Source organism: Scomber japonicus, chromosome 20 (genome assembly GCF_027409825.1).
Source record: "Scomber japonicus isolate fScoJap1 chromosome 20, fScoJap1.pri, whole genome shotgun sequence".
Taxonomy (NCBI): Eukaryota; Metazoa; Chordata; class Actinopteri; order Scombriformes; family Scombridae; genus Scomber; species Scomber japonicus.
Window position 1 is genome coordinate 19944466 of NC_070597.1, and position 121896 is coordinate 20066361.

Sequence of the window (121896 nt, forward strand, 5' to 3'; positions counted from 1 at the left end):
GAGCATATTGTGCCAGCACACTGTCTAACCCAGCAGACACCAGGTGAAACCCGCCTTTGCTCTGGTTGTTTAGTACACAGTTCAACCTGAAGCTGAATCACACAGAGGAGCAGTCCAGCCTGTGTGTGTTTTCTTGTCTCACTCAGGAGAGAAGCTGATTTTATCCACAGTGGAGTCCCTCTCTAATCCTCTGGCGTTAGCGTGTCTCTTCTCAGGGGTTCTTGACTGTTTTTAAACTCACACGCACACACACACAGATACACACTGTCTGGCTGCGTTCGACTCTTTTAATGAGATTACGGCACTCCAGCTGCCCTGCCCCCACACCGAATCAAACTCAGTGACTCTCTGCCGTTAATACAACCCCAGCTGACCTCACACTGTCCCAAGCTAATTACATTATGAAGCTAAGATTCAGCTTTAACCCCAAGCTGATGCTAGCTGCACAGGTATAACATGGCGGCCCATTTGCAGATGATAACCATATAATCGTATTATCACAGATTATCAGTTATGCTTATTAAATATTGGAGGGATCATGCAGGTAAGATTATAAATGACCCAATGCTGTGACTCAGATTGTTATCTGTACACATGTTCCTCGATGTTTCACTTTTAAATTGTGTGATACTCTCTGTCCCGTCTTATAATGTCAGCATGGATTCCACTACATGCCTGGATGTGCTTTATTACTTTAATTATGCTACGACAGGTCTGATGTGAGGCATTGACACCGATCAGGGATGTAAAAAAAAAAAATGCTGGAGCCAAAGTTGTCATTTCAATAAATGGTGTAGAGTTGTATGAACTTGTCTGTTTGTTACCAGAATATACAAATTAGACATAGGCTGGGTTACACAAGAAATTCACACCCCTCTCTTTGGAAAAACACATGCAACAAATGCTGCCTTTCATCACGCGTCACTAGATTAAGCTTTTTTTGAAGAAAGAGACAAAACACATTTTTCATAAGCAATTCAACCTATTAAGAGAGGTGTTTGAGAATTCCACTTACGTACAATACTTTTTTTCAGTTGGGCTTTAGGTTTAGGGACTTTTTCATATCCACAAAGCTGTTTTATTCACTCAGCAAGGAGCAGAACTGCATGAAATGAAACATGTTTATCAGCGTGGAGCTGCTGTGATGCCTCCTACATTAAAAATGTCACAAACGCTGAAAGTCGATAGTTGAGTCAGATCATCTGTGTGGTCGGGGATAACAGAGTTGGCTGATTGCACTCACATCTAGGGTCTTCTCACAGCTTCTGCCCCCCCCAGATCTTAACAGTAAAGCTGAGGTCAGACTACAGGAGTTTTGGCCAGATTTTTCCTCGCTTTACCCTTCCCAACAATCAGAGGACAAATCAGGTCTGGAACCTCAGTCGGTTTGTGGGTTTTTTTTTTTTTTTTTTTAAAGATTTTGTTGGCATAGACGCCTTTATTCATCAGTAGACTGTCAGGAAACATGGGAGAGAGAGGGAGGTGTGACATGCAGCAAAAGACCTCCAATCGCTCCAAGTACTCTAACCACTCGGTTTGATATTTAGGAGATACAATCTGGATGATTACATCACTACTTTCCGGGCGAGACCACAATAGGCAGCTAGCATAGTGTTGTGGACAGGAATTATAACCGACGAGGTATAAAACTCTCACCTCCAGTTCTCGTTGGACAACATAAGTTGATCTCACATCCTGCTTTAGTTTTCCCTGAATGCAAAACATTTTGTTTACATTTGCTTCCCCATCAGATCACGTGAGATCACACGAGGTGGTGCATTGCTCCCTCTGGCAAGATAATGTTTATAATATCCTGTAATGTTTGATGGGCCATTTTTTTAGAAACCTTGTGGTGTGTGCATGTTTGAGATTAGAGAGAAGGATGTCTGTGAAATGTCTCCTTATGTTCCTGATGCAACCTCTCTTCAAAATCGGTTTGGGTTTTAAAACTCATGTAGTCTGAGCCCGGCTTAAGATTAAGACAAGTCTGGATTGATTGATGAGTATTGACTGAATGTAATTGATGAGTAACAACATTTAGCTGTCATGTTAAATCAACCAGATAATCAAGTGGCTGCTCTAATTCTCATGAACTGCATATGTAAGTAATGTTACCAAAATACCACAACAGATAATGCAAAAAAAAAACAATGTTAGTTTAGTCACAGTGTTGACACAAGCTCAAGCAAGCAGCACAATGCAGGCGAGCGTGTGTGGGTTTTTAATTTTAATATAGTTTATTCTTTTAGAGGTGAATGGGCCTTTTGTTTGGCTATTGGTGATGATAGCCTGTGGGATGTACTCACCTCTACAGGGAGATGTTGTGGAGCCACATCCTATTTCCCTGAACAAATGATCTGTAAACCATTAACTCACCAGCCAGAGTTTCCATCCTCTGACCTATGTACTTTCCACACGTAGGAACATCTTTACATACTCAATTTGTGCATCTGAGCATTGCATGAATATATGACTTCCTGGTCCTAGCATCAAAAAGCTTTAGTGAAATGTTGTAACAAGCAGATGATCAATATGTACATGAGAGGTCAAAGAAATGTGGGGAATGTCCTGAAAAAAGAGAGTAAATGTTAGTGTTTTTTTAATTTCCACGATACGTTATAAAGGTTCCCAAACATGTTGCTCTTGATGTTTTGGAGTTTCTCAGCATATTGAAGTTAAATATTTTGCTGCGGTAATGAATCTGTGGCAGAGGCAGCAGAAGATGAGAGGAAGAGATGATGGACGGTGGTGTGAAAAAGCTCTCAAGCTGCATTAAACGGAGATTCAATCAGTGATTCAGCAAGTTGACTACATTTTTTAAAAAGTCAGTCGCTGCAATTCCTGTCGCAGTGAATTACAGCTAATTTTGTGTGTGTGTGTGTTGGAGAGAGAGAGTGACTATAGCTCTGACACATTCAGGAAGCTTTTCTCCGGTGTTGTCATGCCCACACTGTCAAGTCAAGTCACGCTGATGAGGCGTCGGTCTGTCTTCCACTGCAGCTCAGCTCATTTAGGATGGTGTGTGTGTGTTTCTGTGTGTGTGTGTGTGTGTGTGTGTGTGTGTTTCTGTGTGTTTTTGCGGGTGAATCCATTTACACTCCGTGCTGCAGTCACAGCCCCTGCAAACGCTAATCACTGTGATATTCAGTGCAGAGACACACACTCAAACACACATAGTGCCGCCTCACAGTCTTGATATCTCTTCCCTCCATCCTCTCTCTCTCTCTCTCTCTCCGTCACACACAGAACCTTGTGTGTTTTTTAATCCTGTCTCGACGCAAGAATCGCTTCTTTTCACATCTACGTTTTCATTTCTAATGTGAAGTTACTCGTCACACTATGTCTCCCAATCCCGTTGATCTCTTCAGGTGTGTCTCTCCCCACTCGTCTCTTTTCTCCTCTTAATTCATCCCTCATCTTGCAACAATGTCGTCACACATTGCTTGTATCTAGGTGTCCTCGTTCATTGAATTCACTTCATGTCTCACATTGGGAACGCCTCCTGCGTGACTGAACTCATCAGACACTCTTGTCACGCTATGCCAGCAAAGATTGGCTGGACCCAAAGACATGAAAGAGAATTTTTTTGGGCTTTAAGGATTAGAAAATACAGACAGAGGGCAGAGTCTCTGTAGATAAATATACCACCACACACTTTAAGGGGTCATACGCAATTATTGAGAGGGATTACTTTTGTATGACCCTATACTTTTTAGGAAAATCCTGTATGATATGCCTTTTAACTTTGTGAGGAAACATTTGTAGCATTGTCCAGTCAAAAGCAATCAACTCTGTAAACAGGAAGTCAGTGTAGCATCACAAGCTGTAATGTAACTACCAGTTTCAGGGCCTAAAAACAGTTTCATGGGTATAAATGATATATCAAACTTAACTGCCAATCCTTTGTAAATATAGGTATTATCTTTGTTTATTTATGTACATAATGAAACGTGTGTGTTTCAGAGTTAGTAGCGTTCATGAAGTTAGAGTGGGAGAGATCTGATCATGCTAACGTAGCTCATGTTACGAGCATTTTTTGAAAAATACTTTACAGTCTATTCCATATTGTATTTTTTACTTTATAAGTCTAAGGTCATATATAACTTAAGCTAATATTAGCATTAAAAGGGAAAATGTCCTTGACACCCCAATAACACATCAGAGCCTCATTGGTGCAGCTGTCACATTTACACAAAAGAAGTATGAGGTGAAAAAAAGAGACAATGATAATATTGGTCCAGGCTGCTGGAAGCACAGGCATCAGGCTTCTCCTAGTAAACACATTCCTAAGGGCTCAGAGCTGAAGAAACCAACCCCACAGGTTTGAGCCTCAGAGTGACCTCTAAAAGCCTCTATGTCCAAAGAGGAGGTAAAGAGGAGGTAGAGATAATAATAACCATATGAACTGAACTGTAAACTGACTGTAAGCCAGCCCTTTTGTTTGGAGCCCAGTTGGACTATAAACCTGCAACTCCAAATTTGCTGGTAGCTGCAGTTCAGACTGAACAAACCTTTTTTTTGTTTCTTTATTACAAATGTTTTGTGTGGTTTAGTCTTAGAGGTTGGGATAATAAGGAAGTCACAAGAAAGTCCTAATAGTGACAGTTAGGGTGAGTGGAGCCAGCGAGGAGACCCGGTAATAAAAGCAGTAACATGCATCTCTACAAGATGCTGCTGGAGGCTAAGGTTGTCCATTGCTGCTTCAGCAAACAGCCATAAAAAGAATCAGTCATGTGAATCGAGCAGGTTTTCTTTATCAAGCTGAACTTTCTTCTTTTTTTTTTTTGCCTTTTGCCTTTTGGCTGAAATATTAATGTACATGCCACCAGCCAAATGTTGGCAGTCAGTTAAGGAAACACTTTCATGACCCTGTGTGCCAGTAGGAAATACTTGTCTGAAAGGCTTCATCCAGAAAACATGTTATTTCTCTCGAATACCAAAAGAGGTTCACTTTTCATATACCAGTATTTTTAAGGCCAGTTTTATATTTAAACATGTAGTTTGTGTGAAGCAGTGAAAATGGTTTGTGAACTCCGGGACAAACTGATTCATGGATCACACACCATCTGCCTGTCCAGTTTGCTTCTCTCTACAGAGGTAAACCATCAAACTGTTATAATGACACATAATCAGCAGATACTACCCAAGTTCCTAACATCCTCTTTCATTTTCCCAGCAAGTGCTGCTCTTTTGCCCTCTGATTAAACCTCCTAAAGGCCTGTATGGACTTCTCATGCACTAGGTCTTATGTGAATTCCGCTCTAAAAGGGGGCTCTGCTTCAAGCGATCATCACAAGGAGGAACAGGGGGATGGTGTGTGTGTGTGCGTATGCTAGAGGGTCAGTACATAATCATGACGTAACACTAACAGCCAGGCAGGCTTAGCAGAAGTAGTCTTGAAGTGGGAAAGAAGAGGGGCACATATGATAATAAAATCACCAGCAGCTACTCTGGTGTGACAGTAACCAGAACTTGTGTGTCCAGCTGCAAAAGGCTGTTGTTATGTCAGGAAGCTCTCAGGGGAAAAGCAAATAGCAGTGTTGTATTTGCAACAGGAAGCATCAGGGGTTTAATGGAAAAGGAGGGGAAACACAGAACTTTTTATAATCAAGACTGGGAAAAGTTAGTTTTTATCTTACTGCTGGGGGTTGTTGCACCTTTGTACTCAAAAATATTGCAAAATGTGATAAATTTAGTCATTCAAAAGATAAAAGTGTTTTTTTTTTTCAAGAACTAAAAAGCATCACATCCTTGTAACATCAACACTGTACAGGAAAGTTATATTTTGGAGACAAAGTCATCTGCCAAGATGAAAATAGCCAGCCAGGATGTTATTCTCCTTCTAGCGAGTATCTAAAAATACTTAAAATATTACAGAAAAGGTCAGTTGCTTGAAGAAGGAAGATAAAAATAGCAGAATTCAAGTTTGATAAATATTGTTGATGGAAAAGGGGGATTTAATTACTCCACACAAAAAAAGTTCCCTTCAAGTTCAACAAAAAGCCTCTGTGGTTCTTTCGTGACAACACAATGAAAGAGGCTCTCAAAGTGACTCAGTGTGGTGGTGTGAAAGCAGTTCAGGATGTGATAAAGGTGTTAATGGACAGTGTACTTTCTTTCTGTTCCTCCTCTCTAACAGGATGAGACGGGAGCGTATGTGATTGACAGAGACCCCACCTACTTCGGTCCCATCCTCAACTACTTGCGGCATGGAAAACTGGTCTACAACAAGGAGCTGGCTGAAGAAGGTCTCATAATGCATATGATGGGTCTGGGGTGCATGAGTTTGTTTCATTACTTGGGCAGGTGTAAATAATCAGATTCCTTTAAAATACTATTATGTGTCTGTAACTTCACTTTTGTTGCCACCATATTTTCTAGTCAAGTAAATGTGAAAATATTCAGTCGCAGTGATTCCCAACCAGTGGCATTTCTGCTATTGTACTTAAATGGAAAGTGTAGTAGTAGTAAATAATTTGGTATAATAGAAATTACAAATTGATTTTAAAAAATACATCCACATATTGAGTCAACTAAAACATCTGAACATGACAAATAATGCAAGAAAATTAGTTCGCAAGAGAGGACAGAAACAAAGAGAAACCGTTAGCTAAAAGCGATTAGCAGTTGAACTTGATAGCTAAAAGTAATGGATACATAGTTGAAATACAATAGCTAATGAATAAATAATTAATAAATAGTAATTCAGACAGTTGAAAGTGTTAGCTTAAGGAATAAATGGATGAAAAAGTTAGCTAAAGGTAAGCTAAAACTAATAAATGGTGGAAATAGCTAAAAGTAGTGGATTGAACAGTTGTAATTATTAGCTAAAAACAGTGGATAAATGGTAGCCAATGAATAATTGGTCAAACTACCTAAAGGCAAATAGTTGAATTTGTTAGCTAAAAGTAAGAAATGGTGGAAATAGTTAGCTAAAGGCCAGCTAAACGTAATAAATGGTAGAAATAGTTAGCTAAAGGCCAGCTAAACGTAATAAATGGTAGAAATAGTTAGCTAAAGGCCAGCTAAATGTAATAAATGGTAGAAATAGTTAGCTAAAGGCAAGGCCAAATCTAATAAGTAGTAAATAAAACATTGAAATTGTTAGGTTAAAGTAACGGATAAATAATTTAAACATTTAGTTTCTGCCACTCAAAGTTTTGTTAGTATGAATGCAAACTTAATCAAACCCGACCTTAACCAAAACATGACATTTCAATTATATGATAACATTTGTAACTACTATAAAATCCACATATCATTGATGATTAAATGATTTTTAAATCTTTTTAGATGAACACATTTGTAACATGATAGGGGCGGTGTTGATAAACGGGTCCTTGTTCATATGATAGTGTGTAAGTGGGCACTGCAGCACGCACACAGCAGCTGAGTTTTGTGTCTGTTTTGTTACAAGGTGTCCTGGAAGAGGCCGAGTTTTACAACATCACCCCGCTGATCAAACTGATCAAGGAGAGGATCGTGGAGAGAGACTCCAAGGCCACACAGGTATTCACAGAATATATTTATATAAACAGAAAGTGTTTTTTATCATAAAGGAATTTGCTGCTTCACTCTGCTCATACACAGATCATCTCAGTCACTGCAGCCTTTGTTGACGAAGATATCATGTTTATATTATTGTAAAAACAGTCTAACAGAACAACTATATTCATATTCTTCAACCATATTGCATTTATTTATAATCTAGCCTTTCTAATTGATAGTGCTAGATATTGCAATACTTACTATCTGTACACACAGACACACACAGACAGTGAACCACTATGGTGTAATGCCTTGCAGTCTTTTTTTTTTGTGTGTTAGTAATTTCACCCTTCTGTGCTTCTGTAAAGGGAGCACTGCCGTACACCAGGCTTCTCTCTCTGTTCTTTTCTTTCTCGGGATGGTAGCACTCAATCTTATATAATCCCACAGCTATCACTAACATACACCCACTTTCCCTGTGTTCTACTGTACTCTACTGTATGTAAGCCATCGTTTGCCTGGAGTTAAATACGGTTGAAAACGAAATGCTGGTTTTGTAGACAGCCCACGACTAGAATTGATTTTTCTCCGGTAAAGTGTTTTTTTCCTTTAAATGTTATGTAATTATTATTACAAGTCAGTTCTTGCATTTTTTTTGCTAGAATTACATTTGTTTGTGTTCATTTTGAATACTTGTTTACATAATATTTTCTTAAATGTTATATTAAAGTCAGTTTATTAATCGTTTTGGTCATTGTAACAACATTATTAGGCAATCATCATCACTTTTTTTTCTCCCTTTGATGGTGATTGTATCTTCCTTTTGATCCATCTACTTTCTCCTCAACATCTTCTCTCTCTTTCTCCAGCAGGTGCCCCCCAAGCACGTCTACCGAGTGTTGCAGTGCCAGGAAGAGGAGCTGACCCAGATGGTCTCCACGATGTCGGACGGCTGGAAGTTTGAGCAGGTCAGCGTGCGCACCTGCAGAAAGCCCCGCACCGGACTGCTCTGGACTGTGGGTTGGACTCACGCTGCTGCTGACCCTTCAATCTTGACCCTTGGCCTGACCCCTTGGCCCTGACCTGAGCTCTTCCTTCTGCACTCCCAAAAATGAGTTTAGGACTCCCACTCTAGATAGTCTAGATCTTTTTTTGTGTTTATCTTAAGCACCACTTTATTTTAGTACACATATAGTCCCAGTAAGTCATTTCACTTCTAGACATAAAGACATCATCCACTGCAGACATAGTACCTCATCATTTTCAGTCTCTTCACCTTCAGCCTCCTGTAAAGGGCTCAGAACCCAGTTAGAGTGTAAATCCTGCGCTGCTGCTGGAGCGGCACTGGGTGCAACCTGTAATAGTCGATCCACAGTTGTAGCTTTTGTCTTTATAGCTGTTACATTTTTTGAAAAATACAATGTAGACCCTTTCAGTGAACAGATAAATCTTCACATTAAGTCTGCTGTAGATCACAGTACAGCTGTATTGACATTAACCAAGTGTTGACATTGTGAGCAACACAGATGATACTTTAACAACTAATTAGTCACTTCTATGCATCTGTTATGGACACGTGCATGTTTGTACATCACTATCTCTACCAGTGACTAACTCATACTACTACATGCATTTATTCTGAAAACATGAATGTGACCTTAAAGTTTTGCCTTTCTAATTTCTTTATGTTTTCTCATTATATTTAGACTGTCTTGGTCACAGATGTAAGACCAAACTATACTGGAGCGGAAACGATGAGTCGAGTCAAGTTTATTTGATGCCAAAATTCGCTGACTTGAGCTTCTTTTTTTATTTATGTGTACTGTAAACTTTTGGGTTTGAACTGCTGCTTGGAAAAAAACAAGCAATTAAAGACCAAAATTAAATTTAAATTATTCAAAAGTCACTAACCCACTAACTGCATTGCTCACAGTGTGAACACACACAGTAAAGATGTAACATCAGTAATAGAAGAAAGTCTTTTAGAGTTCATGTGACTGTTACAGTGAAGGCCTCGTAGGTTGAGAGGTTTTAATTCATTTGACGCCCTCTCCACTAGTGACCTCTCTGAGTCACGTGGTGTCATATAGGTCAGCTTAGAGACCCCCCTCCTTGTCCTCCGCTTTGGCACTGTGCTCTAATGCATGCCACACAGCTATGATTTGCACACGATTCCCGCAGAAGCTGCCCCGCAGTTATTTTGCTGTCCCCACAAAGACGCTTCTTGTTGAGTCCACGGCAGGCTGTCCGCTTCTTCCCCCCACCCCCTCCCCCTTTCCACCATGCATGAGCACAAGAGTCTTTCCTCCTCTGCTTTGGGATCTCAGCTCTCCGTCACTTTCTTGCCTTTATTTTCTCTGCTGTTTATCTCTTAATTCTTTCTGACACTCACTCTGTCTCTCTGCCTCTGTCCCTCTCTCCTCTGTGCATCTTCCTGCATCTGCGTCTCTCTCTCCTTTTTTTTTCTAGATGGTGAACATCGGCTCGTCGTACAGCTACGGTACAGAGGACCAGGCTGAGTTTCTGTGCGTCGTCTCCAAGGAGCTTCACACGCCGGGATCCGGGCTGGGTACGGAACAGAGCCACAAAACTAAGGTGAATCTCTATTTTTTTTTTTCTCTCTTTCTCTCTCACACACACACAGGATCTAGCTGCTAGACTGTGTGTCCATGTGGGGTCCTTTCCTTGTTTTCTCTGTGTGTATTTGTGTTTTGTAGTGTGTGTGTGTCTGTGTCTGTGTCTGTGTGTGTGTGTGTGTGTGTGTGTGTGCGTGCTCTTTGATCCTGCGCTCTCCACTGAACACTCCAAATGTCAATCACCTCGAAATGTCATTCACAAACACACTCACTCCATCATTCACACACCTCTGCCTCTCTCTTTCTCCCGCTGTTATCGATCTCTCACTCTGTCTTCCTGTCTATCTCTCACTGTAGCCGTCCTCTCTCTTGCTCTTTCATATGGATATATTGACACATATATCTGTCCCTGTATTTACCTCTCAGCTTCTCTCTGTCCACTCACTGACACTCATCAGCGTGTTCATATTTTTTTTTTGTCGTTTTCTGTCTTTGTTTTGTTTTTGTTTGTTTGTTTTTCTTTTGTGTTTTTTCCCCCCCCCTCCGTCCTTCATGCTGAATGAAGCCGGCGGAGTTGCAGGAGGAGGAAGCAGCGAAGGATGAGGAGGAGGAGGAGGAGGAGGAGGAGGGAGGGAGAGATACCGCACCGAATGAGTGGCTTAGAGAATGAGGGAATCATGTTTCTTTGTTCCAAAGAGAGGCGGGAATGGGTGAGGAACTGCGCTAGAGTGCGATAGATGTGCTTAGTGGGTAGAACCTGGTAGATTTTAGTGTGTGTGTGTGTGTGTGTACATGTGTGATGTCTACAAGGATTCAAGGTGTTTCATGGCACTGCATTGAGTACAACATCTGAGCTGCTCCTCTGTTTCAGTAGACTCAGTAATTGATGAAAAGAGTGTGAATTAAAGGAAGCCTAATAGACAAATGCAAACATCACAGAGTGAGCACTCCCATCTGGAGAAAGCTGGACAACAAAGGCAACAAAGGTCCTGGCCTGATTTGATCCAACCATCATTTTAACCCCTAAACCCCACGGCAGCCAAACTGAGACAAACCAAACTCTCAAGCAACCAAACAGCAGCAACATTTAAAATGACCACATGATGTTTGTCTCTTTTACAAGCTGCTTAATGGCCCAATCATACAGGAAACCTTTTTAAGGCCACACCACTGCTTTGAAAAGCCCACACAGGCTAGCAGTATCTTTTTTTTTAATTTTTATTGTTACATCAGACAAAATAAAAAATGATGATTTTATAGCAGTATCTCAGTATTGGTCTGGTACAGCACTCATTTAAAAGCATCCTGTGTTTTGTGTTTTAAAAGCAGAGCTGCAACTGTTAATCATTTTGTCAACTGACAGAAAATGAATCGCCAACTAATTTTATGAACACATAATCATTTTGAGTAATTAAAAAGACAAAATATCCAAATGAACTGATTCTAAATTCCTGAATGTGAATATTTATAGCTATATGATTCTGGGTTATGGACTAGTTGGTTATGGATGGGACAAAAAGGAGACATTAGAGGACATCAACTTAGACTTTGGGAAACTATAATCATTTTTCATCATTTTCTGACATTTTAGAGATTCAAGTTATATCAGTTGTATCATTAGTAATCTCACGCAGAGAGAGATTTTGGTTTAAATGTTAAATTATAAGCCTTGGGTCAAACGGTTGATTCATGAAGCACATGGGAAACATGAACCAAAATATGTCTGTGAGGATTTGAAAAAGATTGTTAGAATTAAGAATGTTGAATTATCACCCAGACCTAACGATGACATGAATTAATGCTACTGGTGCTGGCTATAAGTTATAATAATAGTATAAGTAACAAATGTTTAGACCAGTTCTGATGCTGCTCAGAGGATTTCTCTTCCATCTGTGAGGGTGTAAAATACTTCAAAGCTATTAAATACAATTCATAAAAGGTCAATTTTTGATTAAAAGCCTCAGTGATAGAAAATCCCATTTGGCATAATACGTGACATGTCTGGTGAACGCTGCTAATTAGAACTTGGATAAAAATGTCACTTCCCTGTGCTTTTGTCATCATGACCTGCACAAGCTTGTATGTGTATGTGTGTGTGTGTGTATACATACACATGCTCCATTTGGTCGAACAGTGACCCAACAGACCTACAGATATTGATTGTACGCTGCGTCTCTATGGCCTCTAATTACCAATGCTGTGACATGGAATATCCTTGACCTTTTAGTGCAGCAGTAGCATTAGATGTCCTTCCTAGTCTGTGTACATACTGTATATACAATCTCAATGTAGAAGAACACACAGTAACCCCCAAATACATACATTTAAACACACGACACCAAACAAATGTCAAATGTATGTTTTTGTTAATGTTCTCAGCCATCATGCATGTCGGTGATATCATTTTTACTCTCATTTTGTCACCATTTTCCATCACCATCCTCACCATCATCTCAGCCAAACCATTAGCTTTAGTTAGAAGATGTTAAATGTTTATAGATTAGATTGCTATCAATCTGCAGTTCCTAATGATTTCATGTTTTTCTTTTATCTCACAGCTTTTCCAGATCCACGGGTCCCGGATGTAGAAATCGCAAGAATCTAAGTTATTTTTTTCTAGGCTTATTATGACATCCTGTTCATGGTGTATGTGTGTGTTTCGCATCAAATGAACAGTCACCAGAAGAGATTTGTAGCGTTTTTAATGGTCCGTCGACAAAATGCCAGTTATAAAGATGACCAAATGGAGAGAGAAAAAAAGCAAAACGCACACACACACACACACACACACACACAAAATACGAAACAGAATCGTGCAGTCAGTCACAGCAAAGTGTCTTAAAAGATATTTGACAGTGAAGCTAATTTTATTAGGAGAAATGATCATGTGTTGGTGTGCAAAATGTGTTATTGCCAAGGGCGGTAGTGAAGTAAGCTTAGTAAATTATAACCAAAGATCCAGATTAAAGCTGGCTGAACCAAGGTGCTGAACAAGAATATCAAATCCTGCCTGAAGGAAATAGAAATAGTTTTGGTTGCACAGTGAGGAGACGTGACTGTGACACTGTGATCTGACGGATAGCAGATGGTGCCAGAGGATCAGATTACATCTGTGTGGTGCAGCTCTGGATCATTTACTCCCAAGCTATTGCATTTCCAGCTGGCATGGAGGCATTAATATTAATATAATATTTTTTTTGAAATTTGTACTTGAGGCAGAAGTTTGGTTGGGAAACAACGGCAAACATTGCAGCCATTACCAGCTCCTTTTTTAGAAATATTCAATTATTTGTTGCTCTCGGTGAAAAGGTTTGCTAAAGCTGATTTAATTGAGTCATACACCTATTCCATGGTTCATGTAGTAGAAGAAGTTTTTCCTGCATACATAGCACACAAACATGTTGAACCACCTGTTTAACTCTCAGAGTAGGCGTCATAATCCTGGTCGCCTTGAGTCAATAACTTTTGGTTTCAAGTTGCGTAAGATGTTTGGATCGCAGTATATACTTGTAGGTCATACTCAAAGCATAAACATAAGTATGCAGATTTAAATGATGTAGCTGGAGAAAGAGAAAGGCATTTTAAGCTTTGGGAGCATCAAACCAATTATTTTACTTGTCACTTTACAAAGATTCACCTGGTTTCACACTACAGCAAAAGCCAGCTCACACACACACACACACACACACTACACTCACAAAAACACACACTGCTTTACTTTTTTCCCTGGCACAAACAACTAGTCATGCACCGACACACACCTATATCACCTTTTGCCCGTGCATGCTAGCTCAGCAGCAGCAGCAGCAGCATTGTCTCAGTCTGTTGCCCTGGCTTGGATCCAGAGCCAGCTTTGGCCCCAGCTGACAGAGAGATGATGATTAGAGTCAGGAAAAGCTTGAACAGAGAGAGAAAGGGAGGGGAGGGTGAGAGAGAGGGAAGTTTAAAAAAAAAATAAAAAAAAAGGTAGAGTAAGGTTCAGCACTTGCCACTCATAGTATCAACCGTCAGAGTGGGCAGGTCTGCCGCAGTGCAGGTGCGTGATTGAAAAGGACTTAAAGAAGCATTTAGTTAGATAACACATGACCTTTAACAACATCTATTGGCAACTTGTACAAACCGCACCACAGATTAAATTTGTATCCCCTGCACAAGACTGAGCACAAACCCTGGCAGTCGTTTGAATAGTGTTGTGTAATGAATTTAACTGTATTAACCAAGTGTGTGTGTAATGAAAGAACTCATTCCAGGGTGTCATTCGGCAAATGAACCTCCCACAACGATTTGGCAGCACATTTTACTGTATGGCAAAACACTGGAGGTGAAGTTGTTGAATGCTGGAAATAAATAATAACACATTAAATTTTTTATCAGCAAGTAATGAAATGTGTAAATATGCATCCAGCCTAGGATATGTCTACAATAGCCCAATGTCACGTTGTAGCTTTTAACGTGAAGTAAAACAGAACAGAGGATTTTTGCTCATTTAAAATATTTCTTGGAGGCATAAATAATTACAATGTTGTCTAATACCATGAAAAACCAAAACCAACAACATGTTTAACCCTCTCTTACTTACTTGCTACCCTGATGTAAATCCTACAAAATGTCTCAAGAATATAGTGTCTTTTTTTTTTTTTACTGTAGTTCTGAGCAAATGCTACTCAAACAGAAGTTAATAGTGTAGTTTGGGGACTATTTCCAGCTACGGATTAATACACATGTGGTGTGTTAGTAAGTATTTACAGCATGTGGGGGATTGACTAGAAGTGAACTAGAGTGGACTTGTTCATTGCTCTGGCTATACACACAGTTCTTGTTAGCCAGATACATGTATTGTTGGTTTTGGTCTTTCCATGCTACATTAAGATCAAATAAACATAAAATATCACTAGCTCACATTAGTTATTAAAGCAATCCTGCAGTAATCCTAAAAAGCAGCAGTTGTTTGGCTCAGCCTGCTGAGGTTTAGCACAATTTGAGAGATTATTTCTGCCTTTGAGAGGTCTGCAGCCATATTTGAAACGTTGGCTGTCAGCAGTTTATGTCTCGAGCCCCTGCTGTTGAAATCCTGTGCAACACTGACTGACCAGCAATGCAAGCAAACAAACTAATACACACTACATACACACACTACATAGACTGTCTTATACCGGCAATAAGCAGTTAGAGTTACAATGTGAGACAATCGAGAATCAAGATGACAGTCAGCAAGCTTTTGATAATATTTTGATAATTTTAAGCTAAAAGTAAGGCTGAAAAAATGATAATAACAATAACAGGAGTGTGTTTGTGTCTGTGTGTGTGTGTGTGTGTGCAAATGTGTCTCATCTATTTTAAGTGTAGAATATAAACTGATATTCTGGATTATTAGGATCCTTGCAATACCATAGCTGGATCACCAGAATATAATAAATGTTAGTATAATGCAGTTACTGCTTATGATAATCACAACAGTACTAGTAACAGGAGGGATAAGACTGAAAGAGACACAATTCATTTAGTTCTGTTACTTCAGCTTTTTCTTTTTTAACTCGGATCATTCGGTGCCTTGAGTTCGAGCAGCAAAACTGACATGTCAAAACGATGGTGGGTGTTATTACATGCATTTTTTTTTTTTAAATTTAGAAATAGCTGTTTTAATATTTCAGTTAAAGAATGGGTAGTTTACAATCTCAGCCTCTTGTGTAAATTTGTTCCAGTGCTTATTTGCTCTGAGAGTTTTATTTTTCAGAAGGTGATGACGAGCAGATAAAGAGTAGAGCTGCGTGTTTGAGGGGAAGCCTTCTCACACAGCTCTCTTGTATAATATGTCATGCCTTTTTTAATTCTTTTTGTACGTTTTGGTTGTCTAATTTATTCTCAAGGGTTTTTTTTGAATGTTACATGGTGAAAAGAATTTGGGCTTGGACTTTTTTTTAAGTGGGGGTGGGAGGGTTTATGTCATCTTACGGTGACCTTTTGCTTTTTTCTACTTGATGACAAACTTTTATGTTTTACCTGGTGATCTTTAACAGCACATAGAAATATAATCATCAGGTTAAATAAGCTAGTTTGTAGTTTTCACATCATGAATGCTGTTAAACATTCCCCCCAAGAATAGTTTTCTTCTCAGATAGTTTTCAAAATGTGTTATCATTAGCTCAGTTTTATAAAACTCTATTTGCATGTACAGTTACACTGTTTGGTTTGCTGGATTCACACTTTTATTTTTTAATTTGTACACTACTTGTTGAATGGTTTCTGCTGTACAGTAACGTGTATTTTCACATAGTATTTGATGTCAACATAGCAGCCGTCTTTTCATTATTCTGTTAAAAAAAACCCAACAACAATAACACAAAACCCAAACATCTGTCAGGCAAATATGGATAGAAAAGGGTTTTTTTAATCTAATGCTGGAGTTTCTTTCCTCTGCTGTCCATAGAGCCTCAGTGTACTTTGTCTGTATACATACAAAACAATGTGACACATGAATTGTAACGCCTCAGATGAACCTGTTCAGGCTTAAAAAAAAACACTGTTTGTTTGTTTTTTGTTTCATTGAACTGTATTTCATCAGGACCGGAACAACATACATACATTTTCAATAATGTGACAAAAGGTCAATTGTTTTTTTTAATTTAATGTAAATGAATGTCACCATTATCAACCAAATAAAACTTTGTCCTTTGGTTTAAAATACAAATTTCTCATTTTTTGAAAGCACTATCACAGCTACAGTGTGATCATAATATGCCCACGTCACCATAAACTTATATTCAGTGCTGTAAAATAAAAACAAAAGCAGTCATACATTCAACATTTGAGTATTAGAAGCAGTAGATTCACCCTGAATCTCTCCAGTTGTCTTTAGATATGTCATTCAGTCACAAAAATATAAATGCATATAAAGTTACTATTGGAAGAACAAAGATAGATATATAGATTTTGACCAAACTTGGTCATTGCTAATTAGATAGCTAAGTCACTAATAAATATTTCCACTGCCATTACCACCATGCTGCATGTTTAGCCATGCTAGCAGTCAGTCCAACTTCACTGAAATCATACTCCTCTTGGTTCCCTTAAGGGGGAATCTTTTACCTTTCCATTATCACTTAAAACATTTGTCCAATATTTTGGCACCTGCAAAACTAATGACATTACCATCAGCAGCTGTACTTTGTGTTTAGTGCTAATTAGCAAATAGTGTGCAAACTAAGATAGTGAATATGGTACCTGCTAAACATTTCATGTACAGTAAGCAGTCTTTTTTTGCATGCTGAAGTTACTGTTAAGCTTTAAAAACCCCGCTTTGCCTAAATGCAGCCTCCATTCATAAACATGGATGCTCAATATTCTCTTCCTAAGACATAAATGACATATTGCGCACTGGACATACAAGCAACTGGCTCTATATCACACACTTTTAGACCCAGCAGTAAAAAATTACACACTTAAACAATTAATGAACCCCTTAAAGTGACCACAGTACACAGGAGGAAAGTCAAAGAACATATCTGGATGTAGCCTAAGAGCACTGCTGCTCTTTACAGCCTCATTTTAGCATGAAGAACAAACCCTGCTGGGCTCAGTGTTATCTTCCCATCCATGCCATTGCACGTCTAACCAGGGGTTCAATAAGGAGCACAAAAGGCAAGGACCATGCCAGAAATCATCATCATCATTTCTGATAAGACAAGATGTACGTCAGAACTATATCCTGAAATAAAAGCAAATCAGCACATTTCATATCGTTGTCCATCTTATATAATACAAAGCAACGATGAAAGGAACTACTAAACTATGTTCTCACTGATTTTCAGGTCTTAAACAAAGCATTTATTTGTTCATGAATATTTGACGTCTTTCAAAACTTGTAGCTACAGTCCTTACTGTTTCCTCCCTGTGCAGCTCTATCTACTGGTATATTCCACTTTTCCTGAATAGTGTCATTCAGTCAGGGTTTGACAGTGATGTACTGTACAGCAGGTTTGTCCTACAGGAAGGTACTGAGTGTGTTATCCACCGTGGCCAGCTGCAGGTACACAGGGTGGTCACTCTCAGACTCCACCTCTGATTCCTGGTCGTCCTCCTTCTTGTGACTCTGTTTTCTCCGCACAGACCCACGAGCGCGGCGCTCCAGACACATCAGGATCATGTGGGCGAGGTCCTGCTGAAGCCGCTGAACGTTCTCTCTGGAAAAGCAGGAGCAGAAAATCAGACCAAGTTCAAAAGTCAACTCACTCTAAGTAAGACACCTCAAATTAGTATCTATCATAAGCAATCAACATGTCAACCTGTTATTAAAATGGTTTTGAAAGGACCAAATTCCAAGTTAGGGCTCAAAATAATGAATTTATAATCAAAATTGATAATTAATCGATTAAGTGACTTATCATTGCAACTCTACTCATTATAATAAACAGGCTACAGCTAAGGCAGGTGGAAATGTTTTTGCAGGTATTTGGACATAAACCAAAGTGGACAAAGTGAAATTTTGGCCTGATAACACTTGATGAAAAGTCACCTGATCACTAAAGTTACTCCAGTTCATCGTGAATGTCTGTACCCAATTTCATGTCAATCCTTCCAATAGTTGCTGAGATACTGCTGTAGCTTGTATATTAATTCACTGTATTTCTGCATGTTTTCTGCCTCATGTAGCTTTAAAGAACAAGCAGATGTTGTTAAAGCCTGTTGGTAATTCTCTGGATACCAGAAAAGCCTCTTCCAACCTGCTCACAGTGATCAGATCTGCACTCGTCAACACTATTAAGCAACTGTACGTATATAAAGTGAGCCTCAAACACCTTTATGAATTTCAATCTCATCATCAATCTAATAAAAATCAGCTCAGAAAGCTACATAAACTAAGCTCAGTAGTAATAGTAGAAAAGCAGTTGCTTACGTTGTAGGTGGAGTTGGGAGGTTGTAGTCTTCACCCCCTTCATCTGTTAACCAGTAGGTTGTCTCCATTCCTTTACCCTGGAGAAAGACAAACATGTAGACACATATTTGACTTTTGGCATCAATGTGTGACAGTTAATGTAAGCCTGCAGATATCCACACTTTCTGCAGAATTTAGTTTAAAAAAAAATAAAGAGCATCATCTTTACCTTCAGATATGTTTCTCCTCTGATCTCATACTCAAACTTGCAGTCTGTCCTCTGCAGGATTTCTATAGTAGGCTGACTGACGTGGATCCGCAGGGCTGGAGAATATTAAAGGATAGAACATTGTGTTTCAACTGAGCATGGCATTGGTGGGTTTATCTAATTAGGCTGATTGGTAGATTCTGTAATTGCACAGGAGTAAGTAAGATGCTAATGTAACGTAGCTATGTCAAACTAGTCATCTGCATTAACGTCAGTATAAATCAGTTTGCTCGTTAAAAATGCCTCTTTGTGTGTGTGTGTGTGTGTGTGTGTGTGTGTGTGTGTGTGTTTATTTCTGGTGCTCACGGTGGCCTGTGGACTCCATGCGAGATGCTGTGTTGACTGTGTCACCAAATAGACAATATCTGGGCATCTTTATCCCCACCACACCTGCTGCACAGGGACCTGGACACACAACACACACCAACATACATTACAACTTATTAAATAAAAGACAGTAAGTATACAGATCACAGGGAGGAGAATCAACAGACACAAATGTGAGAATTTTAAGAATACAGTTGTAATTGGCCATGGATTATGTAAAGAGGTGTGTAGATAAATGGGGGTTAATACATACATTTCAATCAATAAATCACATTAAAATAATCAAAATATGATAAATAGATGAATAACTAAATTATGTGGATTTAATCTTTGCATTTTTGACTAGTTCCTACTTCTCCATTTATTACCTGTATTATGTTTTCAGCTGAAGGAATAGTTCAGCATTTTAATAACTAATCTCTCTTCAGTTTCTTGAAAGTAAGGTGAGAAGATTGATACTACTCTCATGTTTGACCAGTAAATGGCGCTACAGGCAGCAGACGGTTAGCTTAGCTTAGCAGAAACACTAGAAATGAGGGGAAACAGCTAGCCTGGCTCTGGAAACTATGTCTGCCATCAACTCTAAAGCTCACTAATTAACATGTTAAGTTTTATTTGTTTAAACTGTAAAACTGTATCTTCATAAGACAGATATGAGAATGAAGTGGATTATTAATTTACTATAATATTACCATTTGAAAGTCTTTCTCTTGCATATTTGGTGACAGGAACTTAAATAAGACTCAGTGTATGTCATGTCTAAAGTATCTGTAGCATTTCTATGCAGACTTTCAAGCAAGTACCTCAGCTGATGAAAGCTTAGTATAATAAACTTGTTGATAACATGTATAAGTACGGTAAGCTATTTTAAGTCTACGACAACACTGAGGAAACCAAAGAAATCCTCAAATTTGTCTTTGCTCTTTAGTGTTCTGTTCCATCTGATAATGTGTATTTTTTATTGCAACATTACAACAGTGCACATCCCTGACTTTTACACAGTCTACCTGAGTGTACACCAATGCGTATCCACACAGGGATGCCAGGCAGGTGTCTAAGCTGGAAGGTGCCAATGAAAGCCAAGATGTCCAAGGCCATGCGGCATATATCCACCGCGTGTCTGTTCCCATTTCGCCTTGGCAGCCCAGAGGCCACCATGTAGGCATCACCTATCGTCTCCACCTGTGAGTGGATGGGAAAAAAAGATTACCTCAAGTATCTGTAATCTATCTGTTTATCTAACAATACGCATCAGCCTTGTGAGTACCTTATAAACATCGTGGTGGTCGACGATGCTGTCAAAGCCCTTGTAGATGTCGTTGAGCATGTCCACTACCTCCATGGGTGTGCTGTACTGGCACAGAGTGGTGAAACCCACTATGTCACTGAAATATATCGTCACCTCCTCGTACAACTCTGGCTCCACCACACCAGTCTCCTTCAGGCTTTTCACCACTGGTCTGCACAGAGAGAAACATGTACATAGACAGATGACACAAGGCTAAATATCCTGTTTTCAACACTGGTACTGTTTTGTTCAGTTGTGGTACTGATTAAAATGTGGAGTGCTCCTTTATGTGCAAACGAACCCAGGAAGTAGCATGAAGTTGAGGCAGTCGGCACGGTCTCTCTCGGCTTTATAGAGAGCCGTTCTCTGCTCCACCAGGTTCTCCAGGTTTCTGGAATAACTCTGCAGCCGTCTGATCATGTTGTCCAAGTAGCTCTCATTGTCCTGGTTATGAATTTTACTGGAAGAAAAACATAATCTTTTACTTAAACATGTGATTCATTTCTCAAAGGCCATAGACTACACATGGCCACATATATTGATCACATCGATGATGACAACAAGAGCCCAAGAATATTAAGATAGCCATTACCTGATGATTTTCCCCAGACAGTTTTCTATCCTCTTAAAGTCAGGTCTTTTATCTGGATCCTCCTCCCAACAGCTTTTTATCAACATGTACACCTACAACAGGAGACACAAAGCTTTATAGGAACAGTTTTGGGGGGAAACACTATTTATTTGCTTATTCACTGTTTTTGGGAAATATATTTGTTCTGGTGTAGAGAAAGATGAGCAGACTGATACCACTTTCATGACTATGTAGCAAAATACAAAGGGAAACAGCTAGCCAGTCACTGTCTAGAGGCACAAGCTCACTTGTTAACATGTTATACTGTACAAAAACAAGACATAAAAACAACAATGTGTCATTTTACAGTGCATTATTTGATTTGCCCGCGATAGTTACCTGACAACCGCTACCAGGGAAGAAATAACTTGGCACAAAACCCCCCATAGAACCACAGCTTGTAATTTTTATCTTTTGGTTTCTGTGTGGATGAAATATATAAGACATAATGCACTAATTAATGAGGTTTAAATGTGCTGGTGGGTGGATTTGGGTGGGTCTGCCAGGCTAGCAGTTTCCCCCTGTTTCCAGTGTTTATGCTAAGCTATGCTTATGCTAACTGATTGATGACTGCAGCCTCATAGACAAACAGACAACACACACCATACAACAAGTTGCCAAAGAAATGGCAATAACACACCTCCAATTCTTTCCCTGAAGCTGTCTCAAAGTCAAGATCAGGTCTGAAGTAGGACATGATGACCTTGGACATCTTTTCTGTTAGGAAATAGACAGCAACAAACTTTAATCCTCTCTATTCAACATTTGTATATGTATGTATAAACACTTCAATTTTGGACCATGATTGTGTAAATATAAGCACATGTGTGACACCTGCTCGTTCAGAACAGTGCTCAGTGTAGAAGGTGCACTTTCTAAGGACAATCTCCTGAGCGATGATGGCAAAGCTGTAGACGTCTCCTTTCTGTGAGGTGCCCTGTTTCCTCAGATGCTCTGGGGCTGTCCACAAGTCTGAGAAGAGGGGGGAGGGGTAAAAAGAGAAAGGAAACACACAAGAAATGATATGCTGAAAGTGAAGGAATAAAGAAAAACATAAGGAGTGAGGATTTAGTACTACAGCAGAAACACTGTAATTGTGGTTTTACCTCTGCCAGGGTTAAGGAAGGTGTTGCAGCCAAAGTCAGTGATCTTCACCACCATGCGGTTGTCCACCACACAGTTGGTGGACTTGAGGCGACCGTGCACCTGGATGTCACTGGCATGAAGGTAGGACATGCCCTGCACAGAGGATTTATACACCAGACTGAATGAACATCAGGCTGGAGCACACTCACTACAACTAAGCAGGAGACAAGGAGATTTAAGAGGAAGCAAGTCATCTGTGATCTTTACTGATCTCTACTGGTAGTCTGGAAGAACTGCAACAACATTTTTTTAGCTGTGAATCATTCATGTGTCTATAAAACACTGTGCTTGGTATAAACCCCACACATACAAAAAATAAATCCTATTATATTCCATTTGTGTTACAGTGATTATTGTTGGAGCTAATGCATCATTAACACATTTTTACTTCTCCCACCAATGATATAGTGTAAAGCATTATTCTTTCTATTTTTTCTATCACATGGGTGTATTTACAGTTTCTTGTACAGTTTCAGGGAAATAGACAGATGAATTTCATCTGCTACTCTTGAAGTAGTAACTCGAGGAATAGCAGATGAAACTGTTTGAAACTTTGTGTCTGTACAGATGGTTATTACTCATCTCTAGGATATGATAATATGTCAGTGTTGTGTGATGTAATATCACGTTGGAAGTGCATTTTTACTGCTAATGATGCCTTCTCCAGGTATTCAGAAGGCTCCAAACAACATTATTTGACATGCTCCACACACGCTATAACTTTTCAGAGGTACATAATGTTGTTCACCAGCAGAACAGAGCATGTCTGTCTCACCTTGGCGATGTCATACATGACGGAGATCTTGAACTCCCAGTCCATGAAGGTCTCCTCTGGGTATGAAACCTTGTCATTCAGCACGTACTGGAAGAAGACAGGGACAAAGGGCATTTTTGTGTGTGTGTTTATGTTTGTGACCATTACTACTTGCTGTTCAGTGAATATATGTTTGAAATATATGATGAAAGTAATCAGTCTCTCTGATAAATCCATTGTATTCTGCACTCATATCTGATCATCTGTTCTGCAGTCAACTGCCGACTAAATCTCCATTTAAAACTAAAAGGATGCATGCCATACGTACTTTGAGTGACCCCCGCTCTCCATACTCAAACACTCCGAACACACCCTGTTCAAGCTTCACCGTGCCATAAAACTTTGTGAGATTGTAATAGTCAATTTGCAGGAGCTGCAGAGAAAAAGGAAGAAGAGGTTCATTGTTCATAGGAGATAGCAGCTCTTTGAGTTACACAGAGGCTAGATTAGAAACACATTAACACAAACGACAAGCAATACAAATCTGATGGGACCACACAGTGCGTCAAGTCAAAACCATCATCATCACATGCGACCTGCTGTGTGTGCACATCTTACCGCATTCAGTTCTATCTTCTGGGTCTCATTAAAGTTCCCGTCTGAGTGCTTGAGCTCCTTCAGAATCACAATCTGAAAATGTTGCAGCAACGCCAATTAAGAGCAGTATTCCAGAATAAGACATCTTTACATCCAACAAAGTGCAGAAGTATGATGATTTGTTTGCTAAGAACAACTGCAGAGTGTTGTGTCCTACCTTCTTGTCATAGAGTACACGGCGGGTTGGAAATTTCTTCCTCCTCTCATCTTCAATCTGATGGGGGCAGATTTAACATAAGGAACATGTCAAAGTCTTTTGTTCCTCTTAATTCTCTGATGCATTCATGTTCAAGAATAAGGTCAACTTTATAGAGAAATCTACGATGAGACAAGTGATTAGTTGAGAAAATTTGATCATAGTGATAGGAGATTTCTGACTGTAGGATAACCATGCTGCCCTGCAGAAAAGTCTCCATGTGAACTGAGAGATTCACACCCCATTTACCTTTAGAGAGATGACATTCAGTTCATTGTTCTCCAGCAGTGAGATGAGATCACTGCTGATGTGAGACCAGCGTTTCCTCTGCAGCCGATCTCTCCTGTTCTGTCTGAATGGGACAAAACATACAACTAGGTGATGAAAAATAAATCACTAAACTAGCCATGACGATGTGGGGATGTGTTCCATTTTTGATTAGAGGGGGACTTTAATTAAATGGAAACCCTCTTGGCCTGGTCTAACTTTTACCATTCAACAACTACTAGTACCCATGAGTCTTGATGTCCTTGAGCACAGGTGTTGCACTAAAAGGATTAAATGCTCACCTGTAGAAAATGAAGGCGATGGTGGCCACCACAACCACTGTGACGGCCAACACAATGACAATGATGTCGTGAGTTGCAGGGCCTGAAGTGTGAAAACAAAAAAAACACAATTGCAATTTATAGTTTAGGCATGTAACAGGAATTCATATGTTTACGCTATGAAGTTTAAAAAGATGTGAAAATCACACAAATCTAACGCTGTCCATATGTTGTGGACTGAATATTTATAAGTTGTGCAGCTGAAGCGACCCCAGTGTCACAAGAGCTTCTGGTTTCACAATTAGCAGGAAATAAGCCTCATATATATAGCCCTATTGGTGGGGATGGAGCATAAAGACTTGACCTAGCTCAACAACCCTCGTGCACACTCCCAGGTCATCATTTAGTCACTGGTTGATCACAGTTTGGACATCAACAGCCTGGTAATTAAAGGTGCTCCAATACCAGCAATGTTTTAACAGTGGATTTTTGTTTTGTTTGTATTGGGCACATGAACATTGCTGGATGATCGAAAGTTGGTGGTAACAATTTACCCACTAAAGTTATGAAGCTACAAGCTGGTGGACATGGATGTAAACAATGCGTGACTTTAAATATTCTTAAATCCACTGTGCAAGTGTTTTAGGAGGAAGGTTTGTTAGACATCAATGATCTACACAATACTTAATGGTGAAAAGCATTGACTGTAAATATAATTTAAAGAAAAACTCCACAGTGTATCTTTAACCATTATAAATAATCAGTTCTGCATGGTCAAATATGGGTTGAACCAGTGTTTCTGTATGAAAGCAGTTCTAAGCTACTCATCAAATTGTAGCAAATAAAAACATATTGTCAATCTTTTTCCTTTTAGGTTGAAAAATCAGAGAAAAACTGTGCAGCTGTCTACCCTTCTGAGAAACAGTGTACAACATAAGTACAGACACATTTCTTTGGCAAAATACTGTCACTCAGTTGTAGGTCAAATATGTCAGTATGAAAGCCTCTTTATTTCCTTCATTTCCTGCTTCACTTTACCAACATTAAAATCTTCACTAAAAACAGAACGTATTCGTCTTTATAACACATCTGAAGTTAAATGTCAGATCCACTGCTGACTGATAGCACATCTGAAGATTGCCAGCAATAAACAGCCAACAATGGTCGCCTAACAGGTGTGCTATGTGTCTGTGTGCGTGCTTGTATTTGTGTGAAGATAGTTAATGATTGTAACTTGTGACGGCCAGCTGACACAATAAGATGAGTTGTGGCTGAATGTGCATATGTGTGTGTTTTACCTTTACCTTGGTCGGGAGTGGATTCAGGAAGTCTGCTTCCCCAGAGGAAAGAAGGGGCTGTGTCATTCACTGTGGTGAGGCTGCGCTCAGTGTCAAATATGAATAAAGTTCGGTACTGAGGATCACATGTGAGGAGAAAATGACACATTTCAGGTTAAAGAAGAGTTATCTGTCTTTATTTATATTTTCACTACTAAATATAATTAATGCAGAAGAATGAAATACCTTGTTGTCAGTAGTGGTGTAAATGATTGAGAGATTCACATCTCTGTCTCCATGCTTGTCCAGCCTGTAATTTCCAGAAATACCTGAAAACAATCAAAGAAAGGTCATCCAAAACTGTGAACTAGTGTGCTGTATTTTCATTAGATTCTTGAAGGTTTGGTATTGGTCTCTCTTGAGTTAAGAAAGACAATAAAGGACCTACATCACATTATGAATGAACGTCTTCTCTTCGAGCATGTGTGTCTAAATGGTACACTCACATCCAAATACACACAGGCTACTTAGAGCTGCAGCCTGCAGACTATAACACCTCATCTCAGCGCTGTCTTCATCATGTCAGTCAAAACAATGATAAGTGAGAGCAGTTGACAGCCTCCATGTGTTAGACCTCACTCAGCAGCAACCAATGTCAGATCTCAGGAGCCGAAGTGTGGACACTGAGGTAAAGTCAGGGAATTTGGGCATTTGGCTGGTAAAATCTGGTAAAATCTAAAACTTATTCCAGTATTTTAGACCTATAGGTGCACTATGTAGAATTCAGTTTCATCTAGAGGAACAGACTTGGCAGAAATGGAATATAATATTCATAAGTATGTTTTAATTATTGTATAATCACCTAAAAATAAGAATTTGGTTTCCATTACCTTAGAATGAGACCTTTATATCTACATAGGCAACATGTCCTCTTCCATGGAGCTTAACTTGTTGCACCGCCATATTTCTACCGTAGCCCAAAATGGACAAATAAAACACTGATTTTAGAGAGGGCCTTTTGCATTTTTTGTGTTTTCTTACAGGCTTGGAACTGGAGAAGGGAGGCGAGGGGTATTTAGTTTGAATACCTGCAACCTCACCACTACAAACACACTGCACCTTTAATATATTTAAATTGGTCAACTTGTAGGATGATGAAATAATTTCAAAAAGGCTGCTTGGTAATGTGGAGGAGCTGCTGAAACCAATTTTGACTTTGATGTTGCAAAATCAAATTTACAGAAAAACTGAACAATGATTAAAATATTGCCAGTTTTTCCATAAATGGAAAGCAATTATTCTCATTTCATGAAGAGGTGACATTTTGGAGATAGATGTCTTTCATTGACTAGAAAAAACCCTTTCCCTCTTTTTCATTTTTAATTCGGTTTTTGATCATTGAACTGTTTACCTCTAAGAGTTTTGGTTTAATCAACTTCTTGAAAAAGATACACACAACTGTACTAACTGCTGGCATGAAAGTTAGGTACATTAGAGAATTGGAGACATTTTACTTTAATATCTTCTCTACTTACTGTCTCCTCCACTTTTCTTACCTTCGAAGGAGGTGTTCCTGAAGTAATTCACGTTAACATATTGCATATCGTGCAACTCTGACGGTGATTTTTTGGTAATTTCCCGCATCACTCGACCTATCAGCAGCACTGAATCATGGTATGCAGCCATGTAATCGGTCATCTGCAAAGAGACAGAAAAATTGATTGATGAGAGGGTGATCAAGAGTGTAAAGCATGTGTGCTGAGCATTTGTTCACTTACAACGAGAGACATTGGCATAGGCATGGTGATCCTATAATATCCTATAATATTTCATCATCAACATTATCAGGTAAAAACATTTGAATTGGTTCATTACTTGGATGCAGAAATCTTAGAAAGGGTAACCTTAAAACTGGGCAAATAAAATCAAAACTATCTACATAGATATAGGTGAGACATAAAGTTTATTTGTAATTTGGGTGAACTGACCCTTTAACTAGATTCTAACTACATTCAATAGATATTGTAAGGCAGATAGAAGAAGAGGCTGTTTGTATTATATAATAGATGAGGGGATGCCACACATATCATAGAAGGCATTGTTTGACATTTTAGGAATCGTGTTTCTCTTTCTTGCCATGCAACAAAGCAACCGTGGCAACCTCTCCGTGACAACAAGACTCCAGAAAGAACAAGACTCCCAGCCAAGAAAGTTAACCATCTCTTGGCTTGTAGTTTCATATTTAACAGACGAATATGAAGGGGGTATCCATTTCTCTAATTCTTGGCAAGAAAACAAGTAAGTATATATAAATCCTAACAGTGGAATGAGGAAGAAGGTTGTTGAGTAATATCTTGTGTTCTTACTGCATTGGGGTCTGACAAGTTTGTGTTGATTGTGTAATTCCTGGTGTTGGGCATCGTCACTACCAACACATTCTTCATGAATGGCAATGATGAACTGTTGGTGTAGTACTGATCACTGTGGAAAGGAGACAGGAGAAGCTCTTAAAATCCCTACATATCTGACATAAATCATTCCTGTGTATGTATAATATTTGTAACTCCCTGTGTAATTATCTGTAGCTGACAGATTCAGTGAAATATTTTAAATCATTTATTAGAATTGGGCAGAAAACTCATCAAGAATAAATGTATCAATATAAAATTAATTGTAAGTGAAACCTTTCAAATGTAATTCAATTAGTTATTAGAAAAAGTCCTAATGATTTTTGTAAGATATACCTGGCTCAAAATCCCTGTCAGATGAATTTAATTAATGTTAACTCATCATTGGCACAACACATCATTTTACAAATCTGTTCATTTAAAATTGATTTTATTTAACTATTGGTAATATAGAAGTGGATATGATGTTATAATAAGTTTGTAATTCTACTATACGTTCTATTAGTTCAAGTGTAACTGGATGTTATAAACTTTTATCCACTACTTTTAAGTAAGTGTCTCAAACATGTACTATAATGTAACTATACTTAATCTATTATTTTTAGCTAATAATTTGAACCATTTAGCCTTACTTTTATGTTTAGCCTTTTTTTCAGCTAACACGTTAGCTAATATTTCAAAGAAACAAACATCGAACTATTGTTTCTGGCTGCTAGCTTTAGCTAGAAACAAACAAATAATGAATGATGGTGAAAATTATTGTATTCTGTTATAATCAAGTTGACAGATATATTTATTATTTTATAAGTTCTTCATAGAGCTAGGCTCTGAGGATTGAAAATTATACACTAGTCTGTTTGGATAAGTTTGTGTTTTTAACGCAAGTTTTACCACTTAGTGGCAGAAGCTGAACAACCTTTTGTAGTAGGCTACTTTTACTTGCCAATGACAAATATTGATCATTAATTTAAACAATTTCACCTGTTAAATTCTTACTTAACTTTATCTGTTTTGCCCATTTATCCTTTATCCTCATTTTGCTGACTATTTTAAGTCTTTATCCATTATTGATCTAGCTAGGTTGGTTTAGCTAACTTTTAGCTAACTTGAGACATGACAGGAAACGAGGACCACTCTGTTAACATATACGAAGGGGACAAAATATTAGCAAAACTTTTCTTTCAGTATAATGCACTCCATTACACCATTACTACCGACTACAATGTCAACAATAAACATAAAGTAGAATTATTACCTTTTTGACAATGACAACAAAAAAAAAACTGAAAAAGTATAAGCTTCATAAAAGTAAAATATATGGCACAGTTGTATTGTGTGACATTACACAGGTGTTCCTAATGAAGTGAGTGAGTGTTGGTGTATCTGTACAATATATATAAATGTACATACAAGACATACACATACAGAAAGTACTTAGAAAGTCAGCAAAAGGGATAAATAGAAATTCAAGATTAATGTGTACTGACTTGTAAAGATCAATAAGGATGAAGACTATATCACTGCCATCTCCCCCTTTAGAGTGATTTTTCAATTCTGCTATGTCCATTGGTGATCCACATATGATGAACACTGCAAACAGAAAAGCTTTTTGTAACAACAGTCTAATGCATTAATAGCAAAGGTGACCTTGGTGGGAGTCAAACTCCATTTAACAGCCAGACTCTGATGCCTGTTTAAATTTCCACTTCAACCTTGAAACCAAAGTTAATACCAAACCAAAAATGACCTGTATTATGCATTAAGACAATACTAAAAATGACTTCATCTTGAAACTTGGAAAGGGCAATTTTGTTTGACAATGTTGGACTTGAAAAGTTTATGCAAAGTAAGATTTGATTTTTTTTTTAAATATTGTTTTTCTATAAAACTAATATTGTCATTGAGTCATCCCAACAACAAAAGGTCATGTAGGAATTTGTCCTCCTTCCATTAATAGTCAAATATTTGTCAAGGTTACACATGGGAAAGTTGTAAAAGTCAAACTTTCGAAGTATTTACCCTTGTTAAAGTGATATCTCATCACTACTTAATGTACAGTCATTACTTACATATAACAACAGCTGCCCAATAAGACCAGACAAGCATATATTGACAAGATGTATGTCAAGTTGTTTTTTTAAACTCACGGTTACTTATCCTGTCTTTCGGTGATGCAAGTAATGGGGTCAGTTCTTCTGGTTTGCGCAGCAATTTCCTAGTAATATTTGGAGCAAAGTAGCCATCTGTTTCCAGTGTGTTTATATACCTGTAAAAGAAAGTCAAGATACAGCAGATACAGATTATTTCCATAGCTTATTGTTACTGTCACTTAAACCTGCCATTCAAATCTCAAAAAATACATTATCAGCATAGACTCAGACCATAATCTCAGTCAAATCAAAGTTTATTACTATAGCACTTTTTTTTTTTTAAAAACCTCAGTTGACCAAAGTGCTGTACAAGCTTTGGTGTAATTAAGTGACTGTACATAATAATATACTCATACCGCTTGTGTTATTGTGTATGATGTTCTTTTAATGTTGTTTTGCATAAATGTATATTATATTTTGTGAGTTTTTTAAAGACACCGCGTAGGTGACTCACCAAAAGCAGTCCTCCGTGTTGGTCTGTTTCTTATAAACATAGGCTGTCTTCCACTGAGATTTCAGTGTGTTCTTGTTTTTCCAGAATTCAATGAAGAAGTGTGAGAGCTTGCGTGCCGGTGGCAGGAGGCGCTGCAGGTTGAGAGTGTTGTCACAGGAGGTACCGAAGCTACCTGCTGAAATGATGGGTGTGCTGAGATTTAGACCTCTTTCCAGACTGATGGATAGAGACAAAGAAAGACAAAAAGGTGGTGTGAGAGAGAGACAGGGCCTGACATCTACATGGAAGGTACACACACATCCACCACAGAACTACTCTAACATTTATACATATTAAACTGTGTTTTGATGCGTAAATGGTGCTTTCAAATGCATCTGCACGAGTATAGACATGACCGTGAAAAAAACAGCACTTACTCAACAATTGTGAAAGTAGCGTAGGTGCAGGTAGGCCCAAGCACAGCACATCCCAGCTGGCCTGATGTCTGCAAAAGAAAAGAAGTGTAATAAGTGTCATTATGTCAGTGCAGCTGTTTGTTTCTCACATTTGTGTACAAAGCTAACATTAAGGAGTACATGCTGGTAAATGTATATCATGAGGCTAATATGTTTGGAATATAATGCTACAGCAACTCACCGACAGGTTTTTTAGCATGTCCACTCCCTCACATGTGCTTCCTTGGCAGCCTTTATGTCTATAAATGGTCGTGTTTAACCCGTTGAAGCTGGGTGTGAGATTTACCTCCTCTTTTTTTATTATTGTGGTTTGTGGAAAGAAAGAAAGACAGAAAAAACATTTCAGGATTTTCATTCAGTTTTGTTTGTGGGTTTTCAGAAAAAACGATGTCGTCATTATATCCTCCTTTAAAATGCAGTTGCAGGGCTGAATTGCTATTGGAGTCTCTGTGGTAATTTGGTGAAGTGCAAATTAGTTTGGCGAAAAGAATAATACCAAATCAAGTGATAATGGCTGATGAGAGTTCTGCATCACCTGTCCTGCAGAGAGGCCCATACTGCTAAATATATGTGTGTTTAAACAAGTTATCACAAAACTCACAGCTAGTTTTTGTTTCTGGGTCCATTGTAAATTAATCTGGCAATGACTATGTGGTTGGAACTATTTTATTATTGTAATGCAGACCTAAGATCTTATTTGAGTTTGAAAACACTGGAGAAGGTGTAGACAAGAAATTAAAACTGAAAGACAAAAATATGATCATGTTAATACACTACACTACACAGCACATTGTAATATCTTTTTTTGGTGTAACTAACAAATATCTTGTGGTTGTATTTCTTCTTTTTTTACCGTTTCCAGGATGAATGGCAGACTCCGTTGCTATAGCCTTCAGAACCAGTCCCTTCACAAAATTAAGGCTCCAGGGAGACGACTCGTCCTCCAGCAGGATCACATTGATTGTAGTCCCATTTGGACACTGTCCCATGACCCGAAATGGAGCAGCAAAAATCCCCAAGGTACACAAACACAACCACCAGCCACCTGGATCCATTCTCAGCTCAAACATTTGCAGTTTTTATATTACTGAGCTAAAAGTCCATGGTCTGTAAAGGCTTTCAGTGTTTTTTCTACCTTTTCTACTCCAGAGTCCAGCACGTCTACAGCGTAATAAAATCACCACACACCTCCAGAAATAAAATCTTGTCTAATCCACCAAAAGAATCACCGAAAGGTTTCATTTACATGAGCTGTATCACGTGCAAGAGTCCTCCTCTGTTTTCTCCTTCGAGTCTTTCACTTCTCAGGCTCACACTTCCTCTATTCCTCTAAGAGGCACTCACCTGTCCTTTCCACATCAAGTTAATATACAACCTTTAAAGGCACAGACAAGGGCCATATAACCTCACTGCTGGTATGCCAAGGTCTGTATAAATCACAGGCTCGAAACACAAACAAACACAAAGAGCACAGATTGAATCTGGGGGTCTTGGGATCTTGTTGGTAATAAACACAAATTATACCATGAAAAAAGACAAGCAGTTTAAAATGGAAGGAGACCAATAATGATTAAAAACTACTGGATTAGTAAAAGTTAGTAAAGTTAGTAAAAGAAAATAATTGTTTTTGTGATCACCGTCACTGTAATGTAAACATAACATTAACTACATTGACATTGAAGGCATTTTGACAGCAGGTTGATGGCAAACCCATGCACCTAGTCTGGGAAGTCACCTGGAACTGGTCATACTGTGCGCTCATGAGATGAAGCTGCTATGGTGGTAATGTGTGGACACACTTTTCAATCAATGAAGCAGACCCCACAACTTACTGTTCCTTCAATAAAACACGAAGACATGAAATTATCTAGCTAATTTAATATTAAACGACTGAAGTCAATTTAGTAGTGGGGAAATATGCTCATTCGCTTCCTTATTAAGAATTAGCTAGAGTTAGTTTGATAGATTCATCCAAAATTTCAAAAAATAGGAAGCTACGGTTCGTATAGTTTAGAATGAAAACTAGAAATGTGGAAACAATGAGCCTGGCAACAGTAATTTCCGGGCACATAACCTTTTGTAAAACCAAACATGTATGGATTATTGGATTGGATTATTGTGTGTGTGCGTGTGTGTTGTTCTTGTCATTAAATGTGTCATTAAATGAGACGGGCAGACAGCAAACACAAACACACAGCATGGGAGGCTTTGATATACATTGAAGGCAAAGAAAGGGCAGAAAAGAGAAGAGCAAAGGTTGGCCAGGCCATAAAACTTGAACATGGATAATATCCCCATGCTGTAAAAACACACCCACATCTGTGATTGAGCTCCGGAAGCTTTTTGTACTGTTTATCTTTTTCACCTCACAGTGCAGTCGCTGGGGATGATTGAATGAAGTAAATTAATCCTCGAGTTCATTATTCTGCAAATTAGTACAATCTGGTCATCGCAATGAAATCACTACATAATCAGGTTACTGGTGTCTGATTGGTCTGAGCGCTAGCTGTGTGACTCTTTAAATCTGCATATAGGTCACACACACACACAAACACAATTTATGACAGGAGTTCGATATCATTATCAACTCCTAACCGGGAACAATCAATTTACAAAACACACACGCACACACACACATTCATTACTTTCATTTACTGGAGACTTACCTTCACCCTAGTCATAGCCAATACTTGGACCGACTCCATTGTTAATGTTAGTCTCATCTGTGCTTTTCCTGCAATGAAAATGTCTCGGCTTCATTTAGATTCTCTTTCATGTCCTGATTGTATTGTAAGGCATTATAATAAAATTTCACATTTTTATACTGTAAAGTCTCAACTGCTGCATCGGCACATTGAGGGATGATGTATGTTGTTAATAATTTAGCAAAGCAGGAATGCATCACAGTGGGAATGTATGAATATAATGTTCCTATTTAAGGTTGTTCTAGTGTTTCATCTGAGCTAAACTCAAGCCCACAATTTACTACCATGCCTCCCTATCAGTGTTGGGGAAGTTCACGTTCTACATGAACTAGTTCAGTTCATAGTTCACACATTTTAAAATGAACTAGTTCAGTTCATAGTTCATAATTCCAAATTATGAACTAAGTTCACAGCTCCAAAAAATGAACTAGTTCAGTTGATTTTATTGATTTGTCTTGGCACCTGCAGCATGCTCAGTTGTTATCGGTCTTATCTGAATTATGGCACGTCTCATCAGCAGTTCACTGAGCTTGAATCTGTTTGTGTGTCCAGTGACTCAGCATGTCTCTGTGTGTGAGGTTGAATATAATAAGACGGAATATAAAACAACCATTTGTAAATGACATAAAAACATGTCTTTGCATCTTTCTACAGCTGTTTGTTTGTGATGAAGGGATTCTGCTGCAGTTGGACTTTTCAAAATCTCCAGTTTGGTCAGTTGCAGCTATCCCCCCTCCTCCTGCTGTATGTTTATAGATGCTTTGACAAAAAGAGATTTTAAAAAGCTAGATAGAGCAGTGAAAACTTAGTTTGTGCACTAGTTGCTTCTCCCTCAGCTGATACTCCTTCATCAACAGACAGTTGGCCTAAACACTCATATTACTGACATCTAGTGGCCAGTATAGGGATCAATAAAAAAAGGTCAAATAAAAGAGGCCAGATACGCTTTCCCAATAATACCATCTTAAGTTTTGTTGTAAGCATATTTTGCAACAGAATCTGAACAGAATAAAATGGAGACATCAGGTGTCAGTAATAGTTGGTTTTCATTCAGATGTGGAAGATAATCTGAATAGGATGACACAAGAATACTGTATGTACTCTAACCATCACCGATCAGTGGTGGAATACAACTAACTAGTCTACATTTGCTGTTTGGTCAGTAAAAAATGGAAGCATTTGTAGTTAATTGAGAATTTTTATTTCATGCCATTTCATTAGTCTACAACTTTATTCCACTACATGTATTTATCAGCTGTAGCTACTAGTTACTTTACAAATTGAAATTGTACATGCAAAATCTGGGTTGATCTTATAAAACAGCTGAGATAAATTAAACTATTACACAGTATATCAAATAGTTAAAACTAGCGCCACCCCAACTAAATACAATAGTAAAATGCTACATACACATTTTCCTCCTTATAATTTTATTTATATAACATTTTCAGTACAGGACTTTCACTTCAAGTCAATTATTTTCACATAGTAGTACTGCTACTTTTCAGTAAAATGATCTGAATGCTTCCTCCAAAATTGTGCAAAGGTTTTAGACACATGCAATACCATCAAGGGGTCATCTGAACTATCCCAAATTTTCTACAGCATGACAACAACCCCAAACATGCTGCACATACAGAGTCATAAATAACTATTTTTGGCTACAAGAATGAGTCCTGCAACTGATGCTTTGGCCCCCACAGAGCCCTGAGCTTTATGTCATGGAGTCAGCCTGGGATTACAGAAGAACTGTGGCAATGTCTCCAAGATGCAGGGGAAACAACTGTGTGCAGGTGTACCAAGGAGAGTTGCTGCTGTTGTAGGACAAAACTTTGTATCAAGTTAGTTGACAAATCAGAACTATTCATGGCATTATTTTTGAAAGTTTACTCACTTTACTTTTAGTGCATCAAACCTTTCCACAGTGCTGTATATAGAAATCCAGACTGCAGTCCCTGGGGAAAGTGGGTGCAGGTCTGTCAGCTCCAGCAGTGGCCTGTTTCTTGTCAGGAAGTTTGGAATTATTCGTACATTTGGCCACTTACTGTACGTATCTGTGTGTGGTTTCTTTACTTACTTACAAACTGTCTTGCATCAGCATAGTTTATCCATGAAGTCCTGTTTATACATTCTTACTGTTTTAGAAATAAATATAACTACTGTGTATGTAAATTTGTGTGGCACATATTGCTTGTTTCCATTGACCCTTGTATTTCAACCAACTATATAAGAGTCAACCTGAAGATTATTTGTGCTGCGATGCTCTCTAGTGGATTGCTGTGATCCAATAAGGCATGGATATAACGCGGCCTGTGCAAAAACAAACCCAAACTAACATTTCCAAAGATCACACACACACACACACAGCTAACCCGACATTGAAGCAGAGTGCATAGAAAAAACTTTATCCACGTAAAAGAGGGCTCTTAAAATAACCGCCCTATTTATCCCACTTTATTCTGACACCAGTGAGAAAAACTCAGGAAAACTCTAAACTTAAAAGGAGCACAGAGGAGTCTTTGCACCCCATGAATGAAATAACAAACACATTTTCACACAGCTCTGTGAATACAGTAGTAAGTTTTATTCAAACTTTATCTTAATGACAAAAGACAGTGTCACAGTGATTTGACAAAAAATATTTTAAAAATGCTTTTGAACACAATCAAATTCCTCTTACAGTAAAGAAATCCAACAGGTGCAGCGTGCTACTATGATGTTACTGCAAGTCACACTCCAGGTGACAAATCAAAGATGCATAGGAGACCTGACGACGCCTCCCTGAAGGCTCCGGCTGCGATACTGCATAATGAAACAGAATCAACACATTCTACGTAAAGTTACACAAACAGTACAGAACATGCCGATGCCCAAAACAACAAAACTGCTTGTTATTTTGAATGTCACATATTTATTAAAAATTAGACAAAGATTATGTAGAAATTAGAAACTTGTGATAGGAAAGGTTGAAGGGTTTTTTTGCCTGTCGATGATTACATGACAGTAGGGATTTTTAACAGGGTAGTATCATTAGAGTGAGGTGCGCAGTGTATTCAAACAGGCTTAGATTTGCACAAATACTTATAAATGCAGCCTTTAATTACTAAACACCTGATGTTCCCATAGTTACAAATGAAAATAAATAAGTCAATAAATAAATAGTAATTTAAAACGTACACCAGGAAGCTTTTGCTGCTCTGTTTTTGTTTTGCTTCTTCTTTTTTTTGTCACAGTCATTTGCCGTGATGTATGAAACTTACTGGACTCTCCCTTGTTCAACTTAAATCAGCAGTTCATCCTCCTTAGCCTGACCCACCATCTTTTAGATTATTTTGAACTGATTGATATAAAGAAAAGGAAAAACCTGAGGGGGTGCAAATACTGCATTTTACAAGAGGGAGTCATTATCACAAAGATAGAAAACATGAGAAACATCTGGGCATCAAAACTGTTCTTTTCTGATTAGATAAACAATTTTAATATTAGCAATTTGAGGACATACGCTTATTCACCTTCTTCCTCCTTGGATAAGAATAACAATACCACTCAGACATAAATGTGGCATCAGTCTTCTCATCTAACTCCTGGCAAGAAGCGGTTGAGAACTGCTGATTTTAATCTTCCTCCTTACACGTGCTTTATATCATTTCAAATCTAGATGTATCTATGCTGAAGTACATCTACAGTCACTCCATCCTCTGCCCATTCCCTTACCCTCCTCCCTCTCTGGTTTCTTTCCCCAACCCAAAACCCTCTGGCCTGGTTTCCTAGCGGCAGGCACACACAACATTCAGCTCCCGCCTCTACCACCGAAACATATGACCGTCATAGGTGCTGGCTACAATTATACTGGATTTCTACACTGGTCAAATAGACAAAAAATACAGTAGTGCTACAATGTTTAAAAGGAAAATAAATCCTGATATGTAGAGCTAATCCTAGCTCCTGAGGCCGAAACACATTAAGAGTGGATTTAATGTGTGCCGCAGTGCCTTACAGACATGTTCATACCTCTTGTGGTATTGAGAACTTCGGAAGTGTCATTGATGTTTTAAGTAACAGTGGAAGCTATGGAAGTTCATTTTTCAGTAGATGATAAGTCAATATATTGTATTTTTAGTATTTCTTAGTAATTGTACATGTCTGATTCATTACGTTACCTGCTTGCTAGCTAGCTAAATTGTCAGCCTTGGTGGCTTCTAGACACCAACAGTAATATTAGCAAATGTAGCTAGCTTTTGGCGTCGATGTTGCCTAGCAGCGGTGTTCTCACAACTTAACCACTTGAACACCAAGCATATTATATGTGTACGCAACTTCCCATGTCGTCACGACGAGCTCACAAGTTCCATTTGAGCGCAGCTACTTTCTCTTGAAAGTTAAAGGTACCCTGTGGAGTTTTTGACCCATTGTAGCATCATGGAACAATTTTTTTACAAGTCAATCCCTGTTTTGTTTGTCACAGATGACGCAATACACATTCCGGCCACCAGTTTTACAATATTCTGCTGATCTGCAGGTGGTGGTAATGTGCAAAGAAGTGGAGCAATGCCTCAACAAAGGCAGGGAAGAGGAAGACTGCAAGCTAATACACACTGATGAACAATTTATGATAGTCAACAAAATTGGCTTGTTTAATAATAAAGTAATAGGTTCAATACTTTTGTTATACCTTAATAATGCACAGAATGTATATTGGTGAGAATAAGTTGTCTGTTTAAAGGTGCATTGTGTAAGAATCATAAATTCCTACTTATTAATGACACAGGTGGCCATTAAGTGAACTGCAGTAGTGCTAACATTAGCCAGCTAAGGCCACAATAACACAATATATTTTTACCTGCTTTGCAGTAATGTTAGCTCACATTTCCAAAAGGAGGAATGCCAGCTCTGGGTCAGACTCCATTTCTAAGCTAATGTTAGCTAGTGTTGCACCCTTTTGGCACTGTATGGTGAGGGGAGAAATTCAAGGCACTCAAGAGTGCACATTAAAATCACATCTTTAGATTTTCTTGAAAGTCAGTGAAGATCACGTTTTATTATTTCTTTACATTCTGATAATTTTAGTCAAATTTTGAATGCTTTAAACTAAAATTCTCATATATACATAATTCTTACACATTGCACCTTCAAGAAAATTCCAAAGGGGACCATGAAACCCTATCTTGATTATAGACAACAGAGAAGGATTTTACAGAAGCAGTTTTAGTTTTTCCCTTTTAATCTATGTTTTACTGGTGGAAAATATCTAAAACTTACATGCTTCTCACCAAACTGTGGCAAATTTGCTCAAAATGCATTTCGGCCTCTGACCCAGCTGCCTCTCTTCAGCATCGCACCCCTTCTAAGACATTGTTTCACCAACCCCCTACCCTTCAAAGAAAAACATTCAAACAAATACATTCAAAGCTTAATTTTCAATCCAATCCTTTATACTTAAATGCTCACCCTCTCTTCTCCTTCAGACCTATACTCTGCCTGTCCTAACTCTCAGGCTGAACTTCTCCATGCTCTGTTTCCGCTGATCTGTCTCCCACACTTCACACCTCGAAAACATAAAACCTCAAATTAAATCCAAATCCTCCCGCCTCCATTCCACGAGCCTCTGCAGCCCTGCAGCCTGAAGCGGTCTAGTCTAGGAGCTGATGATCTGACCTGACCAGGTCTCATGCTTGGTGCCTGGATTCAGATGGGTGATCACCACATCGACCGCTTGGATCTTCTGGTTCTTGGGAGGGATGGGGCACACCTTGTACGTGACTTCATCTCCTTCCATAGGCACGTACTCTCCCTCAATGCTATCGAAGAAAAAATACAAGTGAGCAGGAGAAACTGTAGTGTAGTGGAGCTGAAGTGAGAAACCTTTCAGGTATAAGGATTGACTCATAAATCAGTGTTGAGACCGCTGCGTCACCTGCAGTTATCTAAAGTAATGCCTACTTTGTGGAGTTTATCCCCCATCTCTTACCTTTGGAATAGCATTATTAGATGACTGCTTTCAGACTTTTTGTTGCATCTATGTTTTTCTTACTGACAACAAATCTCATGTGCAGAACTAAACCGACAATTAATTAATAACATACTTACAAATATTGTATGTGAATCCAAAGTGTGAAATATCATATTCTTCTGTGCTGTAGAGCTCTGCTGTTGTCCAAAAACTATTAAAACACAGTAATATGTTCCTTCACCATGAAGAGTTTGGGAACATTACTACAGACATTTACAATGTACAATATACTACAAAGTCAAGAAGTTGTGACATGTAGTACAATAAGCTAGCAAAGCTCTCTAAACAGAACCACATTATTTGCCTAGTAATACTGCTCTATAAGCTCTTTCTTCTTTCTAAACAAACTACTGTAACCATAATCTTTGTGGCAAAGGAAAGTGTCGACCCAGTGCAGCAGAGTGACTCATTGACATGTTTTAATAGTTTTTGGGCAACAACGGAGCTCTACAGCACAGAGGAATAAGATATATCAGGTTTTAGATACACACACAAACAATACTTTGAAGTAGGATGAGATTATTGTTGGTTTGGCTCTGCACATGAGATTCATAGACAATAAGAAAAATACAGAATACCCCCAGCCTTATCCTTTAAATTCTTTCCACCAATTGTCAGCATTGTAGTTTAATTCAGCAGTTCAACTAAATCATTTCTGATATGTTTAATAATTTGTAAGGGAGATCAAATTATTCAAAACTTTTCACAGTTTGATTGACAAGTTTGTGTAATTTAGCAATGCTCTGAGGGAGGCTGTGAAGTTAATAGCAGGTGGTGTTTTATGTTAAAACTTTTCTATGTTCCAAAGGCCAAATACAATAATACACTATGAACCTACAGAGATAAAATCATAATTTCTCAGGGCAACCTTAAGAAAACCATCAAATGCCAGGAAAACCCCAACAGTGTAAAAGTCACTTACTCAGAGATGTGGACAAAAATGTCCTCTCCTCCACGAGTGGGGCGTATGAATCCATGACCCTGAGACCTGGAAAAGTTCTTACACACGCCTTTAAATACGGGACCTGATTTGGCTCGCACTGTCCTGCAGAGAAAGAGAGAATGACCAGGACAGAAAGAAAGAGCCACAGCAGGAGAAGAGAAAGAGAACAGGATAACATAAACAATTATTACATGAAACACTGCCATGCCCCTGCTGTGTAGACATGATTATCAAGATCATAATAAGTTCAAGAAGACTCAATTAAACATCTTTCCTACTCACGCTGAGTACGTGCGGGTGCGTTTGGTGGGCAGTGGGCTTGGCAGCTCTCCAGGTTGTGGCGGTTTCCTCTCCCTCTCCCAAACCCGGCTGCCCTCCCTCAGGAAAGGGAAGGAGAGCTGGAGTGGGGTGCGTGGGGAGGTGAGGGGCAACGGAGGGTCGACCGGCGAGGAGGGGTCAGGGTCGGACATCTTGACTTGTTGCGGGCTTGTGTTGTTTTTTCTGTTTTGGGTTTTTATTAGAAGAAGGAGGGTTACACCTCCTGCATGGCAAGAGTGTGTGTAAGGATTAGGAGGTCTTACAGGTGGAGTGCAGCAGTGATACCCTGAAAGAAGAGAGACATTTTTATATTTAAGTGCCATAATTTCCTGTTTGATTGTATATTTAGTTTCATTTTAGGCAGACATTTCCTGTATGTCCCAAAAATTGAGAACAATTAAAAGTACATGACACACACAGACATGTTTTAGGACATATAAACATCCTCTGAAATATTAAATTGTGTTTTTTCAGCTACCTTGTTAAAAGTCCTTAAAATGACATTACTCCTTCTCCCTCACTGAGAAAATCCAGAATCTGTGAATATTTAAATATTTTTCACTTCAAAAGTTTAACTTCTTCTCACTGTTTGTGCCCTGGAGGCTTCAAGTTTCGACTTCACACTTAAACATCACATTTAAACTCCATTTAAGGTGAGCAAGAGAAACTTTCCACCAGAAGATGAATGTGAAAACAGCCTCTAGTGTCAAACTACACCTACACCATTCTGCACAGAGAAGCTCAAACATCCAACTGAGAGAACAAGAAGAAAAACACATTTTTGAGTGGAGGGAGACTTTAAGATACTGACCAACGTCCCTGGTTTGTCTCCGTCTATCTAATAAAGACAATAATTTCCCAAAACACCAATATGTAGTCACCAAACATTCTTATTTCATTTAGAGCAATACTGATAGATATTTTTCATTTCATTGCAACATCCTTATGTGCTGAGTTCCCAGCAGTGGAGCTGATGTGGGAGCTGCTGTGCTCTAAAACAGATTTATTCATACCTGCCCTACATTATAATGAACACTACAGTAAGGCTGAGGGAAAGGTGAGAAAATTACATCATCTTAAATGTAGAAACATGTAGCAATTATTTAGTCATGACTTGTCAGATCTCTGTCACTGTATTTTCTTCACCTAGTGAGTCCTTGAAAGCGTCTCTATAAGATGCTGACTGTCATGTTGCATTAACTGAAGTTTTAGTTAATGTAGGCATAGAAATCTACTACTTTCACACATCACAGCAGTGTTTTTAGAAGATCCACTTTTCCCCCAAATAGGCCACCACCCTTATTCTCACACTGACAGTAGCTGTCCAGTGAAAACACCATATTTGGTGATTTAGGAAAAACAGAAGGATTAGATGTTCCTTTGTGAGAAAATTGTCCACTTCTTACATCAAATAAACTTTTGAAAAGCCTGTTGGATTACATCAAATATGTCATTAAACTAAAGCAGCACACTTGTTTATTTATTTTCATTATTCATTATTTTTATCTTTATTTTATAGTGCAGTCTCATTGAGATTAAAATAATTGATACAAAACATTAGATAATAAAGCTTTAAAATCTGTAAGAGGAATGTAAGACTCATATTTGAGAGCAGTCTGCAGTTTCTTTCATTTAAAAAGTGCATTAAAGCAGTTCTTCCAACAGCAGTGTGAACATGAGGGATATCTAAGGTATTTACTGAGAAAAAGTAAAGCTTTATAGATGAATAACATCAGATAGTTATTTCTTCTTGTCTGTAAAGAAGTGTAACCAACCTCCTGATACAGAGAACAATGATGAGTATGAAACGTGTCACTTGTGATAAAGCGTAATGCACGATGATTAACTGCTGAAGTGTTTGTGACAACATGACTAAACAGATTATCTCAACAGTCAACTGCACACATGAAGGTTTGACTGCACAATAGTCTGCAGACAACCTTTGATTCTGCACAAGAAGCCTAGTTTGATTTTAATGGTATGAGTCTTGAATGATAGTCTGCTGTCAAGCCAAAGTATGTGTATAACTCAGCAGCAGTAATGTGAGTGCTGTTTAAAGTTTTAATGGCAGGATAGTCAGAGTCACTGGTGGAGGTGGAGAATATCATGTACTTATGACAGCTGAATCATGCACATATCAACTAAGAGTCAAGTATCAGACATATTCATGATATTATGGGATGGGGACATAACTTTTTTAAATTATTATGCAATACTGATCAGCTATAACTGAGAATTGCAAGGTTTAACCCTCAGAATACAACTTAACATCTAGCTGCATTGCATTCTGGTCATTTGAGTCTCCTGTCTATAGTATATTCTTTAATTTAGTGAAAAATACCTGTATTAATATTGACCCAATACTTTTTCATATTCACTGTTTCGGCTTAGAGACTCCTTTCTCAGTGTTTAGGGAAGTATTTCACATTGTTAAAGTTGTCATGGTAACACTGCAAGAAAATTACATCAAGATATGAGATAATAGACAGAGACATTGCCTCTAAAAATGAATTAATAGCTGGATCTTTTTTTAATAGTGTTTAAGTGGATTTTTCCTGGTTGGTAGGAGCAACATGCAGGCATACAACAGCTGGAAGCTGCTGTGAGAAAAATGAGAATAACAAAGCAATTTGATTCCCGAGTGCCAGACTGTGATCCAGCGCGCTTTGAAAAGGTCCCAAGATGATGTAAATACCAATCCTGCCCCGGAGGGCCTTGGCTCAGCTTATCACACTTTATTATATTAAAAGCCCCGCACGCACAAAACTGACATCCATTACAGGATTGCTCTTTATAGTCTGTATGCAAACAGCAAGCTGCTCTCTGAATCGCTTCAGACAGTCCCTGCAGGACGAATGAGCTCCGTCTCTAACGCCATGACACTAACCCAGTTATTATTTTGTAACTTGGGGAGAGATGGGGTTGGAAGGGGGGGGGGGGTGTGTTTATCATAACTGTAGCTACAAACAGAAAGAGCTATAAATTGCTCTCCACTGAAACCTGGTTTAACTGCAGCACAGACGTAGGCGGATGTGTTATTGGGGTTATCAGCAGCCACCTCCCAGTGAGACAAAGCACTGATGTGACATCTGCAGTCTGAGTGTTTGACAAAGACTGATGAGCTGATCCCACAGGCTCCCTTCAATATCACACTCTGCCTCTCTCTCGCTGTCAGTCTAAATATAGCAGCGTGTGTGGTGAGATGGAGGCGCTCCCTCAAACTGGACAGCAGAGTCTCAGGCTGGAGGCTTTAAAACTCCCCGAGGCAAAGGTTAACATCCAACACATCTCATTGTGTTCTGTGTGTCCCACCACTGAGATTCATGTTAGGGATGAAGTCCAAGTCCTGAGACAACACCAGTGGCTGTATTTGAAGAAGTTAGCATCCACACTTGTTGTCATCATCTCATTCTTATTTGCTTATTGGTCCAGTTTTCACTTGCTGGGCTCATATTATTGTGATTGTATGTATGTTTCTGTCAGTTGATGGCTGATATCTGAGAGTGAGATGATTATACCATATCTCTTTAATTGAAAGTAAATTCAGTAAATCTAATACGATGTTTTAAATCCCTGTTTGTTTCAGATCAATTGTATATGTGAGTATGATAAAACAATAACAACACAAAACAGTTACATTTGCATATAAAGTATTTTAGATCTGAGCTAATGGCTAATATCTCTGTCGTTAGAAGTTGCAGTTTAACCGACAATTTTACATCCGTCATTTTGTCATTAAACACGCAGATATCGGCAGGATTTTTAAAATCTACTCTCCAAAAGGCTTTATTTATTCTAGCTATGTTTGTGTGTATTCAATTTGAGCTGTAAAATGAGTTTTTCTGTGATAAGAGTAGTGCTAATCATTCCCCACTGATATGCTACGTGTCTGATGCTAACGTGCTGCTAACGCAACTTTGTACTTTTTTTCCCCCTATTGAGCTATGTCACATATTTTATTTCTCTTACTGACTTTATATGAGGAATGGGAGGATATAACATTTTATCTTATTTTGGGATAAAAACACTAAATTTACTTATTGGTTGTTTTCATTATCAGGATAATCGTGAAATACCCTCACGAGTGACTTCAAATGCTGTCTAGCCCACTAACGTACAGTCCTGGTTTATATTAAACTACCATTTGTCATGCAGGTGGAGTCGGTATCTTTCCAGTCATTCGTCACCATGGCTGAAAGCTCAGTGTGAATGCTTTGGATATCATGTGGATAGGTAGATTGTTTTTATTCATGGATTTCTTTTTCTCTCATTGTGATTACCTGGTGGGTGTTGGCAAGAGTATGAACCCCCCTCCAAAAAAAAGATATGTATCCTATGATGCAATAAAAATACTTGTTTCTTAACAAAAGATAAAACAAAGGGATTCCAGTATGTTCTGATGTCTATTCAAGAGTTTTGATGATCATAATCACAATTATTTTACACAATAGACAGATGAATTGATAATGAAGCCGTACTTCTTTGACAGTTGCTTTTGTGAAGAAGTTGTTACTACACTCATACTTGCACTAAATCTTGTTCAATATATTGGATGTTTTCTGAGATTTGTAACTACAATGATGGAAGTGTATTTTCCTTTTTCACAATTGCCTCCAGTCAAACACTTCAAAGGTTATCTGCTGTCTTGAAGCTTTATTATTTAGCTCACTGCATGTTCACTTGGGTGTATAGATTAGGCAGAGAAATGATAATACAGAGAAAAATGAATGCAAAATTATGTCAAACTTTTCACATGTGAACACAGCAAAAATACATGTATCATTGTACCAGACTGTGCATTACAGGATCAATAATTCATATTGATTTAGTATAAGGTTTAAACTCTATAATGTGATGCTTATTTTTACTGTACTTCGGGTAATCTTACATGACACCTAATTCAGAAACTGGGGTAGCATTTATTCTCCACTGTAAATGTCTATCAAGTCATATTTGGTCATGAAACAATGTCTCCTTGGATAAACCTTATGTTGCTATTATTATTATTATTTGAATTAAAACCCATATTTCTTTTGCCAACGAGATTAAAGGAGGGATTTTAAAAGGGAAAGCTATACCTATGAGCAACATGAGAAAACAACACTGATTTAGGCCACACATCCAAACAGTACAAGGGTTCAAAGGTCATAGTCTGAGTGGCACAGGAGTGGCACTAATCTCTCCATCCCTTAAGCTCATTTATTTATCTTCATTTAGGGAAATGATACAGCAAATGGCTGATGATGAGCAATGCTTTTATCCTCCTGGTATCATGTTGGACAGTGTTGATGATGAACACGCACATCTGTCACCGCCGTGACACGGGGGAGAGCACTGATAGCGTGACTGATGGATGACGAGGCAGAAGTATGTAGCCTTAATAATTCATCGATTCAACTGGTGAGCTCCTCTTTCATTAACCCGCTTATTAGGCCGGGAGTGGGCCAGGAAATGGGCTTCTTTAATGGGTCTGCAGTGCTTTTGTGTCAGACGAGCTGACGAAACACTTCATCAGGAGGGTGTTGGGCTGCTTTAAAAAACAGGAGCCAGATAGGGTAGTGGTTCTCAAAGTGGAGGGAGGGGGGGTCCTTGAAAGGGTTCCAAGGAGTCTATTATTCCTTATAAGTAACACAATGACAGAATTTATGACTTTTCTGCTCATGGGTTTCATACACTTTCTGTAATAAAACATCTAAAAGCAAAATCTGATCAAATGGGGCTCCGTGGTGTAATTTATATCAGCTTAGGGGTCCTCGATGTGAAAAAGTTTGAGAATCACTGAGATAGAGGAAGGGGGGGGGGGGGGGGGGGGCTGGATTGGAGGAAGGAGAGGACAGAAGAGAGCCGGAGGAGCTTTTTGAAAAGACAGACAAAAGGCCAAAACCCTCACAGTGAAACCAGGGCACTGTGGCTGTCTGTACTCCTCTTCATCAGCATGTGAGGCACGTCAACCGCTCTCTCTCTCTCTCTCTCTCTCTCTCTCTCTACAACCACACACACACACACACACACACACACACACACACACACACAAACACACACATAAAGAGAGAGAGAGAGCTTTTCTTTAAACTTTAAATTAGCCCTTATTAGAGACAGATAAGAGGCTTATTAAAATGGTTTTAGTGGTATGATTTCTTAGAAAGTGTGGTTGGCAGAGCCTGAATAATTCACTACCAGGCGGTTTGTTTCCAGAACATACTGAGGCAGCTCCAGACAAGAAGCCAAGGGAAGAAGGATGCTCCACAAACATGCATCGCATCATCCCCCTCCTCTAAATAAAATGTGACTCCGGGATAAAAGGTGAAAAGATGACGCCTGAGATACTTCATCTGCGCTTTAAGATACAGACAACCACCTGGTATTTTATCACAATACTGCCACAAACCGACACCGTTTGATCGGCTGGAAGAATGAAAGGATCGGATGTGTAAAAGCCAAAGCTGATAATCACCCCCCCCCCCTCCCCTTCCTTTTTCTCCTCTACCCCCCTCCATCACCACCAACACCAAAAGCAAAAAACACCCCGATCGATTTAAATAACGACTTACCGGGATCAGCTGTTCAGTCAGACGCGACGTGAGAGGCGGCGATCGTGTCGGTGGAGCCGGTGAAAGCTGCGGGGACATGTGGCGGAGAAGTCAGCGGGTCTCGGTGTGGATGCGGAGCACACAGGCGGGATGAGAAAGCAGCAAATGAGAAGGAGGTAGAGAGGAGATGATGCGAGGGAGGGGAAGGGGGGGGGGGGGGGGGGGGGGGCCGGGGGTCACTGCTAAAAACAACACTACACCACACAGTCAAGTCTTTGTTCTGCTCATGCACGTTTCTTAATGATTTAATCGACCGTAAAGTGGGATTGACTTAGATGTTTAATGGACTGGGACTGACTGTTTGTTTACCTAGCATCACCCTGTGCAGGTACTGGATGATCACTGTGATTTACAATGAAAATATTAAAGGTCACATTAAACATTAAACATATGATAGAGTGTGTTTTTACAGTGTGAATAATACATGACTACAAATACAGCACTTTTCCATGTTATTTCAGTTAATAATAATAATAATAATAATAATAATAATAATAATAATAATAGTAGGCTAATAACACTTTTAATTCATAGTTTAACTCAAAGTGCTACAGTGTATTAATAGGATAGAAGGAACAATATAGACTGAAGATAATAAGAATTAAGATGAACCCCCCCCCCCCCCCCCCAAACATGGACCCAAAAAGTGTCCAGGTGTGCCTCCCCTTCCCCATCAACATCTGGTCTCCCATTCATTTTCAATGGACCACATCTAAGATGACATCAACACTTGTAAAGGCTAAGAGCTACTGTACTCTTATATTTTATATCACAATGCAAGTTCATGAGTGTCTGTATTAGCTGTGCCAGCAGCACTGTGAGGCTGTAATGGAAAAGTCAGGGAGTTACTTTAAAGTCAGTGTGATACATCATCTGGGGGACCATGAATGACTCTGAACCCACTTTAATGATGATAACAACCAGTAGTTGTTCAGTCTGGAGTAAAGTGGAGCACAGACTGGCATTCATAGAGCCTCTGAATGGTATGGCATTCTTTTGATTCTTTATATCTCTCAAGTCATCAATGATGACTCCAATCATGAGTTTTATATGTAACTAGCCTATTAGGGAGAGATAACACACTTTAGGTTTTATGTTGTCACTTGATGTACATGTATTCTATGTTTTAACCCTCTGCGGGACAACATTTCTCCACAGGGACAATAAAGTTAAAGCTCAGAGTTCCTTTAATCCCATCAGGATGCTCCAGAGCAAAAACTACAGCAGGACATGGCTTCTACCCATACTGGGTTGAATGATATGTGACTACAAGTATATACGCATGTGACTTAAAATCTATTTGTGCATGTCCATTTTTTACAGCTATAAACTCTGCAAACTAATGTTTGTAGCTCTGGTATCGTGAACATCCTTTGGTTCCATTTGTCCAAATGTTCAATTTCTTCTACAAGTGAAAATTCCTCGTCAGAAATTCCCTGCAGGCTTTCTTGTTTTTGTGACATTTCAGAATGACCACTTTGTCTGGAAGAGCTCTGGACTCTTTTTTCCGGCACAGTCCGGATAAGAGGAGACAAGTGTCTTATTATGCTACACCAGAACATTCTTATAGTATTAAATGTTCACTGAAAGAGGAAGTTGAAATGCAAATCAGACTGTTTCCAAGTTTAATTTACAGCTCATCAGCTGATCACTGTAAAAAGAGCTGATTTTAATCTACACTGCAGACTGGGGATATGAAGTCAACCCATGACTCAAAGACAGCACTGACTCTTGTTCACATTCACTAACAGAACACAGGATATTATAAATCATAATGTGTCAGATAAATTACCCTTCTCTATAGAGGCAATGCAGACCTTACTGATGAGTCTTTTCCAGATGTGTGTTGCAACACCGGAGCTATTGAGAACATGTCACGCACAACAGGATATAAGGATATACTCATATTTGTACATTTACAGTGATGATACACACTTGATCCGTATATGTCACTGTTCTCTCATCACCAGATTTTAATAGTAATGCTTGTTGTAATTTGTCCAGGCACATGTTACACACATACTTCATTATTATGACTCTAAATGAACAAATATCAGTAATTCCACCTTTAACAGATGATTGGAGGCGATGTACATAAATGAGATTTGTGAAGTTTTATTTTACAACCCATTGGCATTTCTGTAATACAGAAGAGATGATCTGGGAGGGAAAAAAAAACACAAACACTTAAATGTACAATGGACCAGACACTTGACATACAGCGAGTTAGAGGAAGAGATAATGACATCACTTCATCTGTTATTAAGCTGTTGATGAAAACGGCATGTTGTCTGCAGGGTCAGACCGAGTCAAAGTAGACACGAGTACAAAATCATCATTGTTTCTGATCAGGTGGTAACTTACAGTATAATATCCACTTTCAAGTCTGTCCTTTTCTTAAATACAGTTTCTTTTCCTTTTTTTTTGGTGGGCCAAAGTAACACAAAAAACAGACTTGTTACCCTACAAAAAAGGGCATGAAATATTGGATGAAGTTTACCCTGTGCATGAGGACAAAAAGCCTTTCATGAGAACGCACACAGAATCTGAACCTTTTGCAGCAAAAAAATATAAATATATAAACAAAGGGAAAAATCATGTGGTGTGATTGACCATGTGAGGGTTAAGGTTGTCAAGGGGGGGAGGGGGGAGCGAGGGAGAGAGGGTGTTAAAGCATACGAGTCCCTTTGTATATTAGGAAAGGTGATCTTTTGTAACACTGACAATATATGCTGAGATGGATGACATGCTATGCATATTCAGGATATGGTTACAAAAAACGACCCCTAAATGATGTTAAATAGATCTCACAGGTTAATTTATTACATATTTTGTTGAATTCACTTCCTCGTGTTGCTTGCAGGAGTTCCTACATTTCCCAGAAAACCTTTAAAACAATCTATAAAGACCGTTATACACAATGTGTCTTATTTGTGTATCGTAGATGCTACAGTACCTCCTCATGGCCACACGGGGGCAGACAGGTGAATGACGAGTACAGTACGGGATCCTTGCGACTACAACGAGCAATGAAAAAGGCCCAGAGATGTAACCGAGACGCGTTTACCTGCACCAGGAACTTTTAAATAACACTGGGGCAGGTTGGGTGAAGCTGGTTAATGCCATGCAGTGTGCAACACCTAAAGCGACAAGGAGACGGATGACTGCCATCAGCCAGCTGTGCTGCAGTGTGAGGCGGCTTCAGCGCTGTACTGAATGACTGCAAACACACCGGTCGCTCATCAGCTGGCAGGGTACTGTGTCAACACTTGGATCGAAGCTTAGTGTGTCAAAGTGTCTGTGTGTGTGTGTGTGTCTGGTTTTTGTTTTCACAGCTCAGATTCTTATCTCCCACTGTTTTTGTACTTTTGAGACATAGCAGCGTACAGCACCTTCAGGGAAACACTACGCACTGAGACGAATGAAGGTTGTTTTTGTTTTTTTAGAAATATCTGACAGGTTGTTCCATCGTCAGCAATAGCTTGGCACTTAATCTGAAGTAACCTACTGACAAACTCTTAGAGGTATACCGACACATTACTTCAGTCCAAACTGAACGTTAATGCAGACGATGGAGCTATCGTTAACATTCTTCATCCTCCCTTCTTTCCCCATAATCCCTAACACTCTGTTTCCCCCCACTGAAAACCCTTCTCCTCCTCCTCCACATTTTTAACTCTTTCTTCATTATTGCAGCGACTTCATCCTGTTGAGGGCGGAGCCTGCCTGGAACCATTCGATCTGTGTCTCGTTGAAGCTGTGGTTGAGCTGGAAGGTGTCGGAGCTGCCGTCACTGTGCTTCACGACTGCGCTCAGAGGCTGAGGAGAGCGGGGAGAGAGGAATCGAGGGAAGTTCCCGTTAGACATTTTTTCGTGAGGTTTGGAAAATGTGGCGGCGTGTAAACGTGAAGAAACATGCTCTCACCTTTCCTGGAGTGAAGGTTTGGAGTCCTTTGATGGTGATCTTGTCATCGGGGCGGATCTTATCGTAGTCTGAGGGGTCGTTGAAGGTTAGGGGCAGCAGACCCTGTTTCTTCAGGTTAGTTTCTGAGGACAGGATACATCTATGTTCACTTTGAGAATATTAAATGCTAGGAAATAAAATGTGCAAATGCTGAGGGGCAGGATTCCACAAAGTCAACTATCACTTTATATAAACTCAGGAAAAAAAAAAATTATATTAGGGCCTTATTTGCATGGGGCTAGTAGTACCTGGGGACCTCATGTAATTACTACAATTAGAAATCACCCCCCTGTGTCTGTGTTCCATGCAGTGCTTTCACACACGGTAAGTGGAGTCTGTATTTTACTTTTTTTTTTTAATTTTCTGACATTATTTGCCTTTATATGCGTGACAACATGACAGGCTGCAAACTTTTAAAGTCTTATCTCTCAATGACCTAAATACACAACTGCGTTGGCAACACAGGACAGCGTGACACAGTTAGATGGTGTTTCCTGTTTTGAGCTCTCAGCACCAGTGTTAAATGCAGAGAAGTCAGTTCAACTCCTTTTTAAACAGACAAATCCTGTATCTCTACTGTTTCCTCCTCTACCGTCCAACTTGTTAAAATACCACCCCAAATCACAGAGACGCCAATTCAGATGGGACTAATATCTCCGTTTGCAAAATGTGGTGGGTAATTTGCTGTGGAATTTTAACTTTTCAAATCACGGATATGGCAGATTCACACAGGATTAAGATCACAGACGGCCTCTGCAATTATTACAAATTACTAGAGGCCCCCAGATAATAATAAACTTGTGCGAATAAGGCTGAATCTCTCTGCGGTGTTGGTGCAGTACCGTGGATTCTGGCGAAGCTCTTCACAATGATGGCTCTGCCTCCCAGATGTCTGGGCTCCAACGCTGCGTGCTCTCTGCTGGAGCCCTCGCCGTAGTTGTCGTCTCCAACCACCACCCATGAGACGCTGTTGGCCTGCACACAACAAAAGAGGAAGAAGTGTTAATACTGGTGTGTGCTTTATTAAATGCACACAGTAGTCCTGCTGTGGAGATCTACAGCGTAGGTTTAGATTTATAAGATAAGATAAAGATATTACATTATTGCAGCAGCAAGTGAAAATAGAATTAACGCACAACTATAAATACAATGTTAAGACAGGCAGAATATTCAGTGAGAGCAAAACACAAGTCATGCCTCCATTATGGACATTTATCTAAAACATGATTCAATTTCTAAGACTTTTCAGGCTTTAAACTATAATACTATTATTTAAAATTAAATAATAGTGCAATAACGTTCCTGTGATTCCAGAAAGATTGTAAGGAAAAGAAATTAGTTCAAAGTAAAAAGAGCTACGAGGGTTTGTATTTAGAGCATGAATAAATAGTAGTACAAAATAGAGTAATATTCTGCCAAAAGAGCAGCTTTGACCTAATAATCCAGTAACCCGAAGCCCCCCCCCCGCGGTCCTCACCTTGTAGTGCCGGGCCACATCAGGCACACCTCCGTACTCTCCTGTCAGGTAGTTCTTCACCTTGTTGATGCCGTCGTTCTCACTGTTGACCGCACCGATCAGCATGTTGTTGGAGATGTTATCCAGGTGACCGCGGAACTTCAGCCAAGGCCCGGCGGCACTGATGTGGTCTGTGGTGCATTTGCCTTTCACCTACAGAGAGAGGGGGAGGGGAGGGGAGAGTTAAAAACAACCACCACTAATGTTGACATTGACTGATTAAAAAAAAAAAAAAAGAAAAAGAAAAAAAAGGTCCTGACCTTGATGAGAACCTGCAAGTCTTCCAGGTCCTTTCCGCTCCATTTGTCAAAAGGCTCCAGCAGCTGCAGCCTGTTGCTGCTAGGGCTGACGTCCACCTTCAGGCTGGAGCCGTCGGCCGGAGGGTGCTGGTAGGTGTCCTGGCCTGGGTCGAAGTCCCTTGAGGGCAGCTCATCTCCATTGGGGGGTTCCAACTTGAATTTCTCACCGTTGGGGGCTGTAAGGTAGTCTGTCTCTGGGTTGAAGTTTAGCGTGCCGGCGATGGCCATGGCGGTGACGATCTGAAGGAAGAGGAGATGGAAAACATGTCGCTTGGAGATGTATTCTAGCGTGGCAGCGTCGAAACCAGTAAAGCCGGTGCTGTAAACCCAGCAGTGTGGGTTAGTTTAGTGTGTTTACCTCGGGGGAAGTGACAAAGGCGTGTGTTGCGGGGTTAGCGTCGTTCCTAGCGGTGAAGTTCCTGTTGAATGAGGTGACGATTGTGTTCTTGTCTCCCTTCTTCACATCTTTCCTGAATACAAAACACAAGTCATGTTTTAACACCTGAGTTTTACTGAGCTACTTTTCACAAATTAAAACTTACGGCTTCCCTTACCTGTCCCACTGTCCAATGCAGGGTCCGCATGCGTTAGCCAGGACCACACCACCAACGTCACCCAGAATCTTTGACTACAAGAAGACGCAAACACATTTACTCACATCAGCCAGAATATAAAAGGAGATGCAAGCTCTAATGATTTTAAAAATTAAATGTCAGCACTTACGTATCCATCTCTTTCGATGGTGGCACGGATCTGCTCGGAGCCAGGGGTAACGGTGAACTCAGCTTTGCATTTCAAACCTTTATCCAAAGCCTGCTTGGCCACGGAGGCAGCGCGGCCCATGTCCTCGTAGCTGGAGTTGGTGCAGCTGCCGATCAGACCTAAAAAAAAGTGGAGAGGAGCCAGATATAGAATTACATAAGTAACGCCTAAAGTCCAGTCATTTTAATCTATATTTTATTATTTAGTGAGGTAAGAAGCAGGAGTGTATGCCATCATCCATCTCCAGTCAGCTCTTACCAACTTTAACCTCTAGGGGCCAACCGTTCTTCTCAGCTACAGCGCCGACGTCAGCCACTGGGTGAGCCAGGTCAGGGGTGAATGGTCCGTTAATATGGGGCTTCAGCTACAGAAAGACACAACATAACACAAGTCATAAGACTTTGGTCAAATATCCACAACTTTTATAACTTTGTAGACTAAAATTGAGTATTAATCCCTATAAAGTACATCTCATAAAACAAATAGTGGTATGCCTTATTGCACTAGAGGTCTAAAGTTGCCCCCGGATGGTTCAAATCTACCCAAAGACCTTTGTTTCATGTCACCTCCTTCCAGTATTTTCTGTCACTCTCCACTTTGAACTGTCTAATGAGGCCAGAAGTACAGAATGCTAATCTTAAAAATGGACCAACCTCATCCAGATTGATCTCGATGACCTGGTCATACTCGCAGCCCTTGTCTGGCACCAGAACGTCTGAGAATTGGTCAGCCAGGGCGGCGATCTCTGAGAAGAGACAAGAGGAGATGACAAACAAATCAGTTTCATTGGCTCATCTTTTTTTAATTATCTGCATTAGTATGATTCATTTTTTATTGTGTTGACATTGATTTCATTGTGAGGTCTTAACATACGTCCGCGTCCAGTCTTCTCCAGGTAGGTCTTCATGCGGTGGTTGTAGGGGAACACGGAGGTTGTGGCTCCAATCTCAGCTCCCATGTTGCAGATGGTGGCCATTCCTGCACACACACACACACACACACACACACACACACACACACACACACACACACACACACACACACATTAGTGAGGCTACAATCTTGCTGTATAGTTTCTATACATTAGCTCTAACACATACAAGTTGTCTCTAATATGAAATAGAACAAATCACCACTCACTTCTGGGTAGAAAATACCTCCATCACCTACATATAATTTAATGGCATAGCAGAGGCATCAGATAGGTCAGACCATTGTGTTTCACTATGTGTCTTTCAACATTACAGATACGGCCAACTATTGCCAGTTGTCCACCCAGAAGTGACTGTTGTTATTACCGTGACGTTACAGTGATTCAATCTGTACTACATATAAAAGTAACTACATAAAAACTACCTTTTCCTTTTTTACTGACCAGTGCAGGAGATGGAGTCGACTCCAGGTCCGTGGTACTCTACAATAGCTCCGGTGCCTCCCTTAACCGTCAGGATGCCGGCCACCTTCAGGATGATATCTTTAGGAGAGGTCCAGCCAGACAGAGAGCCGGTCAGCTTCACACCAATCACCTGAGGAGAAATTATCGGGAGGTTAATCGTGGTTAAAAAAGGTCAGGGGTGAAAATAAAAGCAGCTGCTGCTATTTAGGATAATGAAAGAAGTAGAAATTCGGCTCACGTTTGGACACTTGAGCTCCCAGGGGATTCCTGCCATGACATCTACAGCATCAGCTCCTCCAACCCCAATGCAGATGGCACCAAGACCACCACCATTTGGTGTGTGGGAATCTGTGCCGATAAGCATGACTCCAGGGTAGGCGTAGTTCTCCAGGATGATCTGATCATGTAAGAAACCTCAATTTTAGTGTGTTAAAATTGAAGCGGGATCAACAATTGCCATTCCAGGGGCCAAAACTGCACCTAAACTTTGAGTAACAATACCTGATGGATGATTCCAGATCCTGGTTTCCAGAAGCCAACTCCGTATTTTGCGCCTGCACTTGCCAGGAAGTTGTAGACCTCCTGGTTGATTTCCTAGAAAGAGAACCATGACCACAGTTCATTTCACCAGCTCATTACAACATCACTTTTAGAGAGATTTGTGTCATTTGTTTAAACAAAGACACCTCACCTTCGCTCTGGCCAGATCCTTCACTCCTCCGGTCTGGGCCTCGATCAGATGATCGCAGTGGATGGTGGAGGGTACAGCCACCTTTGGGAGGCCGCTGCTGATGAACTGGAGCATGGCCATCTGGGCGGTGGCGTCCTGCATGGCCACGCGGTCGGGGCGCAGACGGAGGTAGGTGCGACCGCGATCGATATCCTGGTTGTGGGGGTCATCGAGGTGGCCATACACAATCTTCTCTGACAGGGTGAGGGGGCGGTTGAGCCTGGGAAGAAAACGGATAATTAAATTTGATTGGTTGAAGGATACTGAGGCGACAGAGGACGTTTCAGTGGGTTGAAAGCTGAGGTGAGGGAATTTTGCAGGTACAATACGCTGACAAATTTTTACAATTTTAAATAAATACTGATACTTTAGCAGTGGGGAGATGATGGTGTAGTAACTACAATCTGATCCAAAAAAAATATTGAGGGTTTCCTCTTTAGATTTACTGTATACATCCTGAAGTCACTTTTCCAGCTTAAAATACAGAAAAATCACAGGGTTTCACTCCTCGTCTCTTATAATTACCAGTTTATACCAGTCTAAAACTGCAGTGTAATTACAGAGCTGAACAAAGAGAAGTAAATGATCTACACACGCATCACAGCACTACGTCTCACACACACACACACGACTACAACTGAGCTGCACGGTAATTCCAGCCCGTCGGCACACAATGACAAACTAGACTTTGTTGAGGCTACAACTCTGACCGAAAAAACTGTGGTAAAGGGTAAACACACACTAGAGATAGATAAAAAAACGTTCATAGAGATACGGGAGTGTCGGACAACCCAGTGATGTGGGCGAGAGTAAACACAAACAGAGCAGCAGATTAGGGAGGACGCTGACCTTTTTCGCACAATGTCAACGTTGGATTGGAGCTTCTCATAGTTGACGAAGGTAGAGGGCTCAAAGCGGCTCATGGACACACTGGCCTTGGCTCTGTAAGCTGCCGATACATGAAGGCGTCGCGCACCATGGCCCAGAGCCAGCTGGAGACAACAATGAAAAAAAAAAAAAAAACATAAACAAGAATTTATTATAAACACAAGGATATAAATTACAGAGTGGATGCAAAAACCAGACACACAGCAGTTTGTCCAACATTCAGGATTTATGTGGACAGCCCCAATAAATAAATCCATGAGGCTGCACCCAACAACACTTCAGATTATTGCAATATATTTTTTCTTTTATAGTTTTTCTCTTCTGTTATATAGAATGCTTTATTATTATTAAGAAGAAATGCTGTTGAAAGAGCAGAATGAGTGAATATTGTGCTTAAAATCCTACTTGATGAAAAAAAGGATTCCATATTAGGCAGTTAGCTTGAGAATGAAACAGTGTTTTGCAGTGGACTCACAGGTGTCAGGTGTCAGAGACTCCCAGATGCTATGAGGGCAATCCCTCCTCCCCTTGCCCCCTAATGAACCCAACCACAAACACATTCTCAACCTGTGACTACACTGTCTCTAACCTATTACTTCATGATGTTTTTTACCTCTCAAAGCTGATATAAAATCAAACATGTTAAATTATTCGTCCAGAATCTCGCGCCGCTGCACCACACTACTGCTCAGATGTCCTTGAGGAAGCCACGTTAAGGCTAACTCCAGCCAAAGCTGCTTGAGCAAGTGCCAGGAGAACACTGAGCTAATAATACTGAGCACGTGTGCTTCAATAAGTGTTTGTGTATTATTATAAAGCACGGGTCATCAGAGTTTCTCCACATGAAACCGATGACGGTGTCTTATGACCAGACAACCTATGGTAAAGATGAGTAGTCCTACAGTGAAACACTTGGTGGTGAACAGCTGAACCTACAGGCACTTATCAGGTGACTTTTGCTGTCAAAGAACTTCTAGCTGTCAGTCAATTAGGAGCTAAATTAAGACTCAACACATCACAGAATTGAGTTAAAAGGGGTTCATGCATTGATCACAGAGCCGATGGACAGTTAACACTTTATATTTAATGTTATCTTAATGTGGTTTCACGAACAGCTAATATTATATTCATTGATCGATACTGATTTGAGACTATTGTTTATTACATCCATATTTTAAATGTGTATTCTGAATGTTTTTTCTCCCTTCCATCAACGAGAGCTCTCATTGAAATCTATTGGATTCAGATGTTCAGGGTTTTATTAGAATTAGAAGAGAAAATGCCATTTTAACAATGAGAATCACAGTTAAAACATAGGAACATGATATTAACCATATTATGATCGAAGTACTATGCATCTTAGTGGATGAAAAGAAAAATAAACCATATTTTCTTCCTTTAAGAAAAAAAGGTGTTTTCTACTTTTCAAAGTAAAGTCCACAAAAACAAAACAAACAAGAGACAATCATGTAAATTCATATGTTAACACTGTGTCATTGACAGCACTTTGCTTACTGGAGACATGTCCCACCTCCTGTTAGCTTTAAAATAGGCTGAATTCATTATGTTATGTTTAAGCAGTCTCCACATATTAAAATATAGGCATGTGTTTGGTGTCTTATCTGCTATAAGTGATCAGACATGTTTCTGTCCGTTTCACGCTGCTCGCCTGTGTCTCTGCTGGCAGCTCTAACCTTGTGGTTAACCTTGCTGTTTAACTACGAGCTCCCGCTTTTAAACACACCCAGCTATATTGGTTTGTATGACCGAGGCTATCAGTGTCCACTTGTCATCAAAGGAGACATTATTTCATAGTGTTTTCTGGAGCCTGTGAGTGGTTGTTGCCCGCTGGATGCTTCAGTGCAGCTGGGACACGATGACCCGGCCAGCTAGCCGGTGACTTTTCAGCGGCTCGTTTATCCTCAGTAAGGGCTCCTGACGCCTTCACTGAGCCAGACACACATTAGACTGAGTTAACACTAACTAAAATAATAAGTGACATCCCTCTCTGCCAATTAAATATGGTAAAAAATGAAGCAGTTGAGTCTCTTACCTGGAGCCGGGCTACGGTGAGACAGTAAGTTGCCATTTTGTTCACTGACAAAGATGTGTCGGGTCAGGGATGACGTCACAAATATATAAGCGCGGGTCTGGCAGGTCCTTCAAGATAAAAGTACTTTAAAAGCTTGAAATGTATTGATATTATATACAAAATGTATTTAATACACAAATTGTTGCATTGTTCGTGCCTATATTAGTTCTACATCCAATAATATACAATTTCTATATATAACTATGGAATAAATAATTTTGAGATTTCATTGACTTCTATCTAACTGAAAGGATATAGCTATTTTTAATTGTATGTGTAGCTTTTATACATGATACATATATTAATTCCCTAACAATAACTATTTTCAGTGAAAGCTAAGAGTTATACTACTATTTTGGGGGGTGTAAATACGGAAAAATTGAGTAAATGTGTGTGAATGTGTGTAGTGATTTTTTAAATGTCCTTTTGGAGTCTGTAGGGGGAGATAGTGAGCTTTACCACCGTTTATGATTTACAGGTCAAAGGTAAAAGTTGAAGCTAAAGCGTCCGCCTCACGTTAGCCGACAATGGCTAAGCATCATCCAGATTTGATCTTCTGCAGAAAACAAGCCGGTGTCGGTATGTTTTAATGAATTTCTACTCGATATGTGACAAAGCGCTGTTCAGCTCTAGCAGGATATAGTTTTACTTTGCTTTATCAGGGACGACGCTAGCCTACATGCTAACGGTAACAGCATGGACTTCATTGAAAGTTAGCTGCGGTGCTAACACAGAAATGTTTACAAGTTAAAAGCATGAACAACATTACTATTCCACTATGTATTCATGTTTGTGTATGTAATAGTGGGTTTTTGCTGTGAACATGAGACAGAAGTAGGCTCTTTTAATGTAGGTAATTGATATCTGTTAATAATTGCTTTGTTTTAATTCCGCAGCTATTGGCAGACTCTGTGAAAAATGTAAGTATTTACACCTAAAATGAAGTAATGAAGTTATTACTGCTATATCTACTGGCATCAGCTTTATCGCTTGTTTTTCACCACTGTTTGTGTAACAGAAACGTTGCACTTAGGTTTATTTAGATACTTTTATTTTTGCTGAAAGAGTGAAAAATATAGATAATGTATTACACAGTTAATAGCATTTATTACAATCAATACGGTAAAAGTTATGCATTATATAAATACTACCATCAAACTTTCCATGTTGTAGATATCTTATTGGATTGAGAACTTAATTATATAGACGAAATCAATCAACTTATTGAATACATATCTATTCATTTGTAATAGAAACATTTATGGCAGCAAGACACATCCTGACATGCACATTATATTCACAATGAAAGGGACATTATGATAATTGGAACACGGCTAATACTGGATTTCTGAGGCTAATACTGAAATTGGGGAGTTAAAAAATGCTGATAATCTTATAGATATAGACAAACATATATTTTGCAATGATCAATCAAATGTGATTATCAATCACTTGTGACAAAGATATGTAATGGAAATTTAACAGTTTAACAATAATCTTTATTGTATGAAATGACAGTAAACTTATAATAAAAGATCAGAAACAGGAATAAAAACCCATAGAACAGAAAAATTCAACTAGAATTTAAAAAAAATGGTCAAATATACATAAAATGCTGCTTATATAATTTAAAATATTGGCACATATTGGAAAATGTACACCCCGGTACTGATGAATCTGGCTAATATCGTCCTATAATCGAAACAGCTTTGTGACTCTTCTCAACACACTATCAAAGATATTCGTCACCACTCCTAAAAACAGTGCACGTTACAGCTGTGGAAGACTTCAATCATACATAGTTTCAGTGTTAATTTATTGCTGTATTATTATTTAATGAGGATAGCATATATTTGTTCTCATAATCAGTATCAGTTATTGATTTATAATTAAGTCTATAAAAGTAATGAGTAACATCAAACACATCACCAGTTCTGAAGTACTTGATGAATAGATTGTGATTAATAACTATCATTCTGGTCTGTTTATGCTTTTTTGTCCACACTGCATGTCTTTTTTTCTTTATCCTCCATCAATCTTCTTATCTGTCATTTTTCTGCTGCTCCAAGGCGATGGAAAGTGCGTCATCTGCGATTCCTACGTGAGGCCGTGCACGCTGGTCCGCATCTGTGATGAGTGTAACTACGGCTCCTATCAGGGACGCTGCGTCATCTGCGGAGGGCCCGGAGTATCAGATGCCTACTACTGTAAAGAGTGCACCATCCAGGAGAAAGATGTGAGTCTCATCTAATCTCAGCTTCTCATGCTTTTTAGTTCACTAATCAAGAAATGAGGCTGAGGCAGCTAACCAGAGAAGGCTGATCTGATCATCTAGCAGCTTTAAGACAATAAATAGACTAACTTTTAATTGAAACAATAAAAACGAGAATCCAGCCTTTTCTCAGGTGTTTTTCAAAATACTATAATACTCTAACACAATCTTCTCTTCCTTCTTTCTCTTCACAGCGAGATGGCTGTCCTAAGATTGTGAATTTGGGCAGCTCAAAAACAGATCTGTTCTATGAAAGGAAGAAGTACGGCTTCAAGAAGAGGTGAAGACGTTGCGGCCCCGGTCCTTGTTTTAGTCTCAGCTTTTGCAGGTTTTCTTTAAAGCTTCAAGAAACATTTTTGTGATATGTCAATAAAACGTTCTTTTATATTTCTTTCCTTATTTCTGTGTCACAGCCTTTAATGTTAAACTGGTCAAGGTTTTATAAACCTGCTGCATAAATCACAAGGAGCTTTATATATAAGGTACCAAGCAAGAAATTGACTAGAACCTAATGTCACCATTCACAAACACTGCTTATTGTGTTTGTTAAAGCTGCAGTGATTAGCTCATAAATCAATTAGTTGATTAATCAGCAAGAACTGTTTTGATAGTTTAAAGGTATTTTTAAAGAAAAATGCTAAAATGATCTCCAGCTTCTTCAATGTGAATATCTTTTATCAATCAATCAATCTTTATTTGTATAGCGCCAAATCACAACAGAGTTATCTCAAGGCACTTTACACATAGAGCAGGATCTAAACCAAACTCTTCAGGTTTTAACTTTAAAGAGACCCAACATTCCCACATGAGCAACAGTGGCAAGAAAAAACTCCCTTTTAACAGGAAGACACCTCAGAACCAGACTCAGAGTGGGAGAACATCTGCCTCGACCGGTTGGAGTTGAGAGGAGAGAAAGGAAGGATAGAGGAGAGAAGCACAATGAAAATCAACAATGAAGCTAGAAGGTCCGGGACTGGAATCTGTCATCCGGACATCTACAGGCCCAGATTACCTGTGAGACCAGAAAGCACAGACAACTCCGGGGAAGAAGTTTAGGTTATTGAATGCATTAATAGAACATGAATATTAATGGATATAGATGGATGGATAGAGAGAGAGAGGAGCCCAGTGCATCATGGGAGTATTTTACTTTCTTAAATCCTATATGATAGCTAATCACATATCTTTGTGTAGTGGACTGTTGGTTGGGACAAAAAGACCATTTTGATTGCATCTTGAGCTTTGTGAAACCATAATGGACACATTTCATTGTTTTATGTGTGGAGACATTTTACCTGTGGTTTGGTGTTACTACTTCACCTTTCCTCTTAAAATACCAGTGGGAGTTTGTTGTTAATTTACTGGGGCACTCTAGAGAGTTCAGAGTCTGTTCACAGGTCTTGGTTTGCATGTGTGAAGGAAAGTTGGATAACACCAGCACAGACTCTGATAAATGAGGTCGACTGTGGCTGATGACTAAAAGACTGAAAATGAAAAGAATTCAGTGCAGTAGAGATAAATAGAGAAGAGGTTATTAGACCAGGTTAGGGCTGAGCAAGTACATACCCAGCTGATATTATTGGTTAGTTTAATCTGCTTTTTTTTTAAATCATGGAACAAGGGTGAACTTTTAATACTCTCAGGTTTCTTGGTATCATGAAACAATATCTCTTCAGTCCAAACCACTAACTTCCAGACATTCAGGCTCCTGGTAGAAAATGTGAAAGAACCACTTAAAGATGAAACTGTTTAGCTTCTTTCATCAACGTTAGTCACTTTCTATAAGCTCACTCTGAAAGCACACACACACACACACACACATCAGATATGGGAACAGGAAATTAAACCGCTCTCCAGTTTATACCTCTTCTGTTGACTTGTTCAGACTGATGAAATAATGGGATTTAAGATAGTGTTGAAGCTTTGACAGATTAATACCTGGTGCCTGGAAAAGGTTTTCATAGTGATTATCATCAACTGTAACATTAACCATGAAAGATTAGACCAGGACAACATATTGACACAATTATTACTATTATAAATCATATTTATTCACACTATCACTGAGTCACTTTGTCCAGTATTGTTGATACTAAGTCAATGGAAAATTTCACATATCTTCCATTTCCTGCTACTGAGACTAGATAGAATGATCCAACACAACCGTCTCCATGGAGAAAAAAAAAGACGTGGACACCAAGACTTTCTCAACAAGGCTTTATTTTTTACATACGGTCTATACAAGACACAAAAAAGTAACCACACTCAAAATGCAAAGACACCGTTTTACAAATAAATACAAAGACTGAACCAGGAAAGTTAAAAACAACCCCTCAGTTATCAAATTGACCTGTTCCAGAGTGAAGGCAGACGCAATCTGAACTGTAGCAGAGAGCATTAAAAAATAACTGTTTAACAAGTCAGGAAGCTGCTCATAATCATTCATATCAGCGTGATGCTTTCACATACACTTTAATGACATCAATTATGGATGTTGTGACTCGTTGTAGAGTAAAATGAACGAGGCAGGGAGTATTGCTGACTCTAGAGATTTCCATACCTGACGTTTTGTTTTACTCCATAAGATATGAAAGATTTGTTTGTTTAATTTTTTATTATTATAGGAACACAAGAGAGCCCCCTTACTTAAAATAGATTTACTTTGGTTTAACCCCTCCCCCCTCCCCCTCCCTCATTTCCTGAATGGCAAAATAAATCTGTCTGGATGGAAGCACAGCAGCAAAAATCTTACAAAAATCCCTTTTTAAAAAAAATCTGAATTGTACAGTAAAAAAAAAACTGGAGTGAGTCTGAACTTTCATTTCAGGTGTACTCATGATTGTGAGGGATTATTTTTATATGAGTCTATACATGTTTTTTTTTAATAGGAAAATCCTGCATAGTAAACCTGTAAATAATACACCCCACCCTTGAAACTGACTGCACACTGCATTGAAATGGCTTTAGACGTTAAAGACACTTGTAGATTCAGGGGTTTCCTGATTATTATTTTTTTTTTATTTACCCCCAAATACAGTCTGCGGTTATTGAGACTTCCTGGTTTGTCAAGAAATTAGAAAAAAAATTAAACCGGCAATACAGGCTGCCAGTTTAAAATGTCTCGAGTGTGAATTCTAAGACGGAAATGAGTTAGAAAAGTTAAAGTTGTGCGCAAACGTCCTAAAAACTTAGTCGATACAATCTACATGCACAAACACTGCTAGGTAGTTTTTTGAAAGCCAGGTTTGGTTTTGTGTTATAATAATAGTGAGATCTTCACCTATAGCAGACCAGCTTTCACTAGCCGCCTTTAATAAAGCACTAATTCAAAATACTTCAATTAGAATCCGATAGGCTCATCTCAGAAAGATGCTTGTATTCATTTAAATGTCACTGCTTGATATTCATCCAAAACTAAATGCAGGCTGTTAAAAAACCTTCGCTAGCTGTATCTGAGCTTTTTATGTCATGATGCTGAATATATTTGTAAAATGATGGGATGGAAAAAAAAAAAAAAGAGAGAAAGAAATAGAAGTCCTGAAAGTATCATTCTAAGCTACTTATTTACAGCACATGCATCAGTGGACTGTACACGAGTCATCTGAAGCGTTACGGACAGAAATGGAGAGCGAGGCAGATGTTGTACGGGTAGCGACACACACACATACACACACATACACACACACACTGAGACAAAGAACAGAGTGTTAATGTACAGGTCTGTGCGTGAACACACCGCTGTGTCACTGTAATCCCCTGAAGAAGCTTAAGTTATTGGAAATGTCACAGTCAGAGAAGTGGTTGTGGGCGACAGAAAAGCCCAGCTCTTCACGTAATCTGCCTCTTTAGAATAGAAACTTTGGAAAAAAAAAAAAAGAAAAAAAAAAAGCAGGTATCAGAATTCACCAAAACGTGGAAAGAAATGGAAGAAATCTGTAAATAAGCTGATCTCTATGACACCTTAATGATGACTAACACATAACTTTTACAGCTGCTACCAAACTATAAACTCATCATCATCTAAAAAAAAAAAAAAAAAAAAAAAAAGAATAAAATAAAAACAGTTTGTCCTTAATAAAACATCAAAAATGATCTCTTTCGGCCAAAGGCATACAAAACATGATAAAGGGACGTCTTGTGAAAGAAGAGTCCTTAAGAAGCACTTGAATATCCTCACACACCCTGCTCACACACACACACACATGGATGTTTAATAAAATTCAATAAAAAAAAAATCTGATATCGGTGGTATTACATCTCATGCTCTCACACCTCCTCTTCCTCCTCTTCATCATTCATCATCATCCTCATCATCATATGATAGACTGTATTGTTTGTTTTTTTGTCACGTGCCGACCCCCTTCAACGGCTTTGATTTATTTATTCATTACAGAAAACAAATGAATAAATCAAGTGTGGTCTATTCGTCTTCCGGCATCGCACTTGAAAGAGAAAGAGAAAAAAGGATTAAAACCAAGGGGAGGAAGAGGAGGGAGAAACATTTTAAAAACACATTATTCTACTTTTCTAACCAGATTAGCTGTACAGTACAACATTAGGTGCGGCCTTTTACAAAAGTTGAGACTGAAGGCTTAATGTGAATAATCAAATCATCTATAACGGGACTTCTGTCTGCTCGTACGTGAAGCGGCACGCTCTCTGCTCAGCTTGTTATACGTTACATCATGCTCCTATTTCTAAAAGTAATGCCCGTTAACTCGAAGTCAGGGAGTGTCTGACAAAAGTATCAGATAACGGAAAGACCAACGTTTGCTTTGTTGGTTTTGAAAGAGATAGTCTCTCCCTCTGTGGCCCGCCGCTCCAACAGAATGTCAGCGGTAGATTTAGTTACCAATCGGCGCTGCTATGAGAATGTTTTCAAACTAAGAGACTGACGCTCTGTTGTCTCCTCTGCTCTGCTCTACAGATGGCAGCTTTAAAACAGTTTCTTTTCTTTGGTCCCCTTACAGCGGTCCGAATTTGTCTGCGTAGCGGGCGGCGATGTTCTTGAAGCGGTTGCAATCCTTCCGCAGGTCTGCCACCTCCGTCCTCAGCGCCGTGTTCTCCCGCTCCAGGAACGCCGCCCGGACGGTGATCTGGTTCTCCTTTAACCTGCGGGCGTCTCGCGAGCGTTTGGCGGCGACGTTGTTCTTCTTCCTCCGCTGCCAGTATTTATCATCCTGGAGGAGAGGAGAGGAAATAAGACATCATAACAGAGATTAAAACATTATAACGACAAACAAAGAAGTTAAGATGGCTAATGTCTTCTTAAATAGCAGTTCTCCACTACTCCACTTTGCCAACACTTTAACCCAAATCTGACCTTGCCCCAAAGTAATTAATACTGCCTAACAGACAGGCTCAGTTGTGCATGTAAACAAAGCCAGTGTTCTCACAAAGGAAGGAAATAAAAATCCCAATTTAGACAAATCATCAGTTTGCTGAGTCACAGTGAGTTGCTAGAACACTTTCATTGTCACATGGCCTCATTTTTTCCCAAGTCAGATATTCAAGTGTGTCAATGGCTCTTTCACCCCACTTGTGGAATGGAAAATAAATCCGGGCTGCAGCTGTGTATTTTGTCCTGAACTGTTCAGGATGTTTGGTATGCTGCCTGACTCACAAGTTCTGGTCAAAATGGTTTAATAATCTACTCCAACTCCAACATGTGGAATAATGATTCTGGTGTTTGTTTCCATCTGACACATTTTAGCAGTACACCTCTTGGCTGTAGCCTGTGGGGCAGTGGGTAGCGTGCTCATGGATGTACATTGTATGGATGTTTGCTTTGAATCATCTCTCAGTAGCAAATACATGATGATGCTAATGACATTTACATTTCATATGAAGGTGAATGTTACTTTTTAAGAGTTATGTCTGATATTAAGAGGTTGTTTAGCTCATTTATAACTAACCTGCCTTGGTAATGAAAAGAGGTTTGTTATTGAAATGTAGTAGCACAAATCACAAGTGAGTGTTTAACATGGCCAACAGCCAGGCTCACTTGAATATGTAAACAAAGCCAGTGTTCTCATAAAGGCTGCGAGGGAAATGAAAACCACAATTTAGAAAAACTGACAGTTTGCTGAGTCACAGTGACTTGCCAGAGCAGCCTCACTGTGATACTGCCTCATTTCTACCCTGCAAGTCAGATATCAAATGTGTCAATGGCTCATACCCTGCTAAAGCATGAGGAAATAAAATATTGCTTTATATTTCGACAAAGGAACACGTTTTTAAGGTGAAGATGACCTTCTCAGACTGTTTTCAGTGATCTTTAAAGTGGGTAAACAACGTGGGTGGAACAGTTTATGTATTCGTCCCACACTGTTCAGTACAGGATGTTTGGTCTGGTGCGCAATTTTACTCATTTCGTTACTCTCTGACCTAAACAGTTCAATTGAGTACCACCCCACTTTTTGGCAGTGTACCACTTAGCTGCATTGTGCGGGTAGCATACCCTGGTTACCAAGGTTACCCATCATGTGACGGTCGGTTTTTCACTCGGGCTTTGATAAACATTTGTAATTTGTGACGTTGTCATAAGAACCTATTGTGGTGTGTTAGAGCAGCATGGTACTGTTGCAGCTGCTGCAGGTGGAGCTGGTTTATATATAGTTTGATAATAAATGAGCACAACACAACCATCAGCAGGTGTTCTGACCCCTCACAAGAAACAACTGTTGTTTTCTTTTCCTCTGCAACCAAAACTAAACTGCCTCAGCAATAGTTTTGAACAATGAGCCATTGTTGGATGTTTACATTTTCCAAAATAAAAAGGGCCAAAATATTATTTTCTTTCAATCATTATATATAATAATAATAATGATAATAATAATAATTCAAACCATGAATTATGTGTACTGTTACACCCCTAATAAACTATGCCTATTCTCTGTTTTTGAGCAAAATGCATATGATAGTGTAGCCCTTTTCACACTTTGTAGGGGCTAAAGTCAAAGCTTTTAGTAAATATAGAATAATTCATTATTATTAAAAAAATAAAAAGGTACTTTTAAATGTTGCCGGAATTTATGATTTTAACTACTCTAAATGATTGGGTACATTTTAGTTTTTTTCTATCATGGTGACAGCTAAACTGGAAATCAGCATTACACAGGCCAACGTGCACTATGTGTAATTCTACATGCTGAAGAACTGGAGCTTATTCTGCTATTTTGACAATGTAACTTTTAAGTGTTGAAGCCCTGATTTATGGATGAGTTAACTTTCTATTTCAGTGACAACAAACTGCAGTAAAACCATGTAGAATTGACAGATTGTGTTTCAGATGTTTGTTTCTTCTCTTTTCCAGCATACCTTCTGTTCTTCAGGCACAAACACCTTCTTGGCCTTTTTGATCATAGGTTGTGGCTTCAGCTCCTCTTCACTGAACTTGTGTTTACGTGGGTTAAACAGTTCGCCCCCCGGCACACTTGACAGCACCAGGTCGGTGGGATCTGGCTCGTAGTTGATGTCAACCTCAATATCGTCGGGGTCGATGGGCTCGGGCGTCTCTCCATCCTCATTAGTGGTCACCTCTGAGCAGAAAAACACAAAGAAATATTATACAGCTGTAGATCATAAATGTAAACCTGCACTAAGGATACATCTAGTATTGATCTTTCTCAAATGTACGCGTGTTGGGTGGATGTTCTGACAATCCCATGGGATGATCCTACAGGAAACTATACTATCTCTACTATCCCCCCAGTGACCATCTGAGGTCACTGCAATGTCATAGCATATCTTGTTTGTGTAACATTTGTGAGCCCATAAGTACATAGTATAAACTGTAACATGGAAAATGGCTGCAGATTTGATTCTTGTGCCAGATCAGCAGGTTTGTTTAAGACTCTGCTACTGTTGGTGTAACACTGTTAATTGTCATGTCTCAAGTTTTAACTCGGTAAGAATAATCTCACTGAACCTGAACAGCTGGTTTTCTGCATTGTACAATACATTCAGTAGGGGAGTTTTAGTGAAATTATACAGCTGTCTCACGTGCGATCCTCCTGCTGCCACTCACCTGCAGTAACATCACATGTAATCTCAGACTCGCTGTTGGTGATAATCACCACTTCCTCCCCGCACTTATCCAACTCCTGAATGGGCAGCAGAGCCACCGAAGCCACGCCTGCTCTCTTGGTACCATTTATCTGGGCTGAGGGGGAAGCTTTCAGATTCAAGATAGTATCAACATCTGTGCTGCTCCTCAGGGGGTCTTCATCAGCTGGGATGCCATTCTCCATGAGAAACTCCTCCAGCTCCATGTACTCCAGGTGGAAGTTCTCGCCATCGTAGGGGATGGTCTTATCCCAGATAGCGGGGGTCAGGGCGGCTGACGGCCCCATGTCACTGCCTCCTCCACCCAGATCGACATTATCTCCCAGGACCAGCTTTTCTTTGTCAGTGTCTGCAACACAAGAAAGATACACATTCAGAAACAATACGTTCTGTTCTTATGAATCAACAGGAAATGACGCACATTTGAAGGTACACCCTTTTCTCAATGATTATTTCAGTCTTTATTAACAAGGGACAGTAGAAATAGATAGGAAATGACAGGAGAGCAAGATGAGGATGACATCTAACAGAGGGATGGGGATCTGGTCTGATGTGAACAGAGTACACTGCAATTAAATTATACGGACCGTCGCTGGTCTAACATGACGCCACAGTGCTTTATTTTCTAAGAGAGTAAACCTTGTTTGTTTGTCCTCACCGAGACTTGAAATCTGATCCCAAAAAGTCCCTCAGGACCCAAACCCGAGCACTTAGGTTTTATTGCATCTTTCAACAGGCAAACGACTGGTTGTAAAATCTGGAAATTTCCATGTCACTGTTTCACCAGTGCGCTCTGCTACAAATCTCTACTTTGGAGGAAACGTTTACTAATGTTCCGGATATCAGTGTGACATTGAAAGTCATGTTTTTGTTATGATTTCTTGCAAATGTGGAAGACTTTATCATTGAGCCCATATAAATAATTGTACAATCAGCTCATTGCCACAGTGATAATGTAAGCTTTGGACATTAAGTTCCTATAGAGCATGAAATGAGCAAATGTTGATGCACCCTTTAATACAACAATCTTTGACAGATACCGCACATTCCCTTCACATATTTATAGCTACATTTTAATCCACAAAACACAAAGTCAACAGGGGAAGCTTTACAACAACAAAACCTGCATTTAAAGCCAGAGGCGTGTGTAGAAAGCTCCAACTTTTTCTGCGATCCTGTGATCATGGCAAGCAGACAGTTTATTATTTGATCCAATTATTATAGTTTCTTTAATAACTCAACAGACCTACTAGAGAAAGAGCTCATTAGAACCAAAATACATCATTATTATTATTTGTTAGGAAACTGAACAATGGCAAATGTATGATCATGACACACAGGAACATTTCATATGAGGGCAAACTATTATTTTACAGAGTGGTATCTGTTTTTAAAGAGGTTGTTTAGCTCATTACACAAAAACTGAGACATCGCTAGAAACTTCTGTATGGTGAGGTTGGTCAGGAGAAGAGAGGACAGTGTGTACAAAAACACTGTAGTATGCTTCCAGCTGAGGTTAAAATACGCAGACTTTCTTTATTTTCTTCCTGGTGCAAAAATAACGATTCTGTCAAAATCTGACCGTCATTCAGATTTTTTTGATGTAATTCAATGTAATTTTACAGAAAGACTAGATGAATGTGCTGGTATTTCTTTGTTGGTGTGTGCTTGTATAACTGATTTTGTTATGGTGTTGACTATAAATGAATGTCTTTCGTGTCTGCACTTTCGTGTGCACTACAAATGGAAATGATCTAATAGTGTGGTTGCACATGTATGAACTTATCCTTCAAATACAATGTTAAGGGATATTTTAAAGTCGGCTACATTGTTATGACGCCATTCTTCTCACGTGTATAGTCATTAACCCACATTGGCCGCTGTTTATCCTGCGTCCATTTAACGGTGAACGGGCCTTACCGTCGTCGCCGTCCAGTATATTCGGCGGAGGCATTTCCATTATTTTCTTCAGAGCCACCGGGAATGAACTGGGGGCCCCGGTGGCCGTTTCCAGTGTGATGAGAATAGGCTCCCCCGACATTTTTCCCTCCTAGTAGTGACTGTAGCAACCAACAGAGCACAGCAGACCTGTTGTCTCGGTAACGTTAGCTCTCCGACCGGGTTTGTCACCGTCAACGGCTATCAGTGCAGCTAATAAATCTGCTCTTAAAAAGTGTAACTACGACCGTCCGACTATCCTTGACTGTATTGACCCACTTCCTCTGCGTATTAGGTGTTAAAAAGAATTCGGTGTTCGGAATAAAACCGCCCCACCCCCCTCTCGTCAAAAAAAGGAAAAATTACGACCCCAGCCTTCCGCTGATTGGCTGGTTCCGCCTCGTCCTCATTAATATTAATAGATCCATTAAACAAAGGGCGGGGATCCTACGAGGAGCCTATGGCTGTCGCTGTATCAAATAGCTGGCATTTCATTGGTTGACTGAGTTATATATGTTCCCCTGAATACATCAACAGAAAAAACGTGTCACGAGCTAAATATCATTGGCATAGTTATGGCTGTCTGACCTGGATCCTATATGTTCCCACAGAAACCGGCCAATAATTCAAGATCATACTGTCAGTCAAAACAGTTTAAACATATATGTAGAAGGCTATATGTTCACAAAGATGTCGATTTGCAGGCTTTTAAACTTTCAGCAAGTTATTATTGGTGGAAAGTCAAGATATGTTGAGATGTAATTGTCGGTGCGACCTATGGCGCATACTTCGTCCAGACGCTATACCGCATATAGGCTGTGTGTCTTCTGCTCACATGCTAACCATGATGCAAACACATGCAGCTGCAGACCTTACATATGTACCAGCGACCAATAGCGTTGCTCTGTGCAGTTCACAAGCACAAACGTGCAGAGAGGGCGGCGCCGCAGTTAGTGCCCATACAGAGGTTCCACCTTGCGGTTTAAATTGCAATGTGGTTGCATTGCTGTAACTAAGGAGAGATCACAAGGGCAAGGATCTGTATGGAACACAAGGGTTGTCACAACAGTAAAGAACAAGATGTACAAGATTCATGTCAAAACAACCTCTGCCACTTCACCTCAGGCATTTGTGTGGCTGGTCCCACCAAGGACCATATCATATTTAGTCTAGTTCATCCTGAATGCAACGATAATCCCACTAAAAAATGTTCCACCTGTTTTCATTGATTAAGCTAGACAAAACAAGATAAACCCAATTGATCTTCCATAAAAAACAAAGAGGACACATCATCATCCTGCCTTCACTTTACTTTAAATGTGACTACTTCAATATGTTCATATACCAAAATCAATATGATCAATGGCAAAAAGCAGCTGTGCAAGTCTCCTTGATTCAAGCTTTTAGAGAGGCTCTGCCTTAAGTTCATTGAGCCCCCATGTTGTTTCTCTGTGTCATGCATAATCTGTTTTTGGCACAACAGAGGAGGGATGAAGATGTCAAGGTCAGCTGTTGCAGTAAAAAAGCGCACATAAGCATGATGAAGGTTACTGTGTTCAAAGTGGACATCAAAGTCTTCACCACATACTTAATAATATCTCATGGAATATCATCTCTGAATTTACCAAAAGGATAAACTACATTGTTGAGAATGGAGACTTGTTCTATGGTTAAATGACATTTTACAAGTTTTTGAAGATTTTACTGTCTTGGAAAACAAATGATAAAGCAGCACAATATAGAGGTATTTCAAATCTATATGTTACAGGCTCTGTGCAGAGTACAACGTTTATAGAAAACCACTTGACATCATGTGTTTGGCAAAGGCAAGAATGATCAACCTCTAATGGTAAGAACTATTATTCTGTTTGTGCATTTAGTAATATTATGTGTTGTGTGTCATATATTTATATATTTAGCTATATGGGTGATTTTACATGAGCAATACACTGCATTGAGATGATTTAATCCATTGTATTCTTGTCTTGTGACTTGTGAGTGAAATGACAGTATTTCAGCACTAGGTGTATTGCAGTGGTACAGGCATAAATGCTCCCAGCTCAGCTCAACTTCTTATTTAGCTTTTGACCATTACCTGTGTGATTTGACATATAAACTTGACTAGAAGCTCAGAATAATTAAGGTGGATTTTAATGGCCAAGGTAGGTAACATCGGGTGTGAGTGTTTTGTACTGCGTGACATGGTTTGGGGTCCATGGGCATCAGTGTCCAGGGGCCCCTGGGGTTACTCAACCAGCCTTGCCCATCACCCTACTAATTATACATGAACTCACTCCACCTCAGTTTTAAAAAGCCTAATGCAAACTTACATACAAAGTTTTTTCATGGGGTCGCAGAAAGACTTTGAAATTACATTTTCATCACAAATTCATTCACACACACTATATACAAGCAGATATTTATATGTATGAAGCCCCAGTTATTTTCTGAATGAACTACAACACATTGTTTAGACTTGTTGAAAGCCTTAAAATAGGTGCGATCATAAAAGAGAAGGCTGGGAGCAGCAGACAGCCTGTTTTAGCTCACGTGGATGCACAACAACAAATTTAATTTAGTCACTTTAGTTGTTGCATGACTGTGTAGTCTTTAGGTATTCAAACACTGTACAAAATGATCATCCTTCACATGTCAGCTTTCATTTACATTCAGAACATGGACAAACACCTTTAAGGAGTATGTGTCCTCCTGTTTAGACAAGTCATAACGCACTGTCACACACAATAAATGTAACTTAAACTCTGAAGGTGATAACTATTGAGTGCTCACAGTGCATATATTAGGTGTCTTTCCACAGGTGCTACAGTAAACACAATCTATAAATAATGAAGCCACAGCTACAAAGCTTTCAGAGCTAAATTCAACATGCCACGGTTCACCGGGGGGTCCTGGAGCTGTACATGTGCCAGAATAATTATGAAATCTGCTCTGCATTGGTCATGTGCCACATAGTGACTCCAACTATGGTAAGTGATCATTTGGTCTTGACTGACAGTTTCTGTTAAGGTTAGGGTTAGGGATGCAATTATTGTAGTAAAAATTAGTTTTTGGCATTAGTTTCTCAACCAAACTACAACAGAAAGAGTTCATAAGTACCAAAATACATCAATACATTATTTGTTAGATTTCTAAACAGTGGCAAATGTGATAATAGTGGACATATACATTTCATATTAGGGTAAACTAATCATTTATGGAGTCTTATCTGATATTGAAGGTTGTTTAGCTCATTTATAAAAAAGACACAAACACTGAGAAGCGATTATGAAAGCATGTTAAAATGAGGTCAGCAGCAGCACTCCTCTCTAAATAATTATATTACTTGACTCTAATCTGATTTTTGTAGCATGGTCCAGATTGGCAACATAAGGCAAACAGAGCAATCTAGTGATTTAATCATGAATCTACACAACCCACAAGCCATTCAATCCTGACAAATGAAAGCAGATGACAAACACAGATCACCAGCACCATCAGCTGGTTTTTTTCAACCAAGGCTGACTTTAATTATTCACCATTAAAACAGCAAACATGTGGGAAATAACAACACCTCAATCTTTTTTTTTTTTTTTTTTTAAATATCTATCTATCTATCTATTTGTTAGTAAGGAGCCACTTACATGTCTCACTTCACTCACCCAGTAGGTGTCGCTGACTATTATTAGGATCCAGTTGGTGTTTAAGGACACTTGTTGCATGTATTTCATATGCAACAGGACAGAGAGGTCCTGCTGCTGGGAGTAAATGTCAGTTTGATGTATTGTGTAAAGGGAGATTTCTTCTACAAATGATTTTAAATGTCATTTGTTCCATGTATAATATTGCAGATTGGTAATGGAGCTTGATTATTGCAGTTTTATACAATATTTCACTGAGCTTAGGGGAGGATATGGTCTGAATATATTTAGCTAAATTCAGAAATTGAGTGTCAGATAATTAAAAGAATTAAATAGGCTGATATTTCTATAGCCAAAATCACTATGTAGTCTCAAATCACAATTTAAAAAAAGCTATAATTAACTGCTCCAGCTTAATTATACCATGCCACATCCCCAATGATCACTGACAATAACTTCATTTTAAGATTTAATACATTTTAAGAAGGCACTGGCTTAGTTTACATGTGTCACTGCGTTGTTTAAACTATTTTCTTATTATCTTATCCAACAGGTCAATAATCCACTAGCCTACTTCTGAAGGCATGAACCAGATCTGTCAACTTGTACAAATCCCCATCCAGCTCAGCTGACTATTACGCAACACTCACGCAGTTGTTTGCAGACATTTCAGAGCAAAAAAAGAAATACTGCTAAAACAACAGTTCTAGCATGAAAACAAGACAGTGCTGCATGTCATTAGAAGAAAAACTCGAGCAAAACATATTTCACTGTTTGGTTTGACTGCCACTTACCATGTTCATCAAAGCTCGGGAGAGTAAATGGATGCTCAAGAAGAGACCTGAAAATCTCCGGGATCTCCGGGATCTCTGTGGTCATGTTTAGTTTGTTTTATCCCTTAAACTTTCAATTAGTGAAAAAAAAAATGTCCCAGAGCAGATGAGCAGCTCAGACTAAAAGTTAAAGAGATTCTGGAGTTCGAGTTTACACAAACCTGACAGCTCTCATGAGAAGGTGTGAGGGACTACTACAAATATAACGGCTCACACGTTGTGCACTCTAAACAAGTTACTTAACTCAGACCGCCCCCTCGGCTTCCCCGCGACCAATCAGAAGCGTGCTTTTCGACAGCGATGGACGGAACGAGCGCTGATTGGCCAGTGGGTGTATCCTTCAGAGAGGTGGCAGCCAATCCGGAGCCAGGTTGGCATTACCTAAGGGGAAAAAAGGGGAGAAAAAAAAGAAGAGAAAAACTGGAAAGGTAGGCCATAAATGTTGCAGACAGTTACATAACAAGACGGGTAATTAAATCCATAACACAAATAGTAAATTAGAGATCAAGTCTGTTTATGTTCTGATTTAAAAGGATACTGACATTTCTTAACGTGTTATTATTATATTAAAGTAATACCACAGGAGGTGAGAAAACTTAAACTGCTAACTTTAAGGTAACTTCACTGCAGCACACATTTTAGCAGGAAAATCACATGTTGCACTAATTACAGTTAATAATAGCTCATTTCTTTTTAAGTGTGCCTTAGCAATATTTTAGTGGGAGCCTGACAGCTACACAGCGGCGTCAATTATACTAATAAAAGTATTATTTACACTCAAGTTTGGGAAACCTACCGACAGAGCCCTACTCTGAACTCTGACTGTGGGTTCAAAGTACTTTCAGCTTATGGCTCCAGGCTAAGGAGCATGCTGTGTGTGGGTTACTGAGTATGTTCACATGTGCAGTACTGCAGACACACACAAAAGAACAAAAACCCCTTTAAAACACTGCTCTGACACATTTAGAGCACTTCTGTTCACAGGTTTTTGTTGACACTATCAGACAGGTAGTGACACTACCTGTCTGATAGTGTCAACAATCAGTCATTGTTGTGTTAACATTAGTTTCTATGTAAACTCTCTTCTTCATTTACATAACCAAAGGAGACAGACAGCCTACACCATTGTCAGTTGTCAACAGGAAGGGTTAAAAAAAAAAAAACTTACATTCTCTTACGAAGAACTTGATGTGCCTGTAAAGTGGGTGAACTCATCTTTTAACATTTTATTTATATTCATAAATCTATCAATTTGGTTAATTAATCAGATCATTCTCTCTGCAGGTTATCTGTTGTGGAGGCAAGTCATTCCTTCTTGGTGGACTATTGTGCTTTTTATAATATTGTCAAATGTCTTCAAGAGAAGCAGAAAGGTTTCAAGAGCTTTTCTTTTCACATGAACAGCACACGGCGGATAGCAGCACTGACGGTGGTGACATTTGGCTTCTTCTAGCTAGATATGATAAGAGAGAAAAATTCAAATATATATAAATATACATTGTATTGAAGACTGTGCACAGGCAAATGGTAGTTGTGTTGTCCACAAACTTAATGACGGTGTTGGAGCTGCGTGTTGTGGGTTGTTGGTGAAGAAAGTGTACAGGACTGGACTTATCATACACCCCTGGGGAATTGCATATGGCACTCCTGAGTCCAAGGTCCCTGAGCGTAATGACTGAGAGAATACAGTGGTGTTTAAAGCTCAAAAGTAGTTCACAAACAGTGTGGAGGGAGAGTGAGATTGCATGACCCGTGGACCTGGTTTGCAAACTGTAGGGGGTCCAGTGTGTCTAACAAGGAAGAGGTGATAGTCATTAAGGCAGGCAGTTTTTGTTTTTTTTGGGGACAGAAACAATGATGGTCTTCTTAAAACATGGGGATCACAGACCGGGCCAGGAAAATATCAGTGAAGACACTGGTAAGCTTATTTTCACAAACTTTGACTCAACTCAGAAGGTTGTCTGCGCCAAAAGCCTTAGGCCCACTCCAAATCCAGCAGTGCAGGAAAAACAGCAGTCCTACCATTCATTTGAGCAGGGTAAAGAGTTTAGGCTGCGGGGGTGGGGATCACATGGAGACCACATGGGGTAAAGCAAACCCAGGATTCACTTTTGCTGAAACAGAACCTGGCATCACCCTGTGGTGAGCCAATCATATAAGACCGAAGACCAGTTTCAGAGCTGTACAACCCTGCCGAGAGAGAGTACAAAGAAGTTAGCAGGATGAGGAGGGGAGGACATTTATTTTCTGATTCATAACGCTAGAAGTTAAGTTAGACTTTGATATTTGCTTCCTTTAAAAAGTAAAAAAAAAAGTGTGAGGAATCTGAGAGCATGAGATGAGTGAGGGAGCAGTGGTAGGTAATCAAGCTACAGAGTGAATGAAGAGAGGGAGCGGCTGTAGCGAAAACAAAGCAGTCAACAGGAGAAATAAAACGTTATGTTCTGGTTATTTTACGGCAGTTGCATTCTAAAGCAGAAATAAATACTCCCACACCTCCACACAAGCCTGCAGGCATTGCCAGATATGGTGTGAATGCAGTCTTACATGCATTGATCTTCTCTAAATGGGCACAGAGGAGGTACTGATCTCAAAGTGGGAGTGAAAGGTGTTAAGGCCATCTTGATAGAGGAGCCGTTACACCCCCCCCCCCAAAAAAGCAGGGGTCTTCCTTTGTAGTCTGTAATGCCTCTCAGTCCATTCCACCTTTTCATCATGGTGGCATTTTCTAGCTCATGTAGAGTACAAAGTTAACAACATATGATATGAGTAACACATGAGGGTCCTTCATTACCTTTAAAAAAAAAATGGACACACACAACACTTTTTTTTTTTTTTTTTAAACAGTCTGTTTATTAAATGCTTTCAAGAGATTTGGTCCACTTGTGTGATCATGAACTTCCAACCAGGGAGGAGAAAAAAACACAAAGTTGAGAAGATAAAACGGAGAAAAAAAAAAACAACAAAAAAAAAACATAAAACAACAAAATGTAAAAATACAGTACAAAAAGAGGCCTTGTTTTTTTCCGTTTCTTACAACCCTGGTTTCATCATCCGAGTTATTGAAAACAATTCAAATAAGCAATAACTTCCAACTGAATAAAAACTGATTCATTAAGGATTTTTTTGTGGCTGTGTGGGTGTGTGTTGGTGCGAGGGAATCAAATGACACAAACTGTATCAGGGGGCCAGAGGGCGGGGGGGGGGGGGGGGGGGGGGGGGAGTTAGGTCACATGAATATATTCTTCTGAGCAGGATCTTGTTGTGCGACCCAGAATGTCGCCATTTCATTTAACCGCATTGAGGAAGAACCATTTGTTTGTAATAACCAGAACTGATGCACAGATAACTGAGATAACCTTTAAAATCAAATGACTTTCAGGCAAATCATATCAAAAGAGAAAAGTTTGCTACAATCCTATAAACACATTGAACATAATTGATCTTGCCATGCCTGTGTTATCCAGCAAATATTGACCTCTACAGCAGAAATAAACTATTAGTCAGTCTGCCTTTGAGAAATGAAAAAGAAAACAACTAGTTATATTCAAAATGCCACGTCTGCCTGCTTATGCACAAGCTGAATTATTATCACTCATACTTCAATGCTTAATTACTATATGTATAGATGGCACAGCAGGGAGTGTCATGATTTCATCTGCAGCCAGTCAGAGAAGCTTAAAACACTATAACTAAAATAACTTGCTACAGCCCTTCAACTGAGAGAAACCTGCACTGATCACGCCTGAATTGGAACATAAAAATAAACAAAAAGTGAATGATTTAACAGGTAATCTTTTTTTTTTTACAACCGGTTCGATGTGTTATCAATGTGCAAACATGAATAAGCTGTAGTAATCGAGTGATTCTGGTATCAGAGGAAAGCAGCTTTCAGGTCTTGTGGACTGATTTTCCTCACTAAATGACTGGTTATCAGTGTTATTTAGTAAGGCAGTCTTACAGGATATACATGTAATAGGATGTTGTGCACCAGTTTGTTTAAGAAGGCAAACCTGAATCCAGTAAAAGTCACGCTATGTGGTTGGTACACCTGCCTCCCCTCTAAATTTGTGTCATGATTGACCCCGCCTTTAACAACACACACATTAACATGCAGCACAGGTATCCACAGTTTTGTCTTGTTTTTTTTCTGTGTCAGTTTGTTATATCATCAATGCTGGCCGTCCACCAGTAACGGAGGAGGAGGCACCTCTTTTTTCAAATGCTCTGCTATAAAACAAGTCTTTAAAAAGGCAGGACTTGTCATAGTGGATATAATACCAACAATAATCATAAATCCATGAAGCCAAATTGGATATTCTTCTAAAATTAAATTGATAGTTTATCTGCTACAGCTTTTCCAGCCCAAAATTAAGACTTCCAAATATTTGGCTAGTTACAGCTGATGTTCATTTCCCATCTCAGCTGCCTTTTAAATATCCTTAATGGACTATATTTAAGTAAATAAAGAGCATTTGGGTGTGGAGCCCCCTCCTTACAACTTCTCCTTTGGTAAAACAAGATGGGGACACATGACTGACCACAGCAAACGCTTCTCACAGCCACAGAAAAAAAACAGCTCCACCATCTCTTATCTAAATTACCTTATAAGGGTGTCTAAGTATTATAATAGGTATCAGGTATCATATACTGTATATAGTAAGCAGGATTATACAATAGGGGTATGTATCATCTTATAGGTGTAGTATATCGAATAAGGCGCTATACGGGAGTATATAGGCCTCTATGTATGCTTTTGTTTCCAGATCTGTCTTTGCGTGATGAATCAATTAAAAAAAAAAAAAAGCACAGCTCAGGCAGTGAGCAGCGAGCTCTGTTGATAGTATCACTGTGACACTGCGGAGGGGAAACAGTTAATATATATTTAATCAATCCCCCCCTCCCCCCCTTTGGCCAATGTCTAAACTATCCTAATGCTTACAAACAGAGCTCAGTTCACATGAATATATATATATAATTATATTTATATATATATATAGCAGGTCTACAATACTGTGTAAATATCATGAACTACTGACAACCTACAGCTGTTGGCGGCGGCCGATGACTTGCTTCACCGCCGCCATACTGTTTCCTGCTCACTGCCTCCACAGACAGAGCTGTGCACTGCCGCATACACAGACGCATATTTACTGTTAATTATTATATTCATACATGGATACATATATAAAGAGAGAGTTATACATTGCAATTAACATACATATATCAATAGCATATAGAAGAGAAATAGAAATAGTCAATAGATAGCAATCATTATCGTCATCATATTCATCATAATACTAGTAGTAGTAGTAATACGATCCCTCAGAGAAGCTAAAACCTGGGCTGTTCCAGATGAGGGTTCATTTAACAGCAATCCCCCAAAAACCTCACTGCTGAGCGACTGACCTCAGATCTGCAATTTAGGCTTGAATTATGATCAGGCATGAAGTCAGTTTTAAGGAGCTGGATGATTGAAACACAGCAGCCTTTAGTGTCACAACCGTGGATAAAAATTATCATCCTGGGGTTTGATGACCTCATCTACAGGTCTTTTTTTCTTTTTCTTTTTTGCTCCTACTGAGTATAACCCTCCTTAGCGCTGGTTGAGTGTTGTTAAAGATCGAGCCGATGGCCCTCTGAACACAAACATCGACTAATATTTTAAATATAAAGTGCGGCTTCGGTGAAATTTTCACCTATGCTGCACAGAGAAGTAAAAATCTCCTTTATTCTTACTCTGCATTTGTTTCCACTCAAGGCTACTGCTGCAACCCCTTCGCACGAACCCCGTCTGGAACAGCCCGCACAGAAGGAAAAATTACAAAATAAAAAGAAATCATTAAGGGAAAAAAAAAAAAAAAATCACTATAGTCATCTAGTTCAGCGATACATGTCATATAGCAATACCTCAATAACAAGAAGTTCTTCTATGTAATCAATACAGGTTTTTCAGGTTATATATTTATTAAGCTTAACCGCTAAGTTATCAATTATTATTAGTAGTATACCATTATTTGGAAATATGTATAATATGTGTGTATATGTATCTGAATATAGACATACCTCCACCGTGCTTCTGTCCACATTTAAAAGGCTAGAATAAGATGGCCACAGATATCCTGCCTCTCTCTCTCTCTCTCTCTCTCTCTGTCTCCGTGCATGTTTTTGCATGTGTGTTCGTGTCACATGTTGATGTGTTTATAGGCACAAAATGTGGTGCGAATTGGTTTCCCGCTCTCGAGCTAGCAGGTTCAGCTCGTGGGGGACGTGATATTTGGGTGCGTATGAGGAACACAGGTTTCTGTTTGAAGGCTGTAAGGGAGCGTGATCGGTTTTCCGGTGAAATGAATGACCCCAGATCGACTGAAGACGTGTCAACTTGCCTTTACCTTCAAACAATCTTAGATATTCTAAACGATCGGCTACAGAAAAAAATATATTCGCCATCATCTTCAAACTTCTCATTAAGCTTTTAATCCTTAAGCTTTCTCTGTCTTTAAATTATCATTCATTTCTCTCTTTTTTTCTCCTTAAATTATTACAAAGCTCTTTTTTTTGTCCCCCTCTCACACAACTGAAGTCTTCTGCAGTATTTTCACTGTGCTTCAGTCCAAGTGAGGTCATCATTTCTTAATGGGCATCTGCGGTCTGATCTGATCTACTGCTGAGAGCAGTTCTAGCCAGGACTCAGTATGTGTGCTGCAGTTCGCTTCTTTAGTAGCCCTCCTACACCAGCTTCACATCTGTGTCAGCTGCTTACCATGACAGTGTGAACTATGTGATGGTGAATAGGCCCCTTTTTTTGTTATTTTGGCAACTGCCTCAAGCCAGTATCTCTCGGAACTTTGGCCGCAAACGTTGAGTTGCGATTTTCATGTTACCTCTCTTTTAGTGAATCTGAGAGGAGCTGACACTGAAGCCTGCTTTGATTCACCATGGCGACTGGCTGACAGCAACTACAAGGTTAACGCGTGAGAGTGTGTGTGTGCGTGTCTGTGCTCGTCCCGAATAGGAACGCTTGGTATGATTACAGAACCAGCTATCAAGGGCTTTTATTTGTTTCTACCAATAAGGAAGAAGGGATGGGGGGTTGGGGGGGGTATAACTGTAATATTACACAAGTTCAGTTCTGGGTATGTAAGTATACTTCCATACATCCCACAACAACAGCGTTGTTCTTAAATGACCGATTTCCTCTTCTTCTTTTTTTAAAGGCCTGTGCAGGCGTTACATTCATAGCGTTCTACCAATATGGCAGAAATTATAACAAGGAAGTACAACTCCCATTGACAAAAAAAAAGGAAAAAAATAATAATCTTGCTGTATTTCCACAACAGGAAGGAGAATAGGATTTGGTTGTTTAATGAGGAGCGTCCACCAAGAGCCTCTTTGAACCAGGCTTCGTAGTTCCTTCAGCCTCAAATCGCCACCGGCAGCACTGAGAGATCGGCTTTTTTTATTTTGGCACTCTAAAAGTCAAAATAGACTTTTCTTTTTTAACAGAAGAGCGCCGTGTTAGAACGAGCTTTGAATTAATGCCGAGCTAAATTTAAGAGCCGCGACCAGCGCGTCTGTCTGGGAATTACTCCAGTGCTGCAAGTATTAATAAAAAAAAGAAAGAAAAAGAAAAGAAGGTACCTGGTGGACACAGACGCTCGATCTCAATAGCACTAGGTAACGCTAATTGATTATTTTAGGAGGGGGGGGGACCTAAAGATGCTGTGTGTAACTGCACGATGATAGAAAACAAGATGCTGAAGCCAAGTCCTGTATGTTCACTAACAAAGCTTTCTCTTTGTATCTGTGCCTATTATATGCTGTGTGTTAATGTGTTTGTATGCGTTTGTATGCGTGTGTGTGTGTGTGTGTGTGTGTGTATGTGGGGTCGACTGTTCTGTCGTGTGTCCGTCTGCTCTCACACTGCTGGCTAGATGCTAGAGGAGGTCAGACTGGTAAGATGACAGACTGTTCGGTTGTAGCTGGTGTGGCAGGCCTGTCTCTCTCTCTCTCTCTCTCTCTTTCTGCAGCTCAGCGCCTGTCAGCTGCCTCCAGTCGACGCGGCAACCCTCAGAGGTCGTCTCCGTCAGACAGCCGCCGGCCTCCCTGAACGACACAGTACAACTCTTAGTCAGACATTCACACAGTAATATAATAGTGTAGTCATTTTTAAGCAGAACATTTTTCTGCTTTTTTTTTTTTAGACATATATAGTGTAACGTGTCCGCTCACCATGCTCTCCGTGTAATCTGCCGTTATGGTGACCTGCTTGTCCTCTGGGGGCGGGGTCACCACCGAGCTGTCTGTGCGCCTGCTCTGATTGGTGAGCTGCAGCCACAGTTCGTACATCTGTTGCATGTCTCTCACTGCGGCGGAGAGAGGTGAAGGACAGGGAGAAAAAAAAAAAAGACCACAATCAGATGATTAGAGTGTAAGTGGAGGGAAGTGGGCACTTTGCCTGAACATCAATGTGATTGCAGCCTTTTGTCTAGACTGTAATGGAGGGCAAAAGGAGAAACAGATCAGAAGATGTGATGAAAAACAGGCCTTGATTAATTTACTTTTTTTTTACTATTATAAAAACTACAAAAAAAAAACACAAAAACCAATAAACTCATTAGATCTATGTGTGAAGTACTGTTTGTATTTTGATATAATCTTTTCAAATTCAGTAGGTGAATCAAGAAAATGTTAATCAAACTCAATTTATTATAATCAACAAGAGTTTAAGAATGGATGAGGCTTGATTTAAAAGGGATGAGTTAGTTTATTAAAATGTCTCCTGAACATCCATATTCAGTTTAACCCTCGGGTCAATTCTGAGATGGGAGGACAAAAGTTGCAGTGTTGACTTGAAGACAACAGGAGGGGTAAACAGAACCTCTCTCTATTTGTACCTGTCAAGTAATGAAAGGTTTGGAAACACAGTGATAAAAATACATCATACAACCCTTATAGTTTATGCACAATTTTGAGCTTCATTTATATTCTGAATCTCTAAATCACCTGATCTGGTTTTTATATACGTTATAGCAAACAGGAGCTTACAGCTGTTGTTCTTCATGTACGTCCACACGTCCCTCTCCTCCAGACTGTGGGCGAACGAGCAGTTTCCAATATAGTGGCACTTCTTCTGTTTCATCACATGCACGCACATCTGGGAGAAACACAGGCCAAAAGTGAAAGTAAAAGTTAAAGAGTGAGTAATGTCACAAACACATTTTTCCTGCTCGAATTAACTAGGTTACGCTTTTATTTTGTAAAAATGTTGCTGTTGTTTATGTCAATTGAGAAAAACTGTTGCAATTGTTACCGGCAAATTTGTTTTAAATGATCACTAAAATGTGTTAATCCTGCATTTACTGGAATGCTGTGTTAATGAATACTTATTTTATAGGATCAACCTCCAAAAAATATCTCTTGGGGGTTGAGGGTAACGTGACAACACCTTCACAGACACAATGTTCTCTAAAGAAGGAGACATAGCTGCGGGGGTTAGGACGTTTACTACAACACCTGTCCCTCAGGGCAAAAAGCAGTCAGCTGGATTTAGCATGTGAGAGACATGAAGGGGGCGGAGAGAGGGAGGAGTAGAGGGAATGTATGTATAAAAGGGAAAAGAAAGGAGGAACTCACGTCGTATTGCTGCGGATAGGTGCGGGAGAAAGGCAGCGGCCGGACCACAACCCACTTCTTTTTCTCAAATGATTTCACCAGCAGGACTCGACGCTCCTTCGTCCAACTGGGGATGCAGAGAGAAAACATGAATACCAACACAAGGAAGCAAACATAACATCTTATAAATAAAAGTCAGTAACACATAAAATGCAACATCAGCTGTAAACATCTGGGCCGAATCCCACCTGTGTCGCGCTTTGGCCGTGCAGTACTTGAGGTTCTTGTCGGGTTCGTTGACCTGTCCTTCTCTCCAGCACTGGCCGCACACAAACTTCATTTTCAGGTTGAGCGGACGCCCCCTTCCCACCCCAGCTCCCAACCCTCCCACCCCGAGCCCTCCCATGGGGCTGACCCCTCCCCCGCCGATACCGTCTCCCCCTCCTCCTCCGCCGCCGCCCATTCCTCCTACTCCTCCCGCATGTACGCTGCTGCTCGGATGGGAGATGTGGATGGGCTGGAGAAGAAAAGAGGGTAAAGGGGGTTTGGTGAACATTGATTATGTAGAAGAATGCGGTTTTGCTTTACACATTTTGTGGCTGTTCGATCCCACAGAGGAGCTTACGGCTTCATTGAACATTATAATAAACACAAATGTGACAAAAACTGGCTGAGGAGGTGTGGTGACTCAGTCAGGGCTCAACTGGAGTGCAGTGGGAGGGAGGAGGGGGAGAGCTGGCCATGTTTAATCATTGAGGGGAAAAAGTGTGAAATACCAAACTTTCCTGCCTCACCTTCTGCTGCTTCTGTGCGTTCTGCTCCAGCCTCTGCCAGTGTCTCTTAGACTCCTGCACCATCTCTTCATGGGTGATTCCTGAAGGAAACATTATAGAAAACACTTTCAATGAAAAAGACATTGCCCGACTATGATTAATAATCAGTTGCTGGTCAGTCTACTATATGCTTATATCAGGCTTTGATGCTGGGAATGACTGTTGCCAAAAGACTCATCTTTGTGGAATGGGTAATCAACCTCTCCCTCTTCTTTTCAAAGATGGATGACTGACATGATCTCAGTCTTGGCTGGACGAGGCCGGAATGGGATGAATTATTCATCCGCTTACTCTCTTACGGCCTTTGTTTGAGACTCAATGTACAGCACTCTAAAGCATCCTGCATAACTGGCAGCTTGAAAGTTAGTTAATCTCACTTTCTATTTGTTTTTCTACTTATTTACCTATTCATTGATCGCTCTCATTATTCCTCTGATTTTTCTTATTCACTTATCATTTTATTTTCACTATTTATGTAACATAAATGTCTGAGCCTGTTATCTGTTTATGTATGTCTTGTTGGTATTATTTGTTTCTTTGTGCCAGAATTATATTAACCATGACAGAAAGCAATGTTGTACTAGATTACATGTTATCGCATGAAGCCTCAGTTAACAGCAAAATGTCCTGAATAAAGGTTAATTCGTAAGACTGACAAACAGAAATAAGACATTTTTAACGTGTGTGTGTGTGTGTGTGTGTGTGTGTGTGTGTGTGTGTGTATGTGTGTGTGTGTGTGTTCTACCCACCGGTGTCCTGCTGCAGGACCCAGCACTTCAGCTCTATGACGGAGTGTGCGAAGGAGCAGCTGTCTTCCCGCTGGCAGCCGTAGCGAACCTCGTGGCGGCACACGTCGAACTGGCAGAGCGGGTGCAGGGGACGCACCTTACTGTAGCGCACATTGGCTGACCTCACCACGTGCACCAGGCACCTGGGGAGCAGAGCAGAGGTACACAATCACACATTTGTCACACATGTCAAATTCTGTAGCTAATGAGCGTCTTTATCCCCTCTGTTTTATCACACTATTAATATGCCTCACTTCAAATCTGAAATCTGTATTTGAGTGAAACGGACAATATGCTCACTTGTTATCGTCGAAGGGGTGTCGAGCTGTGAGGTTTGAACAGACTGCTAAGTTTTCTTTGCTGCGTTTGCTGATGATGCGAGGCTTACTGTCAAAACATTCCTGTGGAAAGAGGAAACGGACACCGATAAGTCAAAGTCTTGTTTCGATGCCACAGAAAAGAAAATCCAGAAAGAGAGAGAGGGGAAAAAATGAACAGTACTGCTTCAATGACTGTGATCTCACCTCACAGAGGAACATGAACATGCCCATGTGGAGCTGCAGCAGCCTGGTGACGCTGAGCGCGCGTCTCTCTGTGCTGCCCAGCGGGTCGAACAGCAGCTCCCGGCTCAGCGCGCCCTTCCTCTCCTGGGTCCACACGTCAATCTCCTCCTGGCAGTAGGCAAACGTGCAGTTCTCCCCATACTGACACTCCTGACGCTCCTGCACCTCTGCAGGACCCAGACAGGGGAGAGAGTGAGAGTGTTAAAAGAGAACTATAAAAACTACTTAACTGCATTTGGCTGCCAAAAAGAATGTGCCACATACCTTTACAGAGTACAAATGCCCCAAGGAAGTTGTTCCGTGCAGGTCGGGGCCGGATCCTCTTCCAGGTGGGGTCATCTATGTTTTTGAGGCGACAGAGCAAAACATCCCTCTTGCATCGATGAGCTGCCTCTGGCTGATATTTGTAGTCCATCACTCGTGGCCCTGTGAACAAAAGGAAAAAGAAGCAGGTGAAATTACACTAAAATCAATAAGGATTTTTTGGAAATGCTTTCTGTCCTTGTGGTTACTGGTTGATGCTGTGTGTCTTTAATGACTTGATATCCCTTAAAAAAACAATGCTTGACTATTTCACACATAACAAAACAGTTGGTGGGCTAAAAGAGAAGGAAGAGCAGCAACATCCCTGTGTGAACATTTTGGAAAAAAAGACAGGAGAGGCTTGTAAGACGTCAGCTGCATGAACAAACCTATTCGGCTGTAACAGGCGTGACAGGCTTGCCGAAACTCATGTGTGGCTGCTAGAGGATTCCTGGAGAGCAGAGACAGGTTGGTTCCTGCTGGACCGTTCTACAGAAGAAAGATGAGGAGAACATAACATAAAGGGATGTTAATTAATGGAACGGCATGACTAAAAGCTCATTTTAAAAATCTGAAGAAAAAAAAAAAAGAAGAGATGATGCAAAGAATGTGAGCGAGTAACGTATGTTTGTTACTCACTGCGTGTGCAGCGTTGTGGTTGCGCATTCCTGGGATGAAGCTGTGACACACTCGTCCCCCTGAGGACCACAGACACAAGGACACTGATGTCAGATGCCATATTTTGAATGGTGCTGACTCACACACTGCCTGCTGCTGATGCGAGTCTCAAGTTAAAGCCAACTCCCTGTGAACTGTGCTCTACTAGCTACGTGAGAGAATGCTAAGACACTGAAACTAATGCTGGTCTGGTTACCTCTGTTACTAATGCTCTGGCTTAAGATGAAACTTAAAAATGTATGTAGCACCATATTTCTGAGTAAAGAACAGTACGACATCTATAGCTAAAAAAATGCACAGTGTCTTCATAGTGCTGAGCTATAGAAAATGAGTGTTAAAATGCGTTTCTAGTCTTCAGCTCACCAGGGAGAGTGTACTCAGACAAGGAGTCCAGCCCGCCAGCGATGACTCCTGCCTTCCCTTCTCCATCTGTGGCCCCGGTGGAGAAGCCTCCCAGTGCGTCCTGCGCCTGGGTGGAGCCCTGGTCCCGCTGGACTAGCGGCGAGTAAGACTCCAGAGGGGGCATGTCACTGATGTTGGAGCTGAAGTAGGCGGGGGGAAGCTGGGGCGACGGGGCGGGGAGGCCGGGGGAGTAAGGAGGCCGGAGACCCACTGCTGTGTTGGGAAGGTTGGTGGGGATAGCACCCTGGACTGGACTCTGGAGCGGGAGACAAGATGGAGACAAGAATTACTTCGCTCTTCCAGACTGATAACACAAATATAACCCTGCAAATTCCACCGGAAGTGTTTCCTCCTGTTATTTACTTTTTCTGCCTTCCATCTCTAACACCTAACAAACAGAAAATGGTGCATGATTGGTTGATTCTGCCCCTCAGTCACCTCACTGACTTTCTTGGGGATGCAATCCAGCAGACTGTCCAGCTTGTCCTTCATAGCGCTGCTTCCGCATTCGTCCATGTGCTCCGAAACGGGGACAGAGTACTGCATAGGAGGCAGGGCCTGGCTGCTGGGGCTCTCCGACAGGTCGGTGCACGGGGTCACCTGTGAGCTCGCGGGGTCGTCGCTGACGGGGATGGGCGTGGCCAAAGGCGCGGGGATGCACTGGGCGCTGGACAGGTCGGCTGAAGAGAAGGAGGAGGAAAACAGAAATGGAAGAAAGGATGAATGAGGGAACTGGATAGGAGTCTGGGAGTGGACGTGTTTATGGTTTGTCAGTTTGCCGTACTTTGCCCGATGTCACGTAGAGATTCCAGCCCATTGGAGGACAGCTAGAGAAAAGGCAAAAGAACATAGCACAGCAGATGTTCATTGAGTCAGTGCATCACTAATATATAAAGTTTGCCTCTTTTTATAAAAACATAAAGCAGTTTTCAATCTGAACACCTGCTAACTCTACAATATGATAGCAGCACCCACCTCTCCTGTAGGTGGAGAAGTCTCCCCATGACTGTCCCCTTCTGTGGCCGTGGACTCTATCTGAGGGCTGACGTAGGCTTTGCGGCCCTTGAGGCCCAGTTTATTGGCCAGATCCTGAGCCAGCTCGCTCACCTGCCTGTCCTGGAAGAACAAAAACACAAGAGGTGACATTTACCACTACTGCTACTTATTTCCAATTTCTGCATGCACTAAAAATGAACTTTAAATGACTGCTGAAAGGTCTTGGCATCAATATTTTCAGTGTTGACATACATGTGGCGCTGTGAGGAGACATTTGGTTCCACACTCGTAGGCCTCTCTGAGTCGTCCCAGCTCCCTCAGACAGATCGCTTTGCGGTACAAAGCCCTGCGACTGCTTTCTGACACACACAGTGCACTGTCACAGTCCTGAACCCCACGCTCATACTCCCTCTGAGACAGAAAAAAACAAGCGTTAGAGAAAAACACATGCAAAATTAGTGTAGTAATAAAGTCTCTACATGTGTTGTCTGACCTCATTTTAAACGGTTTTTGACCTTTAAAAAGTAGAACAGACATCCACTCCCTACTGTGTATTCTACATAAACATCTGCAAGTGACACATCCCCTCCTCTCCTCACCGTCTGGTAGAAGGCAGCCGCCCTGTTGATGTACAAGCTCTCGAGTAGCTCTTGGGGAATGACGAGAGCCTCAGCCTGGGCGTAGCGGGCAACGCTGATACCCTCCCCATACTGCTGGGTCGCCTGACGCCAGTCCCCATCTCGGTAGCAAGAATTGCCCTCATCCAGCAAGTGACACACCAACTGGGTCAGAAACGCCTGAAAGGGAATGGGAGGGAATGATGAGAGTCAACATAAAAAATCATGGGGGGCAGGGGGGAATATGAAATAGTCAGAAAGACAAGATGTGTATGTGAGAGGATGACCACATTGAAGCACATGTTTATATAGAAGGTGTGATATATTAAATCCAACAATTGTGAACAGAAAAGTAGAAAAGTTTTGTTTCAAACCTCATAACTCTCTGGCTCTGGGAAAGGTAATGAGGACCTACAATGAGAAAACAGGGAGGCTGTCAGGGTGACTTCTCCATAGTAGATGTCTGCACTTTGCTCACAACAATGGTTTAGACATTACAAAATACATTACTAATTTACTTACTGGATAAAACTCATTGCTTTCTGAATCTCTTCTCTTCGCTTCAGTCGTTCAGGATCCATAGCCTGAGGGTGGAGACAAGATTGAGACAAGGCAACCAACCACTGTTTTCATTATTGATTCATCTGTCGATTATTTTCCTGATCAACCAATTAGTTGTTTGTTCTATAAAATGGTGAAAAATGTTGATCATTGTTGGCCAAAGGTGACATCCTCAAATGTCTTTTCTTCTTCAGTTTGACTTTACTATCATAGGACAGAAAACATTCACAGAAAACATTCATATTTGAGACGCTGGAATCGGACAATTTAGACCTTTTTTTAAATGTTTTTAAGTGATTCAAAATAATGAATCGACTATAAAAGTATTTGACAATTAATGTATTAGTTTGCATCTAAATGATAAATGGACTAATAGTTGCAGCTCTACTCGCAACAGCTTGAAGTACAACAACAAACTTCTTACACAAACAGTTCTGACAGCTATGGTGAAAATAACCTCAGGTATCATTAACGTCCTGATGAATAAAGTTATATCTCGTAGTTATTAAAAAATAATTGGTAGTATGAAACCAAGGCCTCCATTAAAACACGCTGAACAATCATCGGACTTGCTTAAACCAAACAGCGCGGACAGCTAAAGGGGAGGCTGGCTACTAGTTAGCCTCAGCTATATTTACATTATGTTCATCTGGAAGTGACCCTGGACACTACAGATATATTTAACGCATAATCTGCGGGTATTTTAAAATAGGGGGCGTCTGAATGGTTAAGTTCAAAACGTTAGCCAAAACAATGTTGTGTAAATGATAGCTAACGTTAGCATGTGCTAAACAGGCTAAAAAAGACCGACAATTACAACTAATCATTACGCCCACAACAATGCAACTAAAATAGACCATTTGCATCGGATAAGCTGCTAAAAGTCACCGACGTTCGTGTAACCTAAGTTAACACCACCTGAGTTTACTTACTGATGGTCAGGATTAGCCAGCTAACGCTAACGCTACTACTTCTGACTCGGGCTAAAGGCTAATCACTGTCATTTAGCTTCACTACATAGAAATGCAGAAAGTTAGATTAGCTTGCGAAAATGTAGAGTTTACAGTTTGCAGGAACCAGCTGTTGAGCTGACAGACACTGCACACATACACAGTATTAACTAGCAACTAGATAAGTTAGCTGGCTCACTCTTTAATTCACTAGTGAAGCCCCCACTTAGCACAACGACTCACCCACAGCTCAGTTATTAGCTTGTTTTCAGGTCAGACACACAGCTTCACAGCGCGTTGGCGATACTGAGAGGAAAAAACAAGCCAGCCAAGTATCAGTCAATATCCAAGCGCATATTTGTATATGTAGTGTTCCTGTCATTGACGTGTGGACGGAGCACGATGCTTGCTGTTTTGGACAGAGCAGTACCGCAACAAGTATCCGAGAGCAGAGCGACCACCAGAGGGCAGCAGAACCCCGCTGAGCTTTGATTTATCTGAGCTGTGTTTCACTGGTCATGCTGTGAGTGGTGACTTTATCCTGCAGGTGTGGGAAAAGTATTAAAACCTTCTTATGGTTATGTAGCCTTACTGTGATGTGTATAATGTTTATGATGTAGACTGAGTTTATTACGCATTCTTTTCTCTTCTTTTTTCTTGTTTGCTGCAGTGTTGTAATTTGAATTTCTCCTCTAGGAATCAAATTTAACAGACTGCTATTCATCCATTTGAGTTTAAAATAGGCTACTCCTAACACATACTTAAATTTAGGTGAGTTGTTACATTTGATTATATTACAAATACTAATCACCACTACTATTTGGCCTGATTAAATCTCAGCTGTTAGTTACCTGAAAACAAAGGTTTTGAGAAGCCCCCACGGGTGTTTCTCTTATATGGTTATCCTGCTTTGGGGTCCCCTGGGAAAACAAACATTATTTGTAGCCTAATAATGTGATTTACAATTCAAAATGTTGGAATCAGAAAAAGCTCCTATATCTCTGTACTGGATTTATGCAGCACACTGTGTCCTATTACACTGGACCGTCACTTATTCAGTTAGAGGCTTTATCATAGCTACTGAAGTGAATAAGTGGAATGTTCACCTGTTGTATCCATTATAGACAGCAGAAACAATAAGTACGTGTTGTTGGGAATGTGAGATTGCACAAATGTATTTTGGAGGATAAATCATGTTAATTTTGATACTGGGCCCCTCCACAAGATAAACATGACAGGCAATGATGCAAGACTGTATTAGAGCCTTCATCATTCCATTTGATATTGTGCTTAAAGATCAAATAGACATAAAAATACTCATGCTTGGAACCATCTCATGTGTCTGATTTGTTATTTCCACAAAAAAAGGTATATGAAAAGTATACAAGAATGTATAACTACCATGTTAAATCCTTAGACATCTATGAATATGCAGATATATTTCATTTCAAAAGGTTTATCTACTTCACAGACAATGTCTATTCTCAGTATTTGTACACTGGAGGCTTCAAGTTTCCACATCATGCTTGTGTAAACTGAATATTGGATTAGTTGTGATTGACTTCCAAACACAAGTTTATAGGTCCATCCCTTAAAACTGGATTTTCAATAAACACAGACACAATTTTCCCTTTCAGCAGATTAATGTAGAATAGCCTCCCAAACTCTGCACAAACATCATTCTGCACAGTGAAGCTCAAACATCCAAGTGAAGGAACAAGAAGACACATTTTCAATCCATTCAACAATTATAAACCAATGGACACAGAGAAAATGTGGGTTTTTTTGAGCCCTCAACGGCATAGTGTAGTTACCTGTGTTGGCCAGTTGGTAATCAGGCGTCTCTCAGGTGGAGGTGTGTTTGTAACTGCAGGAGGATCGACATTAGTCTCTGGATCAGTCTTCTGGCTGATGATGGCTTTGTTCTCTTTGCTCTGGAGCTCCAGGTCCTCACTGAGACTGAGAATGGTCTCACTCCTGGACTCCAACTCTTCACATGATTCAACCAGATCATGTTCTCTGCTCTCTTGCAGGCCTGCCTCCTCACTGATGAGCGTCCTCATAGACTTCATAAACTCCAACGTGTTTATGAAGTAAGCAAACACCCCTTTAAAAAGTGACCCTAGCTTTGCAGAAGCATGCAAAGTTCCTCGAATAACTTTTACTGGCACTTCAACGATAGCCATGCTGAGTGAGGACGACAAATTGTGGCCAAAACAATACAACAACAACCCCTCCTGGTGTTTCCTAAAGTCTCTCTTCTTCTCTGCTGCAAATGTACATCACAACCTGATCACCACCTGTCCCGATTTGGCGTAAAGTCAGCGCAAATTCAGGCTGATGTAAACTTTCAAAGTATGCACTACATTTTAGTAAAGTAAAGCATTAATGACCTGCCTTTACATATTGACGCAAGTTCAGTTCAATAGGTTAAGTAGTGAATGGAAAAGTTTGTTAGGTAGCTTTAATTAAAAAAGATAAAAGCCCGAACTCAATTTAAACTCGGTGGTGGACTTTTTTTTTTTTTTTTTTTAATGAAATTTGCTTCTATAAAATTTCCTGTCTTCAATTTTATATATATACAAACATTGAAGACAGGAAATGTTTTTTTTTATGGAATTATTTGCTTCTATAACATTTCATGTCCAGGAAATATTTATAAAATATTAATGAAATAATAATGTCTGTTTATATATAGTCTTCATTAGGTACACCTGTGCAATCTAATTCAATCCAATACAACAGCTCTCCTTTTTTCGATTTTTTAAAATACATTTTCAGATTTTGTTAACATTGTCAAAAAAGTGACCATTCTACTTTATGTTTATTACTGAGGCTGTACTAAGTGGTGGTGGTGTACTGGGTTGCATTATATATTGACTGGTGTTCCTAATATTTTCCTGTCTCATGTATGTAAATGGCTGTTGTATTGGATTGCATTAGATTGCACAGATGTACCTAACAAAGAGGCCAGTGAATGTATATTCATTTACTGTTTTTACTGTAATGAAGCCTCCAAGTGAAAATATTTCACACAACACATTTTACCGGAGGGGCAATAAACACTGAATTAATTTTAATGTTCTACTACTATACCATGCTTTAGAAATATATTCAGAAAATATTCTCAAAAAAATATATTAACTTATATAATATTTTTACAAACAAATTATATTTTATGTTAGTACTCAGGACTGATGAATTAATAATATCCTGAATATTTACAGAGGAACCAGCAGATGGCGCCAACACACCTGCACGTTGCACGTCCAGAGCCACCGTGACGTGAGCGGAACCGGGCATGACGTCACTTGGTTTGGCAACCGGCGCTAAAGCAACGGCGGCGTGAGTGTGTGTTGAAGCTTCACTTTCTTTACGCGGACATTACTTCTTGAGGTGAGGCACAGTGTTTGTTAACAGTTATCTTTCACCCTTATGACGATATTATGACTGAGCCGCCGGCTGAGAAACACGATAATTCAACTTTTATACAGTCACATTAGTTTTAAAGGAGCTAACCGTTAGTGTATGTTAATACCAACTAGCACCTGTGAAGCTAGTAGCTAACGTCATTGTTAGTATTTGTGTTGATAAAGAACATGATTAAACCAAGTTTAAAGTGTGTCAATATTTGGTTTTGTTTACTCATTTAAATATCACTTCTTCTGGCTTTGGATGTTGACTCTTCTCCCCTTATGACTGACTTCTGGAAGTCTCCATAGAGTCATTATGGCTTCAGATGACATCTCTCAGCTGGCTGATGCTCTCTCCAAGACACATGTCGGGGATGGAGAGTTGAGCTACAAGGGCCTGGGACTGAAGCTGGACAACGCTGAGTCAGGTCAGATGCTTGGCAGTAGCAGAAATGGATTTCAGTGCGTTGTTGGTGTAAGTGTTTCCTCTTCCGATAACCTCCTTTCTCTTTCTCTCTCTCGCTCTCTGTCTCTGTGCTCTTACAGTGGAGGAGCTGGTCCGTGACATCGAGCAGTACCACGGACTGAGAGCTCTACGCCTAGAGGGGAACACTCTGGGAGTGGATGCAGCCCGAGCCATCGCCAAGGCTCTCGAGAACAAAGATCTGCTCCAGGTACTCCTCATTTCATGGTTTGAAGTCCCTGATAAGTAAGCATGAGCCATATCACAAAATTCAGCAGTAATTGATAAAGTAGTCTTAATTTGGGGAGTTGTCATCATCTTGAATCAGTGTTAGGAGAACAACATCAACATGATAAACATTTGATTTTAGGAGCAGGTTGATATTATACAGCTGAACAGCTAAAACCTGTTCATGTAACTGCTGGATGGCAACAAAAGCAGGAATGTTAGTATCTGTTTAATCACTCTTGAAGTGCACAGTGCAGCATGTTTATCTCTTTATCACTACAGCTGGTGTTCACTTTAAACCTTTGAGCCCAGTAATTATAAATGCTTCCATGCCAAGTGCTTTAAATACCCTGATGTACACTTTCCAAACTGCTCAAATGCATCAAGGTTTTTATTCCTTGCTCAAAGCAGCTTTGCTAAAGTGGACATATTTTTGTTAATAAAACTAAGAATTTGATAAATCATTCATGCCAGCTGTCAGTACGTTTGTCCAATTTGGTTGGCATTGGATTTATTATGGTTCAAATGGAGCCTCATAGTATTGATAGATGCAACACTCCACGCTGTTTACACTCTGTTAACATCTCTTTGTGTCTTTCAGAGTTGCTATTGGAGTGACCTTTTCACTGGGAGGCTTCGTTCTGAAATCCCAACAGCCCTGGTGAGAATTTCACAGACTGGTATACTAAAGATTTTTTTCATGGGTTTATGCATAGTTTCCACATCCTCTTCTTATGCTCTCATCAGAGGTCCCTGGGCAGTGGATTGATGAGTGCAGGGGCCAGGCTGACTGAGCTGGACCTGAGTGATAACGCCTTCGGGCCAGACGGCGTGAAGGGAATTGAACAGCTGCTGAAGAGCCCGTCCTGCCACACCCTGAGGGAGCTTAGGCTCAACAACTGTGGGATGGGAATCGGAGGAGGGAAGGTAAGCTGGCAGCCATGCTGAATGCCTTGATGTGTTTTGACTTGTCACTGTCACAGAAAGGTATAATACATGTTCGCATTGGTACTGCCAGTGACTGTGCTGTTTGGTTTGTGTAGATTCTGGCTGAAGCTCTGATCGAGTGCCACAGACAGTCATCAGCCCTCGGGGCGCCACTCAAACTGAGAGTGTTTATCGCAGGGAGGAACCGCCTGGAGAATGAAGGAGCCAGCGCCCTGGCCAAAGCCTTCCAGGTAAAAAACACACAATAATACACAGATTACAGCTACACAGCCAAAAGATATTAAATTATAAGATGATTGACTTCTAAAACCTTCACTGTGAGGAACTGCTGATTTTCTTTGTTTTATATATTCATAAATGGAATATCTTTTTATTTTGGACTGTTGGTCAGACAAAAGAAGACATTTAAAGATGGAAGTTTTAGGAAATTGTGATATTTTCCCTCCCACTATTTTTTATAGACAGATTAATTGAGAAAATGGTCATCAACTGTGTCTCCATGTAGTTTATATTTGCGCTGATATAGTGTAACAGATACCTGCATTATACCCGTTGTAATTTCGCTCGCATGTTTTAAAGTCACATTTGTAAGAATCATAGCAGTCCTGATAGGTAATTTCTATAGAAGCCAGTTATTAATAACAGTTTGTGTTTCCTCATGTAAGCTGATGGGCAGCCTGGAGGAGGTCCACATGCCTCAGAATGGAATCAACTACGCGGGTGTGATGGCATTAGCGTCCGCCATGCGACACAACCCAGAGCTCCGTGTCCTCAACTTCAACGATAACACCTTCACAAAGAGGGGAACGCTGGCCATGGCACAGGTGAGGCCTGTTATTTTACAGATAATACATACAAACAAGGTGGATATTGCAAGTGTGTTTGACTCTGTCCTGTCCCCGCAGGCTCTGAGGCACCTGAGGAATGTCCAGGCCATCAACTTTGGCGACTGTCTGGTCCGCTGTGAGGGAGCCATCGCCCTCGCTGCAGTCCTGAGAGAGGGGCTGCCCATCCTGAAGGTCAGTCATCAGAGGTCATTTAAGTTCAGGCGTCTAGTCTGTATATGTCTTCTTGATCACAGTGTTCTGACGTGTGTCTCATCTGCAGGAGCTCAATCTGTCATTCGGTGAGATTACTGAGGCAGCGGCGCTAGTGGTGGCTCAGGCTGCCATGGACAAACCTACCATGGAGAAAGTGGATCTGAACGGTACACACTGACTGTTTTCAATGTAGAAGAGGCAGTCATATGCCCGTTGTGTTATAAATGCAGGAGAATTTGTGGAATGGTCTTGTATAACTATTGAATATGATGAAAATATTGGAAAAAACAATATTGTAAGAAATGAGCAAAGGTTAAGAATGACTGTTGTCTGTGACTCTGACAGGAAACTGCTTGGGAGAGGAGGGCTGTGAGGCTTTGAGGGAAGCTATGGAGAACTTACACAAAGGAGACATGCTGGCATCACTCAGGTAACAAGTGTGTGTGTTTGTGTAACAACGGACATATTTTCACATCTGTTCGTTTAACACTAAAAAGGTCAAATTTGGTTCTTCTCTGCCTTTCTTCTTTAGTGACGACGAAGGAGAACCTGATGATGAAGACGATGAAGACGGCGAAGAAAACAATGATGGCGAGGAAGAGCAGGAGGAGGAAGAGGATGTGAGCGACCACTGCAATGAAGATAATGAAGAGGACGGTGAATTTATGAAGGAAAATGGAATGTCGAGAAAAGACGACAGTCCTGCTAAACCTCAGAGTCCAGTAAGATGACACCAGATACAACTACTAGACACACAGTGACAAACATTTAATACTGGGTCTATTTTGCTTATTAACAAGTAATATTGTATATGAATTGAAAGCTTGTAAATTAACCCTGTTTAACTAAATCATTTACATCACAAATATATTAAAGTTTCATGTTAAAAAATGAATATCATTGGTAGGGATTCTCAGTCCTGATACCTGGGCTTTGGATATCAGCCGATGCCAAGTACCGATGTTACTGTTCAGTTAATACGCTGTTGCTGTATGCCTAACAGTAACAGTAACAGTAACAGTAGTGGACGAGACTGGGATCATTTTTTTTATGTGTGAGGCTGAGGTAAAAAAACAGATTGAAATTTAGTGAGTTATTTATTACAATAATGGTATCTAATACCAGATCATCCCATTGTCACCAATACCCGATCCAGCTATCTGAGTCAGTGTCAGACTCATATCGGTATCTGTGCGTCTCTAATCATTGGTAAATCCTGCAGTAAACATCATACTGAGGTCTTGAAAGCCTCTCAAATGTTTGCTTCTCAGTCATGTTTGTTTTGTGTTTGTTCCTCAGGCAGAGATAATGTCTTTCCTTAGCTGCCCGTCTGCTGAGAAGCTTCTTCAGCTGGGAGAGATGAAGACAGATCTGCAGCAACAGGTGGGAATAATTTTTAAAAAAAAGAAAAAGTGTCTTCTATTTCATCTGATGTAAGTGTTCTTTGTGATGTTTGGATTTGTTTTGAAGTGCTGGTTTGGGTGTACGATGTTAGCAGTGAATAGATATGCTGAGACTCTTCTCTCTCTCCTCTCTCACCAGGTGGATGCGACAGACCCACACAACGCTGCTGATGTGTTTCTGAATATCACGTCTTTGTACAGCGAGGAACCAGAGACCAAGGCCGCTGTTCTGGAAACCACAGGTGCATAAAACACACACTGACACTAAGGTTTCCTTTCTTTTACTCATATTGACCCTGGTCTCGTTTTTACAGTAACTTTAATAATGCAATGCAAGTGGATAGTTTTAATGACTGGTATCTCTGTGTCTCTCAGACTCGTTGCTGAAGAAGCTCCTCTGTGGTTCAGCCCTCCCGTCATACTGCTTCCTGTCCACACTGCTTGTCAGGATGGGACTCCTGAAGGTACAGTACTGCTTTCACTTTGGCACCCCCTGCTGTCAAATCTTAAGTACTGCAAATGTTTCTGTTCACAGTTTGTCATTTCCTATGATAAAAAGTAAAAGAAAATAAAAACCCCCAATCCAAAATCCTTTCAGAATGTCTTACATTTGTCACATCATCAAATGTCTGATGTAACCAAGTGTTGGTTCAACCTGTGTCACGTGACTTAGTTCTTTACTTTTCTGTCCTGTGTTTCAGGGAGAGGGGAAGGTGAAGAAGGTTTCGCTGGTCCCAGGTCAGCTCCTGTGTTTGGAACATGCCGTCCAGCAGGACTACTTCACCCAGCACCAAGCCTCACTGCTTCACACCTTCCTGTCCAAGTAAGACCTTCATCTTCTGTCTACACAAGTCTGAGGCTTACATTCACCCATCACTCAATGTGGTTGTTTTGGTTTTCATCTGAACGTAGTGAGAAAATGTGTTGTCCCTTTTTAACATTTTATTAAAGTCTAACCTGAGAAGGATGCACTTTATTTTTTTTAAAGTCTAATATGTGATGTGTTTGTGTGTGAATGTGCAGGAACGGCGACGCTCTCAAGTCCTGCAGCAGCAGCAAAGAGAGGCTGAACTCTGCTCTGGAGAAAAGGTGCCTCGACCAACACTGATCAACCACTGCCAACGCCGACACAGGAAAACACACACACACACACACACACACACACTGTACTGACATTCATCTTTTTACATACAGGGAAGCTTTTACACTTGAACAAGGGACAAATACGACCACTGATCTCCACTTATCTTGACTTGTATATTTTATGAAGACATGACAAAGACTGTCCAGAATGCCTTCTGATTTTTATTTTTCTACTTATGCTAAAATATTTTTTTATAGAAAATATACATACAAATAATAAAAATATAGAACTTCATATCAGTTAACCTGGGGTTTATGTTTAAAAAAAACCAAACTGATTGTCTAATGTTAGCTCCACTCAAACTTACAATGTCAGTCTGACACCTTGTGTAGCATATTGCTTCACATTTAGTGAAGCATGTCATTTTATATTGTTTTAAATGTTATTGTTAAATCTTGGAACAAAGCTGCGCACCTCTTTCAGATGAGGTTACTGAGGTCTTATTACTGGTGAGTCTGGAAATTGGCAACATAAGGCAGATACTTTTAAAGTGATTAAAGATTTGCTGAGTCAGACCTGCATCACACTGATATTCGCTGCTGTGAAAACTTCACTATTGGAGATATGAGGTATACTTAGTAGGGACAAAACCATTATTCGTGTAAATCAAACAGAACAAAAAAAGTTCAGAATAAATTCATCATAAATAAAGAGCTGGCTTTATTGCTCCATTTTATTGATATGATGCATTACACACTGTTTTGTTTGTTGTTGCATATCTGAAAAGAATAAAAGGGAAGGAAAACCAAGTTTTAGGGCACAGACATGCTGCTGCTGCTCGTAAGGTTCAGTCAAGTCAGGGCGCTGTGTGCATCAGACTGTGAGCAGGAATGAGCTTCTGACACACACACATTCACATACACACACACACACACACACACACACTCATGAACTTGAATACACACCGCATGTGTGCATCACCCTGCACTGAGCACAGTCATAACACTGCACAGCTCAGGGGACCGCTATCACTTCTACCTGCTGTTTCTCTCTCGTCTTCGCAATCCATATTCAACATTCTTATTAAAATAAATCGTGCTCTTGTATGACTTTGTGTCACACGCAATCAATTGTAATGTCTTACCTCATGTAGCTGTTTATGCTCGTTGGTGATGTTTTAGAGCATTAAAGGGAATGGGTGAGAACGGGATGTTCTTTAATGGCATTTAGATAATCTTCTGAATAACATAGACAATGAGGATTACACGTGTATTGTTATGTTTGTTTAATGTTTTGTACTGAAGCTTTGTCATAAATTTAACTAATCTAACAAGCCTGACTGTTTGTCTGTGAATGTGTCCGTCAACATGCTTCTTAAAATGTACATTTTCCTCAGTAGTTCTTAGATAAGACAGCATCTTTGGTGAAGATATTTTTTCAAAATCTGCAGATATTGTTGCAAATACTGGACCTGGATGAGAATAAGAGTTGATATTGTAAGCCCTTTTATATTGGAGCTGTAACTCAGCTACAAGAAAACTACAAGTTGTTTTTTTTTTGGTTGAACTATTCCTTTAACGGGTGTTAGAGGAGGTGTGTGTCGGGGGGAGTGGCAGTGAATGGAGGGATAAACGGAGTTTGTTTTGGATGGGGGACAGCCGGGGGAAGAGCAGCAGAGGGGGCAGAGACCGTGAGAGAGTCGGCGGCCAGTAACGACCAGCAGCAAGACGGAACCAAGGTGAGTCCTCTCTGTGCGTAAAATGGCTTTCCATTGACTGAAATGATCACACATTATCATCTCAAACATGTATTAATTAGTGTGTCTAGACTATGAAGGCGAAGGATCATTTGAACACTTACTAATTAATCAAACTTAAAATTGAATGCTCAAATTACTCGGGTCATTAAACGAGTATTTCCAAAAGTTAATTGAATGTCCGTTTACGCACAGAGTCACGTTCATATCAAACATTATTTTTAGGAATTATTTCAAAGTATTTTCTGGTTTAAGTATTCAGAGCCAATGGGGGAGCACTCCTCACTGTCCCTGACCAGGGGACACACATTTTTTCAGGGGAAACGCATTTTGGCACAACACCGGAGACAGACACTGTGCGTCTTTGTGCGCGGCCGGCGCGGCTGCCCCTCTGCGGTCTGGGCTGTGTTGATCCCTGGGGGGAAGCGGACAAACAGTCCGGCGGGGGGAAATTCCTCCGTCTCTAGTTTCTTTGCCCCTTTCTGCTCAGTGGATGTTAGAAACAAAACATATGATGCTGCTACAGTATCAAGACGTTTCCTTTTGGCTACTGGTTGGTTTCCCTGCAGCCTTAAATAGGGCTGAAGAGTTTGATTCAAACTAGAGGACAGTTTCTGGCATTCTGAGACAATAAAAAGATAATTTTCCCCATTCATACCAACTTAATAATTGTTGACTTCAAATGTGCATAACAAATTCATTTAACTGCTGTCTGTGCTGTGCACTCATGGGTGCCAGTCAGGTCCATCTCTGGCAGGATTTGGTGCAGCAGTTTTCACAGAAAGGTTTTAGGCATGGCACTATTTCACCGTGTCAACATTCTGAGACTCCAAATTTCAGGGCATGGAGCTGTGGAGCTTTTCATGTCCATTCCTGCGGATCAAGACTGTTGATCCGACATGGGAATGTGGTTTTAAGGCATTCCAGTGAAGACTATGGCTGCCCGATCTGACCAAAATGACACTAATCCCCCAAAAGTACAGAATGATGGAGATATTTATAATCAAACTGAGCTGCACTAAGAAAAAAAGTAAAACAATGACACACAACTTTTGTAATAGAGTAAAACATTTTCAAGTGATAGTGTGGTAGTGTAATGTACAGTGTAGGTACAGTACCAGTCAAAAGTTTGGACACACCTTCCCATTCCCTTGAATGACAAAGTGTGTCCAAACCATTGAATGGTACTGTAAATCCTCTCATACTCTGTAGCTTATATAGCTTCACTACATAGTAACAGGTTGCATCATAGGGTCTGTATGTGAAATGGGGGCCTCTGTTTGTGTCTGAATTTGGAAAACTTATAAAATGTTGATAACACCTGCACAGGCAAAAATTCTGCATGAGATTAGATGCCGTAAACATTTATCTACATCCAAAACTGTGGCTCTTAAAGCACTGGGGTATCTAACGTAGATGCAGGAAACATGGCATCGTGGTATCAAACAAATGTAAGCTTTTTGAAATAAGGTCTATTAATAAAAGATGAGCCAGAAGATTTTCACCAAGTACAAAAATAATATAACTAATATTATATAATGAATGAATATATTAGAGGAATATTTTAAAAGATAACCCATTATTAAATAAAAAAAAACAACAGTTATAGTAGACGAGAAGCACTTTACAGTTTGTAGTAGATGTGAAAGTTTGCAGTGAGGAGTGAATGATGAATGATGTTGATTCAGTGTTTCCTCTGTAGACACTGCTGAGCCTCTGAATGTCCACTAAGCAGCAAAAAACCTCACCTCACTAAAGTGGTTCGTTGTTGGTAACTTGCCCCTTCTAGATTTAATGGATATGGCATGAGTACTTCTCTGTAAATACCTGACTTCATCCTTTTTTCTTAACTGCAACATCACTTACTGTAAAAGCCTCAAAAACGATGTTTACCAAGTCGCCGGTTGCCATGAGTGTAAATTAACTAATGAAGCTGTTATTTTCCCTCTCAGATGTACTACCAGCTCTGTCCGGACACCCTGTGGGTCCGGCTGCTCAGCCTGCTGCTCCTCTGCATCCCGGCAGCACACACAGCAAAATGTCCACAGCAGTGCGTCTGTGACCAGATCCAGCTCACCGTGACCTGCGTCAACAGGAACTTGACCCAAGTCCCTCCTACAGTGGACGAGGTTTCTTATTCACACACACACACACAGACAAACTCTTAAAATGACCATCCTGTTTCCTCTAATTTGTAATTCTCTTTTTTTATAGATCACGGTGAAATTGGATCTTCGAGGAAACGACATCCAGGAACTTCCCACCGGGGCTTTCAAGCACACTCCCTACCTGACTCACCTGTCTATGCAGCGCTGCAACATCCGCAGGGTGAAAGAGGGGGCTTTCCGCGGTCTCGGCCGTCTGGTCTTCCTTAACCTGGCCAACAACAATATTGAGATTCTCTACCAGGTGGTCACACACAAATTATGCTTCTCATAAGAATCCAAACGAACATATCAGCATGTCTCCATCTGCTGTTCCAGTCAGACATTTTCAGAGCAGCAGGATAAAAACTTTGCCTTCTTTGTGCTCTGTGTGTCCAGGAGTCCTTTGACGGTCTGTCCTCGCTGAAGCAGCTCATGATCGACCGTAACCGCGTGGAAGAGATCCAGCCTGGAGCTTTCTCTCAGCTCGGCTTCCTCAACCTGCTCTCCCTTACACACAACCAGCTGGTCTACATCCCCAACATGGCCTTCCAGGTACACACCTACACAAAATACCTATAAACATGATTTAAAGAAATACATCAGTGCCTCTGAGAATGTGAATACTACATCTGGTGTCTTTTCCTTTCAGGGCTTGCAGAACATCAAGTGGCTTCGTCTCAGCCACAACTCTCTAAACTATCTGGACATTGAGGCCTTCGCTGGTCTGTTCACGCTCACTCGTATAAGCCTGGACCACAACGAGTTGCAGTTTTTCCCCACTGAGACCATGACCAGGTATGCTACTTAGTAAGCTGTGAGGTCTTCATCTGTGACATATAAAGTATTGGCCAAATTAAAATTGTGACCCGATGATGGTGTTAGATCCAAATTCAGGGGATAACAAAGGTTATTACAATTCTTTCCTGAAGGGGACATGATATATGTACCAAATTTAATGGCAATTAATCCACTGGTTGTTGAAAAAATCTTATTAAAACCACAAATGTGAACCTCACAGTGGTAGAGAGGAAGGGCCAGGGATTTCCCAAATCAATATTATTCAACTTGGAACCACAAATGTCTGTGCCAATCCATCCAATAGTTGATGGAGGGATATTTCCCTGCATGACTGAAAACTTTGATCTGCTGTTGACACTAAAAGAAAGTCAGGGGATCACCAAAGTCATTAAACTTCATCCTCTGGGAACCATGAATATCAGTTCAACCACCCAAACAACCGTCAACATTGCTGATAAAACTCACAGTTGTCTGGTGTTTTGGACGGAAGACAGCACTCTATATAAGAAATATTTACATAAGAAACCTGAAATTTCCGTCCTGATCTTCCACACTTCCACCCTCTCGCTGTCCAGACTGCCAGAGGTGACCCGTCTGGATCTGAGCTACAACCCCATGACTTACCTAGGGGAGGAGGCAGTGATCATGTCCAAGCTGACCCACCTCTTCCTGGATCACATGTCCCTGCAGGACTTGTCCAACACAGCTGTATCAAAGTCTCCCAGCCTCACACACCTGGACATCAGCCACAACCAGCTGCGTGTCATCCAACCCTTCTCTGAAGGCACCCCCAAGTTGGCACGTCTAAACCTGGGAGGGAACCCCATCTACTGCAACTGCTACCTGCGTCCTCTCAGGTACAGCAGACCTTTGTGGAATATGAACTGATTGCTTTCTGTAAACCACAGGGGACTAATCCTCACTTCGACCTTTCTTTTGATCGTTCTGCAGGGAGTGGTCGATCCGTAGCAAGGTGAAGCTGATCGGTACGTGTGGAGGCCCGGCTCATCTCTCTGGAGAGAACCTAGACGCTGTCTACCCCCAAGAGCTGCGATGTCAGAGCCAGGAGGCCATGCTGAAGGCAGAGTTCGAGGAGGCAACCAGGATCACACCACCACCCACCGAAGAGCCTGCGAACAAGGTCAAGTGTCCTGCTAACTGTGCCTGCGAGGTAAGTGGAATATATGAGGTGTTTTCACAAAAAGACTTTAACCTCTTGCTAAAAGTGTGATGTAGCTAGTATTCACACTTTCTTTCAGTCTTGGTGTTTACTTCTGGTGTTACTGTTACACAACATTTAGCATTTTCTGTTATCCTTTGAGTGCCACTTTAACTTGACTTCATATTCAATAAAACGCTCTAACCCTAGTTAAATACACTCAGGTTTTGCTGTAGTTGGTTTGCTAGTAGTTTACAGTGGCTAATTTGTATCTAACTTTAGATAGTTACTACTGTATATTTTAGTGATTCAATTTGCTGACTTTAAGACCACACCCCAATCGTAATATTCTTATATTCTTTTTTAACCATTCATTATTATTGTATAATAATTTATTGTAGCTAGGATGAAAATTACCAAGTCTTGCTTTAAGTTGGGTCAGTGTCCTGCTAGAACTAATATTACAGATCACAGACCACCACAACCACAAATATCCATTCAGTTAAAAGTTTTCCCAAACATTTCCTTCACAAAATGGTTTGTTGTGGAGCTTCAGGTACTAAGAAAACTAGGAAAAGTTTCGGTGATGGGACAAAAAACTCAAGATACAATTGTTATATGTGTATGACAGGGTCCTGGGGGTCACCCAGTTCTCTGGATTAATCTGAGGGGTCACTATTGATAAGGAAATAAGGGGTTGGGGGGGGGGTGGGAAGACATATTTTAAACCCAGAAATTGGGCACAAAAATCTAATAAATAGTGATGACTGTAGTGACTGTGCTAAGTGTGTATACAGTTGGGAGGGTATATAGTGATTTGGGGGCTCCAGTCAAATTATGTTTTTCTTTAATTTCACTCTTTTCTAACTGGGGATGTTGGTATTGGCAGTGGTAGAATGAGCAATGAACCTTTTTTCTAAAGTAAACTGTTAGTAGTGCACATTAAAAAATACTGTAAAAGTCCCGCATTCAAATGGTTTACTTAACAGTGAAAGAGGGACACACTATTATCATGTACTTAAATTTAGTTGTGTTCAAGTTGGAGCTTTTAACTCTTATATATTGCTGAATGAATGTGTGATGTGAATTTACAGCGTAACCGGTAACATTTATCTTTCAATAGATTTTTATCTATTTTACATCTAATGGTACTTTGTTCTCCTCTGAAGTAGAAGTATTTCATTTTTTAAAGTGCTTTGGGGGCCTTTTGTACGTTAATTTTGGGGTACAATGAGTTTAAATAGCAACATAATTCAATACTCTTCATACCCCTATCATCATAATGAATCTGTAGCTGTTTGGGGCCCTTTTAGTTGGAGGCCCCAGGCAGTTGCTACCTTGCCTAATGGCAAAGGTAGAGTGTGGAAGAATATATGATGTATGCTGCTGGAGCATCTGTCCACTATACTCCCTGTACCTCTGTCTTCAGGGGGAGACACACCATTCCTCGTGTGAGAACCGTGGTCACACCAAGGTACCTCGTGGTTTCTCTCCCAACACACGACTCCTAGACCTGCGTGGCAACAACTTCCACTACATCCCTAGCAACAGCTTCCCTGGCGTCGCCCAGGTCGTGTCCCTGCACCTGCAGCGCTGCAAGATCGTTGAGGTGGAGGGCGGAGCTTTCAGTGGGATGAAGGGACTGATCTACCTGTACCTGTCCGAGAATGACCTTACTTCCCTCAGCCCTGATGCATTCAAAGGTCTTATTTTTGTAGTCTCATTCTGAATGACTGTAAATGCTTACTGTTTAAACACCATTTCAGTCCAATGCAATGTGTTTAATCCACAGGACTCCCTCAGCTGACTTACCTCCACCTTGAGAAGAACCGCTTCACCACCTTCCCAAAAGGAGCCTTCAAGCTGCTGCCGGGCCTGCTGGCGCTTCATTTGGAGAACAATTCTATCACTAAGCTGGAGCCAGACATCTTAAGAGGAGCTGAGGGTCTCAGAGCCCTTTACCTCACCGGGAATGCCATCGATCACATATCATCCAGGTCTCTGGACCAGGCCAGTGACCTCGATACGATCCATCTAGGAGGAAACAAGCTGAAGGATGTGCCCACCGAAGCACTTAGCAAGGCTGGGAACCTCAGAGACCTGAGGCTGTCTGGGAATCCAATTCGTTGGGTGGGTCCACATGCTTTTCGAGCTTTGGACAGATCACTGAAGGAACTGTATCTGGATAACATGGGACTGGAGAAGGTGAGACACTGCAAATCTTCACAATTCTTTCTTCAACCTTCCCCATTTACTTGTCAAACAGCAGTAGTAGCATTTCATCAATTTTGCTTTATATCTCTTCACACTCCAGATGTCACAGAACTCCCTGGCAGGCCTCGGTCCAGGGTTGAGGAGTCTCTTTCTGGAGGGCAACCAGCTGGAGGAGGTACCTGACTTCCACCCGCTCTCCTCTTTGGAGGTAATCAACCTGGCCAACAACCCTCTGATGTGTGACTGCCCTCTGCTGCCTCTCCGCATGTAAGTCAACATTCCTCACAACATTGCAAGTGCAGGCAGAAAGGATTGAGGCTTGACCAACAAGTTTGAGGGCTTAAGTTTTTCTTTTTTTGGGAAATACTCTTCACCATGATAAGATTTCAGTAAATCAGTGATCCCAGCAAAGGAACAGCTTGCCCAAATAACCCTCAGGAAAAACCACAACCTGTCAATTTCACACTTGCTTGGATTACTCCAATAACTATTCCCTTAAGGTGTCTGGGGAATAGTTGGAAAGTCAGCTTATTAAATCTGGCTGAAGCACATTTTACCCCTAAAATAACATCTTTGCTACTGGAATATACTGGTTTAAGTAGACTCAATCATAAATCTAAAACATTCAGTGCAGTGGGAAAACTTTATTATTCTACAAACAGCAACTGGGCAGTTCTGTTTTACAGTTTGGTCTTTCTTCATCTAGGTGGATTGAGAAAGTCAACCTGAAGGTACGAGCCACCTGTGCCAACCCGCCTGAGCTGAGGGGTCGCAAAGTCAAAGACGTACACGTTTTCAGGTCTTGTCCCGGAGGAGAAAACCTCCCCTTTGCCCCGACTGTCACCCCGAAGCCCGCCAAGGCACCCAAGGCAACAAAACCCAAACCAATGCACCTCAATGCCTATCGGCAGGTCAAAATGCTCAAAGCCAGATCAAAACTTCGCAGGGGTCCAAACACGAAACCGGCAGCCGCCAGAAGAACCACCAACAGACGCAGCATGGCATGAACCTGCTGTGTTTGAAGATCGGTCTGGTTTCTGTACTGATGTTTTTGATACCACAACTTCCTGTTACCTATCAACGGTTTTGAGATTAAACCATGGATTGGACACTCGGCTTGTAAAAACTGAAACCTCTGCCAGCTATAGAAGCTGTAGCTGCTAAGGGTTCATCTTCAATCACACCATCTTCCAGCCTGTTCTTTGCAGTTTTTCCCCTTTGCTACAGGGTTGAAAACATCTAAAAAAATATTTTTATAAATACTCTTGTCAGCACTGTCCTGCTTCACATTCACAGCATTTGATACACATTCCATCTTAAAATCATTCTGGTTCTTTGAGCTCCTGAGCAGCTGTTGGAAGGAAGCAAATGAAATGAATGTCATCGGGCAAAAAATGAAACACTGCTGTTACTTGCTTAAAAATCATCATTGGCTTCATGCTAGTAATACTTAACCACTACAAAACTGAACAATGTACTGAAATCATTGAAGTCCCAACAGCATTAAATCAGTGACAGTATTTTTTTATGAGTGCATATTTACAAAAAACACATCTGGATATAAAACAGGAAAAATAAATCTTTACAACAAACATTTGTCTGTCATGTCATTACAACTCAGAATGAAGAAACACTTGAGACATTTAAACCACATTCAGTCATTTGTTAGACTTAATTATAAAGAGTTCAACTCAACTAACGTCAAAAGCAATCACATTTGCACAAATGGCATCAGTCTGTTGTGGAACTTAATTAGAAAATGAGGTAGTTTCAAAACTGGCTATAGTGTTTCTTGGCAACCATATGAATTGTGATTTTATAGTCTATTAAGTATTTAAACCCACAAACTTTAAAAGTTGCACTGGCTCTCCCATAATGTTGCTCTTAATATATTCCAGGCTGCTTTTGTTTGTCTTTTTCAGTCTTTCCTTTATTGCCACATGGGCTTCACCTTACTCCATGGCAGAGTAATCCAGTCTCTGAAGTTCTCCTCTGCATTCTTTGAGCAGACACGCTCGTCTCATGTCTCCATTCTTTGAGCCTCTCCCGTCGTGTTCTGCTTAGTTTTGCTCTTCGACATTTCATCCCTGCCATCAACTCTGCTTCCCTCCTTCCCCACTTTCTCTTGTTTGACTGTACTCAGAGAGACTTGTTGAGGGTTATCTGGAGTACCGTTGGGGATCTCCATTTCCATCTCTACCTCCTCCACTTTAACCTGCACCGCAAAGACTGAATAGACAGAACATCAGTCAGCAAATGACCCAACATGTAAACAAACAAGTGAGCAACACGTTGTACAAGTTTTGTCCACTTACTCTCCTGTTCCTCTGGCTCACTTTTGGGCTGGATGGGGGGCAGCTCTGCTTGAGGCCTGAGGCCTACCAACCGTGGAGGACTGTCACTAGTGACCTCAGGATGCTGACCATCATCATCCTTGTTTAGGTCGTGAGAGAGTCTCTTCTTTGAATTCCTTTTTTCTTAGGGAAGCAAAACGATAAATACAGATGTAAGAAACACTAAATGTGACAAAACACAAAACTCCATGTACATTTCTGGTCAAAACTTACTCTTTTTCCCGTAAATAAATGGCTTGGTGGTCTTGTGCCGTGGTGTTTGGTTTTCGGCTGCATCAGCTTGAACGCAGAGCAAAAACACCCATCAGTTTTGTACACCATGAAAAACATTGACACTCCCTCTACATAGCAGTAGGTGGTTTTCTATTAAATTCACTGTTTACCGAGTCCAGGGGGCGGCTGGAGCTGGTAGCCTGTGAGTTCGCACCAGCCGATGGGGTAGATGTCCGGAGACTGGTGGTCGACCCACTGGTCGAACTCGTCCTCCCAGCCGTCGAAGTGGATAAGCAGCAGTCGACCCACGCAGCGTTTCACGGTGGCCACACACACCAGGCGCGGCTCCATGAGGTCCACTGCCTCCAGCTTCAAGTTAGCGGAGAAACCATGACCTGGGTAGTCCTAAGAAACATCACAAACTGCATGTTCATGTGCTGTTTGACAAAGTTTGCGCCCCCTAATATCTGTGCGTAAATATTTAATCATATGTTCAAATTGACGTCAATTGCTGCACTACATTTGCTCTCTTTTAGCTTTCTGTCTTACAGTGTTGAACAGGTGTGTCGGTGCAGCTTTAACTTTGGTCTCCTTCAGGTATTTGTCCCAGGAGAAGGTCTTGGAGTCATAACCTGCCAGATAAACATCAGTAAGTACTTTCACTGACAATATACTGCCAGTGTGAGCTGAATTAGAGACTGAATCGAGCAGAGCGTGTGACGAAATACACCAAGCTTACCTTGAGGCACGGTGAGAGGGATTTTGTTCTTCTTACAGTAGTTTATAGGAAGGATGGCGTGAGAGGAGGCGTGGTAACAAAACCAGTCAGAGCCGCTGTTTGATATGGTGCCATCGATACCAACCATCAGGTAGCCATCCAACAGCACCTGGCGGCAGAGGAAGATGAAAAAAAAAAAAGGACAACAATGTGAGAGTTAGAGTTTTAAAGACTGGGTCCAGCCTCCTACATTTTTTATATGACCTGTTGTCTCCTCTGATTTACCTTGTGCACAGTGGCCACACAGATGGTCCCCATGTTTAGAGGGTCGATGGCCTCCAGCTTCATTCCTTCCTCAAAGAAATCTCCCTGCATGTAGACGATCCTGGGCTGAAGATCACACAGTGGGGGGGTCAAGAGTTGTGCTAACAGTGGTTTTATTTATTCATAGCTAGTGAGTGCAGAATACTGTTTGTGATCATATAAAATAGTGAAGAGACAATAAATGATGATGAAACAGAACAAATATAGAGTTAAGAATGTTTTTATCTGTTTGTTCTTATTTTAACATACAGATTTAGTTCTAAGCTAAACTAGTTAGCTTAGATGCTAATATAATGTTCACTGCTATTAATTAAATCATATCACCATCATTTTAGTAGATATAAACTAAATATCACAGCTAAAGAATCTCAGTACAGGTGTGTTAAAAAACAAATTGCAGTGATATCAAATGTAGATTAACACTGAGGTTCTAAAGTTCAAAGTTACAATATAAAGCTGCGGGTTACTTTTGCATCTTGAGTTCATTTGATAACTTCTTTCTTAGGATTTAACATCTCCTTACCTTTTTAAAGAGCAGGAATGTGCTATCACTGTTACCCTTAAAACCACTGGCAGCAGCTTCTGCACTGCTCACTGTAACAGAGGAGAAGATAAACTTTCATTTTACTGCCAAAAAAAAGAGAAATATATTAAAGTTTAAAGCTTAGGTTCAGGACAAGTGCTGTACTTAACTAACCTTTTCATCCACTAGCCACAGAAATAGGTGGATAGATTTCTAGTTTCTAATTTCAACTATTTTAATCATTGCTTGTGATTTTTAAACATATTTTTAACCACATATGATGCCTGTCAAGGTGGGAGGGAGATTGGACAGTCTAAACACAACTGACCTAAATAAACCGGTGTGTTTGGTGATTTCTTGCACTTTAAATCAAAACCTTCAACCCAACCAGCTGGTCTGGACTGTGCAGAGGCCTCAAGGGGTCATTTGATATCTGGCATGGAAACCTGTGCAGTAGGCGTGTTGCTCAACTAAGCGAGCAGATGAAACTCAGGCAGGCTTCTGGGAAAGGTATCTACCATTAAGAATGAATGAAGACTGTAATATCCCATACTGTATGCTATGTTTTGGGGGTCTCTGTAACTTGGGGGGCCCCTGTAACTTAGCGGTTAAGACTGAACAGACCCGATTCGACAAGGGACTTTTGTTGCATCTCTCTTTACCTATTTTCCTGTCATCTCTCTACTTTCCACTATCAAATTAAAGCAAAATGCACAAAAGAGATCTTAAAAACCCCCCCCACTAAATCCTCTACTCACCAGGTGCTTTAATGTCATGACCCACTTTGTTGGACCAGCCAATCGGGTGCACGAGGGGACTCGACATGTGGCACCAGAAATCGGAGATGATATTCTCAGGAGAGTCGCTTTGGTCTACGTACACCAGACGCAGACGGCCGCCGATGATAGTGTCTATGAGGGCCACGCGGGTCCGGCTCACGTATTTGGAGTCCACCACCTCCACGCGCATGCCGATTCTGAATGAGTGTTTCATGCTCTCCGCCAGCTGTGAAGAGGACAGGAGGAGGGCGGCGCCGGGACACAGATGTTCAATTAGTGATTAGTGAAGTCAGTGAAATTAAAATCATTGGTCAGACTGAATGCTTCACATGTACAGCTCTGCTTAGCATTTAAGAGCCAAATGAGTAATGTCTTCATGTCAGCTGTTCTTAAGTTTATTCTAAAAGCAAATGCTAACAATATATTTTTCTACTTGAGAAGCTCAGACTGATCCTCTTGTATCTAAATACCCCATTTATAGATATCTAACTGCTTTTGCTCTTCTAAATAATATACAGCGCAGGGAGAAGCAGAGAACCCAAATGGGCGTATTTGAAGCCTCCGCCTAAAATATGTTCAAATTTCACACAAGAGTGACAGAAAACTAAATAGTAACAATACATATATAAAAAAACTATGAAAAATTGATTAATAGTTTCCTGCTGTTTCTGGCTTTGAACTTGATATTAAGAGACATAAAAAAATATAGATCAGAACTGTAGACAAGGTGAGAGTGGGCATGTCAACTTTATTAAACTGTATCAGCAGTTTTACCTTCATGTAGAAGTCAACAGGTAGTGTGTAGGCTCCCACCAACTTCTTCATCAGATATTCTTTCCAGTCTGGGATGTTCTGATTCACATCTATAAACACACAGTTTGTCACATTAAAATAATATCCTTATCACAACATATTTCATTTGACCAAGTTTACTCTCCTATTGCTGCATTCTACTGGCCCCTATGAGAAATCATCACTGTTTAACCCTGGCATGACTTTAATAGATGTAGCTCAGGTTTTATGTGTGAACCCTCACCTTGTGGAGGCACCAGCAGCTTGCTGGTCATGGCGCACCATCCGATCGGGTGCAGCTCTCCTGAAACGAGGCTGCACCAGAAATCGCGGCTGCTGTCGTGCTCGAAGCCTTCGTACCTCAGCAGGGCTTTGTATCCTGGAGACGAGGAAGAGGAGGAAGGTAAGAGTTAAGATACTATTGATGCTACTGTGATGCCAAAACATCTGGCCTTTTGTTTAAGATCAAATATATTAGTTTATAGAAGTCGATTGTGTCTTATATTTGCAACATTTTTGTATCATTTAATGAATATTTGAGCATCTAGCAGTGCTTTAGTCTTGTTACAGACTATTTTAACATGGATTAAGAATGAGAAAATCAATGCGATGACTAGAAAACCTCATGATCATAAAGCTGATGGTTCTGTGTTGTAACTCCCTGTTTAAACAACCAGGACAGACCAGATGTACACACCTGCTACCTGGATGACAGTAGCGATCCAGTAAACTTTACTGGGCAGGACAGCGTTAGTGTTCAGGACCTCCACCTTCATTCCTACGGCGATGTCGTCCCACTGAGCACACAGAGGAACCTGTAGAGTACAGAGGTACAAATCCTTAAACATTTACCATCTTTTCTGTGAGTTAACAACAGTTTCTTATTACACATGGCTGAGAGGACTCACGTGTCTGAAGCAGGAGACAGAAGCAGCCAGAGATGTTTCTTTATCCAAGTACTCGCCCCACTCAAAACCCACAGCAGATGCTACAGAAGGGACAGAAGAGAGGAATCACATATGTACAATTAAAGTCTGTGTATGGAATGACCAAAGAGGAACCAATACCTTAAAAAAAGTACTTTGTAAGTTGGGTTTTGTGGACCCCAACACACTGCTGCTAACTGTATGACCCTAGATATAAAAGTTGATTGAGTGTGTGTGTGTGTGTGTGTGTGTGTTCTGTGTCCTCACCATCCAGTAACACAGGAGCCGGAGGGGCTTTCTGCACCTTGTTCACCACTGTGCCTTTTTTTGACGGCCTTCCCTAAAGAGAGAGGAACACAAAGACAAACAAAACCGTTGAAACACAACAATCCATTTGACTATTTTGTGCCTAAATGTTGGCAGCAGGAGACTAAATGAGTCACGATACATTAACTGCGGTTAATAGGTGAAAACATTTGGGAAGTTTGACAAAATGTGGTCACATAAAAGAGGCAACTTTTCATACAAAGCTACAGAAGCAAACATCTGGACTAGAAAATGTTGTTTCTTTCCTTTATTGAATATAGAGCAGTTTTCCCACAGTTACAATGTTGGCTGCAACTAATGTCTGTTTCCTAGAGATTAATTTGCATCGCTCTGATTATATCAATTAAAGGACATGTTCACTGTTTTTTCCAGTCTGTCTTAAACAGTGGTCAGACATCCACATGAACATAGAAAAATGTTCTGCTTGCTGAATTCATAACCTCCTACTCTTATGGACCATTAGACCTTCATAATGCACTTCCAGTGCAAGTGATGAAGATAAAATCTGCTGTCTTTGTTTTGAGCTACCTGGAGATAACATGAGGCTTGTGTTATTTTAGTAAGTCAAATGAAGTGGATATCCTCAACAGTCATACTCTTTTTAGCATAAAATTCCCTCTTTGTTACTCGACGGTCAGTGTTTTCCTGTTCAGCTGCAGAGGAAGTATTACAATAAAAAGGGGAAATTTGACACTAAAAAGAGCAACTTTGACTTGTTTTGACTCATTTGGAGAACTGAAACTTGGTATTAACTTTAAATGAACTTTTAAATACATTTTGTACTGGAGGACGACTATGAATTTCCCCCCCCCAACCTTTATATTGAGAGTGTATGAAAGAGGGATCTCTTAATGGTCAGTATGAACAGGAAGTTACAGCAAGAAAAACATGTATCAGTGATGATTTGGGCACCTGAATGTTGTTTTAGACTTGAAAACCCATTCATTCATCCTTTAATTTATTCATCATTTGGTCTATTAAATGTTTGAATGTAGGGAAAAAAACATGAAAACTTCCCAGAGTCAAACTTGATGTTGTCAAATAGTTATCCATCCCATACTTCAAAACTCAGTTTACCATTATAATAGTCTAAGAAAACCAGCAAATATTCACATTCAGGAAGTCGGAAGGGGTTTTTTCCTCACTTTTGCAATTATATATATATATATATATATATATATATATATATATATATATATATATATATATATATATATATATATATAAATAACAGTGAAACAATTAATCAATTCCAAAAAAATGTTTTAAAAGTTGAACAATTAGTAATCAGTCTATCATCGACCAATCAATCATTTCAGCTCAAGTTTGATCACTCCTTAGGTCTGCACTTCATGGGCTGCAAATGATCGATATAACTTGCTAAGTTAATAAAACTTCAAATTAATCTAAAAAAACCTCAAAAAAAAAAAAAAAAAAAAAGGAACCCTAACACTTATTTGCTGCCCTGATCTGATCACAACCTGTTTCAACAAAATGTTAAAGATCCACTCTAGACATGAAAATACTTGGAACAATAGTGTGTGTCTGGTGTTTTCTCTTTTAAAAAGTATGATTAATGTGTTACAAGTCCTTTAAATGACCTCTACTTCTTTTCCCTTATTAAAAATTCAGGTATGAATGTATGAATATGCAACTATATTTAGTTTCAAAAGTTTGACTGCTGGACACAAGTCTCCTACATCACTGTAAAGTCCATTCTCAGTGTTTGTGCGCTGGAGGCTCCAAGTTTCCACATCACAGTTGTGTGAGTTGAATATTGGACCAGAATTTGCTTTTAAAACTAGTTGTGTCATAAATCATGCTAGTAGGCCCAGGCCTTAAAATCTGCTTTTCAGTGAGCACAGAACTTTTCCACTTTCATCAGGTGAATATAAAAACATCTTCTAGTATCAAACTCAGCACATTCATCATTCTGCACAATCAAGCTCAAACATTCAACTCTTGGAACAAGAAGAGAAAAACACAGTTCTGCCTGTTTTAGAACATTTTTATTAGTCTTCATGTAGGTCACGTCTTCAGGTTACCGTGTCCAGACTTACCAGTGGATCCAGGTAAATGTCACCGGCTGTGGGGTCACCTGTGTGGCTGAACAGAGTGGGGATGGCGGTGTTTTTCAGGTGGCGGCCCTGGTGTCTCGGCTGGTCCGGGCTGCTGTGGTAGTCGTCGTGCTGAAAATGCTTCTGGCAGACGAACAGCTTGTTGAGGGTGTGGAGCGGCGTGTTTACATCCATGTTCAGCGCACACAGCCACTGCTCCAGTCTCTCCGGGTTCCCGAGTGGGAGCCGGTGAAAGACGAGGTTCGGACGTTTTAAGTTGCAGCATGACTCCACGCAGCACTTGTGAACCATTTCAGCGGTTTTGAATACACAGCCAGTGGAAATGTCTCCCTCAAATTAAAATGTGAGAGGAGCCCATCAGGTTGGAGCGCGTTGGTATTTTTTTCCCCCCCTAACCACATTCTGCGAAGACCCGCCTCTACTCCGCCTCTGATTGGCTCTAACAGTGATACTCTCACCCTAACCCAATCATCTTACTCCTCATGCCTGCATCTAACCAATCCAACCAGTGAAGGCAACGAGTGGTAACCAATCAGAGATAGAGGAAGGCGGGTCCGTGCGGAATGCGGGTGTGAAAAGAAAGGCGTTTGAAGCGAGGATTTCAAGCACGGCGCGGTCCTACTCTTCTTCTCTTTCTACTACGGTGGCAGCTTTTGGCGAAATAGTGCCACCATATGTTCATAATTATACACGATGAAAACACTATTAAACGCAAAAAAATAAAAATACATGTAAGATACTCAGCAGCGACGTCCCTCTGTATAGGAAGAGCTTGCAGAAGAAGCAGAGGGACTGTTTCTGTGTGTGGCTCAGGAGAGGACAGGCAGGAGATAGATGGATGAAGAGCAGCAATGGGTGATAGGAAGAACAACATGCCTCTTCCCATCACTAACATAATGTGTCCCAAAAAGTTAGTTTAATTTTTTTATTAAGTGATTCAATTAACAACTGCCCCATTAGTGCTACCCAGTCATCAGCAGTAGACTGTGATTATACTGGCAAGCTCCCTCTGTTTTAATTGAACTGATAAATGAAACAGTGTGTTATTGTAAAAACAGTACCGTAAATATTCCTTGTAAAAAAAAAAAGGTTTAATATTGTGATGTGCATTATATAAAATGGTTTTAAAAGCTTTTGGGAGAATAATATATTCTCCTTTGGAAAAACAGCCATGTGGGCACTCTTTCTCACCTGAAGACGTGCCAGTATGGAGGTCTTCTTGGAGTTGGATGAATAGGAGCGTGAGCAGGATGTACTGCAGAAACGCTTGCTCTTCGAAAAGAATGTGCTACTAGTGCCGGCGGTCCCACACATCTCACACACCACTGTAAAAAATAAAATAAATACAATTTTTACACAATTTTTTTTTGTGCTCTCAATGTCTGTTCTCTCATCTCCTGATTTGCACCTCACCTCGTTCTTCTGTGGGGTTTCCCCGTGGCTTCACCCCTCCTCCTGGGCGATGTCCATCCTCACCTCCTGCATCCATGTCATCAGACTGTAAGGGCGCCATTTCATTGTAATCTGCCTGTGAAGAGCAAAATTCAAAGAGGTAAATTCTCAGGTAGACTCTGATTTTGATTGTTTGAAGGCTACAGAGACAGTCCCTACTCCACAAAGAGAACTACTCACAGTACTTTTACGCTCTCTTGGCTCAGCCGCAATGCCCCGTCGTTGGATAGCAGGCAGGCACTTACTACAACCAGCTCCGTTGCAGGAGGAGCAGTGAGGACGGACGAACACTGTGGGAACAGCTCCCGGCCTCAGCTTCAGAGCCCCCGTGGGTGCCTTGGGCTCAAAGTACTCCTTGCCAAAGTGCTCACTGCAGAGGTGAGAGTTGGGTGTGGCGAGCCACTTGCTGCGGGTGCGCTGGACCTGCTTCTCCCATTTGTGAAACTCCTCGGAATCTTTGGGGAATTTGAACAGCGTCACACCATCTTCAGCAGTTTTGCCACATCCATAAGCCACACAGTGGTACGGCATCCTGTCTGCAGAGCGCCACCGAGACTGAAGCAGGATCTACAGCCGATACATCCTCTCTTATTTTGTGCAGTATGGAGTCATTCTATGAGATCTGCAGAGGAAAGTGATTGTATGTTACAACTGAATAATAATAACAATAATAACCTTTATTTGCAGACAATTTTCTAATTGTACAGAGGGATACACTAATATTAAATGTAAAAAGATGGAAAACAGTTGATAAACAGGGGGCAGACACAGGCATAGTGGAATGATAGGTGATAATGTCTTAATGCTGCATTACAGTTAAGTGACACAGTCAGCTCTAGTACCTGAGTAGCCATTCATATCATTTTCTCATGGGTAAACATTATGTTACAATACACTGTTTTATTATTCAAACTGAACTGATTAGTCAGGAATTTTAATATCTGATGTTGTCGACGATATTCAGCAATAATCAGAGACTAACAAATGCAAAACGTGTTTTCTAGGAAAGACAAACCTCTACACACAGCAATGTAAACCCAACATGCTCAGTAAAGAACACCTTACATTGGTTTCTGAGGTTAAACTAACTGTGGTCGCTAACCCCAACCCTAAGCAAAACATAAACACAAACGTGGCTAACGCGCATGCTAACGTGACTTACTGTACATTACAACCTCACTGCTAATAGTGCTGATGACACATATAATCTTCGCTTATTAATAGTTTAATGTAATATTTATAGAGGATAATAATGTTTAGATACTCACTGAAGTGTTTCGTCCAACTAAAAATCTACTTGATAAGTTGTTCAGCTGTTTTTTCTTGCCTTCCCGGTACAGTATAGCGGTCACCTAACTTCAACGTCATAGCGGTTCCTTCTTCCGCACTGAATTATGGGAGTTGGTGTTTTAGCAGGCTTGGAGAGGGATCTGTAGTCATCCCATCCTCCTCATCAGAGATATATACATTTACAGGCTTAAAAGTAGTAGAATTTAGCAGAAATAGTACTATTTGCAGTTTTATTGGTTTAAACCCTAACCCTTTTTGGCTCTTTGACCTCTTGTCACTTGTTGAATTGTCTACCAGTGAACTATTGTCTTGATTAATTACTTAGTCATTTAATCAACAAAATTTCGTTGTATATGTCTTATCTTATCAAAATATTAGTAGATAGTGTGAAATTATTATTAATGTTCTTCACAATCCAAGGTTATATCTGACTAACAGTCAGATAACAGTCCATGTTTTCACTTTTGCTTAAAAAATTATTTAGTTATCAAATTATTTGCTGGTTAACTTTCTTCCAATCATCTGGTCCATTTATCGACTAACCTTGCAGTCCAAGAAAATAAATTATTGTGTTTTTTGATTTTAATAACTGTCAGAGGCTGAAGAGGTAAAACACTTCACATTCCACAAGAAATAAAATAAAAATTGGAAGAGAGGCCTGATAAAAAAAATTACAATTTTGTGTGCCAAAAATATGTTATTGTT

General features: G+C 40.2%; 10 protein-coding genes across 13 annotated transcripts in view; 4 read left to right on the top strand and 6 right to left on the bottom strand.

The window, feature by feature from the left end:
* kctd17 (potassium channel tetramerization domain containing 17) overlaps positions 1-13237 on the top strand; it is a 19471-nt gene extending 6234 nt beyond the window's left edge. Inside the window, exons 2-7 of one of the 3 annotated variants that reach the window (XM_053340920.1) lie at positions 6140-6248; positions 7418-7509; positions 8358-8504; positions 9958-10083; positions 10630-10774; positions 12623-13237. In XM_053340920.1, coding sequence (XP_053196895.1) covers positions 6140-6248; positions 7418-7509; positions 8358-8504; positions 9958-10083; positions 10630-10734 — 579 coding nt within the window. In that variant the 3' untranslated portion in view covers positions 10735-10774; positions 12623-13237. The remainder of the gene's footprint in view (positions 1-6139; positions 6249-7417; positions 7510-8357; positions 8505-9957; positions 10084-10629; positions 10775-12622) is intronic. The other 2 variants (XM_053340921.1, XM_053340922.1) reach the window with 2 other exon arrangements.
* A 4716-nt stretch (positions 13238-17953) lies between these two features.
* gucy2cb (guanylate cyclase 2Cb) lies at positions 17954-32550 on the bottom strand. Its single transcript, XM_053340904.1, has 27 exons — positions 32349-32550; positions 31677-31786; positions 31457-31524; positions 31041-31256; positions 30584-30702; positions 29924-30026; positions 28395-28509; positions 27585-27726; positions 26275-26357; positions 26056-26164; positions 24773-24854; positions 24453-24555; positions 24165-24221; positions 23969-24040; positions 23679-23783; positions 23372-23458; positions 22557-22689; positions 22285-22422; positions 22091-22167; positions 21412-21503; positions 21121-21279; positions 20799-20991; positions 20539-20713; positions 19511-19609; positions 19166-19260; positions 18958-19034; positions 17954-18244 (listed from the first exon to the last, which is right to left on the bottom strand). The coding sequence occupies exons 1-27, from the start codon at positions 32548-32550 to the stop codon at positions 18046-18048; spliced, it is 3210 nt and encodes a 1069-aa protein (XP_053196879.1). The 3' UTR covers positions 17954-18045.
* Positions 32551-39835: 7285 nt separating this feature from the next.
* Positions 39836-41623, bottom strand: csdc2a (cold shock domain containing C2, RNA binding a). Its single transcript, XM_053340928.1, has 3 exons — positions 41436-41623; positions 41133-41255; positions 39836-39998 (listed from the first exon to the last, which is right to left on the bottom strand). The coding sequence occupies exons 1-3, from the start codon at positions 41621-41623 to the stop codon at positions 39836-39838; spliced, it is 474 nt and encodes a 157-aa protein (XP_053196903.1).
* Positions 41624-50160: 8537 nt separating this feature from the next.
* On the bottom strand, positions 50161-59727 carry aco2 (aconitase 2, mitochondrial). Its single transcript, XM_053340906.1, has 17 exons — positions 59670-59727; positions 57578-57720; positions 56690-56948; positions 56500-56592; positions 56237-56395; positions 55978-56128; positions 55476-55580; positions 55256-55347; positions 54861-54966; positions 54564-54721; positions 54395-54468; positions 54199-54310; positions 53802-54080; positions 53503-53694; positions 52868-53000; positions 51987-52108; positions 50161-51880 (listed from the first exon to the last, which is right to left on the bottom strand). The coding sequence occupies exons 1-17, from the start codon at positions 59703-59705 to the stop codon at positions 51749-51751; spliced, it is 2346 nt and encodes a 781-aa protein (XP_053196881.1). The 5' UTR covers positions 59706-59727; the 3' UTR covers positions 50161-51748.
* Positions 59728-60193: 466 nt separating this feature from the next.
* Positions 60194-62379, top strand: phf5a (PHD finger protein 5A). The gene is made up of 4 exons (XM_053340931.1): positions 60194-60287; positions 60605-60628; positions 61778-61944; positions 62175-62379. The coding sequence occupies exons 1-4, from the start codon at positions 60236-60238 to the stop codon at positions 62262-62264; spliced, it is 333 nt and encodes a 110-aa protein (XP_053196906.1). The 5' UTR covers positions 60194-60235; the 3' UTR covers positions 62265-62379.
* A 3645-nt stretch (positions 62380-66024) lies between these two features.
* tefa (TEF transcription factor, PAR bZIP family member a) lies at positions 66025-76631 on the bottom strand. 2 transcript variants are annotated; one of them, XM_053340919.1, is made up of 5 exons: positions 76418-76631; positions 70010-70396; positions 69301-69521; positions 66949-67160; positions 66025-66422 (listed from the first exon to the last, which is right to left on the bottom strand). In XM_053340919.1, the coding sequence occupies exons 1-5, from the start codon at positions 76500-76502 to the stop codon at positions 66401-66403; spliced, it is 927 nt and encodes a 308-aa protein (XP_053196894.1). In that variant the 5' UTR covers positions 76503-76631; the 3' UTR covers positions 66025-66400. The 2 variants fall into 2 exon arrangements, with proteins under 2 accessions (XP_053196894.1, XP_053196893.1); XM_053340918.1 differs by lacking the exon at positions 76418-76631 and adding an exon at positions 71968-72228.
* A 7315-nt stretch (positions 76632-83946) lies between these two features.
* Positions 83947-93171, bottom strand: zc3h7bb (zinc finger CCCH-type containing 7Bb). Its single transcript, XM_053341504.1, has 21 exons — positions 93006-93171; positions 91774-91835; positions 91626-91662; positions 91234-91431; positions 90887-91045; positions 90614-90754; positions 90423-90465; positions 90077-90318; positions 89600-89894; positions 89198-89256; positions 88948-89047; positions 88520-88681; positions 88217-88422; positions 87993-88093; positions 87654-87835; positions 86866-86945; positions 86320-86588; positions 86093-86198; positions 85505-85613; positions 84689-84822; positions 83947-84562 (listed from the first exon to the last, which is right to left on the bottom strand). Exons 2-21 carry the CDS (start codon positions 91830-91832, stop codon positions 84527-84529), a joined length of 2718 nt encoding a protein of 905 aa, XP_053197479.1. The 5' UTR covers positions 91833-91835; positions 93006-93171; the 3' UTR covers positions 83947-84526.
* A 2959-nt stretch (positions 93172-96130) lies between these two features.
* rangap1b (Ran GTPase activating protein 1b) lies at positions 96131-102674 on the top strand. Its single transcript, XM_053341339.1, has 16 exons — positions 96131-96158; positions 96476-96603; positions 96722-96849; positions 97468-97527; positions 97614-97793; positions 97910-98044; positions 98480-98638; positions 98720-98833; positions 98922-99021; positions 99200-99284; positions 99387-99576; positions 100154-100237; positions 100397-100499; positions 100633-100721; positions 100959-101080; positions 101281-102674. The coding sequence occupies exons 2-16, from the start codon at positions 96492-96494 to the stop codon at positions 101363-101365; spliced, it is 1746 nt and encodes a 581-aa protein (XP_053197314.1). The 5' UTR covers positions 96131-96158; positions 96476-96491; the 3' UTR covers positions 101366-102674.
* Positions 102675-105049: 2375 nt separating this feature from the next.
* On the top strand, positions 105050-110422 carry chadlb (chondroadherin-like b). Its single transcript, XM_053341617.1, has 10 exons — positions 105050-105226; positions 105312-105506; positions 105641-105796; positions 105894-106039; positions 106618-106899; positions 106994-107213; positions 108631-108904; positions 108994-109406; positions 109516-109682; positions 110122-110422. Exons 1-10 carry the CDS (start codon positions 105050-105052, stop codon positions 110420-110422), a joined length of 2331 nt encoding a protein of 776 aa, XP_053197592.1.
* Positions 110423-111086: 664 nt separating this feature from the next.
* On the bottom strand, positions 111087-121247 carry l3mbtl2 (L3MBTL histone methyl-lysine binding protein 2). Its single transcript, XM_053341263.1, has 18 exons — positions 121170-121247; positions 120082-120523; positions 119863-119977; positions 119641-119774; positions 116312-116384; positions 116027-116106; positions 115816-115933; positions 115363-115497; positions 115101-115189; positions 114306-114552; positions 113548-113618; positions 112986-113090; positions 112722-112869; positions 112532-112614; positions 112153-112387; positions 111983-112048; positions 111731-111892; positions 111087-111644 (listed from the first exon to the last, which is right to left on the bottom strand). Exons 2-18 carry the CDS (start codon positions 120430-120432, stop codon positions 111436-111438), a joined length of 2421 nt encoding a protein of 806 aa, XP_053197238.1. The 5' UTR covers positions 120433-120523; positions 121170-121247; the 3' UTR covers positions 111087-111435.
* Between the last annotated feature and the right edge of the window lie 649 nt (positions 121248-121896).

Coding starts and splice junctions, on each gene's coding strand:
- gucy2cb (XM_053340904.1), bottom strand. CDS start 32,550: ATGGATCCAGGTGGCTGGTGGTTGTGTTTGTGTACCTTGGGGATTTTT. Junction 31,787..32,348: donor TGCCATTCATCCTGGAAACG/GTAAAAAAAGAA, acceptor TAATAAAAAAAG/AGGAGGTAAATCTCACACCC. Junction 22,168..22,284: donor GCACTGTTCTGAACGAGCAG/GTGTCACACATG, acceptor ATTTCCTAACAG/AAAAGATGTCCAAGGTCATC.
- csdc2a (XM_053340928.1), bottom strand. CDS start 41,623: ATGTCCGACCCTGACCCCTCCTCGCCGGTCGACCCTCCGTTGCCCCTC. Junction 41,256..41,435: donor CGCACCCGCACGTACTCAGC/GTGAGTAGGAAA, acceptor CTTTCTCTGCAG/GACAGTGCGAGCCAAATCAG. Junction 39,999..41,132: donor ATTTTTGTCCACATCTCTGA/GTAAGTGACTTT, acceptor TTTCTTCGATAG/CATTGAGGGAGAGTACGTGC.
- aco2 (XM_053340906.1), bottom strand. CDS start 59,705: ATGGCAACTTACTGTCTCACCGTAGCCCGGCTCCAG. Junction 55,348..55,475: donor GGAGAAGACTGGACGCGGAC/GTATGTTAAGAC, acceptor GTCTCTTCTCAG/AGATCGCCGCCCTGGCTGAC. Junction 53,001..53,502: donor ATGTGGCCCGGCACTACAAG/GTGAGGACCGCG, acceptor TGTTGTGTGCAG/GCCAACAGCGTCTCATGGGT.
- phf5a (XM_053340931.1), top strand. CDS start 60,236: ATGGCTAAGCATCATCCAGATTTGATCTTCTGCAGAAAACAAGCCGGT. Junction 60,629..61,777: donor TGGCAGACTCTGTGAAAAAT/GTAAGTATTTAC, acceptor TGCTGCTCCAAG/GCGATGGAAAGTGCGTCATC. Junction 61,945..62,174: donor GCACCATCCAGGAGAAAGAT/GTGAGTCTCATC, acceptor TTCTCTTCACAG/CGAGATGGCTGTCCTAAGAT.
- tefa (XM_053340918.1), bottom strand. CDS start 72,088: ATGTCGGGGGAGCCTATTCTCATCACACTGGAAACGGCCACCGGGGCC. Junction 69,522..70,009: donor TACATGTGATGTTACTGCAG/GTGAGTGGCAGC, acceptor TTTTCTGCTCAG/AGGTGACCACTAATGAGGAT. Junction 67,161..69,300: donor TTGTGCCTGAAGAACAGAAG/GTATGCTGGAAA, acceptor CCTCTCCTCCAG/GATGATAAATACTGGCAGCG.
- zc3h7bb (XM_053341504.1), bottom strand. CDS start 91,832: ATGGATCCTGAACGACTGAAGCGAAGAGAAGAGATTCAGAAAGCAATG. Junction 89,048..89,197: donor ACCACAACGCTGCACACGCA/GTGAGTAACAAA, acceptor TTTCTTCTGTAG/AACGGTCCAGCAGGAACCAA. Junction 86,199..86,319: donor ACGGCCAAAGCGCGACACAG/GTGGGATTCGGC, acceptor CTGCATCCCCAG/TTGGACGAAGGAGCGTCGAG.
- rangap1b (XM_053341339.1), top strand. CDS start 96,492: ATGGCTTCAGATGACATCTCTCAGCTGGCTGATGCTCTCTCCAAGACA. Junction 97,528..97,613: donor CTGAAATCCCAACAGCCCTG/GTGAGAATTTCA, acceptor TGCTCTCATCAG/AGGTCCCTGGGCAGTGGATT. Junction 99,285..99,386: donor GACATGCTGGCATCACTCAG/GTAACAAGTGTG, acceptor TTTCTTCTTTAG/TGACGACGAAGGAGAACCTG.
- chadlb (XM_053341617.1), top strand. CDS start 105,050: ATGTACTACCAGCTCTGTCCGGACACCCTGTGGGTCCGGCTGCTCAGC. Junction 108,905..108,993: donor CAGCCCTGATGCATTCAAAG/GTCTTATTTTTG, acceptor TTTAATCCACAG/GACTCCCTCAGCTGACTTAC. Junction 109,683..110,121: donor CCTCTGCTGCCTCTCCGCAT/GTAAGTCAACAT, acceptor TTCTTCATCTAG/GTGGATTGAGAAAGTCAACC.
- l3mbtl2 (XM_053341263.1), bottom strand. CDS start 120,432: ATGCCGTACCACTGTGTGGCTTATGGATGTGGCAAAACTGCTGAAGAT. Junction 119,978..120,081: donor CAAGAGAGCGTAAAAGTACT/GTGAGTAGTTCT, acceptor TGCTCTTCACAG/GCAGATTACAATGAAATGGC. Junction 116,385..119,640: donor CCATACTGGCACGTCTTCAG/GTGAGAAAGAGT, acceptor CTCTCTCTTTAG/GGAAGGCCGTCAAAAAAAGG.